Source organism: Glycine soja, chromosome 3, assembly GCF_004193775.1.
Source record: "Glycine soja cultivar W05 chromosome 3, ASM419377v2, whole genome shotgun sequence".
Lineage (NCBI taxonomy): Eukaryota > Viridiplantae > Streptophyta > Magnoliopsida > Fabales > Fabaceae > Glycine > Glycine soja.
Genome location: NC_041004.1, coordinates 31,236,101 through 31,380,279, shown reverse-complemented (window position 1 = coordinate 31,380,279; position 144,179 = coordinate 31,236,101). Strand labels below are relative to the sequence as shown.

The following is a 144,179-nucleotide window of genomic DNA, read 5'->3' as shown; positions in this document are numbered from 1 at the left end:
AGAATGAAGCGGTGACCATTCGACGCTTTGGGTTCTATGGCCCCAATGACATCTATTCCCCACATAGAAAAAGGCCAAGGGGCGGACATAACATTCAGAGGATGTGGCGGAACATTGACGTTGTCCGCGTATGCCTGACATTTATGACATTTCCTGACATGAGCGCAGCAATCGCTTTCCATGGTGAGCCAATAATAGCCGGCCCTGAGGATTTTTCTGGCCATAGCATGCCCATTGGCATGTGTCCCAAAGGAACCCTCGTGGATCTCCTCAATCATGAAGTTCGCCTCTTTGGCATCTACGCATCGTAGGAGGGTCATGTCGTGGTTTCGTTTGTAAAGGATAGTACCACTTACAAAGAAACCAGTAGCCAATCTCCTCAACGTCCTTTTGTCATTGTTGGAAATCCCTGGTGGGTATTCTTTGTTCTCGACATACTGCTTGATGTCGAAATACCATGGTTTCCCATCCCGCTCTTCCTCTATTGCATAACAATATGTCAGCCTGCCTTGAGATTTGAATTCGATGTACGGCAGATCCCCGTGTGGGGCGAGTTGAAACATGGATGCCAGGGTGGCTAATGCATCAGCCATTTGATTCTCTTCCCGAGGTATGTGGTGGAAGGAAATGTCGTCAAAGTACTTGGCTAATCTCAAGATGCGAGTTTGATAGGGTATCAACTTCGAATCCCTAGTTTCCCATTCTCCTTTCAACTGGCGTATCACCAAAGCTGAGTCTCCATACACCTTGAGTAGTTTTACATCAAAATCAATAGCCGCCTGAACCCCGAGGGCGCATGCTTCATACTCGGCCATATTGTTGGTACAATCAAACCCTAGCCTAGCTGTGAAAGGAATACACTGATCATTCGGGGATACAAGGACTGCCCCTATTCCGTGGCCCAAAGCATTGGATACCCCATCGAAGCAAACAATCCATTTGTCTATGTCCTCGTGCGTCCGCTTCTCTTCAAACAGGGCCATGATATCTTCATCTGGAAACTCGGGGTGCATCGGCCGATAATCCTGGAGGGGTTGTTGGGCCAGATAATCCGCTAAGGCACTTCCCTTTACCGCCTTTTGGGTGACGTAAACGATATCGAATTCCGATAATAGTACCTGCCACCTAGCGATTCGTCCCGTGAGGGCTGGTTTTTCAAAGATGTATTTCACAAGATCCATTTTGGAAATAAGCCACGTGGTGTGGCTGAGCATGTATTGCCTAAGCCGATGTGATGCCCATACCAGAGCACAACACGTCCTTTCCAGCATTGAGTAATTCATCTCACATGCGGTAAACTTCTTGCTCAGATAGTAGACGGCTTGCTCCTTTTTCCCAGAATCATCATGCTGACCCAGCACGCACCCCATAGACTCGTCCAACACGATCTTGTACAGGAAAAGAGGTCTTCCTGTTACAGGTGGCATGAGCACCGGGGGATTCGCGAGACTCTGTTTGATCTTCTCGAAGGCCTCTTGGCAGTCACTATTCCATAGGACCGCTTGGTTCTTACGTAACAGTTTAAAAATGGGCTCACAGGTAAAGGTGAGTTGCGAGATAAATCGCGCGATATAATTTAACCTGCCCAAAAACCCCCCGAACTTGCTTCTCCGTGCGGGGTTCCGGCATTTCAAGGATGGCCTTCACTTTCTCGGGATCTATCTCTATCCTTTTCTGACTTACGATAAATCCTAGCAGCTTCCCCGACTTCACCCCAAAGGTGCATTTGGTTGGGTTTAGTTTTAATTGGTATTTCCGCAACCTTCCAAACAGCTTACGCAGATTGACAAGGTGTTCGTCCTCAGTCCGAGACTTGGCAATCATGTCATCTACGTAGACCTCTATTTCCTTATGCATCATGTCATGGAACAACGCCACCAAGGCACGCTGATAGGTTGCCCCAGCATTTTTCAGCCCGAAGGCCATCACTTTATAGCAGAATGTCCCCCATAGGGTGACGAAAGTGGTCTTCTCTACATCTTCGGGTGCCATCTTTATTTGATTATATCCCGAGAAACCATCCATAAATGAGAAAAGGGCGAATTTGGCTGTATTATCTACCAATATGTCAATGTGTGGCAGGGGACAGTTGTCTTTAGGACTAGCTCGGTTCAAGTCCCAGTAGTCTACACACATTCGAACCTTGCCGTCCTTTTTTGGGACAGGGACAATGTTGGCCACCCACTCCGGGTACTGTGCCACAGCTAAGAAACCTGCATCAAACTGCTTCCTTACTTCTTCTTTAATTTTTAAAGACATCTCGGGTCTCATTCTTCGTAACTTTTGCTTAACCGGAGAAGACCCAGGATTCAAAGGCAACTTATGCTGCACAATGTCGGAATCCAGACCGGGCATATCTTGATATGACCATGCAAAGACATCTTGATACTCTTTAAGAAGGGTTATCAAGCCTTGACGGATAGGCGCGGTCATACCGGTTCCTACCTTTACTTCCTTCTTTTCCTCCGTGGTCCCCAAGTTTACCAATTCGGTTTCTTCTTGGTGAGGCTTCATTTCACGTTCTTCCTGAGCGACCAGCCTCTCCAACTCTGGTGACAGGACGTCCTCTTCCTCTTCCTCTTCCTCGTTTATCGTTTGGCTTATATCTCGATCGAAATCGATTGTCAAACCCTCATTGTTAGGTTCCTCAAAGAATCGACCCTCACATCTATACCAAACAAGACAAAAGAAACAAAAACATGCAAAATGATATGAGAAAAGGTGGTACTGCAAGAATAGATGAAACAAGATCTCTTTGTTTATTTAATAAGGTAGGTTTCACAAAACAAAAGAGAATGGAAATCTATAGGCTCTAATTACATTGAATCGGCGGTATAGACTTCTGACTGGCTTATCACGTGCCAGTTCCCCACTTAGGAATCGGGGTGGCATGGTTGCACAAAACTTGGTGGGTCTTGAGGGAATTCCTCTTCTATCGCGGCCACCTCCTCCTCGGACACCATTCCAGTGCTGGTGAAACACTGGCTAATACGGTCGGGCCATACCCTATCCGCCCGAAATCTTGACGGCACGTTCCTCCTCCCCGGCATCCCGGGTTCGTACCCTAATCCATATTTGTATGGATTTCCCTTGATATCGACCACGTCGGCATTCCCGAGGCAGTCCTTGCCTAGACCCATTCCGGGCTCAAATCCGTTCCTAAGCATAACACGCGCCACCATTATGGCTGCTTTGGAGAGAGAAGGTAGCGATGGACTTGGTTCCACAGAGGCGCAGCTCACCACCTCAAAGGATTGGAAAACCGTTTCCAATGATTCTTCCGCCGCTTCAACGTATGGTGCGGAGGAGGGGCAGCTCACCAACATGTCCTCTTCACCCGACACTATCACTAAAAGTCCACCCACTGCGAACTTCAATTTCTGGTGAAGCGTTGAAGGGACCACTCCCAGGGCATGAATCCACGGTCTTCCCAAGAGGCAGCTATAGGCGGGATTTATATCCATTACTTGAAACACCACATTGCAAGTGTGGGGGCCTATCTGAATGGGAATGTCGATTTCCCCCATCACTTCCCGCCGAATAGGAGGGAAGTTGTCTTTCGGGTGCTGTGCATATTTATAAGTCGCGCCGGGGGCTGTATTATTAACTGGCCGGGGTGCGGCTGGAGCTGTGCGTTGGGCCGGCGCTCTTTCTGCTGCGGGTGGTCCTTTTACTTGAGTCGGGAGGGAGTTCCCGGCTCGGATTAAAAAAATTGGGGGATTGGGCTGGTATGAGCTTTGGATATTTTGGGGTGCTTTCATCCATGTTGGGACGGTGGTGACTGCGTGGGCATCTCCTTCCTTTTTCCTCGCGCCCACTACTGGGGCTCTTCTGTTGTTGTTGGGGGCCATATTGGCAGCATATTCGAACTTGCCTTTTCGTAGCCCGGATTCAATCCTTTCTCCGGCGAAGATGAGATCCGCAAAGTTAGCTGGCATGTAGCCTATCAGCTTTTCATAGTAGAACGTGGGTAACGTATCTACCATAATTGTGATCATCTCTCTCTCCGTCATGGGCGGTACGACTTGGGCTGCGAGATCTCTCCATCTCTGGGCATATTCCTTAATGGACTCATGCTCTCGTTTAGTCATACCCTGAAGCTGGTTCCGATCGGGAGCCATGTCCGTATTGTACTGGTACTGCCTAATGAAGGCAGTTGCCAAGTCCTTCCATGATCGGATTTGGGAAGCTTCCAGATTGGTATACCATGCTACAGCTGCTCCAGCCAAGCTGTCTTGAAAGAAATGAACCAACAACTTCTCGTCCGCAGAATACGCCCCCATCTTTCGGCAATACATCCGAAGATGCCTCTTCGGACATGTCGTACCTTTGTACTTATCAAAGTCCGGTACTTTGAACTTGGGAGGGATGACGATGTTGGGCACGAGACATAAATCCGCTAAATCCGAGAATGGGTAATTGCCGAGGCCCTCGACTGCTCTCAACCTTTCTTCAAGCGCCTCAATCTTTCCCTTATCTTCCGCAAAGGGAACAGATTCTTTTACAGGTGTGGGTGAGGCCGGGGTATGACGGACTATGTTCGGTTGGGGTAGTTCATGCGGGGACGGATCTTTGAGGTGGAGCAGGGGGCCAAGATGGGTATCTCCTTCCCCATCGTCTTGCCCGGGATAGTCTTCATAAGGTGGGAGTTGCCTCTCAAAAGTAGGGGCTTGGCTTAACTCTTCCGGGGCGGCACGGGGGGTGAAGTCCGGAGGCAGGCCATAAGGATAAGCTTGCGGACAATACCTTCGATCGAACACGGCTGTGTTTCTGTCTAGGCCCGGATTCAAGGCGGGCTGCAGCACCGGCTCCGCTTCCCTAATTGTACTGGAGGCGGTTGCGGTGGCTTTATCCTCTATGGTTTTCTGAAGTTTTAACATGACCTCCGAGATGGAAGCCATTTGATCTTTTAAGGCTGATAGATCGGCCTTCATCTGTTCCTGCACGCCCTCTTCATTATCCATTTTTCTGGATCGAGTGTTATAGGGGTGCCTTGGTGTTTTCTTAGTTATGATGAAATTCCTAAAGAAATAAACAACGGTGAGTATGCCACCAAAACATGAGTATGCAAATGGATGATCGGAGCACTTGGATCCACCCCAAGGATTTTTTAGATAACATGATGAGTTCAGAACTTCTTATTTTATAAAAAGAACAAAGCTTTCATCTAGCCAAGATTATACAAAAGGTATTACAAGAGAACCTAACGATTCCTAATTATATGGGCCATCAAATCTATCATGTGTTGACAGTAATTGATTAGCCCATGAATCTCCTCGGGGGCAGTACACACTTCGGCCATGGCTTTTGCTTTGGCTAACAGCCGCGGGAGGTCTTGACTTCCATTCAAGGTCAAGGCGAACCTATCCATCCACATAGTCACTTCTTGATGCAACGCATCAATCACCCTCCCTCTTGCTTCTTTTTCGGCATACACTTGTGCAAAATCCTCCACTAGCTTTTGTTCATGGGTCATGGACTGGTTCAATTCTTCCTTGTATTGCCCTATGATAGCTAGCATGCTTTGCTCCGTGGCTTCCAAGTGTTGAGCCAAACTCCTTTTGGACCTCGCGCAAGCAACTAATTCTTCTTTTAAGATCATGCCATGCACCCGTGACCGATCTCTCTCCTCTCTTCGGAGCTTGAGCTCATTGTTGCTACCCCACAATGCTCCTCGGAATTTCTCTCGGCCATATTCCTCCTTGTGGACCCTTTTGGTTTCTTGTTCAAGGGCTCTTGCAGTGGCCGCATTTTCCTCTTGTAACTCGGTGCACTCCTTCCGGATGTGTGTAGCAGCGGATTTGAACTTCTCCTTGGCGAGTCTCGCCTTCCCTAGCTCTAATTTTAGAGCTCGGACTTCTTCATCTTCCTCCGGAGCTTCGAAGTTCTCCTCATCGATAACTTTCAATTTGGAGAGCCAATCTAAGCCCCGCGTGTAAATTCTTAGCCATCCATGATAACCTCTGATGACGCCATTACGGATCCCCCTAAGCTCCTTGTCTTTCCTCAACGGACTTCTCCACGCCTTGTGGATTCTTTGTATCGCCTTGAGACTTTGTGCGCCTAGATTCCTCACAAGGAAAGGCGAGAGACTTTCTTCGGTTGGCGCTCCCCTCATGGGGTACCCTAGTTGTCTTATGGCGAGTGCGGGATTATAATTAATACAACCCCTAGTCCCTATCAGTGGAACATTAGGGTAGTCCCCACACGAGAAAAGAACTCCTTCCTTGCCTTCCTTCCAACGAGGAAACCAATTGATCGCGCTACCCCCTATTCCAGCCAAATGTTGGTCCCAATCGACTCTTCCTTTTTTGGCGCATGAGCGATAGCTTTGAAGCGGACACGAGTGTCTCGTGTCTTGTCGGAATAGGTGTGAAATCAACCATACACAAAGAGCGGGTAAACAACAGACAATCCGTGCACTGTTTTTCTCACACCTCCGGTCAAAGGTGTCAAACAAATCTGCCAAGATAGCCACCACTGGACTTTCCTTGCTATGGTGATAGGCGAGGAAAGCATCAATGGCGGCTAGGTCCACCAAACCGTCGACGTTCGGGAAGAGGACAACCCCAAAAATCAGCAAAGCTAAAATATCCGGAAACGGCCCCCACTTCTCTTGGCTTGCCATATCCCTTGCCTTACCTTCCAAATACTTCTGAGGCCCACTACGTCGTTCCGAGTTTGCTTCGTGCGATCCAACTCCTTTGCTGAATCACCAACTACAGCCGCAATCTTGCTCAAGGAAGGAAGAAAGCCGGAGAAAAGATATGGTTTCCTCCCTCCAAGAGGACATCCTAATATTTCCTCAAACTCTTCAATAGTTGGGACCATTTGGAAGTCTCCAAACGTGAAACACCTCAACGGCTGGTCATAGTATTGGGCGAGGGATACGGAAGCTTCCGTAAAAACCTCCGCTGCGGCCAAATCTAGAATTTTCCCGTACACTTTGCGGAAGGCTTGCCTTTGGAGGGGTCCCATCAATCGTCCTAATTCCTTGAGGCTAGTGACATCTAGACTTTTAACCTTGACCTGATAAAACCTTTTGCCGTTTTGATTTGTCCCCATCATTTACCTAAAAAAGGGGTGGATCAAGACTCCGACATGAATGATGCAATGCATATGCATGAAACGGAAAGAAAACAACACAAAGGTAATTCACACATACGAGACCGCAGAGATCCAATTTTAATGCTACGTTTGGGCATGATGGCGCCTCGACGTAGCATTAAAAGGGTTACGTATTACTCTAAAGAAACCAAACACTACTAGCAACAAACTATAAACTAGTGCTATTCATCAAAAGATGCATGAGAACAAATGGCACGGAGCGTGTTTGCTCTTTTCCCCTATTTGGAAACCTATAGGATAATATCTAGGGGTCTCTAATAACTACTCCCCAACAATTCATAACTCACAAGGCTGTTTTCTAGAGGTATCATCACTCAAGATAATAATATTGTGGCGGTATGGAATACCAGCGACAACACATTATAAAGAGAGAAAGCTCTAGACGAGGTTTCACTATTATCAAGCAAGTCAGAGACCTAGCATGATGATAGATTCACCTCCACTCCTTAAATTCCCATGAACCCGGGTATAGGGCCCCTTTTTTACTCAAACCCGTGGGTGCTTTAGAATGCAGTGTAAAGAATGCGAAATAGACAACAGTTATTTACATTTTACACAGTTTCAATAAATGCACACACAAAGTTTCACAAATCCACAATTCCTTAAAATAGGCCTAACTCACAAAAAGGTCCCCAGTGGAGTCGCCAGCTGTCGCAACGTGTCCTTCACGGGCGAGCGAGGGCGAGGCTCACGGGTGCGCCTCCCAAAGGAGGAAAGATGCGCGGAGTCGCCACCAACGTTTATTTGTGGAAAACATCGAGAAAACCGAAGGAAACCGGTCAAAAAGAAAATTCTAAGTTCGGGAGTTGTATTTACGCTTGAGGAAGATATTAGCACCTCTTACGTTTGTCTCGAAAGACAACAACCTATTTTTAGAATTGTGGAATTGTGTTATCTTAACTTTTATTTCTTTTTATTTTTTGAGGTCGACAAAAGCGGGGCTTTTGCTCCTATGTACCCTCCTTTGGAGAGGAAATCAGACCTACGTAGTTCTTTCTTATGCGTGAATCAAGTGGTTCTTTTTACTTAAAAAGTGATCATTTTAAGGCGTTGGACCTTAAAAATGATCCATTTTACTTGGTAAGAAAACTGAGATGATAAACTTTCAAAACCCTATTTTTTGTGGACGAGCTTGACTAGGCGAGTTGATTTTAGCCTTAGTTTCACTTTAGTTATTAGTCAATTCAATTAAGAATGAGAAATCCCAAAGAGAAAACGTCCGATTGATCTTTCGCTTTTATTTTACTAAAAGGTATTTTTTGATTATTATATTATTATTTTACCTCTTTTTTTATTTCCAACGTGGTTACGGCACGACCGAACGGTCAGAATTCATTTTAACCAAAATTAACGGATGATACAATTCAAACGATCGGTGGAAATTTATTTTATTTTTAGATTAAGCGAGAAATGACTTAAATAAATGGCTTAAGCACGTCAAAAGGGGGTATAAAAAGCGAATGAAAACGAGAATAAAAATACACAAAACAAATGTGGACCACCACGGGTACATAGAATGAATTGAAAAGCTTGGTTTGAGGTACTTACCCGTTGAAGACTGAAGAAAACGAAGAACGAACGATGAATCTTGAAGAACGGTCGAGAATCTTCGCGTAATTACTCACGGAAACATTACGGAAACGTTATGGAAGCGCCTCGGCTTGGATTTTCTTCACGGAACTAATTTTTCTCAGCTATTGAGAGAGAGAGAGAAGTGCCTAAGGGGCTGAACCCTTTTCTTCTTCACTTCATCCCCTATTTATAGCAAAATAGGGGAGAAGCTTGCCGCCCAGCTCGCCCAGGCGAGCTCAGCTTGCCCAGGCGAGCAAGGTTGCTTCCTCCAGAAGCAACAGCCTTCTGGAGGAATCTTCTGGAGGGCCCAAGTGGGCCTGGTTGCTATTTGCACCCCTTTTTTACTAAATGCACCCCCCTTCTATTTTTTGTAATTCTTTTTCCGTAACGTTACGAAACTTTACGAATTTCGTAACGATACTTATTTTCCTTCTGTAAGGTTACGAATCCTTATGGATTATGTATTTACTCTTTTTTAGCTTTCGAAGAAGTTACGGAAACTTACGGATTGCGCAAAAACACCTCTTTTCGACTTCCGCCACATTACGGAATTTCACGGATCGCGCAACCCTGCTTCCTTTAGATTTCTAAGACATCTCGGGACTTCATTTATTGTGCAACAAAGGACGCCAAGTATCTCAAAGCGGCTAACCAAAGGTTGCATGTCATCAAGTAATAATCCCCAGACGAAATTAGGGTATGACACTTAGCCCTCGTACAAGAGGAAGAGAACCACCAACTCCTTATCTACTTCACCAACCACATACTCCATGATGTCGAGAAGTGCTACCAAATGATAGAAAATGTGGCGCTAGCACTCATTACCTTAACCCGACGACTCACGCCCTACTTCCAGAGTTATCAAGTGGTAGTCAAAATGAACTACCCCATGAAACAAGTTTTGAGAAAGCTTGAACTTGCAGGAAGAATGTGGGGAAGCAAAGCTTCATGATGAATCAACAATGATTCAAAGGTGTTTTGATGATAACAATGATGACAACAAAAGATGATGACAAAGGTGATGAACAAAAAGCTCAAAAGATCAAAGAACAACTCAAGTGAATCAAGAACAAGTCAAGAGTTCAAGAATCAAGAAGAATTCAAGACTCAAGAAGAAAGTCTACAATCAAGAATCAAGATTCAAGATCTCAAGAATCAAGATCAAGATTCAAGAATGAAGAAAAGACTCAATCAAGATAAGTATTAAAAAGTTTTTTCAAAACTTTGAATAGCACATGAGTTTTTGACAAAACCTTTACCAAAGAGTTTTTACTTTCTGGTAATCGATTACCATATTGTTGTAATCGATTACCAGTAGAAAAATGAGTTTGAAAAAGTTTTCAAACTGAATTTACAACGTTCCAAATATTTTCAAAAGGCTGTAATCGATTACAATGTTTTGTTAATCGATTACCAGTGTCCTTGAACGTTGAAATTCAAATTTAAAAATAAAGAGTCACATTGTTTCACTCAAAAGCTTTGTGTAATCGATTACACTTATTTGGTAATCGATTACCAGTGTTTGTTTCTGAAAAATCTAAAGATGTAACTCTTCAAAAAGGTTTTGACTTTTTCAAATGGGTTTTAAGTTTTTCTAAAAGTTATAACTCTTCTAAATGGCCTTCTTGACCAGACATGAAGAGTCTATAAAAGCAAGGCTTTGTTTTGCATTTTCAATCAATCTTTCTAACAACAATCTTATACAATCCTTTATAAGCCTTCAATCTCTTTGAATCTCTTTGAACTTCTTCTTCTTCTTTGTACCAAAAGCTTTCTGAAGTTTTATGGTTTTCTAAACCTTGAAAACTTGTGCTATTCATGTTTTCATTCTCTTCTCCCTTTGCCAAAAAGAATTCGCCAAGGACTAACCGTCTGAATTCTTTTTGTGTCTCTCTTCTCTCTTTTTCAAAAGAACAAGGGACTAACCGCCTGAATTCTTTTGTGTCTCCCTTCTCCCTTGTCAAAGAATTCAAAACGACACAGTCTGAGAATTCTTTTGATTCTTCCCATTCCCTAATACAAAAGCGTTCAAAGGTTTAACCGCCTGAGAATTCTTTTGTATCCCCATTCACAAAGTATCAAAGGTTTAACAGCCTGAGATCTTTGTCTTAACACATTGGAGGATACATCCTTTGTGGTACAAGTAGAGGGTACATCTACTTGGGTTTGACTGAGAACAAGAGAGGGTACATCTCTTGTGGATCAATTCTAGTGGAGGGTACATCCACTAGGTTCAAAGAGAACAAGGGAGGGTACATCCCTTGTGGATCTTTGCTTGTAAAAGGATTTTTACAAGGTTGAAAGAAATCTCAAGGACCGCATGTCGCTTGGGGACTGGAGGTAGGCACGGGTTGTTGTCGAACCAGTATAAAAACTCTTGTGTGTTTGTTTCCTTCTTCCTTACTCTTTTACTTTCCGCTGTGCATTTAATTTCCGCTTTTACTTTCTGTTAAGTTTCTCTTCTACTCCTCATTCTCTTAACAATTTAGTAAAAGCCTTAAAAGAGTAATTTTTAATTAGTAAAGGTTTAGGAATAATTAATTCAACCCCCCTTCTTAATTATTCTGAGGCCACTCGATCCAACAGAATGGTGGCCTAGTTTGTCAAACTTTCAAAGTTCAACTTTTAGTAAGAACCACATGACCACATGAAGACACAATTCATGGCTAACTTTCTAGCTGAATTTGCTTTAAACGACACAACCACCCCAGACTGGTGGACCCATTATGTTAACGGTGCGTCCAATGTAAAAGGAAGCAAGGTAGGGATCATCCTTGAAGGCCCTGACAATATCACTCTAGAGCAAGCGCTCAATCCCAACTTTAAAGCCTCAAACAACTGGGCAGAGTACAAGGTTCTCATTGCAGGCCTGAAGCTAGCAAGAGAAGTCAAAGCTAAGAAGTTGCAACGTTACACAGACTCGCAACTTGGACAGGTTGCCAACACATACCAGACCAAGGAAATAGTGTTGCTTAAGTACTATCACATTGTGAAGTCTCTCATCGATAATTTTGAATGTTTCAAATTATATTACATCCCCAAGGTAGGCAATACTAGAGTAGACTTGCTCTCCAAGCTAGTCAACACCAAGAAGGCCAAGCACCTCATGACTATCATCCAAGAGACGCTCCAAACTTCCACCATAGATGCTGAGGAAATTATGTCTGGAGAAGAGGAGGACCCAAACTGGATGACCCCATACAAGAACTTCATAATTCGGGGGGTACTGCCACCAAACGAGGACGAAGCCCTACGCCTCACACAGAAGGCCAACTACTATGTCATCTTTGATGGTGAGATATTTAAAAGAGGGTTGACAACACCCCTACTCAAAATGCCTAAACAGTCAACAGGCAGACTACGTCATGAGAGAACATCATGAAGGGATCTGTGGTTTCCACACCGAAGGATGCTCCCTAGCCACCAAAGTGGTGCGAGCCAGCTACTACTAGCCAACACTCAGGACAGACATCCTCAACTTTACCATAAGGTGCAAACAATGCCAAGAGTTTGCAGACATCCCACGCACTCCTCCCGATAATCTTTATAGCCTGAGCTCCCCTTGGCCCTTCATCATGTGAGCAATGGACATATTGGGACCACTGCTAAAGGCCCTAAGAGAAATCAAATACTTACTAGTTGTCATTGACTACTTCACCAAGTGGATAGAAGCAATACCACTGCAGGAAATCATGACCAACGAGGTGGAAAAATTCACCTGGAAACATATCATTTGCAGGTATGACCTCCCATATACCATTGTCACGGACAACGACATTCAATTCAAAGCTCAAACTTACGAAGACTTCCTAACAAGGCTAGGCATCAAGCACCTAGTCACCTCTATCGAACATCCTCAAACTAATGGATAGACAGAGGCAGCTAACAAAGTCATCCTCAAGGCCCTACGTACTAGACTCGAAAGGTCTAAGTGCCTATGGAAAGAAGAATTCTACAACATACTCTAGGGTACCACTATTCACCCCAGACAACAACCAATGAAACTCCTTATCGACTCACATATGGCACAGACGTCATGATCCCAATTGAAGTCGGGGAACCATCGACAAGGAGACTATTGTTCCAGCAACAGCAAAATGAAGAAAATATGAGGGTGGAACTTGAAACCATTGAAAAAGTCCAAGAAATAGTGAGGATTAAGGAAGAGGCTGCCAAACTCCAAGCAGTGAGAAGATATAATACAAAGGTTCAACCACGAACCTTTCAACCTGGCGAGAAAGCTTGGCCCCAACTAGGAAGGCCCATTCAGGGTCATAGCCAACCTTGACAATGGAGCATACAGACTATAAGAACTGGATGGCAAAACAATTCTTTCACATTTCTCTTATCAAGACAAGAGCATCCATAATCGTAGCTCCGAGGCTCTTGAAACCCAAGGTCAGCCCTTGGTAAGCCCTTCTTCTAGCACTATGTCTCCAATATGTGCCACATTATAAGAGGCACATATGCAAGAGCACAACATTATGTCTCCAGTACGTGTCACCTACGGTGAGTGACATGTGTGCACGAGCATACTACTAAGTCTCCAGTATATGTCACCTATGGCAAGTGACATATATGCACGAGTACACTACTATGTCTCTAGTACGTGTCACCCACGACAAGTGACATGTGTGCAAGAGCACACTATGAAGTCTCTGGTATATGTCACACACGGTGAGTGACATATATGCTCGACCACACTACTATGTCTCCAGTACATGTCACCCACAAGGAGTGACATATGCGCAAGAGCACACTATCATGACTTCAGTATATGACACCCACGACGAGTGACATATATACAAGAGCATATCGTTATGTCTATAGTACATGTTACCCACGACGAGTGACATGTGCTCATGAGCATACTACTACGTCTCCAATACATGTCACCCACGACAAGTGACATGTACGCAAGAGCATACCACCATGTCTCCAGTACGAGCCACTTTGTAAGAAACACGTACGCTAGAGCACACCAACACTGCCAAGACTATATATGCCACCCACGGCGAGTGACATATACGCAAAAGCATACCACCATGTCTATAGTGTGTGCCACCCACAGCGAGTGGCATGCATGCAAGAGCACAGTGCCCAAAACCCAAGTCAGACAATTTCCTGATCAATCCTCCAAAGGGCTCGCAAAACCTAAGGTTCGCCCTTAGTGAGTCCCACTGATTCACACCATGATATCTCCAGTATGTGCCACTTTGTAAGAGGCACGTATGCAAAAGTACGTCATTACGCCTCCAGTACATGCCACCCACGGCGAATGCCATGTATGCAAGAGCACAACACTTGCATTACACACAAGACTCATCAAAATCCAAGGCCCGTCTTTAGTAAGCCTCGACACAGCTCCGTAGGCTTGACAAAATCCAGGGCAAACACGTCCTTGGTCCAAGGCTCGACAAACCCAAGGTTCACCCTTGGAATACAAGTACATCAAAAACCCAAGGTCCGCCCTTGGTACACATTCCTCCAAAACCCAAGGTCTGCCCTTGGTGCATACTTCTACAAAACCCAAGGCACCCCTTTGGTCCGCTCACTTGTAGCAACTACAATGACCACCGTCCAAGGTCCAAGTTCATAAAGACAAACTACCACCACACTATTTGGCAAGACCTTTAATCAGATCAAAGTCATGCTTACTCCTCATAACCATCAGAGGAGTAGCTTTGCAAGTCAAGACGACCCACCACTAGATTGCATGACAAGACCTTCTATCAAGTGCAACTTATACTCATTCCTCATAACCATCAGAGAAAGAACTCTACAGGTCAAGCAATGTACCCCTTGACTAGTTGGCAAGACCTTCAATAGGGACAAGTCAAACATACTCCTAACAACCATCAGGGGAGAAGCTCCTCAAAACACATAAATGCCCCACCAGATGGGTGATAAGACTTTTAACCATGTTGAAATCAAACCTAAGATGGCTTCATGTCATTCTACTTTTTACAAGACCACCATGGACCTACCTTTACATCGATAAGGTCTTACTTCCTACGCTATCAAACATTCTACATCACAACGACTTATTCATACGACCACAAGTATGGAGCGTTCCAATGACAAAGGCGATATACATGACATACACACAAGGCATACATATATAATGAAAAATTCACCATCAAAGGAAAAGTTTGTGCATTGAAGAAAATTTAAAAATTGTCATAGTTACAGGGCCTATACGGCCAAATCCCAACAAAGAACAAAAAAGATAAAGACAAAGGCAACCTAGACACAGGCATCATTGCCTTGTTCTATAGCAGACTGGCCTTCATCAATGACCTCCTCCTCAGCAGCAATGTCTTTCTCATCAAGCAAGACACCATCCTTCAGATCCTTGAGGGGATCGAAGAAACCCAAGTCAAGATCCTTTGGAAAGAAATTAGGCTCCCTAACGGCTTTCCGAAATCCTTTTACATGCTGCTCCAAGACCTCTTTCTTGTACTAAAGCAGCTCTTCCTCAAGCTCCTTGTTGGCTTCCCTCCCCTTGGTATCCCGCAGCTCAGACTCATTCAACTTGGACTCTGACTCCTTAAGTCAGGCCTTTAAATTAGTAACAACCTTGGCAAGCTCATCCTTCTCAACCGCCACACTCTCCACCTAGCCGCCTAGGTCCTTCTTCTCTACCTACAACTCCTTGCAGTGTTTGAAAATTTTATCATCATCCAACCAGGTGCGCAAAAACTTGGCCATTATACCACTAACTTTGGAAGATAATTGGCGATTTGACCTTACGGCCTCAACAAAAGCAACAGTGGCATTGGCCACCTTAGGGCGATCCATTCCTCAAAGAGTACGAGTAGCAGCCCTTCATTTGGCGACCTCCGCCTCCAAGGACGCCACCTTATGCACATAATCTTGGTGTCGCTATCCATTCTCCTCCAGAATTTCCAAACTCCTTTGGAGAAAGACTTTGGCAAAGTCAGTAGCATTCTAAACCCCAGTTGACCTAATAAGATTCTTGTCAAAGGCTGACACAAAGTCAACCAAGGTCTTCTGCTCCAGCTTATAAGTTGCATCCCACAATGAGTCAGCATCACTAGAGGTGTACAAGTGATAAAGGGAGACGCGAGGGCGAGAGGACGTAGAAGGCGATGCCACGGCCACCAAAACAGTAAAGGGAGAAAGCATCGAAGCCGACGAGGAAGGAGGCAACATCGTATGAGCACCAGTTGTTGCCACACTGGCACTCAGCAAAGGTGTCACCACGGTAGGCGACGACCACAATAGAACCAACCAAAGTAGCTGGTAGGAAAACTTCAACATCAACCAATTGAAAATTTGAAATTTCTTGTCCAAATCACTTCCCACAAAGCCCAAACTTCATCTTTTTCCATTCTCTTTCATTTCAACCATTGAAATTTTGAAAAATCTTTCAAATGGTTGAACCATCAAAGAAGCGCAAAGGTTCTTCGAGTAGAAGCCAACGACACTCCAAGCCTCAGGATATTCCAATTCCTTCCTCCATGTCCTCCTCCTCATTGTTCTCATCAGAAGAACAATGTATACGATACACAAACCTATTCTCCTCTCGTTCTATCATTGACCCTAAGTTCATAGATATGGATTTCTTTTCTGATGAGAGTTTCGAATGCATTCAAGCATTTCAAAACTCAAATCTCATTCCCTTTATGTCTCTGAAATTGCCTGTGTATTCTGAATTGGTAAAAGTTTTTTATTCGAACCTTGAAATTCAAGAAAGTACCTTGATTTCAGAAGTTTATGGGATAAAGATGGTCATTGACCAATCCCTCTTCTATGATTTGACCCAATTATCTAGCGACGGTGTACCATTTGAAGGTACATTGGACAATGATTGGAAGTTTGATTTTTCTGTGCATGATGCCCGTCGGTTGGTTTGCACCAACCAAGCGGATATGACCGGAAGGCTTCTTGCCGGTTCATTGGCTCTTGAAAGCCGCATCCTTCATTATCTTATTGTTCGCATTTTACTTCCAAGATCTTCAAACCTTGCACAGGTTTCTGAAGAAGATCTTATTGTCATGTGGGCTTTTCATAACGACCGACAAATTGATTGGGCACACTTAGTCCGATATCGCATGCATAAGGCATTGCGATTAAATGCTCCTTTACCATATCCACATTTAGTCACTCTTTTCCTTCAACATTTCAACATCCCCTTGATTTTTAACCTTATGTTCCAATCAAGAGATCTTTCTTGATCGGTGCTGCTGTGGTTGCATCCTTTTGGTTACCGCAAAGAGCGTGATGGCTCTTGGGTAAAAAAGGGTACTCAACCAAATGATGATGAAGGACAATTACCGATTGAAGGAGACTCTTCTCTCCTTCAAAGTATTTTGGACAAGTTCGATGGACTCCAAACTTATGTTGGTGAAAGGTTTGATGCTTTGGAACAACAAGTGCACACACGATTCAACAAGATGGACTCAAGGATCACAAAGGTTGAAGAAGATGTCACCTTCATTCACACGTGCTTTGATCTACCACCACCATCGTCTTAGACTTTATTAATTTTTAGTATTATTAGTACTTTGATTTCTAGCCATGTATTTGGCTATATTATTATGACATTTGAACACTTAGTATTTCTTTTAATATTTGCTTAGTATGACTGAACATTTATGAATTATGTTATATGACTACATGGTTTGCATTTTAATTTGGTTTATTCATGTTTTTTTCATGATTGGTTTAGAATCTTTTATGTTTATTTTACAAAAAATGCTTTGTGTATGTTTTTTGAATTATGTATGTTTTATACACTTTGGCGTTTTTGATGTTGCCAAAGGGGGAGAGAAAAATGGGTATTTTAGAAATCAAGATATTATATTTTCAAAACTTTAAAATTAAGCATAAATTTAAAAAGAAAGGGAGAGAAAGGGATGAGTGAACAGTAGAACAAAATTTGTATGTATTCTCTTGATTTTAGGATTGACATCATTAAAAAGGGGGAGATTGTGGAAGCAATGTCTTCCAAGGTTATTTTGATGATGCCAAAGAATCAAGAGTTAAGCAAAGTTTCAAGCAAAGATTCAAGAATCAAGTTTCAAGTTTCAAGATTCAAGATTCAAGAATCAAGAATCAAGAATCAAGATTTAAGAATCAAGATTCAAGAAAAATCAAGATCAAGATTCAATAATCAAGAGAAGACTCAATCAAGATAAGTACTAAAAAGTTTTTCAAAACATTGAGTAGCAGATGAAGTTTTCACAAAATCTTTTACCAAAGAGTTTTACTCTCTGGTAATCGATTACCAGAAGGTAGTAATCGATTACCAGTAGCCAGCATTGTTTTTCAAACTGATTTACAAAGCTGTAATCGATTACCATAATCATGTAATCGATTACCAGTGTTTTAAAACGTTAAGATTTTCAAAATTCAAAATGAAGAGTCACATTTGTTGATGTGTAATCGATTATACCTTAATGGTAATCAATTACCAGTGACTGTTTTAGAAAAACTCATTTCCAAAAGTCACTATTCTTCAAGTGACTTTTTTCTGAAGATTCTTTCAAAAGTCATAACTTTTTAAGTAATTAGTTTTAAAGGAATTGCTAAGAGTTACAAGTTTTGACTTGAGTCATCAAGAAATTATAAATATGTGACCTTGGCATGAAACAAAAAAATGATTGAAAAATAATCATCTATCTTTCATACTATCTTTCAATCTTCTCTCAACATCATTCAATATATTTCAACTTTGTCTACAAAATTTTCTGATTCTTTTTCATCTTCATCTTTCTAAAAGTTTTTGTTCAAAACTTTCTCTTCCAAGAAAAGTTCTTTGTTCAAAAACTTGTGTTATTCATCTTTTTCATTATCTTCTCCTTTTGACAAAAGAACGAAGGACTAACCGCCTGAATTCTTTTGTGTCTCTCTTCTCCCTTTCCAAGAGAATTCAAAGGACCCCGCCTGAGAATTCTTTTGATTCTTCCCTTTCCCTTAAACAAATGATCTCAAAGGACTAACCGCCTGAGATATCTTTTGTTTCCCCTTTACAAAGATTCAAAGGACTAACCGCCTGAGAATTCTTTGTCCCAACACATTGGAGGGTACATCCTTTGTGGTACAAGTATAGGGTACATCTACTTGGGGATTGTTATACTGGGAACAAGAGAGGGTACATCTCTTGTGGATCAGTTCAAGTGGAGGGTACATCCACTTGGGTTTTCAAAGAGAACAAGGGAGGGTACATCCCTTGTGGATCTTTGGCTTGTAAAGGATTTTACAAGGTTGAAAGAAATCTCAAGAACCACAGGTTGCTTGGGGATTGGATATAGGCACGGGTTGTTTCCGAACCAATATAAAATTCTTGTGTTTGTCTTCTTCTTCCCTACACTCTTTAATTTCCGTTGTGCACTTTAATTATCGCTTTTACTTTTGATTAAGTTTCTATTTTTGTTCTTTACTTTCTTAACTTAGTAGTAAAAGCCTAATTAAATCTAGTAACACTAAGAAGGATAAGTTTTTTAATTAGTAAAGGCTCATTAATAATTAATTCAACCCCCCTTCTTAATTATTCCGAGGCTACTTGATCCAACAAAGACTACTACTCCGGACACCAGACAATCTCCCTCAACACAAGACAAACTCTTTAAGCACTAGACAACCTCTTTCGCCCGCAAGCCGGCTCAGAGCTTAGGGGGCTTATGTATTGTCCAGGATCCAAAAAATACACGTGGCATCCTACATGGCACTTTGAGACACGTGTCAACCTTCCACGTCAGCCCTGCTATAGGAATATGGACATTCGACCCTCAACAGTCGGGCTCCCCAATAAACAAGTTACCTCTAACCTATTAATATTCAAATGTATTTGAATATCTTATCTATTGGAAGGTAATTAATCATCTATGAGGCTACACATTATCTAAAAGGTATGATTATCTTATACCTTTTATCTATAAGCAAATATTTATCTCTAACATTATCTATAAGCTCTCGACTATTAACTACAAGTCAGAAATTATCTGCAAATACTATAATAGTCGCTACAAACAAGGACCAACAGTCATGCTCCACTACTATAAATATAGGTTCCATTGAACCCTCTACACATCCCATCATCTCTCATTCGCTTACCCTTCAAGCTTAAGCATAGTTGCTCTCATAAGCATATTCCTCATAACTCACATTCTAACTTGAGTATCAGTGTCCTTTGTTTTGTAAGTCTCTCCCTCTTGTCCTCTCAACAAAGGTCATTCTTAAAGCCAACGTATGAAGTCTGGGACTGTACTCCAGCCAAGTCCCCCCTAATGTGTCACGGTTTCGAATTTTTGTAAGAACAAGTATAATTTGTTTTTGTTTGTCAAGAAAAAGTATAATTTTCTTTTTTTTTTTGAAAAATAGCTTTCTATAAGAGTAAAGGGAGAAGAGAAACTTTGGAAGGTGGGTTTCTCTTTCTTCATTTTTTTTTCCAGAATTACACGAATAGAAAGCATTGCTAATTGATTATACGTGCGTTGAATATATTTATAAAATGTGGATATTAATAAAATATTCTTTGATTTTGTTTGATGCTCAAGCTCTGCCATAAGATGTAATGAAAATTGAGTTTCATTTTTAAGTTGTTTCTTATTATACAAGTCTGGTTTGATAACTTTATAAGCTGAGCTTACAGATTGAAAAGGCGACAAGCTTTAAGTAAATTTTACTTAAGTTTTCCAAATTTGAAAAGGATTGCAATGACAAAATGTAATAACAACACAAAAAAATACAATTTATTATGCATTTTCTCGTTTTCAAGTAGTGTCCCAAGTTGAGACATTTTTTTCCATTTATAAAAGGATAAATATTCATATGGGTCTCTAAAAGTATAAGATGACAATAGATTTGTCTTTGGTAGATAAAAAATTAAATTAAAATTTTGAATATGCAAAAAGTGCGACAAATTTATCTCATTATTAGATTTCATCCGTTAATTCAAACATTTGTGTCTTTGTGACACCTGTGGCCCTACTTGTAATACTAAAGAACGTTATGTGTGTTGTTTAATTGATGAGACTAATTTGTCAATGTATTACCAATGAACTAATTTGTCAGCTTTGAAAATTGTTAATTTTTTTTAGTTGTCTTTGGATTTAACAACTTGTTATTTTAATCTCTAAACTTAATCACTTGAACTTAGCCGAGTTTGTCATTTTGGTCCCTAGATTTATTTTTTATTTTTAATTAGATAACTCATTGCATAAATTATTAGCCTAGTCATTACCATATCCCCTTACTTCAATATCTCATATTTTTCACGTTCCTCTTCCATATTTTGAACTTCATCTTAACTTTTATATCCACCATTTGCATATAAAGTTCGACATTTATTCAAAAAACATTAATTTTAATAGGAAAATAACACAAAAACATCTTTAATACTATTTTTTTCATAACATTATCTAGTTTTTTAAAGAAGTTACGTGTTATTCAATTAAAATTTTCAAATAGTTTATTCAACACTCTCAAGTAATCATTACATTTAAAATTATTTGATGTCTATAAATAACTTGCGGTAGTAATTCATGGAAACATTTTTAGTTGATTACATGTTCTTATATGTTTGATCCTTTCATTTTGATTATTGAATGTGTGTCAATTGATCACATGGATCTTATATCACCCCTCCCACTTACAATTCCTATCCTTAAAACTTTTCACTCTCATAAATTAATTTCATATTTATAGTAAAACTTAAATGGTAGAATTGGTAAGCGGAAGATGAAAAATATGAGGAATAAAAAATAGAAATGAAAGAATATGACAATTTCTATGCTAATAATATACATAAAACATGGGACCTAAATGAAAATTTGAAAGTATTTTCATAAACCAAAATGTCAGTAAGTGATTAAGTTAAGGGACTAAAATAACAACAAATTGTTAAGTTTAAAGACTAAATTAAAAAAAATGTAACAATTTTTTAAACTGACAAATTGGTTCATCAACAATATGCTGACAAATTAGTCTCACCAAGTAAGCCTTACACGCAACATTCTTTTCTATGACAATTGGGTCCAAAGGTGTCACATAGGCACGAACGTTTGAGTTAACGTATAAAACTTAGCGGTAAGATAAAATTGTCACACTTTTTTCACATTCAAAAACTAAATGAATATTTACTCTTTATAAAAAAATTAAGACCAAAATGAATATTTACTCTATAAAAATTAAGACAAGTGTGTTTTGGTGAATACAAAGACTAATTAAGAATCCATCTAACCAAGGAAATCTAATTCAATTGTTTGAGCAAGGTGTATGAATGTTGTAAACCCCCTGATATCGTATTCAATTCCTATGAATAAAAAAAGAATCTCGTCTAAAAGCAAAAATTAAATTCAAACAAGAGTTGATGTCAAAAGAAACATACATTTAAAGAATTGTTTGGGATAAATAATCATTTTTAGTTTTTAATTTTAAAATATTCTCTCTGTCCTATAACAATTATTGTGTAAAGAGAAAAAAATAAGTTCCAAAACCTAAGACAACAAATTTTGAGAGAAAGGGAGTACCACAATCATATGATATTAGCCATATAACATTTGAAGTAGGTTATATCTTCCCCAATTCATATAATACATTTTTTTTTCTCTCTTTTTCTCCTTCACATTATTGAATACATCTTCTATTTTTTTTCCCATTTCCATTTCTTTCCTTTTTTTATACAATTTATTATACAAATAACATTTATCTATTCCATATTGAGGTTGCAAAATAGATTAGTGTTAGAGGTATATAGGTCTAAATTTTGCATGCTAGTCTATATAATCTATGTTTTGTCTAAAGATTTGAAAATGTAAGTTGATTTAAATGTGAATGTGAGTTATATTTTTCCTAATTGTTTAGAACTAAATGAATGCTTCACATTGATATTCACATATTTAAGTACATAATTTGTATACAAGTAAAGCTTTTTTTAATAGAGTAAAACCTAGATAAAAAAGAATATTGATCATTTCTAATTGATCCTACAATTATGGTAAATAGAAAAGTTTAAATGGTTATCCTAATTTTAGTAACTAGGACTAATAATGATTATAATAATTAAGGAAACAAATAAACAATAAAGACTAATAAATAATTATAATTAACATTTCTCCTTAGCTAGAGCATGCATGTCACATCATAGTTGTTAATACCATCATCGTGGCACGGAGTGATCGACCCCTCTAAAGTGGGATAAGGGATGGTTGGATGATCGCTATTTTAATGTTTCTTTATAGATGTCCAATAATGAATAAATGGGAAGGACCCCAAAAAAAGTTTAGGTTTGATATTAAAAAAAATCATTTTTACGTTTCCCATTCACCCACACACTGTCTTGGCTTCCTCCTACTTCAATGCTTCTCATTTCATTTCAGCTTCCCATTCTCAACAACACAACCTTGAATTTCAAGCACCAATTTATGAGCAATTCAACATTGAATTTCCATCAAGATTTGAAACTAGCTCCATCATTTTCTAGGTTGTGGCAACATAAACAATTTTTGTGGATAAAAGAAATGAAGAGTCCACACCACCACTCCGGTAGCTTACACCTTCCTCCCCATTTCTGACTTCAACAACAAAGGTACCCACATTGACATGGTGCACCTCCATTCTCGTCTCCACAATCCATTTCCACCCCTAACACCCAAAATTTGATCTGGGTTATAGTACATCTTTTGCGGCATAAAACTCTATTACAATTAGAAGAGAGAACACACACAAAGGGTCAAGGGTGTTGCATTATGGCTTTAACTTTTCCATTGTTCTCTCGCTTTGTCTATTACCCTTGGCTTCTATTGTCACAAAATGGTGACTATGGCTCACTTTGAAAGTTTGAATTAAAATGGTTTCAACTTATTTTCACTTTTCTTGGGGTCTTGCAGTAATAATGTCCAATTGTCCATTTTTTTTCTTTTGAGCAAAAGGGTAATATGCTACCATTGTTTACAATATTATTATATTACTTGTAATTGTATGAGGTGTTGTTGAAAATTGTTTGCATTCTAACAAATTGAGACCTTTTAGTCGAGACTTTAGAGTTATTTTTATAATTTCTTCCTTATTAACATGATTAGTTGTTGTGACTAAATTTTTTTATCAAATTATTTTTGTCATGTTTACAATGTTAGACATTAGCTTTTGGAATTAGCTAAGCCTATAACGGTGTGAGCAAATACTTCAACTTTGGCTTCTACTTCCATGTGCTACTTTTTTTTTTGTGTTTGGGTTTGTGAATTGACTAATTGATTTATCTTTTATAAGATGTTGTATAAAATACATTTATCAGGAAGTGAAAAAATAAAAAGAAAAACAAGAGGAAGAGTTAATAAAATCACAGTGAGGGGCTATTGATAAATTTGTTCTTAAAAATATAGGTTCTCACGAAAATTTAGATCAATCAAATGAAAATCATGTGAGTGAGACTATGAATGATGGAGTTATTGATTTAAATAGGCCTAATGATTTACCGAATGCATCTAATTATGAAAATTTTGACATTGATGAAGAATAACTAATTTCTCTTTCAGATTTTTATGATCCTAGAAATTGGGATAATTTGGATAACAAAGCAATAGACCATTTAGTTGAAAATGGGCCTATAAGAGAAATGAATCTTGTTTTTTCCCTAAGGATAACACTTCTAGGCATTTTTCATATGCTTACTATTATAGAAAATTAAGCAAATGTGAGACTAAAGATTGAAAATGGTTGGTTTACTCAAAACATGTTGACAAAATATATTGCTTTTGTTGTAAGTTGTTCAAATATGAAAGTAACAAAAGTTTTTTTTTAATCGAATGAGGGCTTTAGAGATTGGAGACACATTAGTGAGAGACTTAAACAACATGAGAATAGTTTTGAGCATATGAATAACATGAAAACTTGGAATGAATTGAGAGAAAGATTGGATAAGAATCAAACAATTGATAAAAACTTGCAAGAAGAAGTTATGAAAGAGAAAGAACGTTTGAGACAAGTTTTAGTTAGAATATATGCAATTGTGAAATGTGTTACTAGACATAATTTGGCATTTCGAGGATTAAGAGAAAAATTAGATTAAGATAATAATGGTAATTTCTTAGGATTAATTGAAAGGATTGTTGAATTCATTGTGATAATGCAAGATCATGTTAGGTGCATTCAAAATTGTCAAATTCATTATCATTATCTTAGGCATAAAATTTAAAATGAGTTGATATCTCTTTTGGCTCATAGTGTTAGAAGTTCCATCATAAAGATCATTAAAGAAGCAAACTATTTTTCTGCAACTCTAAATTTTATCCCTGATGTTAATCATCAAGAACAAATGACTCTAATAGTACAATGCGTAAATATGTCAAATAATAAAATAAAAATTGAAAAGTACTTTTTAGAATTTTTAAAAGTGGATGACCCATTTGGATTAAGACATTTTAATGAATAACAAAATATGTTGAAGTCTCTTTATCTTAATGTTGATATTGTAAGGGGTTAGAGTTATGATAATGATTCTAATATGAAAGGAAAATACCAAGGAGTTCAAAAGCGTTTTCTTGAAATAAATCCTAGAGAATTATATATGCTTTGTGTTTGTCATAGTCGTAATCTTACTCTTAGTGATATGGTTCATTTTTGTGTTAAAGTTATTTCTCTTTTTTGGAGTTGTTCAACGCATATATTCATAATTTTCTATTTCTCTAAAAATATGAAAATTTTTGTTTGATAATGTTCCTAGTTTAACTATAAAATCTTTGCCCTATATTCGTTAGGAAAATCAAATTAAAAGTGTTAAAACTATTAGATTTCAAGGTCATCAATTAAAATTGACTTTGTTGGAATTGTTTAAATCTTATGATGATGTCAAGTCAAAGAGTGAAACATAGAGTTTAGTTAATGTGATTGAGAGTTGAGTCTTTGCTTGGTATGGTTATTTGGTATGACATCTTATTTGCTATTAATATGTTGAGCGAGAAATTGCAATCTAAGTTTATGTGTATTAACAGTTTAATAAAGCAAATAAAAAGTGTTTTATTAGTTTTTGAAAAGTATAGAAATGAAGGTTTCACATCTAGTATGAATGTTACTAAAAGTGTTACACTTGAGATGGATGTAGAATTAGGATGAAAAAATTTAGTAAGCTAATGAGTCATTTAGAGTTAATTATTTTTTAGTTGTTGTAGACATGACAATTAATTATTTAAAGAATAGATTTAAGCAATTAAAAACAATTGAAACTATTTTTGGATTTTTGTTTGATTCAAAGAGGTTAAAGTAATTAGATGATAATAAATTGACAAAATGTTGTTCTTTAGTTCATTTTACCTTTTCTCATGGCAATTTATCATATCATATGTTGATTTAGAAGATTTTTTTTTTCTAAATTGAAAGTGTTGCAAATGACTTTGCCTGATAACTTAATGTCGTCATTGAAATTCTTGAGTTTGTCAAAATTGCATATTGTTATCCAAATGTGTCAATTACTTATAGAATATTATTAATTATGCATGTGATTGTAGCATCAGATGAAAGAAGTTTTTCAAAATTGAAATTAATAAAAGCTTAGCTGAGGTCATCAATGTCACAAGAAAGATTATTAATTGGTATGGCAATGTTATATATTGAAAAAGATATGTCAGAAAATATTGATGTTAATGTTATTATTAATGAATTTTCATCTTGAAATGCTCAAAGAAACGATTTTTATAATAATTTGTATATTTTGATTTGTAGGTGATAAGCAAGGCATCAATGATGGAAGATGGAATAGGAGTTGATTGAAGAAAAATTGTAAAACATAAAATATTAGCTATTTTTTAATGAAATTGTTTGCATTTTATTATTGGATATATATTTACATATTAAAATTTCTATACATAAGGGTCCTTCTCTATTATTTTTGCATGGGCCTACAAAATGTTAGGACTAGCCTTGCTAGTTGCAATATTAACACCTAACCAACTCAAATCATCATCTTTAAAAACCAACTCAATTTCAGCATTTTCTTCTTCTTTCAAATTTACAAATAATTACCCTTTTCTTTCATCAATGTCATTTAAAACAATGAGATCAATTACATCATGAGAATTAAAATGATCTACAAAATTATGGTTATACTTAACATAAACCAAGTCTTGAAACTTTTGGTGCTCAAGTATTCTTTGAGTGAATCTATAATAATTTGAAAAACCCCTCTTATACATTTACAACTCTTTGTGAACTTCGACTACAAACTCATTACTTTCACTAAGTTTGTTAGTGCATTTGGAGAAACCATCATCCACTTCATCATCTTTGTAAATGTTTGGATTGGTGTATTAAACCTAGGATTTAGATTATAATCTATTGCATGCTAATGGTGGTGAAGTTGGCAATCTCATCTTTTTTATCAATGATGACAAAGATATCCTTATACTTCTCTTCATTGTCATTGAAAGATCTTAAATTGTCTCCTTAGCTATATCCATTGCTTCATAAATGAAACTCATTACAGTTTTTAGATGATAACTCGTTGCATACAGATGGTGGTCAAGTTGATAATCTCATCTTTTTTATCAATGATGACAAAGATATCTTTATACTTATCTTTATTGTCATTGAAAGCTCTTAAATTGTCTCCTTAGCCCTATTCATTGCTTCATAAATAAAACCCATTATAATTTTTTCGTTATCCACCAATCTCAACACACCTACAATAGGTTCCATAACCTTGAAAGTGTACACAACATCATTCCAAAATGATGGAATGAGAACAACATTTATTGCTTTCTTTCCCTTAAGTTCTTTAGTTTCTTTTGAACTCATCCAATTGTTTGAAGTAAACATCCTTTTTAGATTGACCTTTTGCTTATACAATCTTTGCAAAATTAAGAAGGTGGTAGCAAATCTTGTAACTCCATGTCTCACCAATTCGATCTTGTTAGTGAATTTCTCCATGGTGTTCAAAGTCAATGTAAGGTTCTAAATGTAGCCTACAAGCTTGATATCTCTTTTGTATAACTCTTTTAACCTTTGTGATGTTTCCAATATCCTCTAATATCAACTCAAGGCAATATGTAGTATGTGGAGTCCAAAATATTTTTGGTCTTGTCACTTCTAAATTCTTACCTAAATATACCAAAATCAATAAACTTTGATGAGTAAAATAGAAATTAAAATTATAACTATAAAATTAAAAAATTCATTGAGAATAATTGGATTCTTACCCACCATTTCATTATTATTTCTATTTTTCATCACCACTTGAATCACATTCTTTTCTCCATACTACTACAAAAATTGCATTCCATGACAAAGAAATGATGATGGTTCCCAAAAATCAGCTTAAAATGTGTGTGCGATGACAATTTTGTAATATGATCAACTTCAACAATGACGGTTTTATGAAGACCATCTTAGAAAGTCACATTCAATGACGGTTAATTATATAACCGTCATAGAATGCTTAGAAATTATTTAACCCTATTTGTATCCCTATGTCTATCTCTCTCTCACCCACACACACACACACTTTAATTTCTTTCTATCTCTTTCGCCTACTAGAATGATGTGTGCCGCAGGAACAAGGATTGCATCATCGTCATCCATGATCAAGCAAAAGGAGGAGAGTTGTAGCAACAAGGACCACATCGCTGTCATCTGTGACTACCACTCCAAGATCGAGTTGCGTCTTAAACTCCAAGATGCGTGCCTAGTCCACTGATTACTTCCCCACACATTTTGTTTAGGATTTTACTGAGTTGCTGCCTAGTCACATTTGTTGGCACTCACAGTCACTAGCAAGGAAAGAGTTGGGTGGAAAAAAGAAGGATGTGTAATTTTACGAATCGTTTACCTACAATGGTGTGGAATACTCCCTCTTTGACTCTATGTTTATCTACAAGGAAGGTGAACCTGAGCATTACATTGGTAAAAGTTTTCATTTTTTAGCCAAATCGAGTCATGGGGTACCCGATTACAAAATTAGGGTTTTCATGTTTTTGTACTTGCAGCAAGGGCTGGGGTTCCCATGGAAGTGATGGGTTTGATGCTTGGAGAATTCATGGACGAGTACACCATTTGTGTGGTTGATGTCTTTGCAATGCCGCAGAGTGGCATGGTGTTTGTGTTGAAGTTGTTGATCATGTTTTTTAGACTAACATGCTTGACATGCTTAAATAAACCAAAAGGTGTTTTATTTATTATTTACTTATTTGTTTATTTTTATAATTTTATGTTGGATTTGTTTTATTAGTTCATTGATGTTGGATTTGTGTTGCAGACCAGAGATGGTTATTGGCTGGTACCATTCGCATCATCGATTTGGCTCTTTGATTTTGACATCAATACATAACAGGTTCAACTTCATTTTTTTTCTTTTTAATTGTTTTCTTTATTCATTCGTGTGTTTCTATATATTGTTTCTATATCTACCACTCAATTCAAAGGATTTGTGTGGTGGGCCATGTTGATGATTTTTTTTTCTAGTTTTTGACATTATGGATTAGAGTTGAATGCTTTACTTTTGTCTATTTACGTGAATCTTGCAATGTGAATAGATTTCGCACTATTTTTATTCTCTCTAGTTTCTTATCTTTTTGTTGAACACTTGGAATTTGCTATCTCTCTCCAATGGAAGAATGGTATGGAATGTACAATAATGAAATAGTTTATGCCTCTATGGATACCTTGTTGAGATTAAAAGTGAAGAGAGCAACATAGCATCTAACTTAGCCAACTTGCTATATTGATCCTCAAACTATTATGTTGGATCGAGTGGCCTCAGAATAATTAAGAAGGGGGGGGTTGAATTAATTATTCCTAAACCTTTACTAATTAAAAAATTACTCTTCTAATGCTTTTACTAAATTGTTAAGAGAATGAGGAGTAGAAGAGAAACTTAACAGAAAGTAAAAGCGGAAATTAAATGCTTAGCGGAAATTAAAAGAGTAGGGAAGAAGGAAACAAACACACAAGAGTTTTTATACTGGTTCGGCAACAACCCGTGCCTACATCCAGTCCCCAAGCAACCTGCGGTCCTTGAAATTTCTTTCAACCTTGTAAAAATCCTTTTACAAGCAAAGATCCACAAGGGATGTACCCTTCCTTGTTCTCTTTGAACCTAGTGGATGTACCCTCCACTAGAACTGATCCACAAGAGATGTACCCTCTCTTGTTCTCAGTCAAACCCAAGTAGATGTACCCTCTACTTATACCACAATGGATGTACCCTCCAATGTGTTAAGACAAAGATCTCAGGCTGTTAAACCTTTGATACTTTGTGAATGGGGATACAAAAGAATTCTCAGGCGGTTAGTCCTTTGAACACTTTTGTATAAGGGAATGGGAAGAATCAAAAGAATTCTTAGACTATGTCGTTTTGAATTCTTTGACAAGGGAGAAGGGAGACACAGGCGGTTAGTCCTTCGTTCTTTTGGAAAAGGGAGAAGAGAGACACAAAAAGAATTCAGGCGGTTAGTCCTTGGGGAATTCTTTTTGGCAAAGGGAGAAGAGAATGAAAAGATGAATAGCACAAGTTTTCAAGGTTTAGAAAACCAAAAAACTTCAGAAAGCTTTTGGTACAAAGAAGAAGAAGAATAAGTTCAAAGAGATTCAAGGCTTGTAAAGAATTGATTGAATAAGTGTAAACAGTGTTCAAGATTGAAAGAATGAATTAATTGAAAATGCAAAACAAAGTCTTGCTTTTATAGACTCTTCATGTCTGGTCAAGAAGACCATTTAGAAGAGTTATAACTTTTAGAAAAACTTAAAACCAATTTGAAAAAGTCAAAAACCATTTGAAGAGTTACATCTTTTGATTTATTCAGAAACAAACACTGGTAATCGATTACCAAATCAGTGTAATCGATTACACAAGGCTTTTATGTGAAAGGATGTGACTCTTCACATTTGAATTTGAATTTCAACGTTCAAAGGCATTGGTAATCGATTACCAAAACATTGTAATCGATTATAGCTTTTTGAAATTAATTGGAACGTTATAAATTCAATTTGAAAACTTTTTCAAAACAATTTTGCTACTGTTAATCGATTACAACAATCTGGTAATCGATTACCAGAGAGTAAAAACTCTTTGGTAAACATGTTTTGAGAAAAATCATGTGCTATTCAATTTTTGAGAAAAACTTTTCATACTTATCTTGATTGAGCCTTCTCTTGATTGTTGAATCTTGATCTTGATTCTTGAGATCTTGAACCTTGAATCTTGATTCTTGAGATCTTGAACCTTGAATCTTGATTCTTGACTCTAAACTTTCTTCTTGAGTCTTGAATTCTTCTTGATTTACTTGAGTTGTTATATGATTGATCTTTGATTCACTTGAGTTATTCTTTGATTGATCTTTGAGCTTTTTGTCATCACCTTTGTCATCATCTTTTGTTATCATCATTGTTATCATCAAAACACCTTTGAATCACCTTTGATTCACCATGAAGCTTTGCTTCTACATATTACTTCTATGATATTTTCCTATTATCAATCTTATTGAAATTGCTAATATGGCTTTGATGTTAGACAAATGGCCTCAGTTATCTTAAGAAGAGGGGGTTGAATTAAGATAACAAGAACTATTCCCCAATTTAAAATTTTGCTCTCTCTTTTTAGATTAACAATGCACCCTTAACATGAATTACTCAAAAGGCAAAAGATAAATAGCAATAAATAAAAGAAGTTTAAGGGAAAAGAGAAATGCAAACTTGATTTATACTGGTTCGGTCACTTCCTGTGCCTACGCCCAGTCCTCAAGCAACCCACTTGAGATTTTCCACTCTCTTTGTAAAATCCTTTTACAAAGTCTGAATCACACAGGGACAACCCTTCCCTTGTGTTCCGGAATCCTTTACAACAAGAGACCCTCAGTCTCTTAACCCCTTTTCAGAAGTAAAAAGAAAAGAAGAAGAAATCTCTCTTGAAAGAGACAGATTGTACAATGAAGATCAATCACAATTCCTTATTTGAATATGCAAGTGTTTGAGCAAGGAATCATTGAGAGGATAAGACATTTCAATTTAGAAAAACTCTCTTAATCTTTTGAGAGGATAAAACTTTTTGGCAATCAAAAACTCTCTCTAAATTCGTGTTTCCAAGTCACATATAAATAGACCTTTGATGGCCATTCATAAACCATTTGAATAGATATGACTCTTGAAAGTTATTTTCTGAAAATCTCCTCTAGTAATCGATTACAATAATTGTGTAATTGATTACATGCTTTATTATTTGAATTAAAACGTTTATTAACTGCTGGTAATCGATTACCAATATGGTGTAATCGATTACATAGTCTAAAATTTGAATTCAAATATTTAGTAGCTGTTGTAAAGCATTTTTGGCCACTGGTAATCGATTACATCCTCTGGTAATCGATTACCAGAGAGTAAATCTCTTGAAAAACACTTTTTAACATGCATTACTTGGCCAAACCTTTTGCTATATCAATTAGGAATTTCCTTCCTAATGTACTAGTGATCATCTTAATGTTTGTGTCTTGTATTCTTGAATCATTGTCTTGAATTTAAACTTGAAAAGCGCATTTGCATCATTTGCATCAAATCATCATGATCATCATCAAAACATCAAAGTCATTTGCTTCTACAATCTCCCCCTTTTTGATGATGACAATATAAGTCCTGAAATCAAGATTCAAGAAGGCAATGTATATATATAAAATTTGCGTTTACTCCCCCTATGTTTTGGAATTGATGATCACTTGATTTCTAACTTTTATCACTTGATTTCTAAGCTTTTTGATCATCATCAAAACACCAAAGATCTTTTACATTTGATTGTTTGCTGCCTTTTGGTCAATAAAGTTGATGCCTAAATGATATGCTCAGTTCCCCTTTGAACTAGATGACATGCAAAGTATTCTCCCTGCTAGCTTAGCAGAAAGAGTAATATTAAAGAGTTTGAATAAAATGAGGACTAAATCATACACCTAATTTAAATTAGGGCCAAAATTACCATCTAGATATGTTAATATTGGCCCTCTTTAGGCATTGATCCATGGGTTGAACTGACATTAATATTCCATAGTCATTAATTACAAGAACAATGAACTTGACGAGAAGATGTTGCTTAATCTTCACAAGAAGAAATGGACTAATGGTTTGTCACTTTGGCATTTTCATACAAATTCCAAAACTAATGAATAAACTATACAAGTAATTTAATGATTCATATTGTAAGGTAGATTGGTACCCATCTGATTACTCATACTTGTAAAATCCAGGCTTATATTTTGTTTTGTTTATGCTAGTTTTTAGATTTGAAAAATGGCCTAATATCTTTAGTAGATTAAATATTGATAGATCTCAATTAATTTGATGTTTTAGGAAATGTTGAACTTAGTTATCAAATATAACAAGTTTGATCAAGAGGAGGATGAGCTGTCTCCGAAAAAGCCTGCAATAGCAAATGTGGGAAGACAAGATGCAAAGAAGCACCTTGAAGAACATGTCTCAAATTTGATGTCTTCCAACATTGTTCAAACTCTTGGAATGATGCTTGCCACTATTGTCTTCTAAAGTCATTATTTTGGACATGGTGGTTTCTTTAGTTGTGGTAAAGAGACAATTTAAGTTATTACAATTATTGTTTCCTTATTCTTCTCACTATATTTGAAGGCACTAGACTAATATATTCTTTGGATGGGCTGAAAAGGTCAAGAAAGTAAAACTCATCACATAGTTTGTGCGGTGTCTCCCTCAGTATTACTGGGTATCTTTTTAATGTTATTTTTGGATTTTATCTTTTATAAAATTGTCTTTATCAAAACAAAATGTTAGTTATGTTTTAAAATACCATTAGAAATTGTTAACTAACTAAACAAATATTGGATTATCACAAAAATAAAATAAAATACTTAATTAACCACCTTAGATATATAGTCTCTAGATGCAAGGTCTAGATTAAGCTTCATATACAGATAATTAGATTACAGATGCAACATAATTAGATAGGTTTTGTAGCCACGCTGTGGTACTTTCTTGAAAGTTGCCCATATGAGATCAACTTGAAGTATGTAACAATATATAAGATCATTAAACACTTTGCATTACACTTAGGGAGCACTTGGTAGATGAAAAGTTTTTACTTTCCTAGGAATCTTAGATGGGAAACTATGATTCCCATGTTTGATATGTAGTTAATAAAAAAATATTGTTAGGAAATTATGATTCCCGAGAATCAATTTTTTCTTACATCCCCGCAAATATATTCCTAAGGATGGGGCAAGAATCCAACTATCTCAAGTGGAGAGAAAATTTTAGTTACATATTTCACATAAATCTTTAATTCCCAAGAAACATATTAAGACTAACCAAACATATTTTACACATTTCCAAGAATCATGATTCTTAGGAATCAACTTTCCCAAAATCTCAGGAATAATGATTTCTGTGTAGGGGTTAGTAGGATTTCAAAAACCTACCCAAAACCGGCAAAACCGAAATAAAAAAGTGTTCTTGGGTTTGGGTGGGTTGTTGGTTTTTTCACATCTAGAAAACGGGTTAATGTATTTTTAGTTAGGTGGATGCGGGTTTAAATGTTTGAAACCATCGGTACCTAACCCATCCAAGTAGTATGATGATTTAGTGATAAAATTATTATTTTGTTGTTGTGTTGTAGTCTTGTAGAGAGTAAAGACTTGAGCCCAAACCTAGCCTAGTAGTCCTCAACCAACCCATACCATTAAGTGAATACTAGAAGCTACCCCCAATCTCACTCAAACCCTAATCCCTTTCAGTTTACTTCATTCCCACGTAAGAAGTTGCACTACTCTCTAGAACCATAAGAACTAAGTTTAGTCATGCTCTGAAATTGTAATTGAAGAATGAAGATGGTGTGTTGTCGTTGGTGCCTTGCTTGAGTTGCCTCTCTTTGTTTGGGACCAAGTCTCATTCTGTTTGTGTCGCACTATCAATACGTCTTTTTTTTTCGATGTTTCATTCTTGGTTTTCTTTTTGGGTTTTGATTTTTGTGTTTCTTTCATTTTCAGACTCGAGAGAGGAGACCCTTTGTTTAAAGTTGTTGTTGTTGGACACCCCCAATCTTTGCATTTTTTATCCGATGCTTACTTTCTATTTGCTATTGCATAGTTGACTTGTGATTTTATTTCTTCATTTGTATTAGAACTTTATTCAGTGTTTTAATTTCTTTGCATTCTTAGTGTAACTGTGCTTTAATTTCTCTATGTTCTTAATGTCTTTGTATTCTTAATAAGCAATAGACCAAATAGAATTTTATTTAATAATTAATTTCATGAACAATATTTTTAAAGGGTGCAATACATTTATTATCTTTTTTAGTGGATTTGTAGCTAGTTATCTCACTTGATAGTTTTAGAACAAAAGCTTATTTCATATAATGATAATGATATCAGATTGAGATTCATATAATGTCGCAATATGATTTGTTTATTATATCCATGATTTGTTTTTTCAAATAATTATATCATGATGTTAAGTATAATAGAAATGTATGACAAATGCTATAATGAATATAAAAATTGAAATTGTAACAAGTATGTAGTTATCAAAATTTGAAAATAACTCAAACTTATTTAATTTTGAAGGGGAGTATTCATTAGATTGTATTCAAAGCAAGTCTTAAATCCCATGTGATTGACAAATTTTTCTAGTTTTTAATCCTTTAATAGTTAACCGTTAGAATCGATAGGAACTAGAGATACTTAATAAAAGCTATCATTATAAGATAGTAATACATATTGAACACACAATCATTCTAGTTAACTTTCTGATAATGGGAAAAATTACAATTACATTTGGGTTCAATTTCAATGCACATATATTAAAATATTATCAAATTTAATTTTTTGAAATTTGTGCAAAACTAGATGCAATTATTCTACTGCTTATATGGTTCTTTTTTTTTTTTGTAACAACTATTGGTGTTGCTTCACTTAATTATCATATTGATTTTTCTATAAATTCTTATATTAAATTGAAACTATTTTTTGGTGTCCATTTTAATTTTGCATTTATAAGTAGTTACTTATTGTTTTTAGTTGTTGCTATAATTATTTTCAATATAAGTAATATAATTAATAAATACTAAATCAAGTTGCATCATAAATAGATGGTAATTATTAACTAAGGTCTCTTCATTATTCAATGATGGAGTAGTCTGGTCAACAATTATCTAATCAACCTATAAATCAAGCCACGATAATAAATATCACCAATCTTGCTAATGCCATGCGAGATGGTGGAAGCATTATAGTTCATAACACTCAACCAGTTGTTGCTCCTAAAGTTGTAGTTCTCGAAAATAAAAAGAAACCAAATGCTAGTAGTAAACAAACAACCTTTATTGTTTGGAACTACTTCATAAAAAATCTTAATTATAATAATCTGATTGCATTGTGTAACCACCATGGTAAAGAATTTAGGTGTGATTCAAAGATAAATGGTACATCTAACCTTCTTATCCACATTACTCATTTATGTCCAAACTATCCCTATTCTGATGTCAATGATCCTACCCAAACAACCCTCACCTTTACAACTATAGAAAATAATACCCTTGTTGTTGCTAGCCAAAGATTTACTAAAAAGGCTTGTAAAAGGGTAGTTGTTATTATTGTCATTGTAGATAAACAATCATTTAGGGTTGTTGAGGGTGAGGGCTTTGAACAACTTTGTAGACAATTATAGCATCAATTCACTGTTCCATCAAGGTTTACAATTGTTAGAGATTGTTTTCAGGTGTATAAGGATGAAAAAATTAGGGTAAAGGCCTTTATGAAATCAAATTGTCCTAGGGTAGCCCTCACCACTAATTGTTGGACTTCTGTTCAGAACCTAAGTTATATGACATTCATTGCACACTTCATTGACGATAATTGGAAGTATAAAAAATGGATAATTATATTTTCATTAATGGCTAACCACAAAGGAGAGATGATATGGAAGAAAATTAAAGAGGTATTGAAGGAATGAGGACTCAGAAGTGTGTCCATAATCATGATTGACAATGCATCATCTAATGATGTTGCTGTGACATTTTTTAAGAAGAAATTGAAGATTATGGGTGGGTTAGTTATGGATGGTAAGTATTTCCATGTTAGGTGTTGTGCTCATATACTGAATTTGGTTATCAATAATGGTTTGAGAGATGTACACAATTCCATACCAACCATTAGGAATGTTGTTAGATTTGTAAGGTCTTCATCACATAGGTTAGGTTTAAAGAGTACATAGAGTTTTCAAATATTAAGTATAAGAAACCATGTGCCTTGATGTTCTACAAGGCGAAACCCCACATACCTCATGTTGGATGCTACTAAAATGTTCCAAGTTGCATTTGAGAAACTTGACAATTCAGAATCAAGCTATATTTGTTTTTTTTTGGGATGTTGGTCCCCTAACTGATGATGAGTAGAAGAATGCTCGAGCATTTATTTAGTTTTTGAAAATAATTTATGAGGCCACCAACTAGGGTCTTCTCCACATCATTGAATGTGAGTTTACACATTGCTTTAAGAATGTTTGTTTTCAATGTTGTATTTATTAATAATTTATTTTTAATGTGTTAGAGTGTCAAGCATGCTCAATAGGAGGACATGAAGAAGTTGGATATGCTTTTACATTTAGTCTAACACTCGATCACAATTAATGCTGTGACCGGTCTTATTTGACTTATTTGTGATTGCCTAACTGCCTTTCACTATTATAATTATTATTTTTATCATGTGAATTATGTTTATACACTTCAAATTTCTTATGTTGTAGACTATGTTTGATGAGAATGTTGATATGTGGCTGCATTTAATTGGTGTTTTGTCATCTTCTCAGCAATTGCAAGTTCATAGATGACAATTGAGGTTATTATGTCATAATTAGTGTTCAAATGTATAATGAATGTACTGGATTAATTATTAATTATTTGTATGGTTAACTTATTGTATACTTTCTTCATAGGTTTAGTATTTTAATATATGTAATTCTGATTAAGTTTATCATTTCCCCCTTTAAATGCATCTATTTCCATTAAAATTAACAAGTATTATTATAGCCACATAACTTATCAATTTTATATAATAATAATACTTGTCATTAGTTAATTCATTGTTTAAATGAATAATTTTCAAGGTTTAAAATTAAATTCTAATTAAAGTCAAAAGACTGATTATAGTTAAAATTGATAAGTGTATATAAATTTTTAGCATTTGGGCCATTATTATTATTTTGATTAAGTTTGTCGTTTGGGCCATTACAATTGACCAGCAGTAAATATTATTATTATTATTATTTTTTGTGGTGTTTTTTTATATAAAAGTAAGTAAAATTCTTAAAAAAAATCTCAAAATTTTGTTTTCGGCCTAAAATCCTATTTCGGCCTAAAATGAGCCTAATCGAATGAACCCACTTGACCCAAAATGCAACCCACATGACTAGAAGTATCAAATGGGTCACGAAATGCTTTGGTTTGGATCATCTGGATTGATAGGTGGGACATGCTAGGTGCACCCAGCAATTAGGTGAATGGGCAAAATTGCCCTTGTATTAAAAAAATAATTCCTTCTTTCGGAAGAAGGTTCTTCCGGTAGAACAATTTATTCTATCAGAAGAACCTTCTTCCGGAGAAGTTACCGTTGTAACTTCTCCGGAAGAAGGTTCTTCTAATAGAACAATTTGTTCTACCGGAAGAACCTTCTTCCGGAGAAGCTACCAGAAGAAGGTTCTTTCAGTAGAACAAATTGTTCATCCGGAAAGTTTTCGGAAGAAGGTTCTTCCGGTAGAACAAATTGTTCTACCGGAAGAACCTTCTTCTGGAAACTTTCTGGAAGAACCTTCTTCTGGAAGAACAACAATTTGTTCTTCCGGAAGAACCTTCTTCCGGAAAGGTTCCGGAAGAAGGTTCTTCCGGAAAGCTTCCGGAAAAAGGTTCTTCCGGTAAAACACAAATTGTTCTTCACCGGAAGAAGGTTCTTCCGGTAGAACAAATTGTTCTATCAGAAGAACCTTCTTCCGGAGAAGTTATCGGAAGAACTTTTTCCGGTAGAACAAATTATTCTACCGGAAGAACCTTCTTCTGGAAACTTTTCGGAAGAACCTTCTTCTTGAAGAACAACAATTTGTTCTTCCGGAAGAACCTTCTTCTGGAAAGCTTCCGGAAAAAGGTTCTTCCGGTAAAACACAAATTGTTCTTCCGGAAGAAGGTTCTTCCAGAAATCTTCCGGAAGAAGAAATTATTTTTTTTAATGCAAGGACAATTTTGCCCATTCACCTAATTGCTGAGTGCACCAGCAATGTTGCTGGGTGCACCTAGCATGTCCCTTGATAGGTTTGGGGCTGATCTACTTAAACCCAACTGATGCTTAGCCCTATTCTTGGATTTAAAAAATTTTCTTCCCTACCAAATACTCTCCTAATGAAAAAGGGCTAAAAAAAATCTAAATCGAACATATATTTTAACTAGCTATCTAGTAACAAAACATATCAAGATATATAATAGAAATAATAATTATATTTAGATTTTATTTTTATATTTTCAACTAATTAAAAATTACTTTAGGAACAATTTTCAAAATAATTATTACAAAAAATCAATAATTATATTATATATTACAAAAATTGTAGTCTGAAAAATAAAAATACAAAAACACCCTTCATTTTCCCTTTTAATTTTGAATTTATTAAAACATTCAATATTGTAGCTACTAGTAGACAGTGAATTCTGCGTGGCTAAGATCAGATCCCGTCTGAGAAGAAGAACTCCCTACACACATCATTGCTGGTGAGACCCTTCTTCTCTATTCCTCCAATTCCTTCTCCCAAAACCCTAATTTTAATTTTCCATTGCAATTCCCTCTCACACTAATTGTCTCAAAAACTTGGAACCAAAAGTGCAATGCTACCTGGGAGATTCTCGTTTTTCGGAGGCGGCGGGGATTCCGGCGCGGTGGTGGACAACGCCAATTCGTCACCATCAAAGGGTGGTGGAGACGAACTCGCTGTTGTTCAACCCACACTGAAGCTCGAGACGGATAGGCAGGTTTACCGGCCCGGCGATCCTGTGATTGTGACCATCCAGATCTCAAATCCCGCAAATGGGTACTCGTTTCTCATGGAAAGACTCGGTTTTGAGATCAGGGGCATCGAGAAATTGGACACTCAGTGGTTCGCCACGCAGAAGCTGATGCCCGGCTCGAAACAACGGAGAGGTTCGTTGCTGCAACAACTATCTGTATTGGAATTTGATAGCTTTCACTGTATTACATCAACAATTTAAATTCTTTGCATTCTCAGCGTAAAACACCGTCAACTGAATAGAAATCATAGTTGGTATGACCAAAAAGTAGTTATTGTAAAAGTCTATAAATTTATCATACGTAGTGGTTTATGGTTGGATGCCAGTGTAGAAACCTTTCATAGTTTGTATGACCTTTGAAGTAGTTATTGTAAAAGTCCATAAATTTATTATACATGCTAGTTTATGATTGGATGTCACTGTAGAAACCTTTCGTAGTTTGTATGACCATTGAAGCAGTTGTCGTAAAAGTCGATAAATAAATTTACCGTACATGGTGGTTTATGATTTGATGATAATGATTTGATGATAGTGTAGAAACCTTTAATACTGTTGTGCATGTACTATTTATTATTATCATTATTATTATTATTATTATTATTATTATTATTATTATTATTATTATTATTATTATTATTATTATTATTATTAGGGTTATATACATTTTTGGTTTCTCAAAATATCTTAAAATTTAGTTTTAGTACCTATGAATTTTTTATGCATTTTAGTCCTTACCAAAAGTGATATGGTTTTCTTTTAGTCCTTCTTTAGGGATTGAAAACATGTGCTTCTATAATGTAGAGACTAAAAAATGTATTGAAGTTTTACAGGGAGTAAAACCGAATTTCAAGATATTTTGGGAGACCAAAAACATAATTTATGCTATTATTATTAATTTTTTTTGGGAGAAATTATTAGTATTATTTTTATCATTATTATGATTATAATATTGTTATTTATTATTTCAGGTGAGAATGCTTTTCTGGAGTGCTCAACACCAATCCTAATTGCAAACCAGATTCTTAATGCTGGCGCCAGCAAATCATGTATTTTCTCTTAATATTATCATTAAAGGATGCTGATTTTTTGATTAACCTTCTTCCTGTTAGTTAGCTCTTATATTTTCTCTTAATATTCTGAGTATGGGTGTGGAATTTTGAAATTGAAATTATTATGTTTTTCTTATGTTAGTGGGTGTACTTAAATGGATATTCCCCATTAGGAAATTTTAGGGGATGTAAAAACTGTTCCATTTACCTTTTTTTGGGGTGTGTAATACAATACTGAAAGTATTTTGCTTCACTTTTGGTTAGAGATAGCTGGAAGGCTGGTTTCACCCTATAATTTTTATTATAATTAGACCAAAACTTAAGATTTTGTGATAACATATTTGTGTGTTCAAAATTACTCTTCTCTTGCTTTCTTCAATTGTGAAGTTAGTTTTAATGGGATATAAGACAGAACAACATCTGATGCTATATCCCCACAAAACTTCCATGCCTTCAGTAGTGCTGGTTGCAGCTAGTTAATAATATTATTATCATACATATAAACATGTTACATGAGTGAGGAATTGGGGATAGTGGGTTCAAATATATAAAATTTGAGAGGGCGGGGGGTGGAATATAAAAATGTAAGATATTTTCATGAAATTTTTTCAAAGTGCTGATGCAATTGGCTGGAGTTATGATCTTTGGTTTTGAGTTGCTGATGCAACTGAGTTAAATGTTTATCCTTTTTTTCAGAATTATAGATTGAAATTTTGAAGTTTGAATTTTACCAAAATGAAGTACGTTGTAGATTTGTTGGAGTCAGGACTTGGGAGATATGAACTGAAATATGTGAACATGATTTTTGTGGCCAGGTAAAGTAGCAGACAATTGGTGGGACTTTTTGATCTTGGGCTATTTTGGGACTAATTTCATTAATGAAATCATCTTAATCTTATTTGGGAGAGGTCTTTCTCACATTATTAGGACTTAACTGGGGTCTTCTAAAAATTGATATGAGAAGAGCAAGTGAGAACAAAGGAGAACTGAGAACCTTTAATGAAACCATCAAAGAAAGAGTTATGCAAAGATGTTAACCATTGATGTGACATATAAACTGATGGATAGATGAGTTGAAATTGGACAAACTGGGCAATTTGATCCAGAACTATTGATTATAGAGTTAAATAATCAATCCTCTTTTTTTTTTGTGGGGGGGGGGGGGGGGGGGTGGGGGTTTAAAATGTTCATTCTAATTTTATTCTCTTGACAACAAAACAGCAAATGGTTTTTTCTGGGTTGCCAGTATACTTGCTTGGTGATTACTAATTTGAATGCTTTAGAAGTGATCTCTTACAGTATATTTTATTTTGATTTAAGAAGGTTGATTATGTTGAGTGTTATTTGCAGATGTGGTGCGAACGCAGCTGCCTAGCATTATTCCACCATCTTACAAGGGTTCAAACATTCGCTATTTGTACTATATTAAAAGTGCATTAACTGGAGGGTGGATAATATATGAAAATGGGCAATCTCGTCTGGAGTCCAAAAATGATGTTACAGATTTGGTTGGTTTTGCAGTAACTTGCTCTGATTTATGCTGAAAAGTGTTTGCTTCATGTTATTTTCATGCTATGTTTTTGGAGATGCAATACATGAAAATAGGCAATCATTGTTGCCCCCATTCTAACAAATATAGAATTATAGCATGAGGTTGGTAGACCTGTGCAGTATCCGTGCTTCAAGTCCAAAGGGCTGTTGCATGAGCCATGAGGGCACTTGTTAGATATATAATATAAGAAACCATTCTTGTGCCTTCACCTAACACTGTAAACTTTTAGGAGAGTTGTATTATGACAAGCTATGATGGTGGTATATCTTTGTTTTTGTTTGTCTTGTTCTCAAAATGTGCTATGCTTTATTTTATTTTATTCAAGTAATCTTTTAAGTTATATTAGGGAGCTAATAATTGAAGAAAGGCTAGCTAAATCTTTTTGTTTGAAATGCATGGTTTGCAATCTTTTTAAGGAATTCTGTGGCAGTAATATGGCATCTTAATTCTTAAGGCACATGCATCTAAGCTGAGTGAAACAATTGTCCAGAGAAGGTGAACATGCTAATTGTTTATTTCTGGTTTATTGGTAATAAGAAGGCTGGTATGTGGTAAAAAGCAGGAAAAATTGTCTTAGGTGATGAATAAGTATTTTTAAGAGCACTTTCATAGAGTTTTGTGGGGTCGTACTTTTGTATTATAGACTAACAGTAATTGCTAGGGCTGTTCCTTATTTGTGTGTTCCTATTTTTCCCTTCCTTTTTAATTTGTGTAGTTGTTTTCTTGAATATATACTTCTGATTCTGGTATTCTTGGTTTACTATGGCTGTCTAATGTCTATATTTTAATGTGAGCTGAATACTAAAATGTCCTTATTCATTCTTATCTTTCTCTATTTAAAAGGCCATAGCGGCATAGGGCACATACTTCTCTCTCATCATCGAGGATAGAATAAGAATTCAATGGGGTGTAAGAATACTTGAACACCTAAAACCTTAGGATGAGTTATATTAAAAAAAACCCTTAGGATGAGTGATATTAAAAAAAACCCTTAGGATGAGTGATATCTAAACCAGAGCAGTCAATCATGCACAATAGTGCGCTGTAGAGAGGAGAGGTCTGAGTCTGTTTCAGGGTGCCCATGGTGTTATGTTGCGCCTGTTGGAAGTGTTATGGCCGTTGAAGGTATTATATTGAAACAGGAAAAACAATCCATATTGGCCTCCATTTTCTGAGTTTTCCAATCCTTTATTTTACTTTTTCGTGATTTTCCCTCCACTTTTGGCATTGGAAAACATTTATAGGGTTGAAACCCTGCATTTTCAGCAGAAAGCACTTAGAAGATGACCTTTGTTTCAAACCAAGCCGTTCGCCAAGCTTGGTGTTTTTCAGTACACCCATTGCTCACCCATGGGTATCTCTGTTCACAAAGGTCTCCTTTCCTGCCCTCTTTGTTCCAACTGCTTACCACTGCTCATCCATGAGTCTCTGTTCATGCAAGATTCTGTTCAATTTTAGTATTTGTGTTCTGTTCATCAGACTCATAGACACTCTTTGTTAAATTTTTGCTTGTGTTGTGTTCTTCGCAGTCACAGTTTTTTTTTTTTTTTTGTATCAGTGACTAATACATTCGTATAGTTCCCCAAGTAAGCATAAAGGAAGAGAGAGAGAGAAACAGGGAGAGGGTGAGAGAGAAACGGAACATGGGTGAGAAAGGAGCCAAGTCACAACTTCGATGGGAAGTGGTACAGCAAGCAATCACTGTGGAATGGGCCACCAAGGCGAAGGGACGCGGGAAAGAGTAACGGGAGGGATGCAACAGATGTGCACTCCTTTTACTTCACAAGATTCCCGGAGGAAATGGGGGAGAAGGATATGTGGATGAAGTTTAAGAAATGGGGAGACGTGAGGGAGGTTTTCATCGCAAAGCATAGAAATAGAGATGGTCGGAGGTATGGCTTTGTACGTTTCAAAGGAGTGAAGGAGGATGTGAAGCTACTTGAACAACAGCTGGATAGTATGGTTATCGGCGGCCTAAAACTCCATGCTAACCTACCAAAGCACGGAAAGGGGAGGATGAATGATGGTAAACCTAACTTAGAGGTGTAGTGTAATGTTGGAATGAACAAGGCCAGTACTGGAGGCGATGACAAGGATCATAGGAGGAAGGAGATGGCATACAAGGCAAGGGAAGCAGGGTCGTGGAACCAATACCCACAATAGCGGACAAAACCAACGACGTACGCAAGCGTAGTGGGGTCAGGTAATAGAAAGGTGGGGAGAAGGGGCGTGCATGGCTATGCGCATCATATGGCAACAACATCTTAATCATCATTGCAGCTGAGCACCCCCATGGAAAAGGCGAAGTGGCTCAATGATGCGTGGGTAGGGAGACTGAAAAAACTGTCGATGTTTGATAGACTAGAAGATGAGATCATGTGGGAGGGAGGATAGGAATTTAAACCAAAGTACCTTGGGGATGATATGGTCCTATTGTTGGGCCTTAATGATTCCAGAGTAGAAGGACTGTGCAGCAAGGATGCAGAAAATGGATGATCCTTGTTCCATTCGCTAGAGAAGTGGAACTTGGGTTTGTGTACTGGATATAGGTTGGCATGGATCATGTGCTGGGGAATCCCATTGCACGCATGGGATGTCGATAATATTTCGAAGATTGCGGCGACTGTAGAGGAAGTGGTGGAGGTGGAGGAATTATTGAGGCTTGATAGGGCAAGGGTGCTCATAAAAATTCCACGAAAACCTTCCATTCAGCACACGGTGGCAGCATTGATTAACGGGGAAGTCTTCACGATTCACTTGGTCGAGGAGACATGCTACTACCCATGTAGGCACAAATGCCTAACAGGGTGTTCACTTGGGTCCTTTGACGATGTCATCATCGGTGTGGTCTGAATATGCCTTGTTAGAGGCAAAGATTCGTCTAGAAAACCGACAACTTGACACCAATGGTGGAAACTAGACAGGAAAGGACATCGAGCAGTAGAAGACTGATGGACAAAGAAACATGCGTGGACACGGTGGCAGTATTGATTAACGGGGAAGTCTTCACGATTCACTTGGTCGAGGAGACATGCTACTACCCATGTAGGCACAAATGCCTAACAGGGTGTTCACTTGGGTCCTTTGACGATGTCATCATCGGTGTGGTCTGAATATGCCTTGTTAGAGGCAAAGATTCGTCTAGAAAACCGACAACTTGACACCAATGGTGGAAACTAGACAGGAAAGGACATCGAGCAGTAGAAGACTGATGGACAAAGAAACATGCGTGGACTGAAGGTCAATAACCTCTAGATCCTGCCGACAGCCACTCACTCAATTACTAACAGTCAAAAAAACGCAGCTGGTATAGCTGTGTCTCGAAGTCAAACATCGTCACCACAGACTACCTATGTTGAGAGGTTATCGAAAGACAGAACAGGTGGTAGCCAAGACATGGTGGCAGGTACGGATATGGTGGAAATAGGAAATGCAGCTGGAATAAGGGAAGAGGAAATGAACAACACTGTCAAGAGTGGAAGAAAGGGACTTGAAGTGGGCCCAGGGCCCATTCGCGTCAGCAAATTTTGAATTAAAGTGGAGGGGATCACGTGTTGCACCACATGCAGAGGAGAGGGACAGGTCAGCCGACTTTGCTAATGACACCAATGTGGAGTCTCACATATAGCAAAATAATGATATTGGACCTAAAACAAATGGGCCTGCCCTTACCTGGAAGGTATATTCTAGACTATTGAAGAGACTAGAGGTTGTGAAATGCTTGAGTGCTAACCCACTCAGCTGATTTACATTTATATAGACTTACGGAGTAAATACAATGTGAAATTTACAAGAATATTAATGAAGTTCTAGTACCTATGTACATGCATGTGAATTCCTAGATACATGAATATGTGACTATCTTGGTACATTAATAACTATTCTTTGTTGGAACAACTACCCATACAATGTGTGTAATTCCATTCCAACACTCCCCCTCAAGCTGGAGCATATAAGTCAAAGCATCCAAGCTTGGTACAAATATTTTGAATTCTTGGTCCCCTTAGAGATTTTGTAAAGATGTTTGCTAGTTGATCATTAGAACTAACGAATTGAGTAATAACGTCCTTAGAAAGGACTTTCTCCCAGACAAAATGACAATCAATCTCAATATGTTTAGTTCTCTCATGGAATATTGGATTAGAAGCTATATGTAGGGCTGCTTGATTATCACAACAAAGTTTCATTTGTTGAGTATTTCCAAACTTCAATTCTTGAAGAAGTTGTTTAATCCAAATGAGCTCACATGTGGCTACAACCATAGCTTTATATTCAGCCTCTGCACTAGACCTTGCAACAACATTTTGCTTCTTACTCTTCCATGAGACAAGATTTCCTCCAATAGACACATAATATCCTAAAGTGGAACGCCTATCAATGGGTGATCCTACCTAATCTGCATCGCAAAATCCAACTATTTGAGTACTTCCTTTGTCTTCATAGAGTAGTCCTTGTCCTGGGGTCCTTTTAATGCATCCCAATGATGATTATGAGGAGATTGCATGAATTGACTCACCACTCCAACTGTAAAGGAAATATCTGGCCTTGTAATAGTGAGGTAGATAAGCTTCCCAACCAATCTCTGATATCTTTCAGGATCAGAATAAGGCTCCCCCTGATTGGGTAGCAATTTTTGATTTGGATCCATGGGACTATCAATTGGTCTACAATTTGACATACCGGTTTCTTTAAGTATGTCTAACGCATACTTCCTTTGTGAGATGATAATCCCATTTTTTGACTGAGCAACTTCAATTCCAAGAAAATATTTAAGTTTTCCTAAATCCTTAGTCTGAAAATGACTAAATAAATGTTCCTTCAGTTGAGCAATTTTTTCTTGGTCATTTCTTGTGATGACTATATCATCTACATAGACCACCAAGTAAACACATCTACTCGATGAGGTATGACAATAAAAAATTGAATGGTCTGCTACACTTCGTTTCATCCCAAAAGCCTGAACAACTGAGTTGAATTTTCCAAACCAAGCTTGTGAGGATTGTTTGAGTCCATAAAGAGACCTTCGAAGTTTGCAAACCAAGCTAGACTCCCCCTGAGCAACAAATCCCGGTGGTTGCTCCATATAAATCTCCTTTTCTAATTCCCCATGTAGGAATGCATTTTTAATATCCAACTGATACAGTGGCCAATGAAGGATGACAGCTATGGCAAGAAAGAGTCAAACAAAAGTAATTTTAGCCACAGGGGAGAAAGTATCTCAATAATCTAGGCCATAAATCTGGGTATAACCTTTGGTTACCAATCGAGCTTTGAGGCGATCAATCTGTCCATTGACCCTAACTTTTATAGCATATACCCATCAATAGCCAACAGGTTTTTTGCCTGGGGGAAGAGGAACCAGCTCCCAAGTACCATTATGCTCCAAAGCCTGCATTTCATCAATCATGGCTTGTCGCCATCCTGGATGATCAAGTGCTTCACAAAGATTTTTAGTAAGAGAAACATAAGATAAAGAGGAAACAAAAGAATGGTACGAAGAAGAGAGACGATGATAACTTAAGAAGTTATAAATAAGATAAGGATTACGTGTAGACCGAGTACCTTTCCTAAGAGCAATGGGCAAGTCAAGATTCTCTTCGGGTAGGTCCATGGTTGGGTTGTTCGCTGGAGTAGGAGATGATTCAACTGGTCTTTCATTACCTTCAAGTTCTGCGTCAGGAATTCGAGGACGACGTCAATATACGATGGGTTATCTTTGAGTCTGCTCAAGTGGAGGTCAGGAATATCTATGGTAGAATCTACAATTGACTCTGATTCCTGCAAAGAAGGTGATGGACCAAGATAGGGAATAGGAAAAACATCTTGAAGAGTATTGGACTCAACCATGGAGGGAGCAAAGTATGGTTTTTCTTCAAAAAAATGTTACATCTGCAGAGATAAAATAACGATTGTGAACAGGAGAGTGACATCGGTAACCTTTCTATAATTTGGAATATCCAAGGAAAACACATTTGATGGCTCGAGCAGCAAGCTTATCAAGACCTGGAGACAAGTTATGAATGAAACAGGTGCATCCAAAAATATGTGGATCAACATGAAAAAATGGTTCTTTAGGAAACAAAATGGAATGTGGTATTTTATTTTTAACAGAGGAAGAAGGCATTTGATTTATAAAAAAATAGGCTGTCAAAACTGTATCACCCCAATGCCGGATAGGTACGTTGGCATGAAGTAATAATGTCTGAGCAGTCTCAACAAGATGCCTATTCTTCCTTTCGGCAATGTCATTCTATTGAGGAGTATGAGGACAAGAAGATTGATGGAGAATGCCCTGTGCTGACAAAAAGGAAGAAATAGAAGAAGAAAAGTATTCTTTCGCATTATCACTCCTAAGGATCTTAATTGTCTTACCAAACTGAGTTTTAATTTCATTAACAAAAGAAGTGAGAATGGACAAAAATTTTAGATTGTTCTTTCATTAAGAAAACCCAAGTACATCGAGAAAATTCATCAATGAAAGTAACAAAATGTCTATAACCCATAGACGAAACACGGCTAGGACCTCATATATCAGAGTGAATAACCGAAAAAGGGGAATCAACACGACTTTCAACATGCCTAAAAGAACGGACATGCTTTCCTAGTTGACATGACTCACAAAATAGGTCCTTTATTTTTTCAAGACTCGTAACCATTATTTTTAATTTAGATAAATGTGGGTGTCCCAAGCATTCATGAAGGAGCTTTGGTGAAGTGGCAGCACTACAAACCTAACAAAGATTAGGCTTGAGGTAGTAAAGACCATGAGATTCATGTCCTACGCCAATCGTCCGACCCGTACCATGTTCCTGTATGACAAAGGAGTTAGCATCAAATGTTACTGAACAATTACGAGAACGAGTAAGCTGACTAAGAGATGTTATATTGAAAGGACAACCAGGTATGAGCAAAACAAAGTTTAAAGACAAAGAAGTGGGTGATATATGGCCGATTCCTGTTGCTGCAACTCTAGAACTATTGACTAAAGTAATGAAATGAGGAATTTTAGAAGGAGAGAGGGATGAAAATAAAGAACTATTACCAGCAATGTGATCAGAAGCACCCGAATCAATTATCCATGGACTTTGATTATTACCAGATTGGGAAATGCAGGCAGTGGAGTTATGACCACTTATAGCAGATGATGTTTGAGATTCCTTGGCAGCTTTTAGTTGGAGATACTCTTGATAGTCAGCCTCCGAAAAATTTTTCTCAGATGTTTCAGAATTTGAAATATTCACCGATTTTTTGGGGAATCCGTAAATAGAATATTTAGTGTCTTGTGTGTGGCTCATTCTCTTACAGTAAGAACATTGAGGGCGACCTCCTCTTCCAGCTTGTCCTCCTTGGTTTTCACGACCACCTCATCCCCCTCGATTAGATACCATGGTAGAAGTTTCAATACTGTTAACCGAATTTCCTCCTATTTTTGGCGAGGACACTTGAAGGAGCCGGGTAATTAAATTCTCTAGAGAAGAAACTTCTTGGCCAGTTAAGACTTGGTCATGAATATGATCAAAATCTGGATGCATCCCACGTAGTACCAACACCATATATAGATTATCAAGTTTCGTCTTTATGTCTTCAAGTTTATCGGCTTCCAATGATAATTTTAACTCCACGCAGTACCAACACCATATATAGATCAAAATCATGTCATGATCAGTTTGTTTAAGAGTGACCAATTTCTAAGCAGCGTCATACAATTGTTGAATGTCATTAGCAAAAACACTTTGTGCGTTTTTCCAGAAAGAATAACAAGTTTTGAAGGCTCTGAAATTTGTCAATGTAGTTGGCTCAATAGACTGCCACAAGAGAGCACAAAGTTGATAATCAAGTTTCTTCCATTGCTCGCATTTGTCTTCTGAAATCTTTTCTAAGGATTGCTCTAGATGTTCATGATAACCTTGGCCAAGAAACCAAAGTTCAACAGAGGTTGACCATGCTAAATAATTTTTTCCATTCAATTTTTCTGAAGTGATTGTTGGTGTTCCAGAGATAGAGAAGGCAGGACCATCAGTTTTCTGAGAGTCTAAAGCCATTTCAGCACTTGTCAAAGAGTTGTCTAATCGAAGAACTGATCACCTAGGAAGGAAGAGGAGAGGCTGGCGATTAGATCTGGGCGACCGTGCAGTGATTACAATGGCTGGAAGGTGGCGCGTGGGTGACACGCGTTGTCACAGTCAAGAGCGTGTGGAGGCGCGTGGATAGGATTCTGGTGATGCGACTTCGGTGGCTGGCCGATCGGCGGTTTCTAAGTGGTTATCCGACGGCGGTGGATAGTGGGCAGGTCGGTGGAAGGGACTTTTGGATATTGAGGTTGCTGTTTGGACAAAGGGACAAAGATGGGACTTTAGGTTCTGCTGACCAGATGCAAAAACCTTTAAAGAACAAACAAGGTGGCTCTAGATACCATATTGAAGAGACTAGAGGTTGTGAAATGCTTGAGTGCTAACCTACTCAACTGATCTATATTTATATAGACTTAGGGATTAAATACAATGTGAAATTTACCAGAATATTAATGAAGTTCTAGTACCTATGTACATGCATGTGAATTCCGAGATACATGAATATGTGACTATCTAGGTACATTAATAACTATTCTTTGTTGGAACAACTACCCATACAATGTGTGTAATTCCAACACAGACATACATGGTGTAGAAAGCAAAAAGACAACTCAAATGCCACTGAGCCCGAATATGGAAATGAGGATGGAATAAATAGCGTAGAAATAAGCCAACCCATTGATGAGTCAAGCCAATTTGAGACTCCCCCAATTATATCGAAGGTCAGTGGATTGAAGGAACTAATTGATTGGGAAGAACAGAGTAGTGAAAGGTTGGACTCGAGGGTTTTAACAAAAAATAAAAGCCCAACAACATTGGAGCATACCAAACAAGTAGTAATGTGTTGGGACTTAGCCAAGAGAACAGGCTTTCAGACTAGGAAAGAAGTGTAGTGGCTGTGGCTTTATCTACCTAGAAGGGATATGGATTGCAGATGGTGTTAGAGTTTGTATTGTGAATATATACTGGCCAAGTGATGTGGGTATGAAGAGAAATCTGTGGGATCAAATCAGAACTCTAAGAAATTTCAATTTGGGAGGCTTATGGTGTATTCTAGGTGACTTTAACAGCATAAGAACAACATCTGAAAGAATGGGCACCAGTCAAAGACAACAAGATGAGAGGAATATCAAGGAGTTTAATGATTGGATTGCTGACTTAGAAGTTGATGATGTGCCTTGTATGGGGAGAAAATATACTTGGTATGGACCAAATGGGTCAGCTAAGAGTAGGCTTGACAGAATTCTAGTCTCTGCAGATTGGTTTGATAAATGGCAAGGCAACACTCAGTTCATCTTGGAAGGGAACTTCTTAGACCATTGCACTATCTTGTTGTCATCCTCATTTGTGGATTGGGGACTGAAACCTTTTCGAGTTCTGGACTGTTGGTTCCATGATAAGTCGTTTAGAAAAGTGGCCAGTGAATGGTGGTCAACAAATTCCATAAGGGGCTGGGGTGGTTTTGTGCTAAAAGAAAAAATAAAGGGCCTCAAACAAAGATTGAAAATCTGGAACAAAGAGCAATTTGGTGACATTCAGAGGAAGATGACAAGGACTGAGAGGGAGCTGAACTTGCTGGAAAAAGAAGGAGACGAAAGACAATTGAGTACTCAAGAAATTAGACTGAAGAAGCAGCTGCATGAAGAATTATTGGTGGCAGCCATCTCTCATGAATCCTTGCTTTGACAGAAGTCAAGGACCAAATGGCTTAAAGAAGGGGACTGCAACTCCTGCTTCTTCCACCTCTTAGTAAATGGGAACCGAAGACATAGTATGCTAAGAGGTTTGCTAGTTGATGGCTGTTGGATAGAAGATCCTAGCAGGGTAAAAAAAGAAGAGGTCTGTCAGTTCTACATGAAGAGATTTTCGGAGGTGGAGGGGCTTAGACCAATGCTGGATGGGGTCAGATTTCAGACAATTAACCAGCAGCAAAACGAATATCTGGTAGAGAGGTTTCATGAGAAAGAAATAAGAGACGCAGTGTGGGAATTCAGGAGTGACAAGTGCCCTAGACTGGATGGTTTAAACTTCAAATTTATTAAAGAGTTCTGGGATGTAATTTTATGTAAATGGACAATTTCCGAAGGGAACCAATGCCTTGTTCATTGCATTGATCCCCAAAGTGCAGGATCCACAAAACCTCAACCAATATAGGCCTATTTCATTAATAGGCAGTATCTATAAGATTGTGGCCAAGTTGTTAGCAAGGAGATTGAAGAAGACACTGCTAGGTATTATTGATGAGCGCCAATCTGCATTTTTTGAAGGCTGACACATGCTTCATAGTGTGCTTATTGCAAATGAAGTGGTAGAGGAAGCGAAAAGAGGTAATAAGAGCTGTTTGATGTTCAAAGCCGTGTATGAGAAGGCCTACGATTTAGTGATTTAGGACTTTTTTGGTGTATATGCTCAGGAGAATGGGATTCTGTTCTAAGTGGGTTACTTGGATTGTAGGCTGCCTTAACTCAGCCTCTATCTCGGTATTGATCAATAGGAGCCCGTCAGCTGAACTCATCCCCCAAAAGGGACTTAGACAAGGGGACCCATTAGCCCTACTTCTATTTAATATTGTGGCAGAGGGCCTAACAGGTCTGATGAGAGAAGTGTTGCATGACACCCAGTTTAAGGGATTCATGGTTGGAAGAAATTTGGTGGAGATCAACATTCTTCAGTATGTAGACGATACGATTTTCTTCGGGGAAGCGTCAATGGAAAACGTAAGAGCCATTAAAGTGATGCTAAGGAGTTTTGAGCTGGTTTCAGGGCTAAAAATAAACTTTGCAAAAAGTCATTTTGGGGCGATAGGGATGTCATTGCAGTGGATGAGGAACGTTGCATCATATCTAAACTGCAGCTTGCTACCTGTACCTTTCTAATATGTGGGTGTTCCGATAGGGGCAAATCTAAGAAGTTGTGTGGCTTGGGATTCCATTATCAAAAAGTGTGAGAGAAAATTGACGAAATGGAAGCAAAAACATCTTTCTTTTTGGGGAAGGGTGACTTTGATAAAGTCTGCCCTGAATTCAATTCCTATTTATTTTCTTTCATTTTTCAGGATCCCAAAGAAGGCAGTCGACAAGCTGGTGAAGTTGCAAAGGTGTTTCCTCTGGGGTGGAGGAGTAGAGCAGAAGAAAATCGCTTGGATAAGTTGGGAATTAGTATGTCTATCAAAGGAGAAGGGAGGTTTGGGAATTAGGGATTTGAACAAATTTAATTGCACTCTTCTAGGAAAATGGAGATGGAACTTGTTTAATCATCAAGAAGAATTGTGGGCTAGAATGTTGGACTCAAAGTATTGGGGATGGAGGAGTTTGGATGTAGAAAGGAGGAATTCTGCTGAATCTGTGTGGTGGAAGGACCTTCGTGATATGTGCCGTGGGTCAGGGGAGGATAGCTGGTTTAAATCCCGTATAAGATGGAGTGTGGGATGTGGTTCAAAAGTCAGATTCTGAGATGGGTGGAACAATAATGTGATTCCGTTAATGATAAAATATCCTAGGCTTTACCTAAATTCGAACCAGCACAACACATACATTCAGCAGATGGGGAGCAGTGTAGAGGGAGCATGGGGATGGTCTCTGCTGTGGAGAAGATTACTGTTTGAAGCTGAGATAGGTATGAGTGCAATTTTTTTGGAAGAAATCCAAGGAGTCACCATAAATGCCCACCAACTAGACAAGTGGGTGTGGCTGAATGATCCAAGTGGGATATATACTGTCCGTAGTGCACACAACCTGCTGGACAATGACTCAAGAGATGAGAATCTGGATGGGGCATTTAAAGACATATGAAAGTTAAAAATCCCGAGCAAAGCTGCCTTTTTTGCGTGGAGACTGATACGGGACGGATTGCCCACTAGGTCCAACTTGTGTAGGAGAAATGTGGACATAAAGGACAGAATGTGCCCATTCTGCAGGGATAAGGAAGAGGAGGCAGCTCATTTATTTTTCAGCTGTCCTAAAATTCAACTGATTTGGTGGGAATCATTATCTTGGGGAAATTAGGATTAGGTGTTGGGTGGATTTACGAAATCTCGATAGTCAGATTTCTGGTTCCTTAATGCCTGCTAGGTAGTGTGTATTAGGGAACCATACTTCTGCTTGGGAGAGTATTGACATGTATATATATCAGTACCACTGGTACTGTTTTATCATATTAATATATACTATTATTTTTTTCTAATAAAAAAACAGAGTTTTGTCCTTTATTATACCATCTTCCTTTTTGATGATGATTGTGTTTTGTTATTACTTTTGATTAGTAATTATGACTGCGCCTTTAATTTTAGATAACTCTTTAGTTTTGAGCTCTTAAGTGTGTGTGGTATAAACTATTTGTCTTGTACGTATAACCTTTGGTATAGTGGACATCTCACTTTAATGTTTTTGGGGTTGGCTGATCTGTGTCATTATCTGGGTTTGATAACATTGATGTGTACTTCCTTTTTTGGATATTTTTATTTCAATCTTTTAACATGTACTGGTTTGCCTATTTTTAGATTTTTAAGTTTGTTAACTTTCATTTCTGCAGGAAGTTCGTATTCCATTACAAATATGGATAAACCAAAAAAGTAGTGGCTTTCCAATAGATGATGGTTAGTTTGGTTAACTTTCTTTCTATTTTATTTCCGTTCTAAACCTGTTGTAATGGTTTCTGACTTCTTCTATCGAGGTCTACATAGATTTTCTGGTTATAAAGGAGTATGTGAAGATGTTCTTCTGTACAAAGTAAAATTGCTTTCCGTTTAAAAGAAAAAAAAATACTTTTAAAATTTTGAATGCTGATGTGGAACAAATATAGCTTATGCTATAGATGGATATGTGGAAGATTTAGCTTTTCTAATAGGCCCTGTAGTTCTATTTTTGCTGCTTTTTAGCTGTAGATTCTGAAATTTGTTGCTCATGTTTACATGATGACCTAAGAAGCTATTATGTGAAACCATTGAAATTATAAATATATGTTGTATCAATTTGTCATTCTCTTTGGTATGAGCCCATGACATTGGCATTTATTCAAATTCAACCTGACAATTTGCAACACAAAAAGAATGATCTGTCTGGGAAGCAAACTTTGATAGAACCAGCTATCGTTGGGGAATTTACTTGTTTATTAAAATTGATTGCATATATCACTATTAAGTTTCTTATTTTTTTGCACCTATACATGTTTATTTCATGTAGCATCAAATTTTTTTAGTCATCTTAATTTTCGTTGAACATTATAAGTAATATATCCATGTGTTTATATGTTTTCAGATATTGTTCCCTTAACTAGTGTACAACTGGATTTATTTTGGAAAGAGATGGATGGAGATGCTGATTGGGTATGCTATTGGTGATATTTTTTAATTGGGTAAACTAAACTTATCTGTGTTTTAGCCTATATTCGATTGCTATCTATTGTTTTAATAATGCCTTCATCTGTTTTTAATTTTAAAATGTTCTGTCTTTGCAAAATGTGAAATCGGTTGAAAAATTACATTTTAAAATGGATTTAGAATTGTAGATTGGATTTTGGTTAAAATCACACAATGATCTTTCATTCTAAAGTAATATGAAATCTGCTCATTTTTAGAAGTTTAGATGCTGTCCTTTCCCATCTTCTATTTATACGTGTTATGTACCCTTCATTGATTGTAGCTAACTAACTACTGATTATAATTTATAACTAACTAAACTAGCTAATGGGTTATCTAACAATACTCAACTACTAATGGGTTAACTAATAATACTCCCCCCTCTTGGGAATCTAAATCTATTTCTTATTCTCCCCATTCCATTGTCCAAAGAATCAATGCTGGTTACTAATTAAACAGTACAAAACTTTTTTTCAAATTCTTTTTTTTGGAATTATATATCTCATTTCTGGTTGTATGTTAAGCTATCTTTTGGCATTTCACTTATTCCATGCTGTTCTTTTTCATGTACTCAAGATATAAAATGAAATCATTTTTATACAGGTTAGAGCAAATGACATGTATGATGGAGTTGAGGAGGGCTATGACAGCTCAAGAGATGATATCTCATCTGTTTCTTCTTATAATCCCATGAGAGAGAGTCTAAACAGAGGCTTTGGAAGTTCACTGTCATTGCGATCTTCTTCTGCAAGATCATTGACCAGGGATGTTTCTACTTTAGAAGGTTTCCGAACAAGTTTATCTTCAAATATGGCACTTCCTAGGCTGTCTGTTGCTGAAGTGTTGTCTGATTCTGGTGCTGGTGAGCAAATTAAACTATACCTTGGTGTCGGTTTATGTGTGAAACTGCTAATTTTTTCTTGTAGAAATATATTTCTGAAACAGTATCCAGTTGTGTTGGTTTATTAGTGTCTGATTGATAGGAGTCATTATTTACTTTTGGCTTTGAAATCAAGTATTTGCTATGCTAATTCATTTAGAAAACAGATGTCTTGTCAACCCAGAAGTCATTTGCAATTGTCTCCCCAAATGAGCAACAGAAGCTGCGGAAGACATTTTCTGCAGAATATGATGTGGGAGTATCCTCTTCGCCTGAAGCTGGGGCTGTAGAATCTATATCATGTAAATTGATGCATTTTCTTCTCTCCTAAAATGATTTTATGTGCTTCAGACACATTGGATATTGTACTCCAAATTTTTTTAAAATAATTTACATTCCATGTAAGCTAATTTTATGCAGACATTTTCTGCAGCAGAAGGCTTTATTAGAGGAAGGTCTTACAATATCCGACTTGATGATCAAGTTTTGCTTAAATTTTCCCCTAAAAATTCCGACTCAACTTATTACTTCAGTGATATGGTAAGGATAATCAAGTCGAGTTTGATACATGGTGTACATAAGAAGTCTATTCACCAGCAACTTTCTTGTTACAGATAGGTGGCACTCTCACTTTCTTTCATGAAGGAGCTAGGAGATGCCTTGAGGTGACTGCCCTTGTCATCTGTTGAGAGTTAAACTAATAGTTAACAAATCAATTTTTGGGGGTGAGATACTCTGGAAGTGAATTTATTATAGTAGTTATTATTTTCAGATCTCAATAACATTGGAAACTTCGGAAACTATAAATCGGCGATTTGTCCACCATTCTAGAAGGAATTCGCCTACAATCACTAAGGTATTTTCTATTTCTTTTACCTCTCACTACTCCTTTTAAACTTTTACTGACTGGTTGAATAAAAAACCTAGCATTCGTTAAATCCATTTAGATTAAGGTCTTTGTTAATGGTTCTCCTAAAGTTTGCTTTGGTCTTAATCTACCTCTTTTCATGAGACTATCTTTGATTTTATTCACTTCATTGGTCTAAACCTTTCCTGACCACCTTGGTGATTTTGTATCATCTTCTCTTTGATAGATGCTGTTCCTACTTTCTCCTAAATACATTTGTTCCTACTAATATCATTCTTGTATGTCTATTCATCCACCTCCACATTCTTATCTGCTACTTTTATTTGTTTTTGTTCCTGTTGGCACTTTACTTCCCAGCTTTTGCTACCATGAGCATTACTAGTCTTGTAGCTGTTGATAGAGTTTTGCTTCAAGTTTTATAGGTACTTTGTGGCCACAAATTACACTTGAAGCATTTCCCTATTTCATCCTATACTTGGTTTATATAGCCACACTAAGCTATGCAGCAATTGATATATAATACATAGCCCTAAAAGCCCCTTATCACTAATATCTACAATATGTTATTCAGAATTAATGATGTAGATCTGGTTTACTGGTGCCTTTTGATTAACCATAATGCATGATTATTCAATGGCCAATCTCTGATTGACTTTTTTAAAGACTTGCTTTTAAATTGTCTGTCTGCAATACTCAAGAGAAAAAGAAATGGGATCATATGTATTTCAAAATGTTATTAATGGCCTCTGATTCTGACAATTGTGGTCTCAACTGTGCTTTTAGGTTCAGAGTGATCATCATGAGGTTGTTGCAGATTTGGTGCAGACAAGCTTTCTTTTTTCTATCCCCATGGATGGTCCAATGTCCTTCTCAACTCAACATGTATCTGTGCAGTGGGTTCTCCGCTTTGAATTTTTCACAACTCCAAAGCATGTAGATTGGAAAAAGTATGAGTTTTGACCACCTCTTCTACTCATATTCAGCTCCACCTGCTTTTTGGTTGATCTTTACATGAGAGCAACTCATTCTACACTCCACACTCCACACACGTGCCATCTTTGGCTGCACCCTACCCATTTTTTAATTCATAGCCCAACTATTGTTTACTTTTAAGATTTTTTTTTTCAATTTTTATTCTGAAGACTATCCATGGCATACATGCACCTTTCTTTTTGCTAGGACCATTTGTCATTTTATACTACTTGTGGATGTACTATAGCCTTCTTAATCTTTGGTTTTTAATATTCAACCATATATTTATTCAAGGCATGGCAAAGATCAGCCTTTAGTTTTCATTGACATTTATCCTACACAACACAAACCTTAATTCTTGTGATATTATGGTGAATAATATCTTCAAGAATTTGGTTTTTAACCAAGTCCAGTGATGTCATGTGATCCATGTAGTGGACCTTGCCTAGTGGCACAAGCTATTGTTGTATTACAAATCATGATTCCTGCTTCAAATGTAAAAAATAGGTTTCATGGAAATTGGAATCCTTAAGTGACATTGGTCATTTAAATTTGTACGATTTTTTGAACCACAGGTATGAGCATCCTCTTCTAATTGAGGGAAGGGAAAAAACGGAATGGGTTCTTCCAATTACTGTACATGCTCCACCACCAAGAGCTCCTGCTTCTGGTACAAGAAGTGATAAACTTTTCTCTTTGGATCCTATGTGGGTACACAATTGAAGGTATTATGAATCTTTGATTTACATTGAACTAGCTCCATTAACTGTACATGTTAATTAGTGTTGAATATATGAAACTATCACATCAAATACTTAGACTATCTTAGATTATTCTTTGGTTTTACTTTTTTATCTTAGGATTGGTTACCATTTTTTCTAATCTCATGATTACTTTCCTTAATTAAATAGGATTATGATTAGTATAAATGAAGGTTAATATTCCAAGTTTTATACACAAGTACTTTTTAAAACATTAAATAGAATTAAGTCAACTTAAATCTCTTAATATTTAGTGTTATTTTCTTTTCCACATCTTCCTAAAACTCCACAGTTTCAATAATTAGCACTGATATTATGTCAATTGTTGTTCAATTCTTGAGTTTCAATTCCCCAATCCGTTAAACATCATCCTATGTACTTTCTTTTGTTTTTTATTTGGTTATCACTTGATTGCCATTGTGATTGATATTTAATCAGAACTGGTTTTGATTTTGATTTGTTTTTGCAGTTAAATTAAACTGAAGATGAAATGTGTGGAACCGACCATTGTAGCCTTTTCAATTTACCCCAAGCTTCAATTCCTCAATGTACAAAATATCCACAGAATAGCAGCCAGTGAAATGTCAGAAGGATCATTTGTAGCATATCAAAATTCGGTCAATTTGTCGTAATCGGTTACCTGAAATTTGGCACAGGTCTTTTGAGTACAGTATTTCTTTTCATTTCATGTTTTCTTGGTGTCGGGTGATTTATGTCCCATAGTTCATCCAATTAATTTATTTTGTTTCATTTTTTTTATAACTCAAAAAGGGTTTTTAGTAGATTGTATGAATCTTTACTAAATCATTTATTAGAGATAGAGGCGTAAAAGCTGGTATCTTAGATTTGATTTCTGTCTCTTGGACATCTTGGATCAACTATGTTAACTTTACCTTTACACTTAATTTCTTTTACATTTTTTTTCATTCTTTTGTGATGTTTAATGTAATCAATACTGCCCAATATTCTCCTCTAGAAACCGTCAATACTAATCGAGTAGATTATGTTTAGAGGGTTAGCTTATACCGGATAAATTCGAATTTTTTTTATAATAAGGTGCACTTTGCATATTAAAATATAGAATTTAAACTGCTGATGAAAATAAATGTTATTATTATTGAATCAGAATCTTATAAAATAAAAGCACTTGTATAATAAACATATACTAGTTATTATAGGGATTCGCTCCATTGATTTTGTCTTAATATTTTCCTTTTGGAAACTTGAAAATGTATGACTAAATGACTTGATGAAATAAAAAAATGACAAATTGCTTAATGTGGACTTGGGAATTATGAATGATCAGGTAAAAAAAAAGATGTCTGGGAATTAAGATTGAAAATCTTTAAGTAGCACGAGAAAGAGTTTTCGTTGCTGTGAAGTTTAAGTGACTGAATAGTTCTTGTGAAGAAATTGCAGCTAATTCATCTTCAAATGTAACAGGAAAAATTTACCCCGAAAGCCCAAGGGGATTTTAATATTCATTAATTAACCCGTAACAAACAGATTACATCAGATTCGGAGCCAGACTGAGAGGACAAATCAGCACGCACTCCAGGGTGGAGGTGAATAAAAAAGCATACATACAATCAGAGTCTAAAGAAAGGCCAAATTTAGCCAAAACACCTTTCTAAGGTCTTGTAGCAAATAAGATGCATTATGTTTTTGGTTTTCAAACTTTTATGATTTTGGTTCTTTAACTTTTTAAAGATTAGTCTTCATTTCTAAACTTTTTCTCTGCTCATTGTTCTAGTCTTTTTCATTTATTTGACCGTTAAATGATGATATAATTATTATTATTATATGTTTTTTGGCAACTAAAAACGCCGAAAATTGAAGAACTCATTTAAAAAATCTACGGAACTATAACTGAAACCAGATGAATGAGATACTTCTTGTTCACATAATCATTAAACACGCTAAATTTGTGAGAACTGAAGAAGCAACTGCTCAAAGAAGGATCTAGATCTGAAACCATACCCAAACATAACCAAACAATAGCACTTGCACCATCTCTTCAGCATGCCGCCGCCACCCAAGCCACCACCACCGTCATGCCGCCATAGCCACCAAACCCAACCATTGTGATCAGCACCCATCACCGTCAAGGAGCGACCCAACCCAAACACCCTGCACAAGGGAAAGATTCAGTGTGGATGTTGATTTTAGATGAGTTTCAAATTGTGCTATCGACATGAACGTAGAAGGTGATGCTTCAATTGTTATTGTGAGGGATCTGGAAATTTTCATGGTTAACAACATGACTTCAAGATTGGTCGGAAAAGCCGCTAAAATATGTTTAAGATCTTTTAAATAAATTACCCAAACAATTTCTAGCAGTTTTTAAGACGAAAAAGAAAATTGAAGACCAAGACCGACCTTTGAAAAGTTAAGGGATCCAAACCATAAAAGCTAAATAGGTTGGCGGGACCAAAAACATAATTTACTTTATAAATATGCCCAATGTTTTCAAACACCAAAGGCATTTATGTGAGACCGTTTTCAATATTTATTATGTATAAATTGTAAAGGATTAGTTGGTAACCCGTGTTATGCACGTTTATTTATATTCTGAAACAATAATTTTGGCGAAGATATTTAAAAATTTCATTCTTTAATCTTGTGTATCATATATTATTATACAATTAATCCAACTTAATAAACTTTTGTTTTAGTATAGAACATGCATTCACGTTGGGTTGCAATATTAGTATGAGTAGTGTCGTGCAATTGACTGAAAACACTTTAAATATGTAAGTCTGGTTCGCTTTTTGTACATGGGTGGGGTATCCCTGCTTCTAGTTGTTTTTTTTTTTGTTTTTTTTTGTTTTAAAATCTCCATACCTTTGAAATTGAGTTCAAATTACAATTTATTTCTTTAAATTCAAATACGAAGCCGCGCACATGGAAATCAAGTAGCTTTTATTAAGCTTTCGTTTCAGTTTAGTAGTGAGCTCATTTTTTTTGTACATGTTTTGTTGTTGTTGTAAAAGAGTAGTGTTCTCAATTACAAGTGGGTTACATGAACTCATAAATTTAGATGAAAGGTCCAAATAAATTAACTCAAGACAATTAAAGACAAAAAGAATAGAAAATGAACGATAAAAAAATTAGTTCAGTAAAAAAAATTAAAGTAAAAACAATACAATCATTAATATTTTCCTTTAATAGTAATAAATACCACAAACTTTAAGAGAAAAACACACCTATATTAATGCCATTTGCATTTGGTGAGAAATATGAGTTGCATGAATTAAGTGTATGTGGATTTTCTTCCAGCACCGTGTAAAATTCTTGTGCACCCAACAAATCATGTGAAGTGATAAAATTGTCCTCACTTAAAATTTTAAAACAAGTCTCCTCCTCCCTACACCCAATCTATCTTGTGCTTCTGTTGTTTCAATCTTCGTTGTTCCTCCGTTTGCGCTTTGCTGCCAGTTCCCTCTATTCATCCCTCTCGTCGCGCTGCGCTGTCAATCCTGCCTCCCGATGTCGCCGTTGCTGTGAGTCCCCTCGTTTGAGTTTATTTTGTCTCTGTTGATAGAAAATGGAAATCCGTAGCATCCTAACGAATTGACAATCCATATAATCCATATGATTTATGCGGATTCTCAATCCATATAATTGTTTATTTTATTTTATTTTATTGTTTCATAATAAATTATTATTTGAATTAATTTTTTAAATTTTTTTCTTATTTTATTATTTTATAAATAACTATTGTGGTTTATTTTAAAATTTTATTTATTTGATTAATTATATCTATTTATTTAAGTTGTTTTTTAATAATTAATTAATTTAATAAATAATTTATTTATGAATTTTGTTTATTTAAAAACCAATGTATAAATTTTAATGTTATTTAATTTTTTAAAAAATAAATAATTTAATTAATTTTTATATTTAAAATAGTTATTTATAAAATTTTTAAATAACAAAAATTCCAATTTTTTTATAACAGTATATTGTAGAATTTAGTTAAACAAGAAAAGGTAATATTGTATATGACAAATATTTTTTTATTGATATACTCGTATATATATTATTACATTAATAGTATTAAATATTTATATAAATAGTGTTTGGAAGTATAAAAATAAATAATTTCTTCATTTATTTATAAATATTTAAAACTATAAAATACTTATTTGTAAAATAATGAAGTAGTCATTTATTAGAAATAAAAAAGAAAATTGTACTTAGATTTTGATCATATATTTTAGTTTACTAGAATTAGTGATGTGAAGTATAAAAATTTAAAAAAATAATTTCTATATTATATAAAAGTATTAAAATAGTTACTTAAAAAATAATAAAATATGTATTTATGAATTATTAAATAGTAATTTATAAAATATTTTAAATTAAATTCTAGTTTGATTTTCATGATATATTTTAGTTTGTTACGTTAATCATTTAATTTTAATTTAAATGTTCTCATTACCTTTGTTAAAATATACTACATTGTATAATACAATAGGGTTTTAGAAGATTTATTAGTGAATTTGTCAATTAGTTTTTGATTAATAGAATGACAACAATTTTGTAACGGATATATGAAAGTCAACTATTATTTGAATGATGACATTAATTGTTATTACTATTTAAATTTGTAGATTATGGTTAGAACCAGAGGATTGTGTTGGGATTTAGGCAGAGTTTTAGGAAGAGCCTTAGGGAGACATGTTAGTGGTGATGCGGAAGAAGCCCCTTAGCGTTGAAGGCCAACAACATCTGCACGTAGACAACGGTCAGTTGCAGCTATTGCTGAGGATGTTGACCATGTGGATAATCCAGCTAACGAGGTTCATGAGTAGCCTCAAGAGCCAGTTATGAATCATGTTGGTTCTGATATAAAGGGTTTTCTAGGTGGACCCCATGATACATTAGTGTTGACGTCATATGTTGATCATGTGGCAGCTAGAGTTTGGGCAAGAGCGGTAGTTATTTGTTGAATTATATAATATTTGAATAACTATTAATCATTTTACTTGAACTAATTAATTTTAATTTTTTTTCAAGAACGTATTGACTTGAAGTTGGCCTCTCATGGGAGAAAGATAGAGAAATTCAGAAGGCTTGCACCTAAGATTGAAGGCATAATGATTGCTACTGGATTAAGTTCTCTGATTACATGTTCGTTGGACACTGGTGACAAGGGACTTTTATATGCTTTTGTGGAGAGGTGGCACAAATGAACTAGTAGTTTCCATCTACAGATAGGAGAGGTGACTATAACCCTCGGTGATGTGGCGTCCTTATTACATCTACCCATTACAGGTGCCTTCCATACCTTCAATGCTCTTGATGTAGACCAACATGTGGAGTTGTTAGTGAAGTTGCTTGAAGTGAGTGCAAAAGAAGCAAAAAATGAGATATTTCAATGCAGAGGGGCATATGTTTGCCTAGCCTGGTTGCGAGACTTTTATCCTAGCAAATGTGACGTAAGACAGTGGACCATAGTAGCTCGAGCATATTTATTGCATCTAGTAGGTTGCACACTCTTTGCTAACAAGAGTGCCACACACATCAATGTGGTATTCTTGGACACATTTTGTGACCTCAGCCAATCTGGAAGCTATTCATGGGGAGCGACTACACTGGTCCATATGTATGACAATTTGAATGATGCGTCAAAGTGTACGACAAAACATCTTGCAGGATATATCACTCTATTACATGTAATTATAACTTATTTTACCTCCAATTATTAATTTTATACTTTATATTTACTATTGATCATAACATTTATTTGTTTTTTTTAAATATGTGCAGTGTTGGATCTATAAGCATTTCCCTACAATTGCTTCCATTTTTGCTGATGAGGATTATCATGAGAGGAAACCACGTGCTTGTCGATGGAAGTTTGGGAAGGCATTACTAGTATCAACGTATCATAAGCGCTTGGATAGATTGACGCCATATGTTGTGTGCTGGATTCCTTATGGTGACCACCGTTCATTTAGAGAATTTGAGCTCATCTCATTATTTTCTGGACATATCAAATGGGGTTCATGTATCGTTAGACACCAACCATAGAGGGTAGTGCAATAGTTTGGTTATGTGTAGACCATTCCTCCATACTATGCTGCTCCATCCTTATCTATAGAGGAGATTGACGATAAATGACTCCAATTTTTAGAATACCTTGCATCGGTTGGACAAATTTGTAGTGCTCCTAGACAGTGTGCAGCAGACTCCATGGAGTGGTTCTATAGGATATCTCACTTCTTCATGAGTTCGATATAGCCTGGGGAGCCTCCTAGACATCCACCCATGGTGCATGATGATGCATTTATTGTACTAGATCCTCCTTAGCAGCCCATCAAGGCAACAACTATGCCAAAACTGCTTGACTTGTAGATGTTAATGTAGAGATGCCTCAACATGCAGTGGTATAACATTATTTCTATTCACTATTAGTGATTTTTTGTGTCAAGCTTCCAATAATTATTTTTTACTTTGTTGTCAATGTCGTAGGACGCCTGCCAGGATAGTAGAAAGTTTGGAACACGTGATCAACATAAGGATGGTCATTGTTGGAATTGAAGCATACACTTTGACTGAGCACTACCTGAGCACTACCTAAGATTAGCCAGGGATGTCACTGAGCAACATAATATTTATGTTCGGTCCAAACAAAGGAGGGATACACAGGACACATGAAGATAGTTAGGATTGATTAAGTAGTATAGGATATATGGATGCAATATGATTGAGCAGTTTTTAATATTTCTATTATTTGAAAAACTACGTATGTTATCACTATGGTTTTAATTTGAGTTTATGGAGTATTTGACTATTAAGTTCTTAGGCTAAATAGATTACGTTAAACCCTAAACCCTAAGTCATGACCACTAAAACATGCAATGTAAACCCTAAGCCATAAACACTAAAGACTAAACCCAAGACAATAAACCCTAAACCCTTCCCCTAACCTAAGTACAACCTAAACCATAAACCCTCAACCCTAGCCTAACTAAGCCCTAAATACTAAACCCTAAACACTAAGTCACATGTATACCATAAAATAACTTAACCATAAACTCTAACAACTAAACCATAAACCATAAACCCTAAATCACGTAAACCATAAACCCTACAAATATTTCTTCCTTTTATGTTTGGTAAAGCTGCATTTTTTCACCTCTGAATATTTGAATAGTTGATGGATACGTAAAAGAAGTAATTATATGAATGTCAATTGAAAGACACGTTAATTACCATATTGCATGCGTTATCCATGTTGTGACAACTATGTAAGTTACAAACATTGTCTAAACAATAACAAAAGGTTCAATCTTCTCCTAAATGAACTCTGTTTGATCAACCTCATCAAATTGGTATACTAATGCATTCTACTAATATAAGGAGTAGGCCACTGTTTTGCATGATAATGACAATGTGTTGACCATAACATAGTTGTTAGCGACAATGGACAAACATCTCTTAGAAATACCTATTACATAGGCACATACACATTCAAATGTTCACAACACATTTTATAATTAAAATAATTAACAAATAGGATTATCATTGTTTTACTTGAACAAAATGATTGCTATACACATAACCAACACATATAACGCGATGTACATAACTATCTCTCGGTAGTTGACTTCTAAGAGGAAAAAACACCATGCTTTGTTGGAGAGAAAGAGAAACAAGGATGACATTATGCCTTGATGGAATCACATAACCCATGTCGGTTACATTATTCCACTTATCCCTAGAAACCTGCACGTAACAATATTAATTAGTATTATTTACAGAAAATTAATCCATGAAAACGTAACTGAAAACTTATATACCATGGATAATCCATCAGCAAGTAGCGACCGTTTTAACTCCTCATATCTGTCTATGCCACCAAGCATGTGCATATACTCATCAGACCATTTTGCAAGTTCTTTCAGTAAATGGTTATGAACCAAAAATCATGAATCTTCACCCATACCTAATAAGCCAACAATTGTACGATATCCACAATTACCATAAGCTTTCACATCAACAATATTTTCAATGAAATCATGAATGCATGGATGAAATTGATCCAACATGGGCATCTTCCTCTTTGGTTTCAGTTGTTCAAATAATGATGCAACTCGTCTGGATGAAATTGCATAGAATGTAATGCATCCACATACTTCTAGTAAGACAGTCACACTTTGTTGATCTTGGATGTTTGGTCATTTGTTTCTTTTGAGCACCTTTTGTTTTCACCATTTTAGGAGGAGCACACATAGAATTTAGATCAGGGTAGGCAATTTCCCAAAGTTTACTCTCTATAGTCACTTTGCCACATACATCAAGCTCTTCAAACCGCTTGGATATGGCTTCCATCTCTTCGGTTATGTTGACTTCATACTCAAATAAAACCTTGGTATGAAAAACTTAGCCTCCCCCAACAACATATCTAGCTAGCTCACATGTATATGGAAGATCGTGAGTAGTTCTCATTATACCTCCACAACAAAAACTTTCAATGCTAGCATAATTTACACACTCAAATTCAACAACAATCTGGTTTAACGCATACCTTGATACCATGCCAAGTAGTTTTTTGTATAAGGTAACTTTAAGAACATGTCCAACCACATGTGTACTTGTCTCAAAAGATGCTTAATTTCAGTGTGTTGCAGAGTGATCATGTTGTTCATGGCTTCCCAAATACTACATAGGTCTCCAATGTTATTCTGTAGTAGTCTCTTTAAGGACCAATGTGCAAACTCAACCCTGCATTTGAAAAACACAAACAAGTAAACAAAAACAATTATTTTTATCCAATAGACCCTAAACCATAACATCAATATATATTTACAATTTTCATACCTGTCAGTTGTTGTGTTTCCTAGATGCATCACCTTATTAATCTAGGCTTTAACAAGTCTTTCTTTATGGGGAATCAACCATGTTTGCTTTACATAGTCAACAAACATTGGCCATGGGGAGCAAGCAATTTCAAACTTCATAAGGCAACCATCGAACTCTTACTTAGAAGGAAAATCCACCAAACTCTCCCATGCTTCCATGACATAATCCCATGCATTTTTTTGACCCACAAGGGTTTTACATTTTGCCTTCACATTCTTATCAATATGAAACCGACACAACAAATTGGTTGACTCAGGTAAAACAATTTTCATTGCATTCATCAATCCTAAATCTCTATTGGTAATAATAACTCTAGGGATTGGATCACGTCTTAGAAAAATACCTTGAAACCATTCCAGAGCCCAAACAACATTTTTTTAGACGTTCTCCCTCCAAATAGGCAAATGTAGCTAAAAATGTCATCTCAATTGATGTCACACCAACAATGTCAAGTAACGAAAGTCTGTATCTATTTGTTTTGTAGGTACTATCTATGAGAAATACCAAATTGCATGCTTTGGTTAATTTCAATGCATCAGGATGACTCCAAAAATATATCACGTACAACATCTTCATCCTTCAGTCTATGCTAATGAATATACTGATCCCGTTCAACATTAGTTGTTACATTTCAGTATTACTGCCTCTTATAGAAGAACGCTATGCATATCTTGCATTACATACTTGCTTCATTGTTGTAGAAATGTTGACATTGTACTCCTTCAATGTTAGAAGAATATGTTTTGGTTTGACCATTGACTTTGTTATATCACCAATAATAATCTTCTCATCCTTAGTCAGTCGACCTGCATATGGATGTCCAACTAATGACTTAGCCAATGCATGATTATGACTCTCACATATTAACTTCACCATCCAACTTTCACCTCCTAACACTGGCTTCACTCGCAGCTTAAAGGGACACCTACATTTTTTACTGCTAGTAACCATTCGTACTAAATCTTTCCTGTATGCCCTATATTTCCCACTCCTTTCACAACCAATTAAAACATGAGGTCCTTCCTCTATTTCTAGTATCTGTGTCTGACCTCATAATCATCACCACAAAACCAATATCATACGCAACAAAGTGAGCCCAATGCAAAACATCATCACGGGTAGCAAACACCTATAAAAGGGATAATGTTTAGTATTCAAGGGACATTCATTTACTTACTTTAACAAAATACAAAATCATATCAATACCTGAGAAGTATTGAAGACATTAGGACAATCAATATTTTCAAACACATCAGGTTCCTATCCATTTTCTTCATTCATATTAACTTCTTCAGATATTATGATGTCATATATCCGCTGATCTTTGTCCATCTTAACAAAACATTAAAAAAAATTCAATGACAAACTAATGACCCCTAATGACAACATACATGATTCTAATTATTAATAAATAAATCTATTTATTTTAAAAAACTTCCATGTTAATTTTTTTTATGTCTTCTACACTACATAACTATGTCGATATATCAATAAATATGTTTTTTTAACATACACTATCACATAATTTTATTATTTTTTACTGCATTTAATAATATAATACATTGAAATTGATAAGCATATATGTTAAAATTTAGACTTGCATAAACTAATATATGACACAATTTTATTATTATTATTTTTACTTGCATAAAGTAGTTAACGTAATAATGTATACACAAATATTATAAAGGTTTAATTACTCATCCAGTCCTTGCTATAGAAAAAAATATCAATTCTTTTTTTTTTTATTACCTTTTAGTCTTTGCTACAAAAAAATATGTAAAATAATTAGCTACAACTTACTTATAAATTGTCAATTTTTTTTATTTCAAATTATCTTGTGATAAATTAGTTACAGATTACTTGCTACTATTTTTATAGTTAATTTTAATTTATAATATTAATCATATTTTGATTAATATGACTAAAAGGGAATCAAAATATAAAGTATAGGATTAAAAAGACCTTTTTCAAACTATAAGGACTAAAAGATAATTAAAATAAAAATTATAAGGGCTAAAAAATCAATTTTAAACTAAAAAGGATTGAAAGAGAATTAAAATATAAATTATAAGGACTATAAATATCACTTTTAAAGTATAGGGACTAAAAGATACAAATTATCAAATTATAGGGAGCAAATGATTAATTAAACATATTATAAAATATATAACAAAATTTATAAAAAAACAATAAAAATATTTGTTTTTTCAATTTTTTAAAATATTTTTAGGTTATACAAATTGATAATCCATATAAGTTATACAGATTGACAATCCGTAAGTTTCATATGGATTGACAATTCGTAAGAACCACATCAATTTTGTGGACCCTGGACAATATATTTTCTTTTTGAAACTAGGGGTGTACCTTTAGTTATTCTTTCAAAGACTCAAGGTCTAATTCCGCTCTTTTGCTGCATCTCCAATATTGCATCCCTCTTCAATCTCTGATGTAACACCCTATTTTTTGTAAAATAAATTAAAAATTATTTTATATTTAAAAATGAATAGAGTTTTATAAAAATTATGAGGTTTTTATGATTAAATAAATAAGAAGAAGTAACTTTATTAATTAAAATAACGGTTTGAAGGAAATTAAAAAAAGACATTTTATTTATTCATTTGATAGGAAATAAAATAGAGTTCATGCTTATAAAATAATTAAAATAAAAAATAAAGTAAATAATAAGCTGATAGTACCCTAACTATAGATACAAATATATTAGGTTAGTTTTCAGATTGACGATATACCTTTATGTTTTCTCTTTCTCTCAAATTCATTTTCCCTTCTCTCTCTCCCAAAACCTTTTATTTTTCCCGTATATGCTCAAACCTGTCCCAAATCATCATATATAACTGCTAATCATGAAAATCACACTTACTCCTCAAAAGGAATATATTTTTATAACAAACTGAGTAATTTTCACTGAATGATTCTATTAACAAATAAATGTTTAAAGATGAGACATAAAATTCATTCTCGATTGTAAGTTCTTTTCAATCAAACAAGCAAGTTCATAGTTTTTAACTTATCAAAGAATTGTTTAATACTTAATACATATAATAATAATAATTTCGATAAAGATATCCATAGATAATTATAGTGGTATCATATAACGGTTTGTAAGATAATTTGTAAGTATATTTTATGATAGTGTTTTAGATTAAAAAGTGAATTTCGATAAATATTATACTTCGATAGTAATTTCAATAGTAAACAGAAATAGAGATTGGAAAAGTAAAAGTTTCAAGAAGAAATGGGGATTGGAAAAAGTAAAGGGTTTAGCATGATGCATTAAAGTAAAGAGACATGAATCCATAAAAGGTAAGAATGAATACATACACGATAACCTTTTGAACCAATAGCCAATTTTGATATGAGGCGTTATCGGTATTTGAGGAGTTAAGTAATACAATTCAATCCACCAAAAATTGGTAGTATTATAAACTTCTAATACTAATGGTTGAATTCTATGATTTCAACACGTTTACAATCATATTCCTAATTATAAATATACAGATATAATATTATTTAATGTATGTGAAATTATAAAATTACCCTATACAAAAACTAGTCTATGTGAACTAAAATACAAGGGTTAAAAAATCCTACATTACTAGGGTACCCTCCCTACACTATGAAGCCCTAAATACAAGGCCCAAAAATAATAAAACCTTAATCTAATATGTACAAAGATAAGTGGGCTCATATTTAGCCCATGGGTCCGAAATCTACCCTAAGGCTCATGAGAACCCTAGGGTCTTCTCTTGCATCTCTGGCCCAATCTTTTTGAAGTCTTCTATCCAATGCCCTTGGGGGTAGGATTGCATCAATGTCCTCCTTGGACAACTATACAGCAGCAACCCAAACAACACCTGTCCAGGCTGGGGGGCTTGACAGACCTGCAACTGTTGCATTTGTGGAAGTTACCACTCTAGACACCGGATGACACTTGTCCATGCTTGGGGGCACAATGAACTTGCAACCCTCCCACTTGTCAAGGCTTCTACCCTCGACATCAGACAATCTCTTTTGCCCACAAGCTGGCTTAGAGCTTGGGGGCCTTAAGTATTGTTCTTATGAAAATCTGGAGCTATGACATGTCAGGGTGGACATGGCCAAAGTGGGCTCTAGGACTTCGCATGTCAACTTTGAGGGTAGCCCTTGTTGAGAGGACAGGAGAAGGGACCTGCAAAATAAAGGACTTTGACGCTCAAGTAAGAATATGAGTTAGTAGAAATAAGCAAGTATATGAGTGTGATAGCAAGTATTCGTAAGCTCGAGTATGAGCGAATGTGTGTAGAGGGTTTGATGGAACCTGATATTTATAGGAGTGGAGTGTAATTGCGGGTCCTTTTTGGTAAGGGCTGTTATAGCCTTTGTAGATAATTCCCGACTTGTAGATAATAGCCAAGAGCTTGTAGATAATGCTAAAGATAAACTGTAGCTTATAGATAAAAATTAGAAGATAATCGTACCTTATAGATAATGTGTGACTTTGTAGATAATTAATTACCTGCCAATAGATAAAGATATTCAAATATATTTGAATATCAATAGGTTAGAGATAACCTGCTAATTGGGGAGCCTGCCTGCTAAGGGTCGAGCGTCTGCACTCTTGTAGCAGGGTGGACACGTGTCTTAGAGTGCCATGTAGGATGTCACGTGTATTTTGTGGGTCCTGGACAATACAAGTACTGTCTAGGGTCCACAAGTTACACATGTCATCCTACACGGCAATCCAATACATGCGTCATCCCTGGCATAGGAGCACGGATGTCTCACCCTTAGTAGCCGGGCTCCCAAATCGATAGGTTATCTCTAACCACTTCATTATTTGAATAAGTTGCAACCTCCTTATCATGTGGCAGGTATTCAATTATCTATAAGCTACAATTATCTACTAGCTATTACCTACAAGCTAGTAATTATCTGCAAGGGTTGTTACACCACTGTAATAGCCCTTACAAACAAAGACCCGTAGCTCCCACTCCACTCTATAAGTACCAGGTTCTATCTCACCCTTTTCATCAATCAGTTCTTACCTAACTCATGTACTTGAGCATCAGAGTCCTTTGTTTGGCATGTCCCCCCTCTTGTCCTCTTAACAAAAGATATTCTTAGTCTGACATGCGAGATTATGGAGCCTACCTTAGCCACGTTCATCCTAATGTAGGACAACTCCAGATTTTAGTAAGTACACCTGTTGTGATGTGAAATAATATGGTAAATATGTTTTTCAAATTTAATCCTCCAACATAAATATTTGACCAAAAGTTAGTGTCCTCTATTTCCAACCATTATAACAATTTCTTTCTTCAACCAATTCGTTCAGCAATAAAATTTCTCTTCCTTTCCTTAAATCTCAACCAATTTCTTTCCTCTTCATGTTCCCACTACACAAAAAGTACGGTTTTTAATGGCAATTCTTTTGCCTTCTGGCAGGGAAAATAACCACTAATATATTTACTGGCTATTTAGTTTCAACCAGTGTACCTGGGGTTGGTAAAGATAATACTGACATTTGCGATAAGTGCTGGTAAAAGCTTGTTTTATTGTCAGCAAAAGTTAAATACTTATAGCGGCAATATCGTGGCTATTTGAATGGCAACTAAAAATTTTCCAGCACATTCATTACCTCCCAGTTTCAGCGGTTGCTAGCCAACATAAAAACTAGAAAAAACTAATATATAAACTAACATCTAACATGATTTGGAAGAAAAAAATATCTAATTTATATGACTGAGTTAGGTTACATGGTATCCAAAATCAAAAGAAAAACTGAATTAACAAACTGGAATAAGATAAGATACACACATTCTATAAGAAATTGACTAGTTTTTTTAACCAGAGAAATTGCATAATTATTTCATAATGTGCTTATAAGTCTATAGCTACAATTTAATAACCATAATTATTAATCAACTACCACGTTGTTCGAGCAGAGAACTTCGTGTCATTGGTTGTGGTTCATGGAAAGGTCGTTGTGTAGCAATTCAGTGACAACCATGAAAAAGGCGTTTAAAAAAATAGCAAGTCATAAAGCATGTGACATTAAAAGAAACATAAAAAATTCTCGGTTGTCCCAACACTACTACAAAATGTAGATTTAACATCGATAAGTTAACATCGGTATTTGATAAAATTGATGTTAACAAAAACACGGTGGCATAATGGTAAATAACGTGACTTTCTTAACATCGGTTTTTCAAATAACCGATGTTAACACAATAGGGTAACATCGGTTTTTAAAAAACCGATGTTAACATCACTTCGATAACGTCCATTTTTCGAAAATCCGATGTTGGAAAATGATAAGTTAACATCGGTTTTTCGATTTTTTAAGAAAACCGATGTTAATGTTAACATCACTTCCTTAACATAAGTTTTTTGAACAAACCTATGTTGGTAAATTATAAGTTAACATCAATTTTTTTTAAGAAAACCAATGTTAATGTAAACAACACTCTGTTAACATCGGGTTTTCCAAAAAACCCGATGTTAATGAACTCAATTTTTTAAAATATTATTGACTCTACACCCTAATTCACTCACGTCTCTACTGCAGCATTGGTGTCGTCCATGTCATCGTCTTCATCGCAACTTTGAGTGTCGTGCCTCTGCGTACGTGTTCCTTTTGCGACTCTTTGTTCTTACTGCCAGTCTCGCTACCATTGTCACTGTTGGTGTTGAGGTAAGCTTCATGTCTTCGTGGTTCCTCTTTTAGCTCACTTTTTGTTGTTGGGCTATTTTGCTATTTTTGTGTTTCCTCTGTGTTCATGGTTCCTCTGTATTGCGTGTTTCCTCTGTCTTCATGCATGTAAAATGTTGCAACTGTATAGGGTGATGTATCGCGTGTTTCCTTTGTTTTTCTATTTTCGTGTTTCCTCTGTGTTGGGCTGTTTTGTGCTCACTTGAAATCCGCACTCACATCATTTTAAGCAAAGATAAATGTGAACTTTTTAGAATGATTTGATTTTTCACAAGTCTTTATTGTCTGCTCAATCAATTCTGGCCTTGAGTGGCATGATGGTAACAAGCAGTGGCTAGAAATTCATCAATCTTTGTTCCAATGATAGGATTAATAGTTGGTGATGGGTGTGCATCAATTATTAGTTAGGATAAGTAAAGCATAAAGTGGAAAAATCTAACATCCATCTAGTTTGTAAGTTGTATACCTAAAACACTATATTTAGTAGATTAGAGGATAATAACACTTGGTTTTTAGTTCCTTTGCCTGATGGCAAGCACTGCGTAGGTTGCAAATGGGTGTTCAAACTAAAATACAAGGCATATGATTCAATTAAAGAGGTTCATATGGATAACACAACACCTTTACAAAAGAAAAAAAAGTAACTCATTTATCCCGTGTGAAAAACTTTTTAGAAAGAGCAAGCATCCAACCTTCACAAAACAAACCAAATTCTACAATTGCATAATAAAAACAAAAAATGTGCAAGCAACTAAAGAAAGCAACCAAGCAGTTATACAAGATAGCAATTTCATTCAGTGCTAAGCATAGATGGATGATTTATGCATTGAATGACCAATTCCCTACGTACTAAGTACTAACCAAGTGCAAGAATTCATGCCACGAATATGGCTTAATTCCAATTGTTGTGGCTTTAGCTTTCTCTTCCTCTATTAATGTAGTGAAGCACACCATGGTTGTAACCATAATCAATTTTAGTTTAATTCATTTAATTGTTCTGTTAGCTCGAGCACATAAACATTGAAATTGAAACACCTAATTAAATGTACCTTTCAGTCGCTTTGGGGATTTACATTCAGGATTTAAAAGCTGCAAATGGTATAGAAACTAAGTAAGAACCTATGAACTGCAGCTCTGAATCTCAGATTTATAAAATTTTCTGAAGCGGAATATTTATTATTTTTTTTTTTAAAAAAATTTCCTTCTTCTTCACCTCTTTAAACTTCTTTTCTTGGACGAACACACAATCTACTTTTGCATGATCTATGATAAAATTTACAGCACCAGGTCCTGCTTTAAAAATGAAAAAAATGCCTTAATTAAAATTTGAATGTTGCTTTTGTATTTTATTTAGACTAGAAAAATAATTAAATAATGTGTCACTAATAAAGAAAATGAGCACCATAGCTGTTTACTAAGAGATGTAAAATGAACAAAGTTCAAAGATTGGCTTAGATTAGGATCATATCTATTCTTTGGCATGCCTCTTAAGTCTTAACCACAAAACAATAAAGATGTGAGAGAGAGAAGTGGGGATACATGAATTTATTTTGGAAATGTCAGGCCTATATATGCAGTACCCATGGAAATACAACTCATCTATTATACAATTTACACCTTATAGCCCCTTTAGTATTGAGGTTTTACACAGTCTAAAAATGACTATTCATACCCTGTAGAGTTTTGCCTAAGACTCTATGTATGTCTGTAGAGGTTTGTCTAAAAATGACTATTCATACCCTGTAAAGTCTAAAGGGGCTGTTAAGGTTCTAGTTAGCAAACTCTATGTATGTCTGTAGAGGCTTGCTTCAACATGGTTTTACAAGTCTAAAAATGACTATGCATACCCAGTGCTCTACGAATACCAAAAATACTGTATGGTTTAGGTTGTAAGTGGTATTCCATGAGACCATATGAATTTTCTGACTATAACTCTCATGTCCCCATACAAAAATCCTACTAGGGCATCACACATACTCAAAATGGATTAAGGAAATTTGCATAATATAACTAGGTATGATTGCATAAATGAATTCTACAAGGATAACTCGACTAAATTAATTGACTTTTAGTTAAAAATATCATAGGAAGAGACAGGTATACTTAAAGTTAATCTTCTATTTTCAAAAGTATACTTTATAATAATCAAACTCAAATTCTCTCCCACAAATTCAATATATAAATTCAATTGAATTACAAGTCATTTTGAAACATAAAGACTCATACTTTCATTTCATTTTTTAATTTGCGTTGTGTTTCACATGCATATCAATAAAATTTAGCGTAATAATAATCGTTGGATGGTTGAAACCATTAGATATTACTATCTATTTGTTAGTTCTTTTAATTGTTAATTTTGAGTTTGTGATCAAAGTTGTTGATTTCACTGTTTCTAGCATCTTTGGGGTGTCTTCACTTGCTTGGTTTTCTGTTGAGCCTTGACTTCCTTGCTCCCACTCCAACCCAACTTCACACTAGTTTGTTTCTTGAATTGTTAGTAAGTTTGTCAATCAACTTTTGTATGTCACATGTTAGCAATATGGTTGATTATTGATGTAGGTGAAGAAGTTTTATTCTAATGTTTTTGGGAATGATGATTGATGTAGGATTTACGTTGGTAGATCTAAAGAAACTCGCTTACCAGAATGACCCTTTCATCATGGTAGAACAAGCTAAACAAGTATTTTATGTTCAAGACCCTTGTGATGAAAGGTGGTCAGTGATTCTATACGGAAAAACAATTGGTGCTAATGTTGAAGATGATGATTCATACTTTGATACTTATGTTAGTCCTTTGTCCACACAAATGTTGCTTAACGTCGTTGGAGAAGAAGAAGCTGACGATGTTCATGCTAATCGTAATGATCATGACGAAGGAGAATTAATTAACATCGTCTAATGTATTTTTTTAATTATGCGCTTCATTTCAGTCCATTCAATTACATAAGTTATTGAGTTTTGTGATAATGTTGAAAATTAATGTTTTTTTCTTTATAGGCAAATGGCTACACCACCCAGCTTTCCTCCTCCTACTGACGCAACATCATATTCATCGTCTACCTTGAAGCGGATAAGAAAAGCCACACGCCTAAGATCATTGGCGACTAGACCAGTTGGGGTAGAGAGACCCCTGGTCCATGTGGATCCTACGATCAAGAAAGCCGACGGTCCCCATAGAAAGAAGTTAGATTTTGTTTTAATGAGTCAACTAGTTTGTTAGATTTGTTTTGACAACTGTAGGTTAGTTTTCAACGGTCATATTTCCAATGGTCATATTTTGTTTGTTGCTTAAGGTGACCTGTGCCTATATATTCTCTTTCCTCCTTTCCAAAAACATGACAGAGCTCCAGTCTCATCCCTTTCTCCCAAAATTTTCTATTTTTTTTCTTATAAAATAATTTATTTCTTGAGAGTAAAAGCATTGGTGTTCATAAGGTTTGGGGATCCTTTCGCTGCACACGATCGGAACCAACGAGTTGTCGTATCTTGGGAGAGGAGCGCAATCAGAATTTTTTACTCGTGCAGTGGGGGCGTTTTCTCTCTAAGGATAGTGTTTACGCGCTTCAACCCAGGCTATATCTTTCTTCCCCTAATTTATTTTTTTCCTTGTGCTTAGTGTATGTTATAATGCATTATTCATGTGTTGTCAATTAAATTTATTTTGCTACTGTTATTTTGTTATTTAATTCAAGACTGTGCATCTTCTTCGTATTTATTTTCCTTCATTTTTGTTTTATTTTCCAACAGTCTTAGAGAGAAAAATTAGTTATCACTTTCTTCTTGCATAGTCTTTTCTGCAGTAGCATTTTATTTTACCAAAATATCTGTCATGAATATGATTGACTCCCCTTTTAGTAAGTCTGAAAAATTAGTGGATGAAGACACAATGTATTATGCTTTATTAAAAATGTTTTATTATATTATTTCATTTCCTTAAATTTTACATTAGTGAGAGATTCTTGAAAAATATTTTCTTATAATTTGAAATTTAAAATATATTTTCTTCATTAATGATGGTTTTGAAGAGAGAATGCTTTTAGAATTAGTTTATGTGAAAAACTAAAAGCATACTTATAATTTCATTCTTATATATTAGAAAACTATCTTTTACTTGGTCAAATGATCCTGTGAACACAAGTCTTTAAAATCAGGACATTTGTTGTTTGGTTTTTAATTTTTATTGTTTAACGTTATTATTACTACTGCAAGTATTTTGTTGTTACATGTTGACTGATTGTCTCTTTATTTATAACTCATTGATAAAAGATAAGCCTGTGAAAATATAACACACAAAAATAATAAAATAAACACTTTGGTGAAACTTTATATTTTGCATGTCGTATTCTTAAAAGAGTACCTTATAAACAAAAGAAAAATCTTTATGAGCTATGGAGAAAAAGAGAACCAAATCTGAAATATCTTAAAGTGTGGGGGTCTAGTAAAGGTTAATATCCCTATTAATAAGAAAAGGAAAATTGAAAAAAAATATTAATTATATTTTGTTGGATATTTTTTACATAATACTACTTATAGATTCTTAGTTATTAATTCAGAAGTATCTGAAATTTCTAATGGTACCATTATGGAGTCTAGAGATGTGACTTTCTTTGAAAATATTTTTTCTTGAAAAATAAATTGTTAAATCTTTGTATGGTTTGAAACAAGCTCCAAAGCATTGACACAAAAGTTTGATTAAGTTATTCTTTTGTATGATTTTCAAATTAATGATAGTGATAAATGTGTGTATGTGAAATAGTTTAATAATAACGAACGTGTCATTTTATGTTTGTATCTAGATAACATATTGATATTTGGTAGTAAATGAATTTCATAAATGATGTGAAGTTTTTCTTGTCTAAAAATTTTGATATGAAAGACCTTGGTTGTGTAGATGTGATTTTGGGTATTAAGCTTATAGAGAAAAATGATGGTATGATTTTTTACCCAATCTTATTATGTTGAAAAGCTATATATTAAAGAAGTTTAATTATTTTGATGTGAAACATGTTTCTACTCCTTATGACTCATCCATCAAGTTAAAGAAAAATTTGAGTAAAGGATTTTCTTCACATAAATATTCTCAAAGTATCGGTTCTTTATTACATTTGACAAACTTCTCTAGGCTTGTCTGATATTGCATATGCAGTTGGTAGATTGGAAAGTAATTGAGAGATTTAATGATACAAACTTGAAGTTCTGATTTTGATGAAATAAAATTGACAAGTGGTTATGTTTTTGCTTTAGCTGGTTGTGCAGTATCATGAAAATCTACTAGACAAATTATTATTTCACATGAAAACAAAAATTATTGCTTTAAATACTGCTACTAGTGAGGCTGAATTTCTTAAAAATGTATTATGTGATTTGTCATTGTTAAATAAGCGTATACCTCCAATTCCAATGTATTGTGATAGTCAAATTGCTATATCTAAAGTGACAAGCAAAATTTTAATGAAAAAAGAAGACACTTAAGAGTGAGACATAAGTCTATAAGAAATTTGATTTCTCATGATGTCATTTCTCTTGACTTTGTCAGGTCAAAAAATAATATTGCGGATCCGCTTACAAAAAGGTTGACATGTCAACAAGTATTTGAGTTGTCGAGGGGAATGAGATTAAAGCCCATTATTTAGTTACAACAATGGACACCCATCTCCGTGTGATTGGTGATCCCATGAATGGAGTTCAACGGGTAACAACGAAATTGTTTGTTGACTAAAGTACACCAAAATGAAATTTGGCGGAGTTGTTCCGTTTCTCATTTCTATGACGAGGTGTATTATAAATTGTGGCTATATTAAGGTTGAGGTATTTATATATGTGTATTTTTGGTTTAAAAAATACCTCTTAATGAGTCTGATGACAATTATTGTAGGGGTGGGGGTCACAACTCACTCTTTGAGGATTCACCTAGTGAGTGTGGTGGTGGGGCCGCCACTGTGAGATATGGGCTAATCTCTAAGGGACACTCACGAAACAAGATACAAGCGCAAGGCTGTGTAACGCGCTACCACTGATTAGAACCTAATTGAACACCGATATTATAGGGGTTGTGTACTACAGTCCGGTTAAAGAATATGTAGTTCAAGACAATCAAGTCACTACATTTTTCTCAGATGGAAGTTCATAAACACTAGGTATAAGGCTCAAACCCGGAAGGTTCCTTATACCGAAATACAATATCACATGCTCTTTCTCTTATATTTTTAAACAAATTATCTTTCAGAAAATATATTTTAAAATTTTAAATTATGTGGGGGAATGTTGGTAAATATTTGTGTATTGGATCGAGTGGCCTCAGAATGATTAAGAAGGGGGGTTCAATTAATTATTCATAAACCTTTACTAATTAAAAAATTACTCTTCTAAGGCTTTTACTAAATTGTTAAGAGAATGAGGAGTAGAAGAGAAACTTAACAGAAAGTAAAAGCGGAAATTAAATGCACAACGGAAAGTAAAAGAGTAGGGAAGAAGGAAACAAACACACAAGAGTTTTTATACTGATTTCTTTCAACCTTGTAAAAATCCTTTTACAAGCAAAGATCCACAAGGGATGTGCCCTCCCTTGTTCTCTTTGAACCTAGTGGATGTACCCTCTACTAGAACTGATCCACAAGAGATGTACCATCTCTTGTTCTCAGTCAAACCCAAGTAGATGTACCCTCTACTTGTACCAGAAAGGATGTACCCTCCAATGTGTTGAGACAAAGATCTCAGGCTGTTAACCCTTGATACTTTGTGAACGGTGATACAAAAAAATTCTCAGGCGGTTAGTCCTTTGAACACTTTTGTATTAGGGAAAGGGAAGAATCAAAAGAATTCTCAGACTGTGTCTTATTGAATTCTTTGACAAGGGAGAAGGGAGACACAAAAGAATTAAGGCGGTTAGCCCTTTGTTCTTTTGGAAAAGGGAGAAGAGAGACATAAAAAGAATTCAGGCGGTTAGTCCTTGGCGAATTCTTTTTTGCAAAGGGAGAAGAGAATGAAAAGATGAATAGAACAAGTTTTCAAATGAAAACTTGTGCTATTCATCTTTTCATTCTCCTCTCCCTATGCCAAAAAGAATTCGCCAAGGACTAACCGCCTGAATTCTTTTTGTGTCTCTCTTCTCCCTTTTCCAAAAGAACAAAGGACAAACCGCCTGAATTCTTTTGTGTCTCCCTTCTCCCTTGTCAAGGAATTCAAAACGACACAGTCTGAGAATTCTTTTGATTCTTCCCTTTCCCTAATACAAAAGTGTTCAAAGGACTAACCGCCTGAGAATTCTTTTGTATCCCCATTCACAAAGTATCAAAGGTTTAACCGCCTGAGATCTTTGTCTCAACAGATTGGAGGGTACATCCTTTGTGGTACAAGTAGAGGGTACATCTACTTGGGTTTGACTGAGAACAAGAGAGGGTACATCTCTTGTGGATCAGTTCTAGTGGAGGGTACATCCACTAGGTTCAAAGAGAACAAGGAAGGGTACATCCCTTGTGGATCTTTGCTTGTAAAAGGATTTTTACAAGGTTGAAAGAAATCTCAAGGACCGCAGGTCGCTTGGGGACTGGATGTAGGCACGGGTTGTTGCCGAACCAGTATAAAAACTCTTGTGTGTTTGTTTCCTTCTTCCCTACTGTTTTACTTTCTGCTGTGCATTTAATTCCCGCTTTTACTTTATGTTAAGTTTCTCTTCTACTCCTCATTTTCTTAACAATTTAGTAAAAGCATTAGAAGAAGAAATTTTTAATTAGTAAAGGTTTAGGAATAATTAATTCAACCCCTCCTTCTTAATTATTCTGAGGCCACTCGATCCAACAATCTTGATTAAGCCCTCTCTTGATTCTTGAATCTTGAGTCTTGAGTCTTGAATCTTGTTCTTGATTCTTGAGATCTTGAACCTTGAATCTTGATTCTTGACTCTAAACTTTCTTCTTGAGTCTTGAATTTTTCTTGATTCTTATCTTGAACTCTTGAGTTATTCTTTGATTGATCTTTGATTCACTTGAGTTGTTCTTTGATTGAACTTTGAGCTTTTTGTCATCACCTTTGTCATCATCTTTTGTTATCATCATTGTTATCATCAAAACACCTTTGAATCACCTTTGATTCACCATGAAGCTTTGCTTCTACATTGTGTTTTAATTTAAAATTTATAAATATATATTAATTCCATGTTATAAAATAAAATATTTATTTTAGATTTTCTTAAGATTTTGTTTTAATGAGTCAACTAGTTTGTTAGATTTGTTTTGACAACTGTAGGTTAGTTTCCAACGGTCATATTTCCAACGGCCATATTTTGTTTGTTGCTTAAGGTGACCTGTGCCTATATATTCTCTTTCCTCATTTCTAAAATCATGACAGAGCTACAGTCTTATCCCTTTCTCCCAAAATTTTCTATTTTTTTTCTTATAAAATAATTTATTTCTTGAGAGTAAAAGCATTGGTGTTCATAAGGTTTGGGGATCCTTTCGCTGCACACGATCGGAACCAACGGGTTGTCGTATCTTGGGAGAGGAGCGCAATCAGAATTTTTTACCCGTGCATTGGGGGTGTTTTCTCTTTAAGGATAGCGTTTAAGCGCTTCAACCCAGACTATATCTTTCTTCCCCTAATTTATTTTTTTTCCTAGTGCTTAGTGTATGTTATAATGCATTATTCATGTGTTGTCAATTAAATTTATTTTGCTATTGTTATTTTGTTATTTAATTCAAGACTGTGCATCTTCTTTGTATTTATTTTCCTTCATTTTTTTTATTTTCCAACAGTTCATGCTAATCATAATGATCATGATGAAGGATAATTAATTAACATCGTCTAATGTATTTTTTTTATTATGAGCTTCATTTCAGTCCATTCAATTACATAAGTTATTGAGTTTTGTGATAATGTTGAAAATTAATGTTTTTTTTCTTTATAGGCAAATGGCTACACCACCCAGCTTTCCTCCTCTTACTGACGCAACATCATATTCGCCGTCTACCTTGAAGCGGATAAGAAAAGCCACATGCCTAAGATCATTGGCGACTAGACCAGTTGGGGTAGAGAAACCCCTGGTCCATGTGGATCCTATGATCAAGAAAGCTGACGGTCCCCACAGAAAGAAGTTAAGAACATATTTGGGGATCGTCGCTCGTGATAAGGTGGATGTCACATACGAGAATTGGAAACAAGTCCATGCTGCTCAAAAGGATTTGATATGAGAGGATATTCAAGTATTTTAGTTAAATGTTGTTTGTTTGTTGATTAATAATAAAATCGTAATTTAGTAATAATAAAATGTAATTTTCATTTTCAGGTTGAATTTAATATCCCTGAAGCATCTGATCTGATAACAAAAAAGAAAATACTTCAGACTGTCAAGGAGCAGTGAAGATAGTTTAAGTCTGATTTGATGTCGAAATGGGCACTTGCAGCCGACAAGGACAGTGTCGATGACATTGTATGCGAAAAGTATGACATTAGCAAGGAGAAGTGGGCCCAATTTTGTTAGAGCCGCAGAGACCCTTCGTGGGAGGTAACTTTGTGGTTTTCATTGTTTTAAACTTTAAATTTACTTATTATCATGAGTAATGATAACTTTTGATAATCTTTAGTTTTTACAGGATGTGCAAAAAAAGGCACAGGCCATCCAAAAACAAAATAGTGCCCCTCACGTGTTGTTTCATGGGGGTTATGAATTTCTAGAAAACAAGTTGATGAAGGAGAAGAAAAAGAAACAACTAGAGGAAGCTACTAAATTTGGAAGCACTAACACTGTCATTGATCCTCCATCTCCCATCAGACGACACGTAAAGTGGAAGATGACCCGCACCAATAAAACTGGGCAAATGACTTCTAAGGTAGCTAAGGAAATTGTTGACAAGATTGTAAGTCACTTTCAATTGTGAATTGCAATTATTTATGTTTATTTTTTGATTGAGTAAATTATAAATGTGTTCCTTTGTTGTCCATGGACGTTAGGATGTACTGACTGCTGCCATTGGGCAACCAGAACACCATGGTCATGTGCGTGCTGCTGGAGCCGGTGTCACGATCAAACAATACTTTTGACCAGCTCCAAGGACCTTCCGCATCAAAGACCTGAAGTAGCTGATGCAAAAAATCAAGGACCAACTGGAGGAGTTGATCGCAGAAAAAGTGACTCGACAACTAATGTTGTCCTTCAGCCAGATGTAGTCCCAATTTCAATTGCAGATGCAATCACAAAAACTTGCACTGCCTCCTGAGCCTGAGGTTGGTCATTTAGCTACTCGTGTCAGCACAAAGGAGAGTTGTGTTGATCCCTCAGGGAATGATCTAGACGCGGGTGACTAAGAGAAATGCGGGTTGTACGTTGAAGAAAATCCTCCCCGCCTAGTTGCCCTAGGAAGACTTTATGAGGGGTCGACAACCATTCACAACATCCCTTTACACCATGATCAAGTCAAGGTTGGTGTTGAGGAAGTTAGAGATGTAAATGCTCTCATTCCTGTACCCACTGAAGAGGTTCAGTTAGTGGGGTAGACACTTAATACCTTTGTTGCTTGGCCTACACATCTTGTCAAGCGTTTATCAGAACAGGTATTTCAGTGTCATTAAATTTTTATTTTCAATTAAAGTGTTCAATTACCTGTGTTGGATAAATAGGGAGCTGTGGGACTGGCGAAACCTGCAAATAGGCCGGATCATGATGTCGATGATTCCCTATTTATGATGACATTGACCATTCCAAAACTTTTTCTTAAGTTGTTGCAGGTTATGTGGGATGCTACCGTGTTTGGGGTGTTTAATGACAACTTCCCCTTGTACATAAAGCATGAAGATCTGTCTAAAATAACACACGGTGGTCAATGTCTCAGCATCTCTGTTATACAGTTGTGGATTCTGTAAGTCAGTTTACATTATTGTTTATTACCTAAATTATTGTTTTAAATTCATACATAATTTACTTTATTTTAACAACAATAGACATATGACTGAGACAAGTATGTGAGTGGGGAATGTCGATGTGTATGGATTCCTTGAGCCATAGTCCATACAGAGATCTGGACAATCCTAATTTGAATCAGAAAGTTACATTAAGAATTGGATGCAGAATTCAAAGAGAGATGTGTACCTAAGAGCCTACTTGAATGGGTAATTTAAACTGAACAAATGGATTTAAATAATGTATAATATTCTAATAACTTGTATTGTTTTGCACTGCAGTGCACATTGGCAGATGGCAATCATTTTGCCTAAAGAAAATGTTGTCATCTGGTTTTGTTCATTGCATAATAGGCCAGACAACTACCTTAAAGGAATAATTAACAAGTTAGTTCTATTTTTCAATACATTTGCATTAGCATTGGTCGGGAACATCAATATTTTAATTGTACAATACCCATCCATGTTTGTATAGAACAATGCTTTGAAAGGACTTGATGATACTTCACAAAGTAAGTCCAAGGCTACTGCTAGGTGGATTGTTGTTAAAGGAAGTCATTTAAACAATGCTTCTAGTTATATTTTAATACTATGTAGTCTAATTTGTACTTAACATTGAATAAATAAATTTCATAATGTATTTAGTGTAATAGACAAAAAGGAAGCACTGAGTGTAGGTATTACATGATGCACTGGATGCCAACTATAATCTTAGGAAGTTTCAAGAATAATTGAGAAACGGTAATTGTTTAATTCAAACATATTTCATTTTGTTATGATTGGTATTATATATTATTAACTTATGCTTTACTGTATCATGCAGTATTTCAATGATGCTAGACCATTGGAACCAGAGAGATTGAAGGCGTTTTGCATCTAGTGGGCAACCTATTATTTGAAAGTTAAAAATGAAACAATTAGTGTTTAGAATATTTTGGAATTGTAGTTTAGTTACTTTACATTTTTTACAATTCATGTCTCCTAAACATTAAATATTCTTTTAATTCATAGTAAATAATAAATTTTCTATGGAATTTCTAGTAAAAACTATTTCAAAACGGAATGAAAATTATATGTTGTGGTTCTGCTTTTAAATTTGCAAGTTAATTTTGGGGTTATAAAAAAAAATAGATAGCATATTAAAAAAAATCCTAAAAAATAATATCGGTTTTTTAAAAACCCATGTTAAGCTTCATCAACAACATCGATTTTTTCAAAAACCGATGTTGCTGGTTATAAAACAACATTGGTTCTTAACAAAAACCAATGTCTGTTATCAGAAAACAACATTGGGTTTTAGTAAAAATCGATCGGTTTTTACTTAAAATCAATGTTGTTTGCATATATTAATATCAATTTTGATAAAAACCGATGCTAATATGAAGATATATAACTTTTTTTTTTTATAATTCTTACTATATAACATCGTAATTTTATGTTAACATCAGTTTTGAAAAATCGATGTTAACGATATTACTTTCAATGTCGGTACTCTCAACTAACCGATGTTAAAAGTCCTTAATAACCGATGTTGAAACCCTATTTTTAGTAGTGCAACAAAGAATTTTGGGATTGTTAATCAAGTTTATAAACAATATGAAAACATAAAAATTTATTATTTACTACAATTTTGGAATTGTAGTTTAGTTACTTTACATTTTTTACAATTCGTGTCTCCTAAACATTAAATATTCTTTTAATTCATAGTAAATAATAAATTTTTGATGGAATTTCTAGTAAGAATTGTTTCAAAACGAAATGAAAATTATATGTTGTGGTTCTGCTTTTAAATTTGCAAGTTAATTTTGGGGTTATAGAAAAAATAGTCAGCATATTAACAAAAATCCTAAAAAACAATATCGATTTTTTAAAAACTGATGTTTAACTTCATCAACAACATCGATTTTTTCAAAAACCGATGTTGCTGGTAATAAAACAACATTGGTTCTTACCAAAAACCAATGTCTGTTATCAGAAAACAACATTGGGTTTTAGTAAAAATCGATCGGTTTTTACTAAAAATCAATGTTGTTTGCATATATTAATATCGATTTTGATAAAAACTGATGCTAATATAAAGATATATAACTTTGTTTTATAATTCTTACTATATAAAATCGGTTATTTAAATAACCAATGTTGAAATTTTATGTTAACATCAGTTTTGTAAAACCAATGTTAACGATATTACTTTCAATGTCGGTACTCTCAACTAATCGATGTTGAAAGTCCTTAATAACTGATGTAGAAACCCTATTTTTAGTAGTGCAACAAAGAATTTTGGGATTGTTAATCAAGTTTATAAACAATCTGAAAGCAGAAAAATAAATAATTAAATGAACAAACAAGGAAAATGAACACACTCACAGTAAAGCATGTTGACGAGTCTTTCTCTGGAAACTTGCAATCTGTTCAATCTTTCCTTACGAGTATCCTTCCTGTCCATTACTACAAAACATTGATTTAACATCGCAACGTTAACATCGATTTTTTGAAAAACCGATGTTAAGAAAAACGCGGTGGCATTTTGGTAAATAAGTTGAATTAAGTAGGTGATGTTAACATCGATTTTTTAAAAAATCGATGTTAACATTATGAGTTAACATCGGTTTTGTTTAAGAAACCGATGTTGTCTAATTTATAAGTTAAAAAGCCAAAAATGTGTTTTCCCCCCACGTGATCAGTTTCGTACGAAAACCCTTTCTCCTTTTCTTCCTCATCCCTCAGATATTGTGTCCTCCTCACTCAAGCTACCATTGAGGTTCGTTGTTTAGGTACGTGGCTCCACAAGTTCCCGTTCGTGACTGGCGCGATTTAGGTACGTGGGCAAAGCTTGATGTTGCTTTAACATTTATCCCTATAGAATGTTAACTTTGGGTTGGTGAGTTCATTGTTTTGCAAGTTTTTTACATAGTCTTGGCTCCTGGTTGGTGGGTTCATGAGTTGGTGGGTTCACGAGTTGGTGAGTTGTTGGGTTCGTGAGTTCCTGAGTTGGTGGGTTCTTGGGCTGGTGAGTTCATTGATTAAACCTATTGGCTTTGTTTGCTGCAATGATTGTTATTGGTGCACCATTTTCTTGTTTGCTGAGTGCCATTGTTTTGTTTTGGGGTATAAGAAAACAAGATGTAGTTTGCATTGGATGTTTGTTTTGAACAATGGTTTTGATAACCCTAACCCTAACCTAAGACTTTGTTGTCTCACTCCTGTGCACATTAAGTGATTAATTCAAGAAAAAGAAAGAAAGGTTCATCTGGAAACCTATTTCCCCTCCAAAACTCTAATCCCCGTTGTTGTGGTGTCACTTGGTATGTGAAAAGCCATTACACTCCCCTACAGGCTCCAGTAGTTATGTTTTGTCTTGGACTAGAAGCCTTTTTAGAATTGGATCTTATGTCAATACACAGATTTTAGCTCTCAAATGCAAGTAGAAAGTTATTTCATAGAACCTTATGATGAGTTGTTCTTTAAGGAACTAAGGTATGCTCTATAGTCTAATAAATAAGTCTAACTGATCTACTGAATTAAACATAATCTAATAAATAAATATGAATTATCACTATTCTGTCTTTTTTATACCAAGGTCACAATTAGTATCTTCCAAATCCAACAAAGAAGGAAAATTGTTAGGCGTGTCACTGAGGGCAGGGCAAGGTCATCAAGGTTGCAGTGGTTAGGGGAAAGGCCTAGCAAACCAAAACTTTTGGCAACTACTAGTGCGATTTGTACAAAGTGGAGATGACAACAGAAAAACATGCGGACTTAATAATTTTTTTATAAGTAGGTGAAGGAACTTCAGTAACCCTATACATAAATTGATGGATATTTTCATTGGGATATGACACCTCAACCTTCACTTGAAATAGAGGAAATTCTAGTGTCATGTAATAAATTGCTTTCATGCTCTACTGGGTTCATCTGTAGTCCTAGTGCTGAGAATTCTAGGGCCTCTGATGGCAGTGGTTGGTAATTTTTATGGGATTCCTTGCGATCATCTCCTAGATCTGGTATAGATGACTTCCAATTTGGCCCTCTCCACATAAGTATGTGCTCATATTCAAACGAAAGCAATGTGCATGGAACAAGATCCTACGGTCAAAAGAATAGATATGAAAGAAAGTTTTTAAGATAGTATCTTCATTAATTAACATAAAAAACCCCAAAATAATAGAAAAAAAATCTGAGTCCACATGATCTTCAACATTGGATGAAAAATTGATTATACCCTTAGTTTTGCTCTAATCTTTCGATAGTCCCTTTTATTTAGTCTTTGACAGTTTATACGCACTAGTTCACACTCTTCAAATGCCTCTTTGACAGTTTTAACTAGGTTACAATAAATAGTAAGGTATGCTCTGTAGTCTAATAAATAAGTCTAACTGATCTACTGAATATACTAAGAGGCAGTAAGGTCACAATGTGTTTTTGAAATTTTGAAGTATTAGAATTTGAATTAATTAGTTTGTTCGGAAGTTTTGTATTTTGTAACAGTGAGTGTTCGACATTGCATTCTATGACTTTTTATTACTATTTTTGCTTGAAGTTTATGGTATTGGGAATGAAATTGAAATGAGAAGGTGTTCAACACTTTAGTAATTAGTGATACTGATTGAGGTTTAATCCTTTAAGCTTCTTTTACTTGTTACTGATTGTCACTTTTTGGATGGAAGGATGGACTGATACAAATTCACATTGATATAGGAAGGAGTAACAGATTGCTGGATCTAAATATGAGAAATGCCATGGCAAGTGTTGTAGGATGAAAGATGTAATACAGATTGTTTCATGGGTTGGGGGAAGTTACTGTTATTATTTTCAAGTCTGTATTTTTTAGAAATAGGTACAGAGCATACCTTATTTATTAGACTTATTACAGAAAATATATCATGGCTAAACAGTAGAGTATGAATATACTAAGTAGGTGTCAGTGAAAATATATCATGAAAATTGAAGAAACACCTTTGTCTTGGGTGGATAATTTTTGCCTCTTTGTAGACGAAAGCAATTTGAAGCTGAAGCTACACAAATTGAGGCATTCTTTTATCTTGAAATCTTAAGACCATATATTAGCTTCTTTATGGTTTGGATCTTTTCTCTGATGCAGTAGTTATCAATGGAGCGCAGTAAGTATATACATATACCTTCAGTTAGTTTTTTTTTTCCTTTGTCAAGTTTGTCCATAGAAAGTATGTATACCATTTTCTTTGTCGGTGTGATGATTATTAGCATTTGTGCCAACCAACAAGTGGGCCAGTACTTGCACTATTTAAATTATAATAACAAAGTTTTATATCAATTGGCTTGGTTAATATCAAAGTTTGATACATGTTATTTATTATGAGACATTTTTTTTTTATAATCTTTGATTATGTCCTTTTTGGTCTCTTTTGGAAAGACTGAAAATTATACACTTTATTTCGTGGCTCCCCTCCATCTTTGTTAGGCTCTACCACTACTCTGTATGTTTGGTTAACCTTGGGAAATTAACTAGGATTTAAAACTTAACTGAAACAAATCCCTTTTGTTCATGTATAATAAATTTGCATACAATTGTAACATGACATAGAATATAGATAATGCTCTGATTGCTTTCTTTCAAACATTCACATGTAATATTCAAGTTTTGCGTTGCCGTGTCCTTACTTTACTTTGTCATTCTTTTAATATTCTGTGAACCATGTATCAGGAAACTCGTGTCTTATAGGATTAGATAAGTTTTAGCTCAAATTAATTAAGATGGTAAAGAAGCAGCATCTAATGCTAAAATTATAAAATAATTTCATGAATGATTAGACTGTGTGTCTAACTTGTTTTTGATTCTCATTATCTATATGAATGATTAGACTGTATGTCTAGCTTGTTTTCAATTTCTCTGCTCTCAATTAAAGACTCCTTTTTTCATTGCAGCCTCTATTATTATTCATCCTTTTCCTTTCTAATCTTAACCACTTTAAACTTTTGGAACAACAATGGCTACCCTTAACTCTCTTGAGGCTTCACCCTTTTGCATGTCAATGTCGTTGTTTGTTTCAGCATCTTCTACCACAGTCTCCAACGTCATCCCATTTTCTGAACAACACTTCAATAACTCAATGGTTATCTCTGCCTCTTTCTCTTTGTTCTCCTTGTGCTTTCCCCATAGAACCGAGTAGAGTCCCATTACTATTAGAATAGCTCCAATGACCCTGAAATCACATGAATATAAATCCACATCAATAATTGTTGTTTACTACTGTTTCAAAGTTTGAGCTTTTTAAGATTGTGATGTTTCAACTTTTATGTAAGAAACACCAAACTTTTAGTTTATTATACAAGAGTGAGTCAATTAAAACTTATAAGCTTCTTTCTTTGTGCCTAAAAACATGATATATTCATTGGGAGTGAATATGAGTATTGAGTACTTACCCTCCAAGATATATTTTTTCTGCAAGGATGAAGGCACCCATGATGGCTACGATAATCATCATCAAAGGGCTGCAAGCAGTAACGAAAACATGCCTTTTTCTGCATGACAATCCCTTAAACATAGTAGGTGATACCTGGTGATATTATTCCCTAGTTCACCAAAGTTTACGTCCATTTAGATTCTCATATGATATGGTTCAACAAAAAATACATAGAAAAATAGAATAAAATTATTGTATAATCCGAGACTAGCACATGTCTATAATCTTGACTCCTCATCAATATAATAATTTATCAGATAGATCGTAGATGGATAGACAAATAGAGAGAAAGTGGATTACAACATAGGCTGCAGCAAGAAGGTTCATGTCCCAGCCAATGGTCGAAACAAATGGTTTGTGCTCCATGACAAAGGTAACTGCAATTGACTGCAGTGTACCTAAGGTCCGTTCTGCTCATTTTCATTTGTAAGCGCAGGAGTCTGGTCCTTTGTCTTTGAAATTTATTGGTTGTCAGATGAAGATGATTGAACTTGTTTGGCATTGTTTATGATGCCATAGGCACTGTTAATGTTAACATTTTTATGAGTAGGGCCCAACATGAGCTCCCCAAAGGCCAACTCAATGAGTTTTGAGATACAATCAAGTTTGGTCTTGGTTTGAACAGTTTGAGCAACAAGCTCCCAATCATCCCCATGCTTCAAAACAAATTCTAAAAGCTAGGCTGTGAAATCTCCAAGCCATGCTTCCTCACAAGTTTTATGTACCTGCACTTGAAATAAGAGAGGCATATGAAAATTTGATTAGAAATTAAATTAAATATTTTAAAAAAACATCCCTCTCATATCCAATACTCACTCTTCTGCATTAAAATGCTCATGTTATGGCCAAGGAAATTGGCCAGAATATTCCTAGATTCGAGAGGTAGGATTCTCCCAATAGCAAACATAAGGAAAAGATGAGTATTATTTAGTCTACCAATTCTGTTTACATGATTTACTTATATAGACTTTAGTGCTAATTGTTTCTTATTGATTTTGCATACATGGCATAACAAAAAAGATTTTGATTCTAACAGAATTACAAAATAGCAGATAGATGATGTAGTAGAGCCAATATCCTCTTGCCACGTCATCATTCTCTTGGCTGGACTTGCTAGACGTAATCTTGCAGATACTGAGGTTTGTTTGCTACCCTCTTTGGCCTGTGATTCATATCTATGGTTTGTATGCTTTGCTCTACTGATGATTTTGTTGGTGAGAATTGCAATTGTGATGTCTGTTGCTCTTGGTCCTTCATAGCATTCATAACACCTCAAACACCCATTTTCTTTGATCCCATATTAATATATAGTCATATGGTGCCACAATGTCAGGATGCAAAAACCGCTTGGCATACCACCTAAGAGGGAAAAACTAAAATTGTCAATGTTTTAACATAATTGAAATTAGGTAAGCACTAAACACTATTAATTGCAAAAACTACAACGGAAATTTATCCTCTAAAAAATAATGAATAGATTAGCTCCTTACCATTTGGTTTGTTTGCGAACACTCATATGAATAGCCTGCTTTGACCATTCAAACTCATCCCATTCAGTAGTTCGGCCATCATAATGAAATAGCAGAATAGTGAAGTTCCCTAAAAACTGTAAAAGCAAATTCTTAGTTAAAAGACACATAAACAAGCATATGCAAAATAGTGAAGTTGCCTAAAAACATATTTGTTTTCTTTCTTGTTGAACATTGAGGTTCGACATCTTACCTTTTGTCTTTCAACTTCTTTGAATGAAGTTGATTAGTGAAGCACTTTCTTGGTTCCTACTTCAGCTTAGTCTGTCAAGAATTGTGTAGTTTGTACGCATTGAACTTGGCTAATTGTAGGGATCTGCACTTAGAAACAATAGACCCAAGCTCGGAAAAATGAGCTGTAGGGTCACTAATTGTATCCATTACCCCCTTACAATCTATATAAAAAATAACATGACTCATATCCCAAAAAATAGCCCACTGCACTAATTGTATTCTTCATCATACTGGTTAAGATTATTTATTAGTTTGCATCTTATAAGAAATTGGTCATACTAGATTATTCTTCATCATAACTTTGCCTTTGGTAATGTATTGTTTTCTAGTCTAGCATTGACAAGGGCTTGTTTTATTTAATTTTGTTTTGTGTCCAGAATCTGTGTTCTAGGATTTTTTTTTAAGTCAGTAGCATCTCTAGCTCCTAGCCCACACTCTACTTGACATTGTAGAGTCACGTACCCGAACTATAATGCCTTAGGCTAGTAGTTAAAATTTGTAATAAAGTTAAATGAGTTTTGTTCTTGTTTCGGTAAAGGTAAAAAATACATTCCTTTTATTGTAAACCTGTTGAATTTGTTATCAGTGACTTGTGGTGACTTGCACCTATAAAATCTTCTCATGCTTATCTTCACTTTTAATGTTCACAGAGAAAATTTTTAACCCTTCTTGTCTCCCCACCATTGCATATCCAGAAAAATGAGGGTTAGAGTTCAGACTTTTTTCTAAGGCCCTTACTGGGTGATTAAGGAATCATTTAGACTCACCCTCCCACAAATCAGTGACACCACCAGAATGGCTTAGCTGAGCACAAACACAAGCATATAAACAGGCTTGCCCTTTAAATTTTAGGATCATAAATTGTTTCCTAGCGCTGCTTTAGATTTTAATAATGCCTATACTATATTGTTCAATTGAACGTTGTGTTCAAATCTCTCAATTTTCAGTTGTGCTTGTTTTCCTTTCCTCAAACTTTATAACCCTAAGAAACGGTCCTATTACTCTAAAGACATGTAGTTTCTTGGGATATTCAACATCACAGAGGTACAAGTTCATGACTTAGGGCATAATTTGTGGCCAAAGATGTTATCTTTAATAAGCATTGAATTCCCTATCCTAACCTCTTTCTCACCCCCTGACCTAATTTTGTATCCCCATCATAGATTCTACTAAACACTCGATAGTCTACACACTCCTCACACCAATCCTCCAACAAATTCCCACACCTCAACAACAACAACATCCCCTCCTCTTCTTTAGCGACTCCAGCTCAAAGAGCATTGCTTCTTCTTTAGCCACTCCATAATTTCTACTGGTGCATCTTTATCAACCTGTTTATCATGGCCCAAAAAAAATCATGGTTAGATCGAATTTATGTGCATGTTGGATTCTATTTATAATTTGGATGTGATCTTTTGTAATTGGTTCCTAGATATGAATAAGGCTGAGATGTGTCAATTTCCACAGTCTTAATGGGGTCTCTTTGATCAGTTGAAGCCCTTCCTCTATTCTCCTATGGCTTTGTGGCCATCCACCGATGTAGCCATTTTGGTCTCTCTTCCAACTCATCTTCATTTCCAATTGATGATGTCCTACCATTCCTCCAAATCTATTATGCATCACAATCAATTAACCAAACCAAGTCAAGGAAATTAATTCAATTTCAAAGATCAATTAAACACTTCACATTTGACAATCAATTACCACACCAAGTCAAGGAAATTAATTCCATTTTAAGAATCAATAAAAATACACTTCAAAATTAATTGACAAAACCAAGTCAAGGAAATGAATTCAATTTCAGGAAATCAGTAAACACTTAAAGAGGATCAAAACCTGTTGGGAAAAGGCTTGGGATAAGGTCTTGTCCCTCTTTATTGTAGAAACTTCCTTCCTCTGCATCAACATGGCCTTCAGTTCTTTAACTATGTGATGCCTTTCATCCCAATCATCTACAATGTTGCTTCCCCGTCTTGACTACAAAAGTAAACACAAAAAATAAGCACAAACCAAAAGCTATACACATCATTGTTGTCCATGACAGTGTTATAAGTTCCAATTGCAGAGATAATTCCAAGGGGAAATAGATAATTCCAACTGCAGAGATGATAATCATATTTTGAAGCAAAATAACCACTTAATGACAGGCATAAGACAACAACTGCTGTTAAGAATCCATGATCAAAGAATAATAGAGGCATCTTTATGTGGCAAGAGTATGGTAATAACATCTAAGTGAATGGTAAACATGAGGAAGAAAAAGAACTAAATTGCCATTTGAGGTTGCTTTTTAAAAGGTTTTAGGAATAGAGTTAGAGAGAACAGAGAGAAAATGAAAATCAGAAATGGAGTGTTTGTTATTCAACAAACTCAACTCTAAATGTAGATAAGAGGTATTTATACTAGAGATAGTCGTGTGCTAGTTGTCAACACTAACTAAGAGTTAGTTAAGATAACCTACTAAAGCTAATAATATGTTTACAAAAGAAAATGTTAAAAGTATAATAAATAAATACTCAAGCATAGTGAACAGAAAATAACAAGAAAAAAGCACATACCACAACACAGACCATGCAAACTTTTTAATATTATAGGATATACCAATCTTATTCCCAAATAGGCACATACGGACATACCTTACTATGAAACCCACTGCCACAAATATTAATCAACTGCAGAACACATGCTAAAATGTCCACATCAAGTATCTTATGCGATTCTCCACTGTAAGAAATAAAAGAAAACTTAACATTTTACTATGCAACAATTCTGATTTTACTGCAATGGTTAAAGCAAACTAACTAGAACCAAAAATCTATTTTGTGTCTTGAACCCATAGGAACTTTATAAAAGCCATGTCTCATCACCTAGCAAATTCATAATTAAGAACCTTATATCCTCCAGTCTACAAGACATGTGCAAAACTGAATTAGCACACCCAAAAGCAGAGAAAACTCCAAGTGTAGTCCTCTGAAAGCTCCATTTCACTAGCATAGAAAACTCTTAGAGATTTAGAGGTTTCAAAAGTTGAATTGGCACACCCAAAAACAGATTTAGGAGATAGTGTTGCATGAGGCAGGGGAGGATGATTTTGAATCTTGAGTTGGGATCCAAATAGAATCATTCTGCTTTGTACTACTATTGGTGTACTACATACAATCTACAAGACATGTGCAAACTTGCAGTCAAATAAATTCACTTTTATGTGCAAGACATGTGCAAAACTGTATTCTCAGATTCAACACTTTGAACCCTTTTTTCTCATTTCAGGTAATCATTCACAAACCCAATTCAACATAAAAATTGACCTGTCATACCCTAATTTCGTCCAGGGACCATCCTTTGTTGGGATGCGACCCTCGTTTGACCACTTCGAGGTATTTGGCACCCATCGTTGGGCAATTTGTGAAGTTCCGAGACATGTGGGGTGCTAATACCTTCCCCGTATGTAAATACAACTCCCGAACCTTTCACTTAAAATGTGTAGACCACGTCTTTTCCGATTTTTCCGACATTTTCCTCAAATAAACGTTGGTGGCGACTCCGCACGTACTCCTTTCTTGGAACACGCACCCGTGAGTCACGCGTCGCCCTCCCGCCGAAGGGTAGGTGGCGATAGTTGGCGACTCCACTGGGGACTATTTTTTGAGAGTTAGGCCAATTAATCTTGTGCAATGTTCTATCATGACTTTCTCCTTTGATGGTTTCCCTTTATTTTTCTTATGTTCTTGTATATATAACTCTTTGATGCTTTTAGTACATTTTAAAATGTATGCATGAGGTAAATATTTATTCATTTGATGCACACAAACACCAACACTATTTGCACACACGGTGAGTTGAAAAAGGGCCCTATACTCGGGTTCGTGGGAACATAAGGAGTGGAGGTGAATCTGTGATCATGCTAGGTCTCCGACTTGCTTGATTACAGTGAAGCCTCATCTAGAGTTTTTCTCTTTGAAAACATATTATTGCTAGTAGTCCCTACTGCTGCAATATGTTCTTCGAAGAGGATGATACCTTTAGAGACCATCAAGAGAGATATGACCACCTTGGGGATTATCACTAAAAACCTTTTTAGCTCTCTCCCATATAGGTCCCTTGAATAGGGGCACGAAGCGGACATGCTGCGTGCCATTTTTTCACACTGCCATGCATAAGCGTCATGCACCCTTTTGCTTATATTTTGTGAATATTGTCATATTGTACACTCCCGCGTTGCGCCTTTCGCATATGCATCACGCACGGATTCTGTTTCGATCCCCTCTGTTTGGCAAACCAACGGAGGGTCCGTGCCACCTTCTTAAATACATAAGTCGGGCACTTTGCTACCCCAAGACGTTGTATCTAAGAAGGAGACAATTTCCCGGGCTCCCGTATTCATAAATTGCATCTATGTCATATGCATTTCTTCATGCATTCATCCATTCCACTCATGATAGATGCCAGAGTTTTGATTCGCACCGATTTTTGTTCACTTTAGTAAAACATGGGATCAAGTCAAACACCTTCGCTTAAAAAGAGGTTCTTTCAAGTCAAGGTCAAGAGCATAGGGATCACCGGTCTAAAAGAGTTAGGGCAGTTAATGGGTCAGCTCCAGCGGCAAGATTTTTGCAAAGCTTACAGTAAAATCTGGGACCTAGCCATGGTAGAAGTCTCTACAGAGGCCATTGCCTCCCTCGCCCCTATTATGATCAGTCGTTGAGGTGCTTCACCTTTGGGGACTTCCAGCTATCACCTATTGTAGAAGAATTTGAAGAGATCCTAGGATGCCCTCTAGGGGGAAGGAAACCATACCTCTTCTTAGGGTTCTATCCCTCATTAGCTAGAATTTCCAAGATAGTCCAAATCTCGACGCAGGAATTAGACCACAGGAAGCAAGTCAAAAATGGGGTGGTTGGGATACCGAGAAAGTGTTTGAAGGCAAAAGCAAGAAACTTGGCAGGTAAAGGCGAATGGGCCCCGTTCATAGATATTCTCGCACTGTTGATTTTCAGAGGAGTCCTCTTTCCGAATGTGGATGGGTTGGTGGACCTGGCAGCGATCGACGCTTTTCTCGCCTATCATAACCACAAGGAAAGCTCGGTTGTCGCTATGCTAGCCGACCTATATGAAACCTTCGACCGAAGATGTGAAAAGAGCAATACAAGGATTGTTTGCTGTACTCCAGCTCTTTATGTATGGTTAGTTTCACACCTTTTTCACCAAGAGGTGAGGCATACTTGCCCGCTAGAAAGCCACCGTTCATGCACAGAGAAAGGAAGGGCAAATTGGGACCAACTCTTAGCAAGCAAAGAAGGAACATTTGTCAACTGGTTCCCTCGATGGAAGGAAGGAAGAACCGAAGTTCTTATTTCATGCGGAGGATTTCCAAATGTTCCCTTGATGGGGACGAGGGGTTGCATCAGCTACAATCCCGTTCTTGCTATAAGACAACTTGGCTACCCTATGAAAGGGGCGCCACTAGAGGATGAGCTTACGCCTGTCATTTCATGAGGTTTCAATAAGACCAACGTGGAGACACTTCAGAAGGTCCGCAAGGCATGGGAGGTGTTGCAAAAGAAGGACAAGGAACTCAGGGGCAGTAACAATGGGCCCATCGGTGGCTATCGTAAGTGGTTAAAAACCCACGTGCAAGGTTTGGATTGGCTTCCAAGTTTGAGAACCGATAAAAGAGAGGAAGTTGAGGCACCAGAGGAAGACGAAGAGGTGCAGGCCCTTAGGACGGAACTCAAGCAAGCCCAAACAGTTAAAGAAAGGTTCGAATTAGCAGCTTTGAAAATCCGAAAAGAGAATACCGAACTGAGAGATGTAAATGTGGCTACCACCAAAGCCTTGGAACAAGAAACCGAGAGGGCTTGTAGGGAAGAATGCGGCTGGAACAAGTTCCGAGGGACTCTGTGGGGTAGCAACAGCGAGCTTAAGCTCCGGAGAGAGGAAAGGGACCAATCACGAGTAGACAGTTTGATCTTGAAAGATGAGTTGAAGGTTTGCTCAAGGTCCAAGAGAAGTTTGTCTCAGCGGTTATGCAAGACAGAGACCAACATGTTAGCTATCGTTAGCAAATACCAAGAAGAATTAAATCTAGCCACGGCCCACGAGCACAAAGTGGCGGACGAGTATGCCCGAGTGTACCCGGAAAAGGAGGCTAGAGGAAGGGTGATCGACTCGTTACATCAAGAAGCAACGATGTGGATGGACCGGTTTGCTCTTACCTTGAACGGCAGTCAAGAACTTCCCCGATTGCTAGCCAAGGCCAAAGCAATGGCAGACACCTACTCTGCCCCCGAGGAGATCCATGGACTTCTCGGCTATTGTCAGCATATGATAGATCTAATGGCCCATATAATTAGAAACCGCTAGGAAGTTTGTATTGTCGCTCAGATCTTGACTAGTTATAAACTTTCTGAATAAAATGAGTTTATCCCGTGTTTTTACTCCAAAGATCAGTGCGAATCAAATCACTCCCGCATTTTATCTCTAGCATGCATAAGCATCTCTTCATGGCATCATAATGAACATATCGTTCCTGCATTTGTCTGTTATCATATTCCAGCATCACATTTTGCATGAGGCATTTCATCATCATGCATATGCGTTCAACATACTTTTTGTTCTACAAACTGCATACCTTTTGTTTTCTTGTTCGCTCATGCATGATCCTTGCATTTTCCTCTGCAAAACTAAAACAAAAAAAAAGCATGAAAATTCACGCTGCATTCTTAGTTGCATATATTCGATACCATGAGCCAACCATGTTAGGATCATAAACCCATGATTGAACATGGTACCTAATGCGTGGTTAACTAGGAAATGATGTTTCTTTGGGCATCTCAATCTCATAATTACATTTTCCATGCATAGCATGCGTGTTCTTGAGTCTTTCGTCTCTATGAAATGTTGTCAAAATATTGGATTATGGGGTTGAACCAAGCTCGTGCTTTTATGAAACCCGTTCATCAAGTCAAGTTGAAGTATGGAAGTAACCATCTTGCAAAAATTGGGGCAAAAGATGGATCGGGTTACATCACTACTTCATCTACTGCCAAACACATTTAGGACTGTTGATGTCCTTGTTACTTCCAGTTTCACCTTGACAAAGATGTCATGGACCATGTTGAAAATCTAAATTGATTTAACCCCATGTCCTGCATAAAAATTCGCAATACTTCAATTGTGCATCATTCACATACATCCATGCTTTTCATTGGTTGCATTGCTCATTGCATTCTTTCCTTGAAAAAAATAAAAAAAAAATGAAAAAATAAAATAAAGTAAAAAAAATGAACTTAATCATTGTTATAAAACATGCTTTACGGCGCCCTTACCGAACTCGTGCTAGAGCTAGAGTAATGGGTGAAGTAAAGGAGGTGCAAGAGTAGATGAAGGCTGACATGGAGGCCATGAAAGAGCAAATGGCTACAATGATGGAGGCAATAATGAGCATGAAGAAGATAATGGAAGCCAATGCAGCTACAGTTGCCGCTACAAGGGCTGTTGCTAAGGTAAACCCGATGCCCCATCTAGCCTCAACCAAATAAATCATCCAACCTTAGCTATGGTAGGCAAGGATTTGGGAAGTACGAATGGCCCCATGATGTGCAAATTCAAAACGAGCACGCCTTCACGCCATATGGCTTGCCTTCCAACTATACACCACCCAATGTGGTGTACACTCCCAATGAGAATGTCAATAACTCCGCTCCGATACTCATTGAGAGCCAATAACCTCAAGCTGATCATGCACATATCTCTCAACCCATGGGGGAGACACATGGAATGCCCCACCACCATCTAGCCAACTTCGAGCCTTGCCTCAGATATGCCACTAAAGGGTGAGCAGTTGGTGGTATACTCCTGCAAAACACTTTGAAGGGCCTTTAGTTTCGCCCACAACCACAACCCTTGCATTTTGTGGTGGGAAGAGCCCCTCCTGCTATGGCTGAAATGGGAAAGTTGGATCATCTAGAGGAAAGGTTCAGGGCCATTGAAAGAGGTAAAGATTATGCCTTTGCTAACCTAGAAGAGTTGTTCCTAGTACCCAATACCATCACCCCTCCCAAGTTCAAGGTGTTGGACTTTGACAAGTACAAGGGGACTACTTGCCCCAAGAACCATCTAAAGATGCATTGTCGGAAGATGGGGGCATACACAAAAGATGAGGAATTGCTGATACATTCCTTCCAAGAAAGTCTTACTGGGGTAGCTGTTACCTGGTACACTAAATTGGAACCTTCCCGAGTCCATTCTTGGAAAGACCTAATGGTTGCCTTCATTAGGCAGTGTCAGTATAATGTCTCCGGATAGGATGCAACTACAGAACATGTGCCAAAAGGGGCATGAATCTTTCAAAGAATACACCCAAAGGTGGAGAGGCCTGGCAGCTCAAGTGGCACCTCAATGACGGAGAAAGAAATAATAACAATGATAGTAGACATATTACCAGTTTTCTACTACGAAAAGATGGTGGGCTACACACCTTCAAGCTTTGCTGATTTAGTTTTCACCGACGAAAGGATCAAAGTAGGTATGAAAAGAGGAAAATTTAATCACCTTGCTTGGACGAAAGAGAAAAACTGGGGCAAATAAAGAGGATTAGAAGAAGGGAGAAACCCATGTTGTGACTGCCATTCCTATACGGCCAAGTTTCCCACTAACCCAACAATGTCATTACTCAGCCAATAACAAACCTTCTCCTTACCCACCACCCAGTTATCCACAAAGGCCATCCCAAAATCAACCACAAAACCTATCTACCGCACTTCCAATGACGAACACCACCTTTAGCACGAACCAAAACACCAATGAAGGAAGGAATTTTGCAGCGAAAAAGCCTATAGAATTCACCCCAATTCTGGTGTCCTATTCTGACTTGCTCCCATATCTACTTGATAATGCAATGGTAGCTGTAACCCCTGCTAGGTTTCCTCCACCTCCATTTGTCCGAGGATACGACTCGAACGCAATGTGTGCTTATCATGGAGGAGCCCCGGGGCATTCCATTGAGCATTGTATGACCCTGAAGCGTAAGGTGCAAAGTCTAATTGATGCGGGCTGGCTGAAATTCGAGGAGAATCGCGTGTGAATCCTAACATTGACAAACGACACCACACATGGGGCAATTTTGAAAGCTGTTGTTAGATGTCTCTAATGACTCATCAGGATTTTCAAGTTTATGCCATTATTGTAAACCACAATTACAATGCTAAATAATGGATGAATTTGACATCCTTGTCTCTCTCATCCTTTCACAAACACATCTTTGCTTATTCAACTTCCACCGGAATGTGAGTGTAAGCCATTGGTTTGTTTGCTCAAAGTGACATGCGCTCCTGAGTGTTGACTTCCAAGACCGTTCAATCAGAAATTACTCGTGCTACACATTTGGTGGGGGTGCCATAAAACAACGAGTAAAGTTCAAAACAAATAAGTTAAAAAAAAAAGTGTTCAAAAAGAAAAAAACGGCATTTGATTGACTGTGTTTTCAAGACGTTCATGTGACCTCATTTTATCATTCCAGAAAGTTTGTCTTTCTAGAGAAAAGTGAGTTATCAAGAATAGGATGTTGGACAAATGGCCTCAGTTATCTTAAGAAGGGGGGGCTGAATTAAGATACAAAGACTATTCCCCAATTAAACTTTCACTCTCTTTTTGGATTAACAATGCACCCCTAAACATGAATTACTCAAAAGACAATTTAAAATAAACTTCTTTAAAGCAAAAGATAAATAGCAATAAATAAAAGAAGTTTAAGGGAAGAGAGGAATGCAAACTTGATTTATACTGGTTTGGCCACTTCCCGTGCCTACGTCCAGTCCTCAAGCAACCCACTTGAGATTTTCCACTCTCTTTGTAAAATTCCTCTTACAAAGTTTGAACCACACAGGGACAACCCTTCCCTTGTGTTCAGGAATCCTCTACAACAAGAGACCCACAGTCTCTTAATCCCTTTTCAGAAATAAGAAGAAGAGAAGAAGAAATCTCTCTTAAAAGAGATAGATAGTACAATGAAGATCAATCAAAATTCCTTATTGAATATGCAAGTGGTTGACCAAAGAATCTTTTTGAGAGGATAAAGACATTTCAGTTCAGAAAAACTCTTAATCTTTTGAGAGGATAAAACTTTTTGGGAAATGAAAACTCTCTTTAAATTCGTGTTTCCAAGTCACCTTTGATGGCCATTCATAAAACATTTGAATAGATGTGACTCTTGGAAATTATTTTCTGAAAATCCCCTCTGGTAATCGATTACAAGACTTGTGTCAACGATTACAAATTTTGAAATTTGAATTAAAACGTTCAATAAACTGCTGGTAATCAATTACCATCCATGTGTAATCGATTGCATATTATAAATTTTGAATTCAAATTTCTAGTGACTGTTATAAACATTTTCAGCTGCTGGTAATCGATTACCAGAGAGTAAATAGCAATTTGAAATGATTTAGATAGAATTCTTGGGCCAAACCTTTTGCTTTTTCAATTTGGAAACTTCTTCCTAAGATTCTAGAGATCAACTTGATCATATATCTTGATTTTCTTGGATTCTTGGATTCTTGTCTCGAATAAAACTTAGAAGCACTTGATCATTTGGCATCATCAAAACATCTTGCTTCTACATAGGAGTCATTTGACTTAATCCATCAACTGAAAAAAATCCTTCAACTATTTCTCGCCCTTGGAAAATTCTTTTTGCAAGAATCAACCGCTTCTTTCATTCTCCCTTGCTACAAGGTTGTGAAAACAAAACAACGATGGATACCTTAGAGCCCTACACTGGGGCAATGAAAGACACCATGCATAAACCTCAAGCGAACCTAAGGGCAGATTAGAAGTTCTCACCCAATAGGTTCCCTGCTACAAGGTCATGATGAAAAACAAAGATGGATACCTCAAAGCCCTACACTGGGGCAATGAGGGGCATCGCGCATGAGCCTCAAGTAATCCTAGGGGTAAATTAGAAGTTCTCACCCAATAGGTTCCCTGCTACAAGGTCATGATGAAAGATAACAATTGGTACGTCAAAGCCTTACACTGGGGCAATGAGGGGCATCGTGCATGAGCCTCAAGCGAACCTAGGGGCAGATCAAAAGTTCTCACCCGTCGATGTTTTTGAACAAAAAAAAGGGGGGGACAAACCCTGGGATTTCAATAGATTGATTAAATGGCTCCATCACCGTCACTCCAAAAAATGGTCAAGTGACTAAATCAAACAGAACATACACTCTGAGGGAGTTCCCAGAAAGATTTACAAAAGATAGGATGAGGTTGCATGAATTATCACCTCTTTGAAAAGGACAGTCAATCTGTGTTTTCCAAAAAAATTAGGAAAAGAATGTCATGAACATTGTACAACTTTCCATTACATTGCATTGTTTCATATGAAGTATGCATTTACCACATTTCAAGACAAAGGTTGCATGCATCTGCATCCCAAAAAATCATGTTAACTGCATAGATTTCCAACATCTAATATCCAATCGTGTGAATTTGGAATGACCGACCCTCTCGATGAGTCGATCTCTTGCTTTCTCATAAGGGTGAACCCTTGGGTACTAGTACCTATCACCTTCAGAGGGCTTCACACCTTCACCTTCAGAGGACTACACGTTCTCTCCATCAGAGGGCTACACGTCATCACCTTCAAAGGACTACACGTCCTTGCCTTCAGAGGACAACACGTCCTCACCCTCACCTTTCGAGGACTACATGTCCTCACTGTGGCGTCCCTAAATTAATGACTGGTTTAATAGTAATAATTTAAATAACAAAAACCATGGTAAATTTTTTTTTTCTTCTTTTTCTTTTTCATTTCTTTCTCTTTTCACCATAACTAGGTTTAGAAGGAAAATCCTCACTACAGAGTCCTGAATGGCCAGTTCACAACTCTATTCGGAGTCATTTCTTTCTTACCGCTCATAATCTCTAAACTATTTTGCTGTTTCAAAAGGAAGAATGTACCAGCCATTACTTTAGGTCGTCACATGAAAATAAAAGAATAAAATATGGTCGATAAACTCTTTTACAAATAAATTTGCTAATGCTTTCTTTTCAAATAACAAGATCGAGCATAAACGCATTCATCATTTAAAGCTGTCCAAAATATGGGAGTTTTTACAAAATATATAGTGTCATCCAGAGCAAAGGTGTCCATGGTGGTGGCTTCAGCCACATGTATACAATCATCAAATTCCTATACATCAGGTCTACCCATACAAAAACAAAAGAGTAAACCTAACAGTCAGTCCTAGATACACCCACCCTCAAAAAGTATACAAAACTAATCCAAAAAGCTATCCACTAGGATGAAGAGCCTCCGCTGATCGCCATCTCCCTCGGGCCACTATCCTCCGTAGAGTCTGCCTCAGATGCCGACATGACTTCCTCGGGAGAATCCACCTCAAGAAGTGGATCCTCATCACCCTCTAGAAAGTCAAGGGCATCCACAGCAGGCTCAGGAGGTAGCTCCTCCAGGTCCTCCTCAGGGTCTTCCTCGGATGACGTTACCTTGATCACTTGAACAGGCTCCACTAGACGATATGGTGTAGGCGTGGGTAGTATCCACTCCACAGTACGCTGAAGCGTCCGTGCAGGTTCATCTGGATGCACCAAAGAAGTAGCCGTGAATCGAATGGTGCCCCGAAATCGGCACCTCGTGTTGCCTTCGAGGGTCTCCCAAGCTCCCTCTAGGCACTCCATCTCTACTCGATCACGGATTAGCTGCGCCGCCATCACGATCTACAGAAAGAAGAGAAAGGGGTAGACTCTTTCACAAGAATCTAACTATGCAGTAACACAACGCTTCTCATAACCATTACATGCAAGTAAAAAGGGTATCTTAAGGCTTTTCATCTCTGGTAATCGATTACACAGCCTTGGTAATCGATTACCAGAGGCTAAACTTGAATTACACAGCCTCAGGACATGAAATATGCAATAATGCACTGTGTAATCGATTACACATGCCTGGTAATCGATTACCAGTGACCCATTCCTCTGTGTAATCAATTACACAGGCTGGTAATCGATTACCAGAGGCTTCCACCATCTCCCAGTTCCCTTTTTAAGCCTGGTAATCGATTACACCCCTTGGTAATCGATTACCAGAGGCTTCCCTAGCTTCCTGACCTCGTTTTCAAGCCTGGTAATCGATTACACCCCTTGGTAATCGATTACCAGAGACCATCTTAGCCTCTTGTCTTCAATTTTAAGCCTTGTAATCGATTACCCACCCTTGGTAATCGATTACCAGAGGCCACAATCCACATATTACACAAAATTCACAGCTGACCAGCCACCACAAGCCTCCTTGCTTTGTGGTCTTGTTTTCCTTTTATCTGTTGACTGCCAGGAGCTCGCCTGCTTAGGTACATCACAGGTTCTCACTGACCGACTATGCCCGGGTTGGGTCGGGATTGGTCAAGCTTGGTTTTGGGCAATAGCACCCCACCTGACGTCCCCAAGGTCTCCTGACCCCCGCGACATATCTCCAGGTACCACTCTGTGGTCAACAATAAAAGCAGGAAGTTTCACCCTTCAACACTTCCTCATCTCAAGCTTGTAGGATTATGGGGTACCCATCACATGTGGTACTAGGTGGCGGTCGGGCGATGGTGCACAACAAGCTTTCCTCATCCACAATGCGCGCATAAACCCACCATCCCCTGTTGCCCACCTCCAATTGAGCTCACGTACTCCCACATAGCCCATATCCTCGTTTCTCTCAACACCGGGTCCCCATCAATCCTCTCAAGCTTCCACAACATCCAAGCAAAACAACATTCAAACAGCACAAGCTATCACAGCCAAGCAAAACAGAGCAAAGGCAGAAAACTCTGCTCAACACATCAACCAAAATCACAGCTTTTCTCACGTAAAGACCACAGTAACAATTTCTTCGATCCAATTCGTTAACCGTTGGATCGACTCCAAAATTTTACTGGAAGTCTATAGTGCATAAGCCTACATTTTGACCGTTGGGATCTACTGGCAAACATCCAGAATTCATTCTGCACTAGACTTTCCACAGCCAACCACACACAAGCATTTTTCTCTGCACTTGTGCAAAATTCTGCTGCACAATTTCACAGCAAAAATTCTGCATAAGTGCAGATTTCGAAAATCACACTTCCTCTCATCCAATCTTGCCCAAATCAATTCCTACAAGTCCCAAATCATGTATCAATCATGTCTAAACCAAATTCAAGCTTTAAAGCACAACAACACAGAATCTAGGTGTCCAACACCCCTCCATTCAATGGCTTTTCTAGGTTTGAAAGGTGAAATTTAGAATGAGGTAAATTCAAAGCAAACTCTCACCTCACACAAGTCCATAACCTCAAACTAAACTTGCTCAAACTGAATTTACACCTAAAATTCCACCAAATCAAAATTTGACTCTTCAACACCCAATTTTGCCCTAGAAATGGCTCTTGGTTCACTTTGGTCATTTGTTTTTCTCTCTAGCTCAGCCTAACCTTCCTCACATGTCCTAAATGACATTTCAAGCTAGTATTAACTCACTTTAACCTCCATTTACCACAGAATTCAGACTTAGCCTTCCAACTCTCAAAGTCTCACTCTTTTTCCACTCATAACCTCACATTCTCACTTTCTAACCTTAGGTTAGTTCTACCCTTCGTCTCTAACAGATTTCCATCAGCAATTTCAGCATATAAACATCACAAACATCATCCCAAAAACCCTAAAACAGAATGGGTATGTTTAACTCATCCAAACATGGCAATTTCAACAAGCTTTCAACAAATGTCTTTACAAATAATCATCACACAGCAGAACCCTAGCAAGATTACCCATCATATCTTCCCAAAACCCCATACCCACGAAATTTAAGAGAGAAAGAAGTCCACCCAAACCTGAATTTTCGAAGTCCCACTCGTAGCCACGCACTTCACGACCCCGAAAATGCTCTCCTTTCACGATTTGGGGCAGAAATGGGCACCAAAGGTTGAAGCTTTGTGTGGAGCTTCAATGGAGAATGAAGAAGAAGAGAATGGCAACGTGAAGGAGAGAGAGGGCTGTCTGAAATTTCTGTTTTGCTGAGTGAGGAGAGAGAAAAGCTTTTTGGTCTTAAATAAAAGGTTTTCCTCTTTTTCTATTATTTTATTCAAGCTCTGCCACATGTCCCTATTTGATTGGAGCAAAAAGGGCCCACTTTCTCTTTTTGACTGTGACCCATACTCAGTCACAAAAGTGAGAAAAATCTGACCTTTGAAACGCTAAAATCCTGCCTCGGTTTGCGTGTCGTTTCTCTGATTCCAATTTCTCGCGTTTCTCTGCGTCCGCCGGGGCCAGTTTTCGAAAGCAAGCAATATATATATCAAAACGCTCCGAATAAAACCCCGAGCGTGGTTCAGAGGTTGGTTTCGTTAAATTTTAAGTCGCACACAAAACGATGATTTTTAACTAATTAATTAGGAATTAACCCATAACCTCCCAGTTATGGATTTCTCTTCCTTAATTAGTCTAACCTGCATATCTTGCCCCCACTATTCCTACCCTTACCAAGAACATATATGCATATACACTGAATAATGCTTATATATATATATATTCATTCAAAATACATCGTTTTCAAAAATTCCGGGTAGAAATTTCCAGGATGTTACACTCACCTTCAGAGGACTATACGTCCTCGCCATCAGAGGGCTGCACGCCCTCACCTTCAGAGGGCTACACACCCTCGCCTTCGTAGGGCTACACGCCCTCACCTTCCGAGGACTACATGTCCTCACCTTTAGAGAACTACACGTCCTCGCCTTCAGAAGGAGGGAAGAACAAAAATGTTCAGCCCTCCTGGTATTTCGAGATCACTTGAAATTAGTGAGAAAAAAAAATTTCCGTGAAGAAAATCCAAGCCGAGACGCTTCCGTAACGTTTCCGTGGGTGATTTCGCGAAGATTTTCAACCGTTCTTCGACATTCTTCGTTCGTTCTTCGTCGTTTTTCGGTCTTCAACCTGTAAGTTCCCGAAATCGAACTTTTCAATTCATTCTATGTACCCTTAGTGGTCCTCATTTGTTTTCACGTGCTTTTATTTTCGTTTCATTTACTTTCTGTACCCCCTTTTGACGTGCTTTAGTCATTTACTTAAGTCATTTTCTCGCCTAATCAAAAAATAAAATAAATTTTCACCGATCATTTGAATTGTAATATCCGTTAATTTTTGTTAAAATGAAATCCGACCGTTCAGTCATGTCGTAACCACGTTGGAAACCAGAAAGAGGTAAAATAATAATATAATAATAAAAAAATATCTTTTAGTAAAATAAAACAAAAAAAATCAATCGGACGCTTCTCTTTGGGATTTCTCTTTCTTAATCAAATCAACTAATATCCAAAGTGAAACTAAGGCTAAAATCAATTCATAAACCAAACTTTTTGTCATCGCCTAAAAAAGCCATTTTCAAAGGTCCAACGTCTTGAAATGGTCTTTTCTGCTTTTATTGGTTAAGAGTAGATTTCTAAAAGCCTAAAATCAATATGTAACTTTGTTACCTCTTTCAAAAAATAAAGAAATCATTAATGGTCCAATGCCTTAATGTTTTCTCACTTTTCAAAAGAATTGAAAGATTGTCTAATGGTCCAACGCCTTAAATGACCTTTCATTCAATAAAAACATATCTTGCAAAAAAGGATAAAAAATAACTTAACCAAAACGCTTTGTTCACAAAAGAACTACGTAGGTCTGATTTTCTCATCACAATTGAGGAATACGTAGGAGCAAAGGGAAACGCCCCTTGTCGACCACAAAAAGATAAAAAATATAAAAGGCATAAACAGACATAAGAACGTAAAAAAGGGAAGATAACACAAATTGAAGTCATGTTTGCACATTTGATTAAAGGTTGTTGTCCCTTGTGACGGACGTGTGGGGTGCTAATACCTTCCCCGTACGTAAATACAACTCCCGAACCTTTCACTTGAAATTTGTAGACCATGTCTTTTCTGGTTTTTCCGACATTTTCCTCAAATAAACGTTGGTGGCGACTCCGCGTGTATTCCTTTCTTGGAACATGCACTCGCGAGTCACGCGTCGCCCTCCCGCTGAAGGGTAGGTTGCGACATGACCTAAGGTATGTTTCACTGCCAGTGTCGCTGCCATTGTCGTTGTTGGGTTCGAGGTAAGGTTCATGTCTTCATTGTATAATTAGTCACTGGATTTTTGTCTTAATTAGTCACTGGATGCCTTTATTTGTTCACTACAAACTGTTAATTAGTCACTGTATATTTCTTCTATTGCTTCTTGTTAGTTTTTTTCTTTGACAAATGTGGTATTGAGTGAAGGAAATTGTTTAATTCCATCTGCTTGCATCAAGAAAACTAGATGGAAAAATATTTTATTTGTTGAATTGGTCTATAAACGTGTATTCCATCAAGAAAATTGGCCCTTGAAATTGGTTTTGGTGGTGTGAGTCATGATTAGTAAAAGAAGTGCAGATTTAAGGAGCTTAGGCCTAAATATCACCCATTGGCAGTTGCAGACTTTGAATTTTGCTGAATCTTACAGAGTTGGTTCCATCTGGAATTTTTTGTTTGCAGAACACTAAGGATTTTGAAGTCTCATCCTTTTGTCTGAGTAAATTGAAGAAAGCAGAGTTAAACCCTTTCTGAACTAGTCCATATAGATCAAAATTTTTGTTTCAATTACTTTGGCAAAACTTCATTTTAGTGATATAGCAACTTTCTCAGATAATTAAAGGTTAACATTGAGTAGCTCTTCCAAGTCCATTGGTGGTAGTTCCTGATATAGCTACTTACGAATGAAATATTTAAATTGTAGGCACTATTTGTCTTATTCTTTGCATCGTGATCTCGCCATTTGTTCTTTGACACTATACTGGTCATCATCACAAGTACAAATGTTTGCAATCAATTTTGATGCTTAATTTTGTTATGATAGTTTTTGTATGTTGTTGTATGTCATAAATGTACTTTGCTTTACATACAACTATTGTTCATGATGAGTGAGCCTTAGATTCCCGTTTGAGACTGAATGCAATGATTCTTGCGGACAGTTTGCATTAATCATTGTATTCAATCTTGAATTGTTCGTTTGGACAGTTTGGGGAGACTGATATTTTTATGGTAGATTCATGCGTCAAGGTTAACATTATTTTGTTTAATTTGATGAAATTTCGGTACAATGCATTTCTAGTTGTTCTCTGAGTGCATACTTGATTATCGAGAAATTAATTTCACTGATTTCATGTTGTGTACTTGGAGACCAATGTGAAATGCTGCCGAAATTTGGTCAAATTAAACAAAATAGAATTAACCTTGACGTATGAAGCTACCATAAAAGATGGTCTTCCTAAATGGGATAGGGCCACACCCATAATAAAAAAGTGAGATTTTCATGCATCGAATAACTTTGTGAGTATCATGGAGTTATTACTTAGATGGATCGAAGTTAGATGAATGAAAGTCGCATCAGCCCAGAATATGAGGAAGGCATCGAGCAATTCTTACAATTTGCTTCAGAAAGAGGTTGACCGGATGAAGATGGAAAATATTATTGTCCTTGCATCAATTGTTTGAACGAAATACGACAAACACTGGACGACATACGGGAGCATCTTTTGTGTGATGGGATTAAGAAGAATTACACGACGTCCAATCTGAACCGTTTGATGTAGAAATGGGAGATCGCTTGGAGGATATGATTCGTGACCTTGGACAAGAGTCTTTTCAGCAAGCACAAGCCCCTATGTATGAAGGATTGCAGAGTAACTCAAAGAAGCCTTTGTATACGGGGTGCAAGAATTCATTGACACTGTTGTCGGTGGTGTTAAGTCTGGTTAATGTCAAGGTTAGATATGGGTGGAGTGACAAAAGCTTTACTTCACTGCTTCAAGTAGTGCACGATCTGCTTCCAAAGGAAAACATGTTGCATAAAAGTTACTATCAGGCCAAGAAGATACTGTGTGTGATAGGTATGGAGTATCAGAAGATTCATGGTTGCCCCAATAATTGCATACTGTACAGGCATGAATTCGAAGAAATATCCAAATGCCCTAGGTTTGGGGTGTCACATTACAAAGTGAAGGATGATGAGGACTGCAATTCTGATGAAAACTCAAAGAAGGGCCCTCCAACGAAGGTGTTGTGGTATCTTCCCATCATTCCAAGGTTTAAGCATTTTTTTGCTAATGGAGACGATGCAAAAGACCTTACCTGGCATGCAAATGGGAGAAACTCTGATGGAATGGTCCGTCATCCGGTTGATTGCTCGCAGTGGAAGAAGATTGATGGTTTGTATCTGGATTTCGGGAAAGAGGCAAGAAATCTTAGACTTGGACTAGCCAATGATGGAATGAATCCATACGACAATTTAAGCACTCAACACAATTCGTGGCCAGTTCTACTAGTAATTTACAATTTGCCTCCTTGGTTGTGCATGAAGCGAAAATACATGATGTTGTGTATGATGATATCAGGCCCAAGACAACCAAGAAATGACATTGATGTTTATCTAAGTTCGTTGATTGAAGACCTGAGAAATTTGTGGGACAAGGGGGTTTTAGTGTTTGATGGGTTACTCAAGGAGACTTTTGAAATGCGTGCAATGCTTTTTTGTACCATTAATGACTTTCCAGCATATGGGAATCTCAGCGGTTACAGTGTTAAGGGTCATCATGCATGCCCCATCTGTGAAGAAGACACAAGCTACATTCAACTGAAACATGGTAGAAAAACAGTGTACACTAGGCATCGATGTTTTCTAAAACCTCATCACCCTTAGCTTTTAATGGAAGTCAAGAGCATGAAACTGCGTCGATACCATTGACTGGTGAGCAGGGCTTCCAGCGAGTTGAACACTTGAATACTGTATTTGGAAAGACCCAAAAGAAGGATAAAAGTAATACTTGCATATGGAAGAAGAGATCCATTTTCTTTGAGCTTCTGTGCTGGTCTGACCTTGACATTAGGCATTGTATTGATGTTTGCATATGTAGAAAAATGTATGTGATAGTGTCATTGGGATGCTTCTTAACATTCAAGGCAAGGCGAAAGATGGTTTGAATACCCGTCAAGATCTAGCTGAGATGGGCATACGATCGCAGTTGCATCCAATGTCTGATGGTAAAAAAATATACTTGTCTCTAGCTTTTCATACTTTGTCCAGAAAGGAGAAAATCAGTTTTTGTCAGTGTCTGCGCCGGGTCAATGTCTCACAAGGATACTCTTCAAATATTAAGAGTCTTGTGCAGTTGAAGGAGCTTAAGCTGGTGGGGTTAAAGTCTCACGATTGTCACGTGTTGATGCAACAATTGTTAGCCGTGGCCATACAAGACATTTTGCCTAACAAAGTCAGGTTAGCCATAACTCGCCTGTGCTTTTTCTTCAATGCCATATGTAGCAAAGTCCTTGATCCTGTCAAGTTTGATGACCTGGAAAATGAGGCTGCAATTATACTGTGCCAGTTGGAGATGTATTTTCCTACTGCTTTCTTTGACATTATGGTTCGCTTAATTGTTCACCTGGTAAGAGAAATCAAATGTTGTGGTCCTGTTTATCTATGCTGGATGTATCCGGTTGAGTGATACATAAAGATCTTAAAAGGGTATACCAAGACTCTACATCATCCGGAAGCATCTATTGTTGAAAGGTACATTGCAGAAGAAGCCATTGAATTTTGTTCAGAGTACATTGAAAAGGCTAAACCTGTTGGGCTTCCTGAGTCTCGCCATGATGACAGAGTGTGCAGTAAGGGTTCAAGAGGATTGCATGTTATCACTCCAAGTGTAGAAGATTTGTTACAAGCTCACTTGTATGTGTTGAAAAACAGTAATGAAGTTTTGCCATACATACTTTAGCATGAAGGTTTAGTCAAACAAAGTAATCCAAAAATGTCAAAGAACTAGGTGTTGAAAAAGCATAACAAGACTTTCTTTGATTGGTTTAAAGTATAATCTTTGTTGACGAAAATGCTTCTGAAACATTAAGAAAGCTAGAATATGGGCCTAAAAGAAATATTATAACTTGGAAAGGATACGACATAAACAAGTATTCCTTTTACATAAAAGCACAAGACGACAAAAGTACAATGCAAAACAGCAGGGTCACCCTAAGGGCTAAATCTCAACACTTTGCAAGTGTGCATGATGACAATCCATGTGTAGCTTCCATCCCTTACTTTGGGTTCATTGATGAAATTTAGGAGCTTAACTATGTCAACTTTACTGTTTGTGTTTTCAAATGTAAGTGGGTTGACAACAACACCGGTGTGCAAACCGATGATGTAGGATTTACGTTGGTAGACCTAAAGAAACTAGTTTACTAGAATGACCCTTTCATCATTGCAGAACAAGCTAAACAAGTATTTTATGTGCAAGACCCTTGTGATGAAAGGTGGTATGTGGTTCTACACGGGAAAACAATTGGTGTTAATGTAGAAGATGATGATTCATACATGGACACTTATGTTGGTCCTTTGTCCACACAAATGACTCCTAACATCATCGGAGAAGAAGAAGCTGACAATGTTCATGCTAATCGTAATGATCATGATGAAGGAGAATTAATTAACATCGTCTAACGTAATTTTCTAATTATGTATTTCATTTCGGTACATTCATTTACATAACTCATTCAGTGCTTGTTGATAATATTAACTAACTCAAGTTTTTCTTTTTAAAGGACCATGGCTACTCCAGTTGCCTCGCCTCCTCCTCCTCCTCCTCCTGCAGACGCAGCAACGTCTCCGTCTACCTTGAAGCGGACAAAGAATTCTCAGGCGGTTAGTCCTTTGAATCTTTGTAAGGGGAAACAAAATATATCTCAGGCGGTTAGTCCTTTGAAATCTTTTGCTTAAGGGGAAGGGAAGAATCAAAAGAATTCTCAGGCGGTTAGTCCTTTGAATCTTTTGTAAGGGAGAAGAGAGACACAAAAGAATTCAGGCGGTTAGTCCTTCGTTCTGTTGGCAAAGGGAGAAGAGAATGAAAAAGATGAATAGCATAAGTTTTTGAACAAAGAAATTTTCTTAGAAGAGAAAGTGTTTGATAAAAAACTTTTAGAAAGATGAAGAGAAATAAATCAGAAATATATGTTGAAAGTGTTGAAAGAGATGAAAGAAGATATTGAAAGATTGATTCAAGGATGTTGAAAGAAGATGATGTAAAGGATAGATTATAGATGATTGATGATTATCAAATTCATGCGATGGTTACATATTTATAATCTCTTGATGACTCAAGTCAAAGTTTGTGACTCTTGGCAATTTCTTTAAAACTAGTAACTTAAAAAAGTTGTGACTTTTGAAAAAATCTTCAGAAATAAGTCACTTGAAGAATTGTGACTTTTGGAAATGTATTTTTTTGAAATCAGTCACTGGTAATTGATTACCTGAAGGTGTAACCGATTACACATCAATAGATGTGACTCTTCTTTTTAAATTTTGAAAATTAAATTGTTTAGAAGCTCTGGTAATCGATTACAAGTGTTGTGTAATCGATTACACAAGTTTAAAATGATTTAAAACTGTTAAACACAAGTTGTAACTCTTGAAATATGAAATCTTAACATTTTAAAACACTGGAAATCGATTACTACCTTCTAGTAATCGATTACCAGAGAGTAAAACTCTTTGGTAATGATTTTGTGAAAAATTCTTGTGCTACTCAATGTTTTGAAAAACTTTTTTAGTACTTATCTTGATTGAGTCTTCTCTTGATTCTTGAATCTTGAGTCTTGAATCTTGATCTTCATTATTCTTGAATCTTGATTCTTGAATCTTTGGAATTTGCTTAACTCTTGATTCTTTAGCATCATCAAAATAACCTTGGAAGACATTACTTCCATAGAAGAAAATCCTTCCCGCCTGGTTGCCCTAGGAAGACTTTATGAGGGATCCATAGCGGTTCACAGCATCCCATTGTTGCATGGCCAGGTGAAGGTTGGTGTTGAGGAGGTTAAAGATGCAAAGGCTCGCGTTCCTGTACCCATTGATGAGGTTACCTTAGTGGGGCAGGCACTTAACACCTTCCTTGCTTGGCCGACACATCTCGTGAAGCGTTTATCAGAATAGGTATTTTACTCTAATTATATGCTTCTTTTTTTCAATTGATTTGTTCATTATAATCAAAACTTGTTAATTAACTATGTTTCATCAACAGGCAGCTGTGTCTCTAGCAAAACCTCTAGAAAGGCTGGATCCTGAGGTTAATGATCCATTGTATCTGATGACATTGACCATCCCATAGCTTTTTTTGAAGCCTCTGCAGGTTATGTGGGATGCTACCGTGTTCGGGGTGTTTAATCAAAACTTCCCATTGTACATAAAGGACGAAGATCTCTCTGAAATTACACACGGTGGTCAATGTCTCAGCATATCTGTTATACAGTTGTGGATTCTGTAAGTCAATTTACATTATTGTTAATTACTTAAGTTATTGTTTTCAATTCATACATAATTAACTTTGTCTTAACAACAACATGCATCTAACTAAGACAAGTATGCGAGCGGGGAATTCCGATATGTATGGACTCCTCGAGCCACAGTTCATTCAGAGATCTGGGCAATCGCAATTTGAATCGGAAAGTTACATCAAGAGTTGGATGTAGAGTTCAAAACGCAATGTCTACCTTGGAGCCTACCTGAATGGGTAAGTCAAACACAACAACTAAATTTAAATAATCTATACTACTACAATAACCCATATCCGTCTCCACTGCAGTGCATACTGGCAAATGGTCATCATTCTACCTAAGGAAAACCTTGTTGTCTGGTTTTGTTTTTTGCATAACAGGCTAGACAACTACCTTAAGGGAATAATTAACAGGTCAGTGTTGTTTTCGATATTTTTGCATTGGCATAACTCAACAACATCAATATTTTAATGTTCCTCGTATTCAACAGTGCTTTGAAAGAACTTGATGATACTCCACAACCTAAATCCAAGGCTGCTGCTAGGTGGATTGTTGTTAAGGTACGTGATTTAAATAAAACTTCTACTTTTACATACTGCTTAGGTGTGTGTACACTAATTGTAGTTAACATTTAATTAATATTCAAATTTTATTATGTATTTAGTGTAATAGAAAAAAAGGAAGCACTGAGTGCGGCTATTACATCATGCACTGAATGTCCACGATAATCTTAGGAATTTTCAGGAATAATTGGAAAACGGTAATTGTTTATTTCAAACAAAGTTGATTTTCTTATCATTGTTATTACATTATTAATTTCTTTTTTATTTGATCATGCAGCATTTTAATAATGTTAGACCATTGGAAGCAGAGAGATTGAAGGTGCTTCGCATCTAATGGGCACAATATTATCTAAAAGTTAGAAATGAAACATAGGATGTTAGGAAACTATGTAACTTTAGGTTACTTAATTAGTTTACCATAGCTTACATTATATTTTTTACAATTGTTGTTTCATTTTAACATTGAATAATCTTTGTTGATAGTTATTCATAGTTATCAATTGATTTTTTACAATTGATAGTTTACTAGCTAGCTTTCTGCTAAAACCTATTTGAAAGCAAGAATGCAAATGATATATGTTGTGTGTTGTGTGGTCTTATTTTAAATTTACAGGTTAAATTTTGATTTTTTTTATAAAAATAGAGAGAGTATTAAAAAAAATTCCTAAAAACAACATTGATTTTTTAAAACGATGTTAATATAAAAACTGTTAACATCGGTTTTTTGGAATAACCGATGTTAACATCGGTTTTCTGTAGAAAACCGATGTTAACGTTTTGGATATTAACATCGATTTTCTGTAAAAAAAAATATCAATGTTAACTATTAACATTAATACATTTTTTTTGTATAATTCTTATTATATAACATCAGTTATTTAAATAACCGATGTTGTCAATTTTATGTTAACATAGGTTTTTTTAAAACCGATGTTAATGATAATATTTTCAACATCGGTTAAAAACCGATGTAGAAAATCATAAATAACCGATGTAAAAAACATATTTTGTAATAGTGGTCCCATGAGATCAAAAGTTTATAATTAAAAAGGAAATCATCGTATTTACTTTAAACTTGGTCATGATAAATGTCATTAATTAATTGTGTAGTATAATGATCAAGTTGGTCTGCCAGTAATTGGAATGCCATGCATTAATTTCTTTCCTTAAATTTCTCTCCTTAAATCTTTTTTGCCTCTTCCTGTTCCTCTCCATGTGTATTCCAGTTTCCATATGTTTCAACAAAAAAACTGAAATTCTGATACTGGGGACAGATGTCGTACAGGATGTCACGACATCGCGCTTCAAAACATGCAGCTTGTATATGACCGTATGAACAGATCAAACAAGTAAATAACACAAGAGAATTGTTAACCCAGTTCGGTGCAACGTCACCTACATCTGGGGGCTACCAAGCCAGGGAGGAAATCCACTAAAATAGTGTTAGTTCGAAGATCTAACAGCCACTGTTTACAACCTTCTCACCTAACCACTACCCGTGCAATCTCTACCTAAGAGCCACTCTTAGATATGAGAAACCCCTCTCACTCCCTCTCAATCACTCTCCCGTGTTTACAATTAATTCAAATACACACCAGAGATTGCTCTCTGAACAATAGAGATCAACTCCACACACTATAGAGATCAACTCTACACACTCAGGTCCAACACTTGATGTTAGAGTAACATCAAGGTGGCTCACAAAACACTCAAGTCCCAAAACTCACAAAATAACTCTTCAATCCCGGACTTGGTCGAAAACTCGTGCAGCCTTCATGTTTATATAGCAGTGTGCGTTTCTGGGCTGCAACTACTTGTGCTGGATGAGATCTATCACTTTCCTGAAAATATGCACTTAAAGATCTAAAAGATACAGTGTGATCTTTTAGTTTTTATCTTTAATCTTTAATCCCTGAACGAACTATTCAAGTTTGTAATTCGAACTTTAATTATCTTTTAATTCGTTCCTAAAGATAGATCGCCAAATCTGTTGCTAACTGCACATTAATCTGTTAAAGATATAACAGATTTATGTGTCCAGTATTTTCGGGCCGGATGTCAGGACATCGTGTCCGACATCGTGGATCCTGCACACTCTGTTAAAGATATAACAGATTTATGTGTCCAGTATTTTCGGGCAGGATGTCCTGGACATTGTATCCGACATCTTGGATCCTGCAGCTTCAATTCTTCATTTGACATTTTATCTTGCCTTGTGCATTGTGCAGCCCGATCTGATTCCTTGACATAACGTTGGACATCATGTGCAGCAACTCCAGCTTTCCTTCATTGTCTAAGTGCTTATGTTTTAACAAAATCTTAGCCAATCTTTTAAACACTCAGTAGAGCTAAGCACTAACAATCTCCCCCTTTGGCAAATTTTGTCTAAAACATACTTAGACAATTCCTGAGCAGGTACGAGCAGTTATGCAAGTGGGATCAGCAACTTTCATTATCAGAGTAATCAAGCACAGCGATATCTGTAGTGGCGACAGCAAAATTCTGCAAGTTGCGTGACATCAGCTTTCTGCTCCCCCTGTCTCCATGCTCCTACTGCTGTGAAGCAGTTCACTGCAGCATTCTGCAAGTTGCAAATCTACAAGTCTTTTCCAGGATGTCAAGACATCTCATGTGACATCAGCGTTCTGCTCCCCCTTACTGCAGCATCTTCTATCAGCTTACATCAGTCTCCCCCTCAAAACCATATACATACAACTCCCCCTCAAAATCATGCATCATGCATACATCGTATCCTACTACACAAAATCATAAATCATGCATAATACTATTACTCCCCCTTTTTAGACAGAATTTGACAAAAGTAGAATGCATGCAAATATTACAGACCAATAGCAAATTAATTGTTCAAAGGGACATGCCCCTATAACTAGTGAGAGTAAAAAGCAAAAATAAAGGTCTGATGGTCATGGGGTGGCCTCAGAATCATCATCATCTGATTCTGTATCCTCTGCTGCATCTTCCTCTTCCTCAGCTGCCTCTTCTTCTTGCTCAGCTGCTTCTTCTTCCTCAGCTGCTTCACCATCATCAATGCCACTTTCTGTGAGTCTTTCGATCAGCCGTTCCAGCTCCATTTTCTTCTCTGTGGTGGCTTTGATGGTTGCTTCCAGCACCTTGCATGTGTCCTTGAGTTCAGCAATCAAGGCATCCTTGGATACAGCACCTGAAGCAGTAGCTTTCCCTGATGTCGAGACAATGTCTGGGACATGTGTCCCCTCAAATAGTTTGTAATGCAGGGATAGAGGAGATTCTCTCTTCATCACAGAGTCAATGTTGTTTAAGATATTGGGATGTTGACTCAACATAATGCCACACAATACAGTTGGGAAGGCAATGGGTAATTTGACAGCAAAGGATTCTGAATGCTTAACAGTTTGATCAAAAATATAGTTTCCAAAATTAAATTTGGACTTGGTTCCAACAGCATACAGAAATTTACCCAAACCTGTGGCAACAGTGGAAGTATGATTGGTGGGTACCCAGTTTGCAGCGCCAATCCTATGCAGGATTGCATACTTCACACTTAGCTTCCCTGCAGAAAGCTTCCCTTTCTTTGGCCAATGCTGGACTCGTTTGGCAGTGATTTCCTTGGCAATTTGATGCTCAGAAACAGCAATATCCACCACTCCTTCAGTTGGTCTGCCCAGGTATTTGTTGACTACAGCAGGGGAGAATCTAACACATTTTCCTCTGACAAATACTTTCTGATAATCATCACTTTTTCTGATTGTTATGTCAGAGGGAATGTTGACAATGAATTCCCTGACTAGGCTTTCATAACAGTCTCCCAACTTGGTGACTGTCTTCAGTAGTCCAGCAGCCTTGATGAGGTCCATGATCTCCTTGCAAGCCAAGGCATCTCTTCCCAGTTCTCTTTCAACCGCAAGTCTGCGTTGATATACATATTTCCACTTTTCAGCATTGCCAATGGAGTGGAAAGAAATGTTGTCCAATGGAGCATCAGGGACATTTCCAGGCACCTTTTTTCCCTGATTTCTTGGCCCGCTTGATGTCGGGAACATCTAGTTCGACATCATAATCAGAATCAGATGAGGAAATTTATTTCCTCTTCTTGGACGGGATTACAACTTTGCTCCATCTGGATGTGGTAGGAGTGATTGGTGTGCTCTACTTCTGTGCCATAGTTTTGATTCGTCCAGACCTAGTAACGGGGGTTTTTCCCTTTCTGCTTTGTAATCTTTCTGCAATGCCAGGTGCCAACTTGTTGGCAATGGGTTCCTCATCAGATTCTACTTCTTCTAGGTCAATGAGGTCACCTCGAGCAGGTTCTGGTGCCCTTGGTGCAGGGGTCTCCTCTGTGGCTTGATCCTCTTCCTCTGTTGATTCCTCTTCACTGGGTGAAGGGACGACTTCAGCATTTGGAGTGGAAGATGTTGGAACATCTTTGTCAGCATCAGGCACAGAAACATTTGGGGTGGAAGATGTTGGAACATCTTTGTCAGCATCAGGGACAGAAGCATTTTTCAGAATGTTACTCACAATACTGCGGATCTTCTTATCCATCTCCGTGTCTACTTCCCTAGGACTTGTTGCAAGGCTAGGGTTTTCAGGAATCTTCACTCCCTGTTGTCGTTTGGGGACCAGTTTTTCAGGAGCAGGGGCTTGACCAGGAATCATTTGTATGGGTTGGATATGGAATTCAGGTTGTTCCTGGTTTGATGGTGCTTTGGTGGATGATGGAGATGATGGTACAGAAGGTGAACCAAGAGATGAAGTCTCTTTTGGTGAGGTAGCCATGGAGAAGCAGAGCTTTTGAAATGGTTTCGTGAAAATCTGAGAGCTGTTGTGGAATGCTGAATACGAGATTACCACTAAAATATGAGTTTGAATGAGGAATGTAGAGGGGCGTGTGAAGCAACGGTCGAATTTGTTTTGGCCCAGTAATGAATGTGCTATTAACGTTTGAGCACATTCAAATAGAAGTAATTGCTATAAGTCTTCTAGCAGACAAATGCCCAGCTTGCCCCTCAGTTTTTCAAACTGATTTGTATCCAATGCCTTTGTGAAAATATCTGCTATTTGTTCCTCAGTGTCAACATGCTTCAGTGTGATCACTTTATCATCAACAAGATTTCTAATATAGTGATGTCTAATGTCAATGTGCTTGGTTCTGCTGTGTTGAACAGGATTTTTAGAAATATTAATAGCACTCAAGTTGTCACAGAACAATGTCATGACATCTTGTTCGACATTGTACTCCTTGAGCATCTGCTTCATCCAAACTAGTTGTGAACAGCTGCTTCCTGCTGCAATATACTCTGCTTCAGCAGTAGATAGGGACACACAGTTCTGCTTCTTGCTGAACCATGAAATAAGATTGGTTCCCAAATAGAAGCATCCACCAGAAGTGCTTTTTCTGTCATCTGCACTTCCAGCCCAATCAGCATCACAATACCCAACCAGCATTGAATCTGAACAATGACAGTACATAATCCCATAGTCACTGGTGCCATTTACATATTTCAGAATTCTCTTTACTTGATTCAAGTGACTTATCTTGGGATTGGCTTGATATCTTGCACAAACACCTACTGCATAGGTGATGTCAGGTCTGCTAGCTGTTAAATATAGTAAGCTCCCAATCATGCTTCTGTACAGACTTTGATCAACACTGGTGCCAGCTTCATCTTTTGACAGCTTCAAGTGAGTAGGTGCAGGTGTTCTTTTATGGCTGGCATTTTCCATCCCAAACTTCTTGACAATGTTCTTTGCATACTTGCTTTGTGAGAGGAATATGGAGTCTTCCATCTGCTTCACTTGGAGTCCCAGAAAATAAGTCAGCTCTCCAACAAGACTCATCTCAAATTCAGATTGCATCTGTTGGACAAAATGTCGAAGCATCTCATTCGACATCCCGCCAAACACAATGTCATCAACATATATCTGTGCTATCATCAAGTTTTCAGCATCTTGTTTGACAAAGAGAGTCTTGTCAATTCCTCCCTTCCTATACCCTTGCTGAGTAAGGAACTCTGTTAGCCTTTCATACCAAGCTCTTGGAGCTTGCTTCAATCCATAGAGAGCCTTCTTGAGCCTGTATACATGATCTGGATGAGTTGGATCTACAAATCCCTTTGGCTGCTCCACATAGGCTTCTTCATTCAGGTATCCATTCAGAAACGCGCTCTTCACATCCATCTGGTACAGCTTGAATTTGAGGATGCACGCTACACCAAGTAACAATCTGATGGACTCAAGTCTAGCAACAGGGGCGAAAGTTTCATCAAAGTCTACACCTTCAATCTGAGTGTAGCCTTGAGCAACAAGTCTGGCCTTGTTTCTGGTTATAACACCATCTTCATTGGTTTTGTTCTTGAAGATCCACTTGGTGCCAATCACATTAGTTCCCTCGGGTCTAGGAACTAGCTCCCAAACTTCATTCCTTTTGAATTGCTCCAATTCTTCTTGCATAGCATTGATCCAGAACTCATCAGTCAGTGCCTCTTTCACATTCTTGGGCTCAATTTTGGAGACAAAGCATGAATTGGAGACAATCTCAATCTCCCTTGATCTTGTAGTGACCCCTCTGTTTGGATCTCCTATAATCAGCTCCTTGGGGTGCATCTTCTGGATTCTAATGGAGGGTCTCTTGTCAGGTTGATTGATGTTTGGTTCATCTGTAGCAGAATCAGAGTTTTCTGTATTTTCTGCACTTTTAGCTGTATCTGCTACATTGTCTCCCGATGTTCTGACATCTTCTTCGACATCCTTCTTTCTTGCTGGAGTTAGATCATCAACAACCACATTGATGGATTCCATCACAGTTCTGGTTCTGGAATCGAATACTCTATATGCTCTGCTGTTTGTAGAGTATCCCAGGAATATTCCTGCATCACTCTTGGGATCCATCTTTCTCCTTTGCTCTCTATCTGCCAAAATGTAACATGGACTTCCAAAGATGTGGAAGTGCTTGACAGTTGGCTTCCTCCCTTTCCAGATTTCATACAGTGTGGTTGGAGTCCCTCTTCTAAGTGTGACTCTGTTGTGGATATAGCATGCTGTGTTCATGGCTTCAGCCCAGAGATTATAGGGAAGTTCTTTGGCATGAAGCATGACCCTAGCAGCTTCTTGCAAAGTCCTGTTTTTCCTTTCAACTATGCCATTTTGTTGTGGTGTAATGGCTGCAGAGAACTCATGAGTGATGCCTTCAGATGTGCAGAATTCAGTAAACTTGCTGTTTTCAAACTCTCTGCCATGGTCACTCCTGATTCTCTTGATGACACAATCTTTTTCTCTTTGAAGTCTTAGACTCAACTCCTTGAATACTTCAAAGGTGTCTGATTTTTCTCTGATAAAGTTGACCCAGGTAAATCTGGAGAAATCATCCACAACAACATAGGCATACCTCTTTCCTCCAAGGCTCTCAACTTGCATAGGCCCCATCAAGTCCATGTGAAGTAGTTCCAGCACCCTGGAAGTGGTCTGATGTTGAAGCTTCTGGTGGGACATCTTGACTTGCTTTCCAATCTGACATTCACCACAGATTCTGCCCTCTTCTATTTTCAGATTGGGAATGCCTCTAACAGCACCTTTGTCAATGATTTTCTTCATGCCTCTTAAGTGCAGATGTCCAAATCTTTGATGCCATATTTTGACTTCATCTTCTTTGGAGGATAGACATGTGGATGAGTAACTGGTTTCTTGAGGTGTCCATAGGTAACAGTTGTCCTTTGATCTGCTGCCCTTCATTAGAACTTCACTCTTCTCATTTGTCACCAAGCATTCTGACTTTGTGAAGTTTACATTGAATCCTTCATCACACAACTGACTGATGCTGATCAAGTTTGCAGTCAGTCCCTTCACCAGCAGTACTTTGTCCAGACTAGGAAGTCCATCATGAGCTAGCTTTCCCATTCCAGTGATCTTTCCTTTAGAGCCATCTCCAAATGTCACATAGCTAGTGGAGCAAGGTTCAATGTTCACCAGGAATTCTTTGACTCCTGTCATGTGTCTGGAACAGCCGCTATCTAGGTACCAATCTTCCTTAGCTGATGCTCTAAGTGAAGTATGAACAACAAGACTAACAATCTTGTGTTTTGGAACCCACATCATCTTCTTTCTGCTGCTGCTACTTTGAGTTCCATGATGTGGATGGCCATGTAGATGATAGCAAAAGGGCTTTATGTGACCATACTTGCCACAGTAGTGACACCTCCACTTCTTTCTTTTACTTCTTTTACTCTTTTTCTACTGCGTTCCATGATGTCGAGACCGATGTTGTGACATCGTGGCTCCAGTGCTGTTTTTGGCAGGAACAAATTCTGTCATGGTTATTCTGCCAGCAGATTTATGATTAAACCCAAGTCCTCTCTGGTTTCCAACATTCTTCCCAAGCTGTAGCACCTCATCAAGCATATCTGAGCCTTTATTCAGCATCTTTATTGATTTTGTCATGTTTTCCAGTTTAGAGTTCAGAAAACCAACTTCTCCTTTAAGCTCAGAGATCTCTTCTTCATGTGCCTCCTTCTCAGCCTCCAGATTTGCAATGACCTTCTTTAGTTGTGCTTCTTGCTGAAGAATCTTCTCACTTTTGATGCATAGTTCTCTATAGGATATAGCAAGCTCATCAAAAGTGATTTCACTATCTGTATCACTTGAATCTTCAGCAGATTCAAATCTCCCAGTGAGTGCATTCACATCTCTGTCAGAATCACTTTCTTGTTCACTCTCTGTATCATCAGACCGACATACAGAGAGTCCTTTCCTCTGCTTCTTGAGATGAGTGGGACATTCAGCTTTGATGTGTCCATAGCCTTCACACCCATGGCATTGAACTCCTTTGCTGTGGCTGGGTTTTTCATCTGACCTTTTCTGGGATTCACTACCTTTCCTAATGTCGAAAGGGATGTTCCGGACATGTGGTTTCTGCCTCCTGTCCATTCTGTTCAGCACTTTGTTGAACTGTTTTCCAAGGAGCACAACTGCATTAGTCAGACCTTCATCAGTATCCAGGTCATACTCATCTTCTTCTCCTTCATCATTGGACACGAACGCCAAGTTCTTGCTCTTCTTTTCAGCCCTATCCGAGAGTCCTAGCTCAAAGGTTTGAAGGGAACCAATGAGTTCATCTACTCTCATGTTGCAAATGTCTTGGGCCTCCTCTATTGCAGTGACTTTCATGTCAAATCTCTTAGGCAAAGACCTGAGGATCTTTCTCACCAGCTTTTCATCTGTCATTCTTTCTCCCAAGGCAGTGCAAGCATTGGCAATTTCAAGAATGTTCATGTGGAAGTCATGAATACACTCTTCCTCCTTCATCTTCAGATTTTCGAATTTTGTAGCCAATAGTTGCAATCTGGACATCTTCACTTTGGAGGTTCCTTCATGAGTGGTTTTCAGGATCTCCCATGCATCCTTGGCCACTGTGCATGTGTTGATCAGTCTGAAGATATTCTTGTCAACTCCATTGAATAGAGCATTCAAGGCTTTGGAGTTTCCAAGTGCCAATTCGTCTTCTTCTTTTGTCCAGTCTTCTTCTGGCTTCAATCCATCAGTGGGCTTTCCTTCTGTGTCCAGCATCTTGGGATGTTCCCAGCCTTTGATGACAGCTTTCCAGGTTCTGCTATCCAGTGATTTGAGGAAGGCCACCATCCTTGCTTTCCAGTATTCATAGTTGGTTCCATCCAGAATTGGTGGTCTGTTCACTGGTCCTCCTTCTTTCTCCATGTTCATCAGAATTTATCTCCCTAGATCTCACTCAGTGATTTCGAGTGCCTGCTCTGATACCAATTGAAATTCTGATACTGGGGACAGATGTCGTACAGGATGTCACGACATCGCGCTTCAGAACATGCAGCTTGTATATGACCGTATGAACAGATCAAACAAGTAAATAACACAAGAGAATTGTTAACCCAGTTCGGTGCAACGTCACCTACATCTGGGGGCTACCAAGCCAGGGAGGAAATCCACTAAAATAGTGTTAGTTCGAAGATCTAACAGCCACTGTTTACAACCTTCTCACCTAACCACTACCCGTGCAATCTCTACCTAAGAGCCACTCTTAGATATGAGAAACCCCTCTCACTCCCTCTCAATCACTCTCCCGTGTTTACAATTAATTCAAATACACACCAGAGATTGCTCTCTGAACAATAGAGATCAACTCCACACACTATAGAGATCAACTCTACACACTCAGGTCCAACACTTGATGTTAGAGTAACATCAAGGTGGCTCACAAAACACTCAAGTCCCAAAACTCACAAAATAACTCTTCAATCCCGGACTTGGTCGAAAACTCGTGCAGCCTTCATGTTTATATAGCAGTGTGCGTTTCTGGGCTGCAACTACTTGTGCTGGATGAGATCTATCACTTTCCTGAAAATCTGCACTTAAAGATCTAAAAGATACAGTGTGATCTTTTAGTTTTTATCTTTAATCTTTAATCCTTGAACGAACTATTCAAGTTTGTAATTCGAACTTTAATTATCTTTTAATTCGTTCCTAAAGATAGATCGCCAAATCTGTTGCTAACTGCACATTAATCTGTTAAAGATATAACAGATTTATGTGTCCAGTATTTTCGGGCCGGATGTCAGGACATCGTGTCCGACATCGTGGATCCTGCACACTCTGTTAAAGATATAACAGATTTATGTGTCCAGTATTTTCGGGCAGGATGTCCTGGACATTGTATCCGACATCTTGGATCCTGCAGCTTCAATTCTTCATTTGACATTTTATCTTGCCTTGTGCATTGTGCAGCCCGATCTGATTCCTTGACATAACGTTGGACATCATGTGCAGCAACTCCAGCTTTCCTTCATTGTCTAAGTGCTTATGTTTTAACAAAATCTTAGCCAATCTTTTAAACACTCAGTAGAGCTAAGCACTAACAAAAACTATTTCAAAGTGATTCTCCCTCGACCAACAATTGCCATTTCCAAATTTTCTTACAGTTCTAAACTAATATAATTTTAAATCCTTGACTCCAAGAATTCACCTTTTGGCTTACATACTCTTTACTGAGACATCCAATCAATTTTTCCCTCACCCTTTACCCTACCTACCCCACAAATATTTGCATCTATTTGAGTAATTAAATTAGCTAATTTGGGACCTTTACGTAAAGAGAAAGAAGACACAATACTAAGCAAAAGAGGACACAATTTAGTAATGTGATTCAATCACCATAGGAATTGTGTTTACTGCTCCAAGCTAGTATAGCCTTCATCTTGTCTAAGAAAGGTTGCCAAGTGTTCATTCTTCTTGGATTTACACCTATAGGAATTTCAAGATATTTTAATGGTAGTTCATCAACTTTACAATTCAAAATTTTCTTGCATTCTCAATTGTTTCCTTCAAGTCTGAGTTGATGGCTATCAGACTGCTTTTGGTTGAACTTACCTTTAACCCTGAAGCAAGCTCAGAAAAACCATAGCACACTTTTCATGATGATAGAATTAATTTATTGTTGTCTCCGATAAATATTGTATCATTTGTATATTTCAAACGAAAATTTTAAACTAATCATTCCAAATCTTTTATTCCTTGAATAGATCTTCTCCTACAAATTTTTTTATGATGTTGTTGAAATATTTTAAGGAAAGGAAAAGGGGTCAAGGATCTCCTTGTGTTAAACATCTAGATAAAGAAAAATTCTTCTCTGAGCTTCCATTAATGATAAACTAAAAGTATAGCTGTTGAGATGCACTCATATGTACCAACATCTGCATTTATGAGAGAAACAGTCTTCTTCTCGTCATGTAATCAAGAAAACATGAATTCATTTAAAATCATTTTTAATGTCAATTTTAAAAATAACACACAACCTGTAATTTAAACCAACATCATCAATAACTTCATCAAGAGTTTGTCTGTCTTTTAATAATGTTTATTGAGTTTCCAAAATAATGGACTTTAAATCTTCTTTAATCTTTCAATAATATTAATTTTGACAGTATCTTATAAATGATTCCAATTAGAGGATATTAGTTTCAACTCATCAATTTGCAATACATTCTAATTTTCAGGAATAAGCATATGAAAGAAGAGTTTCAACCTCTTATTGATTTTCCATTCATTGATCATCTTTAATCAACCTCCAAAACTTCTTTAAAAACATGAAGTTATACCTATATATTTGGATCAAGGCTCTTTGAATTGTTACAATTCCATACTTTTTTAATTTCCCCTCAAAACTATCAATATAAACTAACAAGTCATTATTATTCCAATTTAATTATTTGAATACATTACCATCTAGTGTGGTCCTTTTCTAAAATTAGTTCTCAAAAAATATATTGAAATTGGTCCTTAATAACTTTCTTAACTTCTTGGTCTTCTTCCTTTCATACGCCATTTATTATCAATCCTTAGAGTGTATTTTTCTGTCATCTTCATTTTTCTGTCATCTTCTATTTAATTAGGACAACATGATAGATTTTTGAATTAGTTTCTCCTTCTTTGAGTCATGCAACCCTTAACTTTTGAAAGACAGCTCTATTTTTCATTTTCAAGGCATGATAATATTTTGCCCATTATTTTGTCATCTATTGAAAGACAGCTCTATTTTTCATCTTCAACACAATTTGGAACTTTTTTTTGCACTAAAGTAAATTTTGTTAAGCTCTTAGAGTGATATATAAATTTTACCATCTAATTCTCCAAAACAGTTGTAGTTTTTCTTTCAAGATATAAGCATTCAATCCTTTTACTTGCATCTAATGCCATTTTTCCTCCATTATATTTTCAACTATTTATGTATCAACCATCTATAATCTAGAATGGTTTTGGTTCCTAGTCATTGATCTCATTAATTAATAATACAAAAATAGTGATATGCAATATTTCTATTCAAACCTTTTTTGCTGAATCACAAACCATTTTTTAATCCATTTTTTTAGAGATAAAAGAATCAGTCCAATTAATATACTCATTGATTTCTTGTTTACTCTATACCATGTGTACTATCTTCCTTTAAGAGATAAATCCATCAATTCCATATGAATTAGCTGAACTTTGACATTTTTCTCTCTACTTCTTGCAATGCTTCTGAACTCTGCATCTTTTTTTTTTTTTTTGAGTTTTTCACGAAGTTAAATCACCAACTACGCACAACATATCAACATATCACCCTTTAAATTATTTTCTAAAATTAAAATTCCACTTCATGTATTTTCTGCTCTAACCTATTTTATCGAGCAACAATGTTCAAGATGTGACATAAATCGTGATAATCTTTACATTTATTAATATGCAAAAAGACATTGCCAGAGATTCTTTTCATCTTCGAAAAAATAATTTTCCCGTATATTAATAAGACACCTCAAACCTTTCTAATGATGTACAATAATCTAAGTCAAAGTGATTATTCCCTCACAACATTTCACAATATTATCATTCATTATTTTTTTTTTCTTATAAGCAAAAAAAAATCCTCATTTTTGACACTATCTCTGGTCACATTCCTTTTGACCCTTTCTCCCATCCTTTAATGTTAAAAGTTACAATCTTCATTAGAAATATAATTCACTGTATCATTTTTGAAATATTCAACTTCTAAGTTACTGTTTCAAGCTCATTTATGCCCCCTTCCCGATCTGTTTTTTCTCTCTCTATATTGGGTTTTTTTTAAGTGTTTTTTAAATTAGATGTTATAGAGATCATTTTTTTTTCCAGCCAAAGATGAAAGGTACAAAGGGTACCCAAATCCTTAAATAGTGACAAAAAAGAACCCAACAATTAGTTTAGTGGATACCTCAAATTTCTACCTACACATGATAAAATATATTATTTGTGTTACTTTTTATAAGAAATAAGTTATGACGTAAAATATATTATAATGGGTCTCTTTTTCTTATAATATGAAATGGAGGTAATACCTTACTCCCTACAATTCACTACACACTACCTACAACAACCCCCTTTAAACATTCCACGGTTCAGTCCTCTCATAAATCTAAAATGAAAACCCTTCACTTTATTAGACAATAAATCACGGCCAAGGTCTAAATATATATAACCAAATCAAATACATGCTCAGTACGTATTAGGAACTTCATTATCAAAAATAATATTATTCTTATGTAGCTACAAATAAACTGCAGCAAATCAAACAAAATCTAGCAATGCTATCAACTAACATTTATTGATAAAAAAAATTATAAATCAAACAAAGTATCATGCCTTCTTAATTTTCTTTCCATAGAAGTCACAATCGTGTTGTGAGAAATGACTCTTGGTATCCATGGACAGTGCTTTGAATCCCCAAACCAATCATATATAGCATTGCTTCCAGACAAGCAACAAGAACCTATAAAATAACATTATGTGAAACAGTAGTTTCTTCCTCCAAATTGCTGAATGGGCAAACTCTTGGTTTTGTAACATGATGTTTCTCTTCCTCAAGTTAGATAAATTGGTTTGAATCTTGGTTTTCAGCTATAAGCTAATATTCTATCTTTCCAGCTAACATTTTAGCTACTTTATCCAAAGGCCTTGTCCTCTTAAAGTTTATTTATTTGTATACGTACCAAGTAACAAAATATACATGCTTTCTAATATATCTCAGGTTTCACTCATTGCATCATACCCAGTTTAGGACAAATTATTGCTTATTTATGCCATTTTATGACTACATCTATGGTACCATGGATAAGGCTTCAGATCAATTACATGATTCAGCAATAAAACAAGAGGAAGAAATCCCAGATGTTGTGCACCTAGCACATCTCACAACTCCTGAATGGTGGCTTTGTTTGATGCGGCCAGTAACAGCTTGGTCCATGATCCTCACATGGGTTTATGTTCAAACATTTATCGTAGAAGGAAATCGTTTTGACAAACTCAAGCTGCAAACTAGAGCAATACCCAAATACAGTTTCCAAGTAAATATCAAGAATTTCATTCACTATTAATTATATATTTATTTCTGTCAACTATATAGAAATTTAGTGAAAACTATTTAGTATTTAAAATAAAAGAAAATAAAACCATTTTTCTTTTGTTTGAGAATGTCTTTATAAAATCCTAAAGAATATATTGCATGAAGTTAATATGTCTATATATTTAACTAACAAAGTCATTGATTAGTTTTTCACATTTTATTTTGTATCGTTATTTCAGTGATTAGTTATTTTAGCAAAGCTTTTAAAATAAATCATGTTATCTTTTGTTTGATTGTTATGTACCAATGTATAAAATAACAATTGATTTAACTATGCAATTTTTGTAGTACCATTTGCAATCGCAAAAAATGACCGTCAACAAAATAATAGAGGAAGTAATACTTGATGCACACAAAAAACCGTAGAAGTGTTGAGTCTAGGCCTCATGAATCAAGGAGAGGAGCTTAACATATGTATATGGAGGAATATATATTACAAGGCTTCCAAAGCTAAAAGTTAGGCTCGTGGATGGTAGCAACCTTGCGGCTGCCATTGTTCTTAATAGCATTCCCAAAGGAACAACTCATGTATTACTCGGGCAAACTCACCTTTGCTCTTGCCTTCCCATTGTGTCAACAAGGCATTAAGGTCAACTTTATTAAAACACACATACAAACAATTATTTTATAGTAGGACTCCATTATTTTAGTTTTAATTTCTCACAACAAGAAGAGATTTCAGATATATAGTACAATTCATGTGAGAACACCTGCTTATATGAGAACAATGAATAATAACCCTTGGATTAAATCTTACGGTCAAGATTAAAACTTCAATTAAAAAGGGACACATGATACCCCTCCTCTATTCCTCATGCGTGGATCCTTGTTTACATCTCACGTTGCAATTTTGCACACCCTTCTTTGTTTATCAAATCACACACCCTTCTCTACATTGGGTTGGAATCTAGTGATTATTTTACACATTACTTTAATTATTTAGAGAGAAAAAAGGTACTAATCATAACATAGATAAAGTTTGGCTTTCAACACTTCAACATGGGTTTCAACCACTTACTGTGCCAATCAAAGAGTTTGCTCATTGTTAATAAGTAGAGGGGAAATGAAATAATTAATGTCTTTGACCGCTTGATGTGGATCTTTGAAGGGTATTAATCCTTTCTGTTTATGTTTATTATTGCTAAAATAAGTTTACTAATTAGTATTTAACTTAGAGAAGAAAATTAATAGATGTATTTACATATATCCATAGTGTGAATGTATATGTATGAAGGTTTTGATGATGCCGAGACAAAAGCAACACAAATTTTATTTCAAGTCCAAATCAAGACCAAGAAAATAAAGATAAAAAAGAAAGCTAAGTCTTAGTCTATCTTTGTTAAAAGAGTCTCTTAGTGATTGCAAAGGTTTGACCTCATAACATAGTTTTTAAATTGATAATAAAAAGGTTTTAAAATATTTTAACATTTTCTGGAAAAATGTATTTTTCCACTAGTGATCGATTACCAGGCATTGTAATCAATTACTAGAAGCAAAATTATTTTAAAAAAGCTTTTTTCAGAAAGTTTGAAATTTGAAATTTGAAAGTTGTAATTGATTACCACTTGTCTGTAATCGATTACCAGTAATGGAACTACAAAAATTCAAATTGAAAAGTCATGACTCCTCATTACATAACTATGTAATCAATTACCAAAGAGTTGCAATAAAAAGAGTGAAGTCGCCACCAACGTTTATTCAAGAAAAACGTTAGAAAAATCAAAAAGAGGTCTACGAATTTTTGAAAATAAGGGTTTGAGAGTTGTTTACGCATGGGGAAGGTATTAGCACCCCACGCGTCCATCACAAGAGACGACAACCTTTAATTGAGTGTGCGCAACGTGACTTCATAATTATTTACTTTTCTCTTTTTATATTTTTTTTGGGGTTGACAAGGGTGTTGCCCTTGCTCCTACATATCCTCAGGTGCGATAAGGAATTCAGACCTACGTAGTTCTTTAAGTCTGAATGTTTGTGTGTTAAATTGATTTTATATTTTTGAAAGATTTATTTTAATTGCGAACAAAGAGTCATTTAAGGCGTGGGGCCTTGAAACGATGTTTTAAATTTTGAAAAGCGGAGAGAATCATTAAGGTGTTGGACCTTGAAACGATCTAAAGTGATATTTTATAAAAAGAAGTTATGAACTGGTTTTATCTTAATTTTGTTTATTAACTTTCAATCTCTTTTAAAGACAATTTTATAACACTAGCGATCAGTTAAGATTGAACTTTACAAAGAAAAATGAGATCACCGATGATAGATGGAAATGATGAATGTGCACATAATAACAAGGGGGACCGCTAAGGGTACATAGATCACATTCAATCCCTAAAAATAAAATTAACCGACGGTCGCATGAAGAACACGGAACAAGAAAAAGATGTAGGGAATGATCACGGTCGCAATTCGGTAGCGCCTCAGCTTCGCTTCCTCTTCTTTTTCCTTCTTCTTTCTCTCTTCTCTCAATTCTCTCCACTTCTAACCCTTGGAACCCTTTAAAACACCCCTAGGATGCCTATTTATAGGCAAAAGGCCACCTTGGGGCAGTTGTAGCTCACCCAGGTGAGCTTAAACTTAACCCTGAAGCAATGAGCTCACCTAGGAGAGATAGTCCTTAGCCTAGCTTGAAGTTATTTGGTGGCCTAGGCGAGTCAAATGTTGGTTTGGGAGCTGGGGACCAAAGAAAAGACCCTTTTGCCCTCCTTTCTTGGTATCTTTTGTCTTCCTGATCGAAACACCGAATGGTTCCTTGCTTTGCAATGTAACTGGCGTTCAACACCGTAAGTCGACTAGTAAGGATCAAAAGATCAACGAACGATAGTCCCCAGATGAAATTAGGGTATGACATCTGCTAAGCAATGATTGCAAAATTAAGGGGGAGTGATTGTCTCGCGAAAGAAATATTTTTCAGTAAGTGATTTCAGTTGGTTGTCATCATCAAAAAGGGGAAGAATGTGAATGTATATGTATGAAGGTTTTGATGATGCCAAGACAAAAGCAACACAAGTTTTATTTCAAGTCCAAATCAAGACCAAGAAAACAAAGATCAAGAAGAAGCTAAGTCTTAGTTTATCTTTGTTAAAAGAGTCTCTTAGTGATTGCAAAGGTTTGACCTCACAACATAGTTTTTAAATTGATAATAAAAAGGTTTTAAAATATTTTAACATTTTCTGAAAAAGGCATTTTTCCACTGGTAATCGATTACTAGGCATTGTAATCAATTACCAGAAGCAAAATTATTTTAAAAAACCTTTTTTCAGAAAGTTTGAAATTTGAAAATTTGAAATTTGAAAGTTGTAATCGATTACCACTTGTCTGTAATCGATTACCAAATTCAAATTGAAAAGTCATGACTCCTCATTACATAACTGTGTAATCGATTACCAGTGGGAAAATTTTAAAAGTTATTCTGAAAAGTCAAATCCCTTCATAAGTTTTTGAAAAGCCACCAAGGGCCTATAAATATGTGACTTATCTACGAAAGTTTTTAGAGAGTTTTTCAGAACATCATTGTCTTATCCTCTAAAAAAAATCATTGGCCAAACACTTGCAAATCAATTAAGGATTCTTCTAAGAACTTCATCTTGTATCTTCTTCTCTAAAAGAGAGAAAAATATTTGTACTTTCTTTAAAGACTTATTGAGATCAAGAGGTTGTTTGTCTCTTGAATTGTGAGTTTCCTGAATGCAAGGGAAAGGGATCCCTCGGGTGTTCAGAAGTTGTAAAAAAGATTTTACAAAGTTAGTGGAAATATCAAGTGGGTTGCTTGAGGACTGGACGTAGACACATGAAGTGGCTGAACTAGGATAAACTGAGTTTGCATTCCTCTCTTCCCTATCTTGATTACTTTATCTTGCATATTTTATTTATCTTGCACACTTGAAGTATTCTATTGATATAACTTTCATCTTCATCTTCAATATTCTTAACATATAGATTTAAAAGGGGATTTAGAAGTCAATTAAACGAGAATTTTTTTTAACATAATTCACACCCCCCCTCTTAAGTTATTGAGGCCACTTGTCCAACACATAGAACTTCAACATGTTTATGCTATCATTCTACTATTTTAAGCAATTAAATATTTCTCTTTAAAAATGGGTAGAAATGTACGTATAGACAATCAATGTTAAAGAAACATTTCATTTTACTTCTTAGAGCTATAAATAAATTTAAATCAAATATTTAAGGTAAAGGTTTTGGAATTGAATAAAAATATACTAATAATATAAAATAATTTTTTTTCACATTGCCATCTAATCATATATAAATTATTTTGTATGATAAAATTGTGGACTTTTATGATAATTGATATTCAATATTTAAGATAATTTAGGATCATCGGCCGACCACCGATTATCATGGGAATTCTATGAAGCTTTGACTGTCAGTCAATAATCAATTGAGAAGATACATAGTCCCTCAGCGTATGAAGAGAAAACAAAGTGTCAGTAAAAAATGACCAACCGGGGGAGGGGAGGGGTACATAAATAAATATTCAAAACCTATTTTGTCAAGTGTATTTATCAACAAATAAGAGTGATAAGTAGAACATTGTCACCAGCTAGTTATGTGAGATTCAATTTTTTTATTAATTAAAAGAAATCAAATTTTATGTATATATAAGAAAAATTTAGAAAAACCAATTCTAATTAAAAACTATTCACATTGCAGAAGGACCTAAGATAGGGCATGTATATATAATTATTTTTGTAAATATTTACAATATAATTATTCTATCTTAAGTCTTGAGCAACATGGATTCTTCTTTTAATTAAATAAATAATTTTTTTTTCTCTTAATCTTTTAAAAATAAATAAAATTCTTGTAAAAATATTTTTTTTAAAAAAAAATCTCACCAAAGTCCTTATTTAAATGATAATTTCTCTTAAAAAATTATTTTTATTTTCTTTTTAAATTTTACTTATTTGTTTTTTTCTTTTTAATAAAATATTATTGATTTTATTTTCTTTCTTCTAAAAAGAAACCAAACAAAATACTTTCTCGGTTCCTATTTGTATGAAATAATTTCCTCTTATTTCAATTAAAATGTGTAAAATATTTTTTTAGTTATTAAAAAGTTTGCACATTCAACTTAAAGATAACTACTTCAAAGAAAACAAATTAGGGGTGTTGTGAGATTTGGTTTCCACCATTTCCTAGGTGTAAAACAACTCTGGAAGTTATCATGTTTTCTTACACCAAATCTTTCTTTTATAAAGGATTCTTCAATTGTTTTCCCAAATTAAATAAACATTGGTGGTAATTTTATTTTCAAAATATTTTTAAATTCTTTTTGTTGTTCTATTTTGGTCTTGGGGGTGAGAGATGATAATTCCACTAGGATGTATGTCACTATGAAAGTCATGGTGGCAATGAAGTCTTTCATAGACACTACAAAAAAAACATGATTTAGCGATCGACCGTTGGTCGCTAAATCCCTAAATTCGGTCAGTAAAACTCTTAGCCACCGAAATAGCGACCGAATCATGTACGTTGCAAAAACCCTAGTCACTAAACCCTCAGCGATCAAATTTCTATTCAGTTGCTATTTCGCCACCAAGCTATTGAGTCGCAAGCACACAAAATTCGGTCGCTAGATATTTGGTTGCTATTTTGCTTGGGACCAAATCAACAACCGAAGTTAGGGTAGCTAATTCAGTCGCTAACAAGTAATTAAATTTTAAATATAAAACAAATTAAAATAATATGTGGTTACTAATTCGGTTGCTAATAAAAAATTAAATTTTAATTGTAAAATAAATTAAAATAAAGGTCGGTCGCTAATTCGGTGGCTACTAAATAATAAAGTTTTAAAAAATAATAATAATTTCGGTCGCTAATTTTACATTTTAAGATGTATTTTAAATGTTTTTGGTCTAGTTTAATAATTAATTTTTAAATTTTGAAATAAATTGAAAAACAACTCGATTGTTCAAAGAAAATATGCCATTATTTTTATTTTTTCATTTATTAGATTTTAACCTATTTAATAATTACCAGCTGTAAATATAATTTTTAATTAAACTATATAATCAAACATATATATAAAATTGAACATTCATAATCTGTAAATACATCTAATAACAAAGTTCTGGTTAAATATTGATAAAGTGAAAATTCAAAGTTTAATAAAATGCAATGTGAAAGTTTAATATAGTTTAAATTCATAACTAACATGACCTAATCAAACTAAAACAATAGTCAAGAGTCAATGATCAACTTAAGCATCGTCAACATGGTGCTCAGTTCCATCCACATCTCATGACTATGCAATCATGATTCTCTATCAGCCGCCATCTTTTCCTCAAGTGTCCTCTCCTTACCCGTCTTTGCCAAAAGCTCAACATTCAATTTAGTAATTTTCTCACGTATTTCTTTTATTTGGTCTTCCATAGGAGCAATAGAAGTAGATGGAGTTGATAATGAGCAACAAAACCTTTGGTTCAAAAACCTAGCCTGTACACATTCCCCTTGTAATTTGGACCTCTAACAACATTTAAATATTTTTTTAATGTTATTTTTTTAATAAATTATGAAATTTGGTTGCTTATTATTTATCTAATTCAATAAATTTAATAAAAACAATTAATATATAAAACAATTTAAACTTTGAAGGGAGTCTTTAAAAAAAATTTAAAAAAGATAAACTTCTTTAAAAATTCCAATAAAAGAAAGATAATAGTATTTCACAAGGATGGCAATCAGCTCCAAATTAACAAAGCATATGGAGTATTCCTATTTGATTTGATATGTTGTGTGTTGTCTCTTTAAATATTTACACTTGTGGAATGTGTTTTTTAATCACACTTTTGAACTCTTCTAACATCACCAATATGATTATATGACTTTTTCATTTTCCTTGTAATATATCTTTTTCACATAATAATGCTAACTTTAAGCCATATTATAATTTTGGAGGTATCGAATGGAATAGGAATTTTGCCACCAAGATGAAGGAGATGAGAAGGAGGCAAGGAAGGACTAGAAAGGAGAAAAATCAAAGATCTGTCAATGTGGTTGTTTGAGGAGGAAAAAAGTAGTTTACCGGAGTTATTTTAGATTACTATTTTTTTTAGAAGAAAGTTTACTATGTTATAATAAAATGATATGTAATTTATAGTTATATTACTAGTATTTATCATCCCATTCAATTTAACTCGAGGAAATGATATTAAAAAAAATCTTAATAAATCTCTAACAAATACTCAATAACAAAAATTTTAACACAACCAAATAAATTTTCAACATAAATGGAAAGAAATTTTGGATTAGGCTTTTAGGATTAATTTGGTTTGGGTTGACCTTAGTTAGTAGTTGTGGGTTTGCAGGTCAACCCATGAACCTCGTGGTCCAAACCCACACAGCTTGCGGATTATGCAGAACGGACCCAAAATCTTGCATAGCCATGAATTTTATAAAAAAAATGGTTTGTGGCCTGCGCGAACCACAGGCCTTGCTATCTGATCCATTGAACCGAGTCTGTTTACTCACCCCTAGTTAAAATCAGTGACTCAAATAGTGAATTAAAAAATATGAGGACCAATTTGGTGAAATAGGTAAAATAGGGGGGTAGATTTTGCAATTAAGCCTTAAATTAAAGTAAATTTGGGATTTTAGTGAATGCATATGTTACGCATTGCATCTTATTGGGCCTTGCTCAATGCACATGTTGTACTAAAGTCAAATTGGGTCTTCATCAATGCATAAATTTCACTAATGTCATATTAAAACTTAATGAATCATTGGTGTTACACTTATACTTTATATTTTGAATTACTTAATTTTATAAATTGTGATTATCATATATTTTCAAAATATAAAGGGTATTTATTATCATTTTTAAATATTTATTTTGTAAAAAACACAAATTAAAAGACTAATGATAAGCATGGCTTATTTATCCTAATCAAATAATGTAAATATTATTTTCTTAATTGAAAAATATTACTAATATACTAATTTCAATATTTTTCTAGTATAAAATGTATTTAAGTATATTATATATTTATTACGATTTATAATAAATAAAAATTTTGTTACTTCACTTATATAGAAAAGGAGATTTCAGTTGCTAATTCGGTCGCTAATCTCAAAACAGAAATAAGAATAGCGACCGAAAACTCTTCGGTTGGTATCTTCAACTACATATCGGTCGCTACTTCGATGGCTAAAGTACTTTTGTTTTTTTACATACACAGCATTGAAATAGCCACCGAAGATTTCAACAACCTTTCATTTCGGTCGCTAATTCAGTCGCTGACACAAGTTAGACATCATGATCAAATTCGGTCACTAATTCGGTCGTGAGTTGCAACGTTACCTTCTGGTCACTACTTCAGTCGCTAACAAAGACCGAGATTTTTCAGTCACTAATTTCGGTTGCTAAATTGCATTTTTCTAGTAGTGAGACTTGTCTGGAACATTAAAAGCCAAGTATAGGGGTCATCTAAAAGGGAGGGTGATAGCATTCAAGAGGAATGTGCATGGGCTATGTGTAAGAAAAAATAAATGATGATACATAAACATAATGTTTAAACCAGAAGCATTAACAAATTGAAAAAGAACTTCTAGCCATTGTCATTGCAAATGATTCACACCCTTCCAACCATACCTGTTCTGCTTCAGTTCTAAACCTTTACTCTCTCAATGTGATGGTGTTTGTTTCTGAAGGAGGAGTAGGCTTTGTAACACCCCAATTGAATCACACCAGAATCAGAGGTATGGGACTTTGCAGGTGAGGATGACTTAAAGGAATTAATTGGTATAACCTATACCAACAAGATGCATCTAATTTTCGATAGTCTATCACTTAAGAACTTCATAGTTAAGCGTGCTTGACTTGTAGTAGTTATGGGACAGGTGGTCTTCTGGGAAGTTTCTCAGAAAGTGTTTGAGTAAGGATAAAACATGCTTAAAAGTCTTGTATTGGTTTGTGGGGTCAGTCATTGAGCCAAGAAGCAGTTAGAGCTAATTTTTGAGATCTCGAAAAGGACTACCTACAGAGGGTTCTAACTAGTGAAGGATTTTGACCAACAAGGATGTTGAGGGAAGTACCACCACATGAAGTGTCGTAGTGTGAGAGCTATTGAGAAATTGAAAATCAGGAATGGTATAGACTTAGTAACCTAACACAAAGAGTAACATGTCTTATATAGAGAGTTCTACCTATCATAGAGTTCAAACGTGGAGATATTCATGGTAACCATAAAATCCCGAAACAATCTCTTTCTGAAAGTTATTGAATGGGTTTGCATTTAGGCATAAAATGGACCACATATGGTAACAACCTTTGACATAGTTGTTTCCACTTACTAGGACAAAAAAATAGAGTATATGTTTATTCCATAAATATCGGAAACAATCAACATTCTCCTACTTGGTCCATTTACCCCATTATCTATCATAACAAGAAACCAAATATATGAATCAGGGTGATAGGCCCTCTTAATTAATAGCAAGTGTTATCTCCCATGTATCACAATATATCAAGTCTCTCAACACTAGTTCTAAACTTAATGAATAAACCACGTGTTTATTCTAGGTCAAAACTAAATGATATTTCTCAAAAATAAATATGTTCACAAAAGTAAATTAGAAAAGATGGAAAAAAAAAACTAAATAAAAGTTTCATTGAAACAATAAATGTACATACAATGAATATCACATCATGGAAATGAGTCCCATTTTTACTACATTATTCTTAAAAGTCTTTGGTGGCATGCCTTTAGTTAAAGGATCGACAATCATCAACTTAATGCTAACGTGTTCAATGACCACTTTCTTTTCTTTAACATGTTCTTTTTGTGGAAGCAAAGCTTCATGATGAATCAACAATGATTCAAAGGTATTTTGATGATAACAATGATGACAACAAAAGATGATGACAAAGGTGATGAACAAAAAGCTCAAAAGATCAAAGAACAATTCAAGTGAATCAAAGAACATCTCAAGTGAATCAAGAACAAGTCAAGAGTTCAAGAATCAAGAAGAATTCAAGACTCAAGAAGAAAGCCTACAATCAAGAATCAAGATTCAAGATTCAAGATCTCAAGAATCAAGATCAAGATTCAAGACTCAAGATTCAAGAATGAAGAAAAGACTCAATCAAGATAAGTATTAAAAAGTTTTTTCAAAACTTTGAATAACACATGAGTTTTTGACAAAACCTTTACCAAAGAGTTTTTACTCTCTGGTAATCGATTACCATATTGTTGTAATCGATTACCAGTAGCAAAATGAGTTTGAAAAAGTTTTCAAACTGAATTTACAACGTTCCAAATATTTTCAAAAGGCTGTAATCGATTACAATGTTTTGGTAATCGATTACCAGTGTCCTTGAACGTTGAAATTCAAATTTAAAAGTGAAGAGTCACATTGTTTCACTTAAAAGCTTTGTGTAATCGATTACACATATTTGGTAATCGATTACCAGTGTTTGTTTTTGAAAAATCTAAAGATGTAACTCTTCAAAAAGGTTTTTACTTTTTTCAAATGGGTTTTAAGTTTTTCTAAAAGTTATAACTCTTTTGAATGGCCTTCTTGACCAGACATGAAGAGTCTATAAAAGCAAGGCTTTGTTTTGTACCAAAAGCTTTCTGAAGTTTTTTGGTTTTCTAAACCTTGAAAACTTGTGCTATTCATCTTTTCATTCTCTTCTCCCTTTGCCAAAAAGAATTCGCCAAGGACTAACCGCTTGAATTCTTTTTGTGTCTCTCTTCTCTCTTTTCCAAAAGAACAAGGGACTAACCGCCTGAATTATTTTGTGTCTCCCTTCTCCCTTGTCAAAGAATTCAAAACGACACAGTCTGAGAATTCTTTTGATTCTTCCGATTCCCTAATACAAAAGCGTTCAAAGGTTTAAGCGCCTGAGAATTCTTTTGTATCCTCATTCACAAAGTATCAAAGGTTTAACAGCCTGAGATCTTTGTCTTAACACATTGGAGGGTACATCCTTTGTGGTACAAGTAGAGGGTACATCTACTTGGGTTTGACTGAGAACAAGAGAGGGTACATCTCTTGTGGATTAGTTCTAGTGGAGGGTACATCAACTAGGGTTTCAAAGAGAACAAGGGAGGGTACATCCCTTGTGGATCTTTGCTTGTAAAAGGATTTTTACAAGGTTGAAAGAAATCTCAAGGACCGCGGGTCGCTTGGGGACTGGAGGTAGGCACGGGTTATTGCCGAACCAATATAAAAACTCTTGTGTGTTTGTTTCCTTCTTCCCTACTCTTTTACTTTCCGCTGTGCATTTAATTTTTGCTTTTACTTTCTGTTAAGTTTCTCTTCTACTCCATATTCTCTTAACAATTTAGTAAAAGCCTTAAAAGAGAAATTTTTTAATTGGTAAAGGTTTAGGAATAATTAATTCAACCCCCCCCCCCCTTCTTAAT

At 36.2% G+C, this 144,179-nt stretch overlaps 2 protein-coding genes, 1 long non-coding RNA gene and 1 pseudogene across 5 annotated transcripts; 2 read left to right on the top strand and 2 right to left on the bottom strand.

Moving 5' to 3' along the window:
• The first annotated feature begins 39,310 nt into the window (after positions 1-39,310).
• Positions 39,311-60,142, top strand: LOC114406440. Of its 3 annotated transcripts, XM_028369146.1 has the most exons (14): positions 39,311-39,412; positions 39,523-39,839; positions 40,675-40,752; positions 42,106-42,263; positions 54,910-54,973; positions 55,635-55,702; positions 56,339-56,597; positions 56,783-56,917; positions 57,049-57,155; positions 57,230-57,280; positions 57,388-57,471; positions 58,267-58,430; positions 59,031-59,180; positions 59,686-60,142. In XM_028369146.1, the coding sequence occupies exons 2-13, from the start codon at positions 39,527-39,529 to the stop codon at positions 59,176-59,178; spliced, it is 1,629 nt and encodes a 542-aa protein (XP_028224947.1). In that variant the 5' UTR covers positions 39,311-39,412; positions 39,523-39,526; the 3' UTR covers positions 59,179-59,180; positions 59,686-60,142. The 3 variants fall into 3 exon arrangements, with proteins under 3 accessions (XP_028224947.1, XP_028224949.1, XP_028224948.1); XM_028369148.1 differs by lacking the exon at positions 40,675-40,752; XM_028369147.1 differs by having other exon boundaries at positions 39,346-39,839.
• A 919-nt stretch (positions 60,143-61,061) lies between these two features.
• LOC114405473 lies at positions 61,062-61,683 on the bottom strand. The gene is made up of 2 exons (XR_003665236.1): positions 61,596-61,683; positions 61,062-61,346 (listed from the first exon to the last, which is right to left on the bottom strand). It is a non-coding gene; the product is annotated as an uncharacterized LOC114405473 (long non-coding RNA).
• A 24,175-nt stretch (positions 61,684-85,858) lies between these two features.
• On the top strand, positions 85,859-118,188 carry LOC114405471 (annotated as a pseudogene).
• On the bottom strand, positions 91,568-92,241 carry LOC114405470 (WAT1-related protein At5g07050-like). The gene is made up of 2 exons (XM_028367988.1): positions 92,098-92,241; positions 91,568-91,877 (listed from the first exon to the last, which is right to left on the bottom strand). Exons 1-2 carry the CDS (start codon positions 92,217-92,219, stop codon positions 91,643-91,645), a joined length of 357 nt encoding a protein of 118 aa, XP_028223789.1. The 5' UTR covers positions 92,220-92,241; the 3' UTR covers positions 91,568-91,642.
• Positions 118,189-144,179: the final 25,991 nt, after the last annotated feature.

What these genes read in the sequence shown, in the direction of transcription:
- LOC114405470 (XM_028367988.1), bottom strand. Translation starts at nt 92,219, where the DNA reads ATGTTTAAGGGATTGTCATGCAGAAAAAGGCATGTTTTCGTTACTGCT. An exon ending in GAAAAAATATATCTTGGAGG is followed by an intron (nt 91,878 to 92,097) that starts GTAAGTACTCAA and finishes ATGTGATTTCAG; the next exon opens with GGTCATTGGAGCTATTCTAA.
- LOC114406440 (XM_028369146.1), top strand. Translation starts at nt 39,527, where the DNA reads ATGCTACCTGGGAGATTCTCGTTTTTCGGAGGCGGCGGGGATTCCGGC. An exon ending in CTTATTACTTCAGTGATATG is followed by an intron (nt 57,156 to 57,229) that starts GTAAGGATAATC and finishes TTCTTGTTACAG; the next exon opens with ATAGGTGGCACTCTCACTTT. An exon ending in AAGCATGTAGATTGGAAAAA is followed by an intron (nt 58,431 to 59,030) that starts GTATGAGTTTTG and finishes TTTGAACCACAG; the next exon opens with GTATGAGCATCCTCTTCTAA.